This window comes from Elgaria multicarinata, chromosome 2, assembly GCF_023053635.1.
Source record: "Elgaria multicarinata webbii isolate HBS135686 ecotype San Diego chromosome 2, rElgMul1.1.pri, whole genome shotgun sequence".
Classification (NCBI taxonomy): domain Eukaryota; kingdom Metazoa; phylum Chordata; class Lepidosauria; order Squamata; family Anguidae; genus Elgaria; species Elgaria multicarinata.
The window spans coordinates 170,186,771-170,330,949 of record NC_086172.1 but is presented as its reverse complement, the minus strand read 5'-3'; the positions used below and the strand labels follow the sequence as shown (position 1 = coordinate 170,330,949).

The window sequence follows — 144,179 nt, the reverse complement described above, 5'->3', positions numbered from 1 at the left end:
CTTGATGGACAGACCAAAGTCCAGTACAATCAATGGGAACAGTCTGGCATTTTTTAATACCCCAGCAATATGGGACAGGATTTTTAAAAGACTGTAGTAAGACACCCTGGCATGAAAAGGTTATTTTTCTAGTAAAAGTTAAATATATAAGCAGAAGCAGATATAAACATCCACACCTAGGGCATGTCTACACCTGCTAGATATCCCGGGGTCATCTCTAGGGTTGGCATGATGTGTGTTGGGGTTGGTGCAGGGTTTTGGTTTTCTTGCTTATCTTTTTTTGCACAGCTGGCTCCTCTTCTCAAAAAAAGGAACATGTCGCACAGCTGCCCAGATGCTGGGGGAGGAATGCAGAAGCAGGTAAGTCCTTGATCCTCGCCCCTCTCCACCCTTAGGTGTAGACATGCCCTTAGTTTTTCTTTTAATAGAGGGTTTATATTACTAGTAGTGTTGTTATTGTTTTACCTAGGTTTCTCTGCTCCCTCTCAGTGATAGAGTACTGTGGGTGTTTAAATAAGCAGATTAAATGAGAAGTCAGGATAGTAATATTTGTTGCTGAAAACTTGGCAACTTTACTACACCTAAACTGGCTATTGCACTATTTTTGATTCTGAATCTGAACCCATGTTCCTTCATACACTTCGGATTCTACGATCCTTACATTACACCTTTCCATTTTCAAGAGCAAGAGTGGTTCCCCCAAGTCATTAGGCAGGCAAATCCTAACAGGCTCACAGTTCTTAGATAGGGATATGCATTTTTCTCATCAATGAGAGAGGGCTCTGCTCTACTCACTGCAGCAAAATCTCCCAGTGCAGGTCCACATTACTATGGACATGTCTACACCTAAGGGTGTAGCAGGAGGGAGGGGCAGGATTGCGGACTTACCTGCTTCCATGATCCTCCCCCAACATCTATATGGCTGCACGATGTCCCAGAAGGGAAGAGGGATGTTGCAGGTGCATTTTTTTTTTTTTGGATGACCAATACGATGAAAAAGTAATGACCCACCACCACCAAACTCCATGCCCAACTCCCCCTGCCATCCCATGGATGGCAAAATTGCTGCTACCTCTCCCCCATGGGCACAGAGCCACCCTGCACAGCTCCGTGCCCATTTGAGGACCCAGGAGGCTGCATCACACCAGCCGCGGTCCTCAGGGTTGTCCCTGGACCACAGAAAAAACGGTACATCCCCAGTTTTAGTTATCCTGGGGAAAGGCTGTGATCATCCCTGGCTGACCCTGGGATCCCCTGTGTGTCATTTGGATGCACAGGGACGACCTAGAAATTAGGGCTGTGCACCACCACCCCGAACCGCTTCGGGTTGATCTGACCCTCCCCCGATCTGCTCCAGAGAGCCGGATCGAGATTCGGCCGCCATTTTGCCCCCCTTCCCCACTTACTTGCCTCCACCAGGTAAGCCCCCCTCCCCCCCCCCACTTACCTGGCTCCATTATGCTCCGGGGGGCGGCTTCCACCTTGAGACCTGGGCCTCAGTTGAAGCCACCACCTGGACTGTGACAGACGCAGGTAAGCCCCCTTCCCCCTGCCCCCTTCCCTGGCTCCGCCACTGTCGCCGCACGGACTGCGGTGGCAAAGCAGGTAAGCCCCCCTCCCCCCACTTACCTGTGCCTGGAGCTCCAGATCGAGGTGAACCGCTTCGCTTCAAACTGAAGCTCCCTAGACCCGATCCGGATCCGAATTTAGCAGGTCCGGATTGGGTCGCTCTGCTCCGGATTCGAAATGGAGCAGAGCACAGCCATACTAGAAATGACCCATACTAGAAAAGTCTTAGGGATAAATGGTTGGTGTAGACATGCCCTATGTCTGTCTCTCCACCCAGCACGTTAAATTTCCTCTCTACCTCCAACACCACTGCATCCAGGGATGTACGTATTTTGTAAAATCCATTCCATCTGTGTTTCATGGATTGTCAGGTGCCTTTTTCCATCCTCTTTTTGGGGCAGGATATTATTATTATTATTATTATTATTATTATTATTATTATTATTATTATACATATTTTTCTACAACTAAATTTGCATATAATTCCAGAAAGTAAATAAAATTAAATTTTAAAAAAATACCCCGCAAGTCCAGAATCCATGTGACTTGGGAAGAGCTGGTCTGCTGTGGAATCCATGGATTGGATTCATGGAAATCCAAACTCATTTGATTCCGTTTCAGATCTCTCCAACTTCCAGAACAGTAGCTAGCCAATAGCACCGATCTTTCCCTATTGAGCTCTCTGCCCCCCTCCCCCCCCGCACACACACAGAGCTAATTGGCTGATTGCCCCTGCATTCTCCCCCTGATGTGCTGATGAGTGGCAGCACACTCATCAGAACCTACCTGCTCACTGCGACTCCCCATTCCGGAAGCCTCCTGCAGTAGCCCAGGTTACAGCAGCAACACTGAAGCAAACAACAAAGCAAAGCTAGAGAATCCATGCTCAGAGTGAGCAGCTAGCTAGATCAAAGAGAAAGAGAAGCGTGTTCAGAGGAGGGCAACGAGGATGATCAGGGGTCTGGAAACAAAGCCCTATGAAGAGAGACTGAAAGAACTGGGCATGTTTAGCCTGGAGAAGAGAAGATTGAGGGGAGACATGATAGCACTCTTCAAATACTTAAAAAGTTGTCACACAGAGGAGGGCCAGGATCTCTTCTCAATCCTCCCAGAGTGCAGGACACGGAATAACGGGCTCAAGTTAAAGGAAGCCAGATTCCAGCTGGACATCAGGAAAAAGTTCCTGACTGTTAGAGCAGTATGACAATGGAAACAGTTACCTAGGGAGGTTGTGGGCTTTCCCACACTAGAAGCATTCAAGAGGCAGCTGGACAACCATCTGTTAAGTATGCTTTAAGGTGGATTCCTGCATTGACTCAATGGCCTTATAAGCCCCTTCCAACTCTATTATTCTATGATTCTATGAGAAAGTGAATTGGTGAATAAATACATGAATGGCTGAATGACAGAGAGAGATGGAGAACTGCACTTGAAGTCATTGGGAGCTGCCAGTGACCCTTAAGATTTGCAGGGAAGAACACTGACATAGCTCAATTATAGGGCCCGCACGAAGGTCTGTAATGGTGGGGCCTGGCGGACATTGATCAGAACACAATTCTAAAAGTGGAGGGTCACTGTAGAGAAGGCCCTACCTTCTCTACAGTGGAGAATGAGGTGACCATATGACCGGATTTGCCCGGATTTGTCCGGGTTTTTGATCACAAATCCAGGAGGGGAGGTGAAGTCCGGATTTCTCCAAAGAGCAGCTCTAATGGGAATGAACAAAAATGCTTATAACTCCATCATTTTTAAAGATAAAGACATGAAGCGTGGCACAATGGTAGCTCTTAGGAAGGGCTTTAGTCATACCAAATTTGAAACAGATCCGTTCATCCATTGACTTTTTATGATTTTTTAAAAAGTTTAGGTTTTCAAATTATTATTTTTAAAATCGTCATTTTTAAAGATAAAGAGATGAAACTTTGCACCATGATAGGATTTAGGTAGAGCTTTAGCCACACCAAATTCAAAACAGATCTGTTCATCCATTGATTTTTGAGGTTTTTTTAAAAAAAATTGAGGTTTTTAAATTATTATTTTTAAACTGTCATTTTTAAAGATAAAGAGCTGAAAGTTGGCACCATGATAGCTTTTAGGTAGAGCTTTAGCCATACCAAATTTGAAACAGATCTGTTCATCCATTGATTTTTAGGAATTTTTTAAAATTTGAGGATTTAATTTTTTAAAAAATATATATTATTTTTAAAGATAAAGAGATGAAACTTGGTACCATGATTGCTCTTAACAAGGACTTTAGCTATGCCAAGTTTGAAACAGGTCTGTCCATCCATTGAGTTTTAGGATTTTTTTTAAAAGTTTGAGATTTTAAAATTATTTTTTTTAATGACATTTTTAAAAGATAAAGGGATGAAAGTTGACACCATGATAGCTCTTAAGGTGAGATTTAGCCATGCCAGGTTTGAATCAGATCTGTCCATCCGTTGTTTTTTTAGGATTTTTTAAAAAGTTCAAAGTTTTAAAATTATTGTGTTATAATTTTAAAATTATTGTTTTATAATAATTTTAAAAAACAATAAAATTATTGTTTTATAATATAGTTTTATAAAAACTATAATTTTAAAATTATAGTTTTAAAATTATTGTGTTATAAGTTATTCTGCTGGAGCCATATACTTCAAACTCAGGTTGTCAAACCTCCTCTTTGGGGTTTTGCATATTGAGCAGTTTCAGCACTTGGCATTAAAGGGATCTCCAGTCTTTAGGTAAACTGCCACAACACCCACCCTAATGTTAGAGTAGAGAAATTTGTGACAATTATACACAAGCTTTTTTAAAAAATTGAAATTAAAAAAAGCCAGCCATCTGGCCAGCCAGTAGCAAGCCCTGTTAACAACAGCAGCTTGCAATGAGTGAAGGTACAGTCAGAAAAGATATCTGAGGGAAGGGGAGAATGTAACACACAGAGTATAGCAAAAGCTTCAAAGTACGGCAAATTTCTGGGCGCAAAGATTACTGCAGACGCTGACTGCAGCCAGGAAATCAGAAGACATTTACTTCTTGGAAGGAGAGCAATGACAAATCTTGATAAAATAGTTAAGAGCAGAGACACCACACTGACAACAAAGGTCCGCATAGTTAAAGCAATGGTATTCCCCGTAGTAACCTATGGCTGCGAGAGCTGGACCATAAGGAAAGCTGAGCGAAGGAAGATAGATGCTTTTGAACTGTGGTGTTCGAGGAAAATTTTGAGAGTGCCTTGGACTGCAAGAAGATCAAACCAGTCCATACTCCAGGAAATCAAGCCAGACTGCTCACTTGAGGGAATGGTATTAAAGGCAAAACTGAAGTACTTTGGCCACATAATGAGAAGACAGGATATCCTGGAGAAGAGGCTGATGCTAGGGAAAGTGGAAGGCAAAAGGAAGAGGGGCTGACCAAGGGCAAGATGGATGGATGATATTCTGGAGGTGACAGACTTGACCTTGGGGGAGCTAGGGGTGGCAACGGCCGACAGAAAGCTCTGGCGTGGGCTGGTCCATGAAGTCACGAAGAGTCGGAAGCGACTGAACGAATAATCAACAACAACAGCAAAACCTACAAAAGTAGGAGTGAGTGAATTTAATTTCAGATACATTGAATCTTTCACTTGTTCTTTATTTCAGTGATTTTAACATTAATATGCTATGTAGAACAGATTTGTCTTAAATGTGTGCTGTAAAATCAGACATGTGACCAAGGCTATGTTTGGGTGGGCACGCCCCCTTGGTGCTGGACACGCCCCCTTGAGGCCGACCATGTTGTCCTCCTTTTTGGTTTCCAAAATATGGTCACCCTAATTTCCCTAGCAACAATAATGCCAAGTATTTTGGTGTGGCTTAGTTTTGACTATGAGCTTTACAAAATAGCTGCCTCTGGTGGAGATGAAACCTGCAAGAACTGGTTTGTTGATATGAATCAACCCAGCTGCCTGCATTTTTGAACTCTCCTTAGGGCTATCGGAACTAAGAGCATGTCACGAAGAGCATGTGCAATTCAACATTGACCACTGTGCCACTGGACTCTACATCCATGTTTGGAACCAGGTAGGCACTACTACGCATCCTGGCTTGTTTTCCTGTCTGTCCCTGGCCATTCTGAAAATATTTTTCTTGGCAGATGGATCACTTTCCCTCTGGTTGGAGTGCAAATTTACAAAACTTGTTTGCATGCTGTGCACTGGATTTTAATCAAGTGTACAGTGAAAAGAGACAATAGTTGAAGAAGAAAAGGACACTTGTGATTACTTCACAACTGACTTCATCAGAAGAAAAGAGCTACTCCCAATGACAGATGGTTGGTAGCGCTTCTGTGTTCACAGCCCGCCAGGAGGCTGAATTAATGGCAAGGAGGTGTGCTCACACTGCAATCTCTGATTTCGGACATGTCTTATCTGCACTCATGTTTTATCCATGGGGAAATAGGATCCGACATCATTTTTTATTCAGCAGAGGGGTAGGAGAAAGGTGAAGTGCAACAATGGATACTTTCTAGGCACTCTTCAGCATCTGCAGGGCGAGGTGATGCAAGTGACAGAGGTTTGAAAGAATTGAACTGGCGCTTGAAAGTTACAGATGGTTTAATTTTTAAGGAAAGGGCTTATTTCACCCTCTGAAAGTGGGTCTTCTCTGCCTCGAAATCTGATCTGGAGCTCCATAGACGTGATTCTCTGCCTCGATTTCGGAGGCCTCTCCCTTCTCCCCACCTCGTGGGAGGCTCCTTCTTATTATTTTACTTCTAAGATGAATTAGTTGCCCTACAGCTAATAGATCTCGGATGCCATCCAATAAAAACACAAATAAAATCTGAAGTCCATATGAATCACATGAAAAGACCCAGAATAAAAATATTTTGGCGTGAGCAATAAGGTAATTGAACCATAAGTAGCCAAAGAGGCAGGAAGACTGTGCAACTCTGAATGTTTTATGATGGTCAGCAGCAGAATTTATTTTAATTATTTCCTGGAACCAATGAACCATGTTAATTGAAAGCCTTTTGTAACAGGTGGGCCTTTTTAAATACCACAACTGAGTGTGGGGGGGGGGAACCACACATCCCTTGGGAGGGAGTTCATAAAGCAAGACCACTACTGAAAAGGCCCTGTCTCTAGTGCATGCCAGTCTACCTGATCATAAAGGTGCGACAACTATTAGGGCCCCTGACACTCCAGAAATGGCCCTTTAAAGCTGCCATTGTGTACAACATAGATCTATGACAAGTCAGAGTTCTCACCTTCATAGAATCCTAGAATCCTAGAATAGTAGAGTGTGAAGGGGCCTACAAGGCCATCGAGTCCAACCCCCAGCTCAATGCACGAATCCACCTCAAAGCATACCTGACAGATGGCTGTCCAGCTGCATCTTGAATGCTTCTAGTGTGGGAGAGCCCACAACCTCCCTAGGTCACTGGTTCCATTGTCGTACTGCTCTAACAGTCAGGAAGTTTTTCCTGATGTCCAGCCGGAATCTGGCTTCCTTTAACTTGAGCCTGTTATTCCGTGTCCTGCACTCTGGGAGGATCGAGAAGAGATCCTGGCCCTCCTCTGTGGGACAACCTTTCAAGTATTTCAAGAGTGCTATCATGTCTCCAGTAAAAAAAAAGAGGTGGCTCCCATGGAGGTGTGGGCGGCAGGTGCGAGAAGGTGGGTCTGGTGATTCCCAGGTGTGAGCATGGCCAACAAGGGGGGCAGGCAGGTCTTTGAGCTGTGTTTGGTGGGGTTCAGGGGGTGAACAAGGGGGAGGGGATTATTATTATTATTATTATTATATTTATTTGTATCCCGCCTTTTGCCCAATGCTGGGCCTCAAGGCAGCCTTACAAAGTTTAAAATATACATGGGGGGAGGGGGGAGGGAAACAAAACCATAAACAATTAAAAAAAAATACACAACAAAATTATAAGACATTAACATAGATGGAGGGCTGGATTATTCTCCAAAGGCCTGCTTGAACAAACAAGTTTTAGCCTGCTTCCGAAAGCCCATCAAGGAGGGAGCCAGCCTAGCTTCCCCGGGAAGAGAGTTCCGGAGCAGCCACCGAGAAGGCCCTCTCCCATGTTCCCACCAAGCGTGCCTGTGAAGATGGTGGGACTGAAAGAAGGGCTTCTCCAGAAGATCTCAAACCACGGGCAGGCTCATAAGGGAGAACACGTTCTTTCAAATAACCTGGACCCGAACCATAGATTAGGCTGCACATGACCTCCCTCAGTTTCCCGCCCGACTGATCCAGATCCAAAACCATTCAGATGGGTCAGGTTGAGTCCAAATTGGGTGAATTGGGGGCAATGTGCCCGCCTCGAATCAGCCTACAAAGCAGGAGGGGTCTGCATATCACCCTATTAAGCACACCCTGCCACCCCTTCACTGTACACACACACACACACACACACACACACACACACACACACACAACTTTGCAGTAGAGAAATGGCAATGGGCGTTTGATGCTTAAGACTTGGTTCGTTTCATAGTTGTCTCTTTCTTGCCTTATGGTCTTTCTGCAAAAGGGAACGGGACACGATCCAGGCTGCAAAGAGAACAGCAGCATCCAGTAACTTGGAAATTCAAGAAGTGCGCTGCAACTCATTCATATGAAATGACAAGTCTTCTCCAATGCATTATTGATGTGCAACCAGGTACCTGCATGACCGCCAGGCACACGAAAGATGTGCTGCCGCTGATAGCCCCAAACAAACCACTCACTCCATGGCAGATTCTTTATTTGCCTTCCATTAAATATGTAAATACTCAAACAGGTTCAGCAACTGTAGCTAAGAAATATATATCCTTACGTTCCACTTACTTGCATCTTGTAACCGCTCTGATTAAAATTTAAAGCTTAAAAGCAACACTTATTCCAGGATCTTCAAAGGATTTCACACCTGCTGTTACACAGGCAAAGAAACATATTTTTGCTGCTTAGTAACAGGGATGAGGAGAAATCAGTTCTGTTAGCATCTGAATGGGAACTTACCCAATTCCGCACTTTCGAACCAAAACTCAGTTAACCTTCGAAATGCAAACAGCTCTGAATTTTGCAATTCAAGTAATTGTGAATTCTCCATTTTTTTTAAAAAAAGCATAAAAATGAATATATTTGGGTAAAGTGTGCACAAAAATGTGTGTTCACATGAAAATAATGTTGAAAAACATTATATTAGGCAAACAGTTTGCAAAAAATATATAGATTAAGAAGATTTGCATAAAAATGGATGAAAGGGAAGAAGTGCATAAAATCTACAAATTTCATGCAAAAATGTTCTCAAAGTTTGGGATGAATCAAACTTAAGACTAGAAAAATGAGAAACTGAGAGAAACTGAAATTGACAGATTTGTCCCTCTTTATTTGGAAGTGGGTAATTCCTTTAAATATGATGGTCTCTTTCTTATGTGTTGTTGACCTACCCATCATTACAACATTTCATTCCACATAAAGATATACTTGGGATATAGCTATGTGAAACTGTCAAGACACCCAGGAACAGTGCACATAAGAGTGAAACCTATTTCACGAGAGCTTCGGCTATTGGGCGGTATAAAAATGTAATAAATAAATAAATAAATAAATTGTCTTTGGCCATAGCTAGATGGGGTGATATCCTGGGGTGATCCCTGGGATTGTCCCTGTGCATCTACATGACGCACAGAGGATCCTGGGAGCAAGAGGGATGATCTCTCCCTTTTCCTGGGATATCGCCCTACCCTTTGAGCCTGCTTTTTCCATGGTCTTGGGCTGATCCTGAGACTGTGGAACGTGTGGGTGGGCGTCAGTTTGTCCCGGCTCCTCGCCGTTACTCGCGAGGAGCTGGGACCCGTGCACGGGGTGCAGAGCTCCTCAGGAGCTCTGTGCCCAGAGTGGGGGGATTGTTAAAAATAATAATTAAAAAAAGCTTTTGCGCACGAGCGCTCGTCTCCTTTAAGGAAAAAAAACACAAAATGGCGGGTGCGACGCCCTCTCCCTCTGAGGTGTCGCACGCCACGTGTAAACAGAGGGGGAGATCTCATGCTAAAAGTATTGCAAGATCCTCACTAGACTAGGTAGGTCTAGCTGAGGCCACAGTTGTGTTTGATTGTTTATTTTAAGATGTTTTATGATAGCATTATATTTTGAAGTGTCCTGCTGTTAGTCACCAGGAAAATCTGCTAGTTGGTGGTGTAGATGTTTTAGAATGAATAGAGGAGTGACCGAGGTAAGCTCACACTTCACCATGAAACTTACCTGAGACCAGTGAGGTGAAGATTCAGAAGGGCAACACCAAACCACCGTTAAAAAAGCAAACACAAAAAAATCCGGAGTCACAAAATGGATAACCACATCCAAGGGACAATGCATTTTAAGCTCAAGAACTTTTCTTTAGAACTGAGCCAAAATGCAGACTGAAATTTTGCAAGACTTCCTTGCACCTTCCAAAAAGTCCCCGTTTTGCAAAACGTGGCTATCTGCAAAAGTGTTTGCAGCGTGTGAAAGCAAATATATCAGCAGGCCGCTTAGGCAAGCAAGCAACTTCATCTCTTGGTGTGTGGTGCTGATAGGCAATGAAAACCCCAGCACAATACATCAGGGGCATGTCTAGACCAGGTGTTATCCCAGGGATCGTCCCGAGATCATCACTGTGTGTCCAGGTGATGCACAGAGGATCCTGGGAACAGGGAGGGATTTTATTTATTTATTTATTTATTTATTTATTACACTTATATACCGTCCCCATAGCCAGGGCTCTCTGGGCAGTTTACAGAAATCCTAAAAAATTAAGATAAAAACGAGTATACAAAATTTAAAATTCTAAAACACAGAACATACACACATGAAGCATTAAAAGCCGTTAAAAACTAAACGTGGGTAATTAAGATGTGCCGCTATATGCCTGGGCAAAGAGGAAAGTCTTAACCTGATCCCTCCATTTCCCCTGGATATCAGCATACACTTTTTTCATGGTTTTTCCCAAGGTCCCGGGACAATCCCGATGACCGCGGGTGGTGTGGCTGACCATCCCAGCTTCTTCCCTCTTCCCTGTGAGTAACGGGGGTCATCAGAGAGAAGGAGCCAGGCTGGTGGGAGTCCAGGGCCATTGGGGGTTGTGGGGGAGTGGGGTCGGGCGTGTTTTTTTTTTTTTTTTTTAAAGACCTTACTTTTTCGGTGCCGGGCGTGACATCTTGCTTCCTCCCTGGATGTCACACACCGTGTGTGAACCCATGGGGAGGATCTTGCTGTATGTAGACAGAGGGGGGAATCCTGTGATCATCATATCGTGAGATCTTCCCCCCTTCCTCTCTCTACACCGGTATGGTGTAGACATGCCCTGGGACAAAATGGAATGGACTGGTACAAATGATTGCTAAAAGGAGAGAGAAACTAGATAAATGAGAACACTACCTGGGACCCAAGGCCTACTGAGCTGCTTTGGACTGTGAGTGTTTAGATCTTGGAACCCTCTGAAGGTGCAGAATGGAAAGGGGGTGTAACATCTTTTCCTTTTTCAGTGGCAAAGAGGTTCTTGTCTTTTAGGCAAACCTGATCTCCATTAAATCCTGCGTTATCACACAGAAAATCACCCTTGGAGGCCTCTGTTGCTGTAGCATTGCGCTGCATTTACCATAATTGTGTGAACTTGCTTTCTGCCTACGTGTCGGGGCAGGGTGGGCTTTGCTGATAACTTTATTCAATTCTTTGGCTTCTATAAATGTGTCAAAAAATTAATTTATCTTTTTGGGTTTTTTTTTAATTAAATGAGATAAACGTAAGGAATGAAAGACGAAGCCCCTTTTTTGTTGTTGTATCACTGTAGTACATAACAGGGAAAGACAACTGGAAGCTAGAAGACTCAATCCACCCTCCCTAAGGTTTCACATCCATCCCACCAGCTTTGATCTGATCCTAAAGATCTCTAGTCTTTCCCATTAAAGAATCGGTAGTAATCAAGCAGGGTAAGACCTCAGCTACAGCATTTCCAGCAGTGGGCTGGAGAGACCAATGGTTTGACTCAGTACAAGAATGTGTTTTGCTACCCTTCACTGAAAGGCTGTTCCTTCCTTCTAAAACAAATACTCTAATTCAATTATCTATCAACCTAAGATCAGCACCACTGACAATAAACAGCATGCTCCTCTCTTATCATTAACTCACCAGAGCACGTCCCTACACTTTTATAAGGATTTAGAAAATTAGGCTTCTCAACAAGGGTGTCTGATTTAAGAACATAAGAAGAGCCCTGCTGGATCAGACCAAGGATCTATCTAGTCCAGCACTCTGTTCACACAGTGGCCAACCAGCCATCGGCCAGGGATGAACAAGCAGGACATGGGCCAGGATCTCTTCTCGATCCTCCCAGAGTGCAGGACACGGAATAATGGGCTCAAGTTACAGGAAGCCAGATTCCGGCTGGACATCAAGAAAAACTTCATGACTGTTAGAGCCGTACAACAATGGAATCAGTTCCCTAGGGAGGTTGTGGGCTCTCCCACACTAGAGGCCTTCAAGAGGCAGCTGGACAACCATCTGTCAGGGATGCGTTAAGGTGGATTCCTGCATTGAGCAGGGGGTTGGACTCGATGGCCTTGTAGGCCCCTTCCAACTCTGCTGTTCTATGATTCTATGATTCTATGATTCTATGGTGCAACAGCACCCTTCCGCCCATGTTCCCCAGCAACTGGTGCACACAGGTTTATTGCCCCAAGTACTGGAGATAAGACACAACCATCAGGGCTAGTGGCCATTGATAGCCTTCTCCTCCACGAATTTATCCAACCCCCTTTTAAAGCCACCCAAATTTGTAGTCATCACCCCATCTTATGCTAGTGAATTCCATAATTTAACTATGTGCTGTGTGAAGAACCCCTTCCTTTTATCTGTCCTGAATCTCCCACCCATCAGCTTCATGGGATGACCCCACTGGGTTCTAGTATTTTGAGAGAGGGAGAAAAATGTCTCCCCATCCACATTCTCCATACCATGCATACTTTTGTACGCCTCTATCATGTCTATCATGTTCCAGCGAGATTTGAGTCACAGCATCTCTGACTGTCAGGATAGGGTGGCCATGTGTCCTGCTTTACAGAGAACAGTTCTCTATTTGAAGGGCTGTACAATTCAAGTCTGGTTTAAAGATAAAGAATCCAAAGAAGGTTGATCAGGGGCCTTCAAGCTACCCGTCTGCATTTAGTACCAGGACAGCAAGACAGAGCATGCACATAACTCACCCAGACACAGTATCCCCCCACTATCATTAGAAATAATATATTTCTATTTAACATATTCATTCTTTCTAAACTTGCATCTACACATAGAAATTAACACATAGAAATTTTATACAGATCTGTATGCCCTTTTGTCATATTTTTTGGTGATGCATCTCCTCGTTTATGGCAATGCATAAGTGGGCACCCACTTATGGACTGTGACATGGAGCTCCTAGGATCCAGACTAGTAACCACGGGGTAGTTTGCTGATGCCCCATGAAATGTGAATCATCTATCAGAGCGTCCCCTGGATAGTAAAGGCATCAGAGTGACCCTACCTAGTCATTGGTTCTGGGTGTGGCTAGGACATTGTTAGGACAACAACATTATCTAGTGTGCCTAGGAATGCATGAGAATTTCATTTTTTGTTTGTAAAACATGTGAGCATGCCCCATTCAAAACCCTGAAAATGAGCACAAGCAAAATACTGATTGCCTATGCCTCTTTGGTAGCCATAGAGAATAACCACTTTCTCGGCACTCAGAGGGAGAAATCTGATGTAACCTATGGGCCCTGGGACACCCACCAAAGGATGATAGGATTGCTCTCTTGCAATCTTAAGCAATATTACACTCACTCACAGTTACTTTCAGTGATGTTATGAAGCAGACAGATCTGATTAGCAATTCAACATCAGTATAGGATCCCTGATTGAATAGGATCACGGATGTAATTAATTCAGGAAAGGAAAAGAGCAGCAGATGAGATGAAGCAATAGCCCCAAATAAAATGATAAAAGAGTAAATATTTTCACAATCTGTTTGGGGGTGAGAAATTTCCACTCCAAAATATCACTAGTTTTGATCTGAGACTTAAAACTCGGTAGTTGGCTTGCAAATTATTGAATCTTATCTGGAAAAACCTGTTCTAACGAAACACAAGTTTCAAGTGAACAGCTCTTGGTGTATACACACACACACACACACACACACACACATTGTGCTGAAGGGAAGCTTGTTTGCGGGAAGATGTATAATGTGGAACATCTAATAACCTGAAATTAAAGTTCTATATTGTGCGACTAATTGCAAGCCTAGCAGCTAAGGAAGCTGCTACAATATTACCAGGAGACTACTGATGCCAGAGGTAAACATTAGGAATAAAACAGCATAGGGTAAAGAGTAACAGAATTCCAATATATGCTAAGCAGTAACAATTATGGTTTCTGAGTCTCCAGCGCTTCTGAGAAAGAACACCCATGGGCTACTAAAAAGAGACCACTGCAATGCAGAGAATAAATAAGTATGCTCTCTTACATTCTCTTTCAAATCATAAATTAGATGTGTTCACCATGTTCCCTGTTCTCATGACTAATTGAAAAACTGTCCAGCTTTTCCAGGGTTGCCGGAGTAACACTACATGTCAACAAGGATGCTTGAGGAAATTGGTTTGCTATGAATTTTGATACAGACTGCCCTGATTTGCACCGCCTGGACAAATGTACGGATCAGAACGCAGTTGTCCCTCAGATTTCGCACGTCTCTGAATTTTGCAATGCAGTTCTCAGCTCAAAACAACAACAAAGCAAAACGCATACAAAACATATGGATTTGGGAGTAAAATATGTTTCCTTTTGTTTTCAATGGAAGTATGTTTAGGGTGCAATCCTATGGGGTGGTCATAAGCAGCTGAGCTTGGAGGCTGATAGCCATCGAACGCAGAGGAATCACAGAATCATAGAATAGTAGAGTTGGAAGGACCCTATAAGGCCATTGAGTGGTGAAGGTGATTTTCACTTCCTTGCTCCTCCCACCCTGCATTTCAGCTAGATGGGCCTTTTCGCCCATCTAACTGAGGCACTGGGATGGGGGGAGAGGGAAGGAGGCTGGGGAAGCCAGAGGATTCCTCATGAGCCAGCCTCTCCAGTCCCCTACTCCAGCACACACCCTTTACTTTCCCACGAAGGTTGCTTTTGTGATCTCGGACAGGCAGCTGGCTGCGACAGGGAGGGGGACCAAGGAGATGGGGGAACTCAGACTCCTGGGTCTAAGGCTGGAACTCTGTCTCTGACCTCGGATCCAGGAATCTGAATTATCTCATGGCTCTACAGAAATAAGGGGCCATAGAATCATGCTCAAAGAAATATTTCCTTTGTGAGGAAATGTGTTCCAAAATATGTATTTATTTATTTATTTATTGCGTTTTTAAATCACCCAATAGCCGAAGCTCTCTGGGCGGTTCACAAAAATTAGGTATTCAAATGCACAGGAGGAGGATTATGTATGCTGCCTTGGGTTCCCTGGAGGAAAGAAGGTGGGATATAAATGTAATAAATTAATAAATGTGCATTCTGGGCAGTATCCTAGGCTGCCAATGTGCCAAATAGTGGCTGTTAAAGGTATCCAAACCAAGGGGAAATGCACATTTCCAGAATGGGGCAGGTCAGTGAAGCTTGCAGGAGGGAACTCTGTCCCAATCCAGAAAGGAGCATTTCCTAGGGTGACCATATGGAAAGGAGGACAGAGCTCCTGTACCTTTAACAGTTGCATAGAAAAGGGAATTTCCACAGGTGTCATTTCTATGCATGCAGCACCTGGTTTAATTCCCTCTTCATCACAACAGTTTAAGGAGTGATGCCTTCTTTTGTAGAGTGACCATGTACAAAAGATGGCAGGGCTCCTGCAGCTTTAACTGTTGGGTTGAAGAGGGAATTCCACCAGGTGCTGCATGCATCCAAATGACCCCTGCTAAAATTCCCTTTTCTACACAACTGTTAAAGATACAGGAGCCCCATCCTCCTTTCCATATGGTCACCCTAGCATTTTCACTCATTTCCGGGGTTCCTTTACAAAGCAATTTTTAATGCAAATGTTACAAAACTGCAGATTAATGAAGGAATGGGAATGGACTTATGAATGAGCACAATGGAAATTGACATGGACCTGAAAGAGAATGATCCATTGTCCATCTCTGCATGGTTTTTTGTTTGAGATCTAGAAGGAATGGATGTTGTGGGCCATGTTCAAGAAGCAAAGTCCTGGAAAGTCCTGGAAAGCCCACCTCCTGGTGGTGCGGCTGATGTGACTGAAAGAAGGCATACGGTGGGTTGCAGACCTAGCTAGGACAACCACATCCCACCACAGAGTAGTTTCCATGGGTCTTAGAGAAGGAGATATGTTGCTGCAACACTGGTTATAATCTTGAACACATAGACATTCACTTGACATGTAGCGTGCTGCTAGGTATCTTGTTCTTCCCTTCATTTGGCAAATGTCTAGTTTGGCCCTGAGCCTTCAAGTAATGCTGAAGCTGAGGACAGACTATATGGCTCCAGTTTAGTGTGAGATGTTCAAGGGATGATGCCAGCAAGAATGTTTCTTTGGCAATGTCCTATCCGAGCCTGAATTCTTTGGCATCAGAAGCTGGAATGTCTAGAGAAGGGTGAGTTGTTCATCTTAGCTACACGTTAAGTTTGGGGTAAAGCTTCCTCTTGTCTTGATGTTGATCATGAATGGGCTCCCAGTCCTCCATTCCTACTATAAGACCACCCAAATTTGATGCTCCCTCAGGAACTCTGCCTTGCTGAGCAATTGCCATTTTGTTTATTTGGATTAGTTTCAACCCTTCTTGTTGCAGGGGTGGAGTATGGCCTCATCTACACCAAGCAGGATATTGCACTATGAAGGCAGTATGAAAACGGTATATAAAAGGCAGAAGCCACACCAAGCAGGATGTAGTGGTATGAAAGTGGTATATGGCATGTGTCAATGGGCCCCAACAGTTGTCAGTGCTCTTCAATACCACTATAAAGCAGTAGTGTGGCTCCTGCCTTTTATATACTGCTTTCATAGTGCAATATCATGCTTGGTGTAGATGAGGCCTATGTGTCCAGGGCACTGGGCATTGCATCTCTGTACATAAAGGACCTCGGATATGATAGACACCAATTCTTAACTTGGGGGGGGGACATTTACTTTTTGTGGCTCTCCAGATGCTGCTGACCCACTCTTGCTCTCCAGCCCGCCCCTCTGACAATCGCTTCTTCCATCTTGAGTGTGTGTGTGTGTGTGTGTGTGTGTGTGTGAGAGAGAGAGAGAGAGAGAGAGAGAGAGAGAGAGAGCAGACTCTGCCAACTTTGAGCTATGGCCCCACCCACTTTGGTTTGTGGCTCCATCCATCCTTGGCCATGTCCCCCAATTGATTTCCCCCAGCTCTACATAGAATAAAAGTTCCCCATTCTTTTTGTATAGCTTTAAACAGCCAATAAACATTGGCCACCGTTGCCCTAAGTGAGCATATATTTATTTTATTTATGACATTTCTATAGCTGAAGCTCTCAGACCTAGCCCCTGCAGGCTTCAACCAGCATGACCAAATCTCCCAGTTGCTGAGACCAGTGAACCAACCTGGTCTCGAAGATTAGAAATCCGGGAGTATCACCTAATTCACTCTGTAGGCCCTATTGCTCTGGTGTCCATGTGGTTCCCTCTTAATCATAGCTGGGTGGCGGCACCATCCTGGTGGAATGCCTACCCACCAGGAGCTTGAGTGTTGAGGGATACTCTGTAAGTTGGTGACTGAAAGTGTGGGTAGAACTGTTAGTACCCACCATCTGAACTTAGAGACTGCACGGCTATAGGCACGGCACAAGTAAACAAGTCTTTGTAGAATACATAAGAGGCCATATCCATGAAGTAAATGGAAATGATTAATGGTGATCAAAGAAAGAAAAACAAGTATAGAGGCAAGTTTCAACAACTAAGCTTTCTGCTGGGAATTTGAATAAGCGCCAGTGCTGTCTTGATGCTAATAAACCAGTCTGGGTTAGAAATTCGAGGCCAGATCCTCAACCGACAGAATTCAGCAGCAGAGCTTGCTTTATGGTATTTTGAAATAAAGGGCTGAGTGGATGTTAAGTGATTAGATTGGATTCTACACTGTAAAAGCAGGGCTGGGTAACACATGCCCCTGTCTCTCCTCACTATCCCCCAAAAGAGAGAGAGAAAGGGAAGGAGGAAGGGAAGGAGGGAGGTGTTGGGAGCAGCCATTCTGAACCCCCACTTTTTTTTACCCTTTTAGTACTCCCTAGCTACTATAGAGCACCAAAAGTATAAAAATTAGCTAAGCACTCCATAGCCGCTCCGGATGCCATTTTGAAATATATATATTTTTCCAGTGTAATGAAGTGAAGGTTGGGCCTGTAGGAGGAGTGAAAATTGCCCCCAGACCTCTCAAAGCTGCCAACCGCAGCTGCAGAGCCTTCTGGGGTCTGTATTATCTCAGTCCCCATAAGGTAGGGAAGGTCACCCTAAGTAGACTAGAACCTTTCTTCTTGGCTTACCTTGGGCAGCTTCTGGGCTCTAGGGCGTTACTAGACGAGGCTGTAGTGCACGTTACCTTCCGCAGTCGCGTCGAGGCTTCCAGATGACGTTCACGAGGATCCGTCGTTATCCTACGGTGAAGCCTCTTTATCCCGTCTTTAAAAAAGTGAGTTCTGGTGCGCCTTTTCCTGCCAGCCCGCGGTAATTCGGAGTACGTGTGGGAGGATGTGAGGTCACTGCGGTCCGCACTGGGCAGGAAAAGGCGTGCTAAGGGGAGTGGCCAGCGGCTTCGGTCAAGCCGCCTCCGCCATTTGCACCCAGTCCGCCAGCTGGGGCAGCGCAGCGGAGCGGCTTTTTTTTTTTTATTCCCACAGTGACAGTTTGCGCAGGAACGGAGGACTGGAAAAGTGGCTGGTGTGCTGCTGGTGTGGGGGATGGGTGGGGGATGTGCGCCTGTTTTTTCTAGTTCAACCTCTGTGTGGGTCACTTTTCGGAAAGGCGGACATCCCACAGTCATGGGAAGTTGGTGACTCCTCGCGGTGGGCAGCCACAGCGGCCGCATTATGGCGGTGCTGTACGCTGCGCTGAAGATGTAAAGGCTAGCGGGGACTGAGTCTCCTGGCAGGGCCCACTGGCAATGGTGCCTGCCCTGGCCTCTCCATGTGAGGCAATGAGCAAATATAAGCCACCATTTAAAATGGCCTCTACTGGCCTGGAGTGTCTGACATAGTGTCACCCTGGGGCATTGTGGGGATTTAAAATAGTGGCTCCTAGTCCACTGACATTGGTGGGAATCCACAGACGGCATTTGCTTGAGGGCTTTGTCAGACTTCGAGCCAGCCCTGCTTTTGTGCCTCCCACTGAATTCAGTGGGGGTTACTCCTAGGTAGGGATGTCCTTCACCCTAAAACCCAGCTTCTTTGGGGGTCACCATATTTCTGCGGTGCCCACGACTTGGCTTGCATTTGCGAGCCGAGCTGTGTTTCCCCACCAAAAAATCAAGGAAATATTTTCAGATTTCCCCCCCTCCTCTTTTTCTTTGTGTGAATAGACATTTGCACAAATTATAGCTTCAATTTGAACAATTCGTGCGAATTCTGGCAGCAAATTGCACAAATGTCTACTTACACTTTTTCTTTTCTTTTTTAGAAAATGTTAAACCTAACAGGTAATGTGACTTGCTATTGACCAAGTCAGGTCAGCTGGCGGAAGATGGATGGCATCCTGGGGACTGAGCAGATGAAAGCTTGCTGAACTCCATCCCCAAACCAGATTCTTCTGACATTCCTACTCCTAGGCAGGTCATTACAGGATTGGAGCCTTACTCAGCTGAGTCCATAAGTGGGAGGGACTGTAACTCAGTGGCAGGACACATGCTTTGCGTGCAGAATTTCCCTAGTTCAATCCCAGGCATCTCCAGGTAGGGCTGAAAAAGAATCTGCCTGATACACTGCAGAGCTGCTGCCAGTCAGTGTTGACAGTATTGAGCTAGATGGATCAATGGACTGACTCAGGCCATAGCTAGACCTAAGGTTTATCCCTGGATCGTCCAGGGGTCAAACCTGTTCATCTAGGTGACACACAGGGGATCCAGTGCTCAGGAAGGGGTGAACCCTGGATGATCCCAGGATAAACCTTCGGTCTAGCTGTGGCCTCAGTATACAGCAGCTTCCTACAGTCCTAACTTTCATGGTGGGGATGGAGGTGGTCAGTAGAGCATGTACTTTCTGTGCAGAAGATCCCAAGTTTAATTTCTGGCATCCCCAGGTAGGGCTAGAAAATCTCATGTCAGAAACTCCTGGAGAGGTGCTGCCAATCAGTGTCAACTGCATTGAGCTAGATGGAACAATGGTCTGATTCAGTATACGGCAGCTCTTTATGTCCCCATGTTCTCTTGAGCAGCGAATGCAGTCACACTCTGACCAATGCTTTCACAAACACACACACACACACACACCCAACCTACAAGTAGGTGCAACTCCCAGAATTCTTCTAAACATTCCAGGTGCATTCCTGGTGGTTGGCAATCAACACAGGTTGTTTAGAAATGATAAGAAATGCCACAGAGGTTTGCCTAGTGTCACCGTGCCCAGGATGTTACACCTTCAGCCATTACCCAGTAGAGGTCACTACAGAATGAACAATGCAAGGGATTTATTTTATTATTTTTTGCATGGGAAACTGTTATTGGGTTCACCCTTTTCCAAGGACTTAGAGTGCTAGGCAAACAAGGACCTCTTAAACCCCTTGCTCTAGCCCTACTCATCAGCTCATTCATGGAACAAAGGTCTCACGGATGCTGACGGAGTCTCAGTCCAAGTAAATGTGTTTTAGATCGCAGTTTCAGCCATTCAAGCCAGCTCTGGGTAAATTCACATCTCTGTACTACCTTGCAAATCTTTCAGAATGTTTGCAATCTATCTAAACTGCTTAACTATAACAAGCAAATAAATAGGGAGTATGTACATTGTACTACATATAATATAACTGAATGCAAATGTTATGAAACAAAAAACACTATTTCCTTGAAACTTTAATTTTAATTTTGCTTCTTATTATTGTGAGCTGCCTTGATCAGCTTTTGTTTAGTGGAGAGGCAGCATATGGATCAAATTAATGGATGATATGAGTGAATTTCCCTATAATTTGAGTAGGATTACTCTAGGGTGGCTTATTTGACCATCGGGGGAAGAGAAGAGGAATCGTAGAATGACGGAATAGTAGAGTTGAAAGGGGCATTTAAGGCCATTGAATCCAACCCCCTGCTCAATGCAGGAATCCACCTTAAAGCATCCCTGACAGATGGCTGTCCAGCTGCCTCTTGAAGGCCTCCAGTGTGGGAGAGCCCACGACCTCCCTAGGTAACTGGTTCCATGTCGTACTGCTCTAACAGTCAGGAAGTTTTTCCTGATGTCCAGCCGGAATCTGGCTTCCTTTAACTTGAGCCCGTTATTCTGTGTCCTGCACTCTGGGAGGATCGAGAAGAGATCCTGGCCCTCCTCTGTGTGACAACCTTTCACGTATTTGAAGAGTGCTATTATGTCTCCCCTCAATCTTCTCTTCTCCAGGCTAAACATGCCCAGTTCTTTCAGTCTCTCCTCAGCCGGGGCTGGCTCCAGGTTTGAGAGGATGCACAGCAAAGTGCCATCTAGTGATTCCCTGATGTACCAACCCCCCAACCCCCATCCCAATCATCATCAGCCCCTCCTTGTGGGCTTACCACTCTCTCTCTTGTATGCCCATGCACAACCACCAACATAAGTTTCCTATTGCTTCTCCATTTCCTATACACCATCTTGATTTTCTTTACAATACCTTGCGGTGAATTGACTAAAAAGCATGGAGGGTGTTTGTTCCTTTGCTTAAAAAATACACTTAAAAACAACCCAACTGTAAATGTCATAATGATCAACAATGCAAAATGTGTGAAATGGCAGGCTGTACATTATTTGGTACTTTGGGGCTAATGTACATGGATTCAAATGATGTGTTTCCTTCTTGCTCCCTCAGACTCCCCCCCAGGGGCAGGAGCTGGGATCCAAAGAATGATAACTCTAGCAAAGGTACACATTTTAAAAGGTGTTCTTAGCAACTGATTTCAGCTGAGACAGATCTAAGACAATTGGAGCTGTACGTGGCTCAGTGCAAAACATTTTGCTGGGGGAATATAAATTACCAGAGACTCTGGGTGCACATCCTGTTGACCTACAAAGCTTTTCAGTGTCTAGCTCCTTCCTATCTCTCCTCTCTCATCTCACACTATTGCCCCACTCGTGCTCTTCGCTCCTCTGATGCCATGTTTCTCGCCTGCCCAAGGGTCTCTACTTCCCTTGCTCGGCTTCGTCCATTTTCTTCTGCTGCCCCTTACGCCTGGAACGCTCTTCCAGAACATTTGAGAACTACAAGTTCAATCGCAGCTTTTAAAGCTCAGCTAAAAACTTTTCTTTTTCCTAAAGCTTTTAAAACTTGATTTTGTTCTGACTTTATACTGCTAATTTTACCCTACCCTGTGCCTGTTTGGTGCATTCTCTTCCCCTCCTTATTGTTTTATTATGATTTTATTAGAATGTAAGCCTATGCGGCAGGGTCTTGCTATTTACTGTTTTACTCTGTACAGCACCATGTACATTGATGGTGCTATATAAATAAATAATAATAATAATAATAATAATAATAATAATAATATAATCTGCTCTATTAAGTTGCAGATATCTACAGAAAACTAAAGTTGTTGTGAGTGCCCAACTGGGTTTAGGGGGCTGACAGATCCCCCCCCTCATGTCCAGGCACCCCAGCCATGAGCTCAGACCACCACTGAGCATTCAGGAAGCCTTGTGCAAACATATACTTCCCCTTTCGCATGAATGGCAGCCGCCATTGGCACAAAAGGGTGAAGTGCACAATTCCTGGCCACCAGGGATGCAATGGGGGAAATGTGTAATTCCCGGAGCCTTAGAAAATCATGCATTTCTCTGCCCCCCTGCGCCAATGGGGCCTTAAAGGACCCATCAATGGAAGGGTATAGGGGCAGTTTCCGAAGATCCTGGAAATTGCCTACTTCCCCCTTTCATGCCAATGGCGGCCGCCATTAATGCAAACAGGGGAAGTGAGCGATTTCGCAAGTAGTTGCGGGCAGCTGCCAAGCATTCGCCAGGCCAGGCTGTGCCTCAGAAGACTGGTGTGGGTGAATTCCTATACCCCTACAGGAAACTGCCTTATACTAGTTCACACAACATTTCCCCAAGGCTTCGGTGAAAGCATGGGGATGGGGGATTAGATTGCACCTGCTAGCCACACCCTGCCCATATACCCACTGGCCATTGTGGGTTTTAGGGGAAATCCACAATGGAATCAAATGAGTTCAGATCTCAATGCATCTGACCTGCAGGTTGCATATGGACTGGCTATTCCCTAGTCAGTCAGATTCCATGGACTTGCGGACCATTTTTCTAACTTTCCAAATTTTGCACAAATTTAGTAATAGAAAAATAGGTAAAATTTAAAAAGTCCAAAAATGCACATTTCCCCATAGGCTAAAGTGTGGGAAATATGCATTTGGGAAGAATTTGCACATCTGGGGGGGGATGTGTGAATTTGCACATTTTACCAAATGCAAATTTGTACCAATTAAGAAACTCGGAGGGGAAATCTGATTCTGTCGATGAGTGGATGAGAGAAGAAAGGTGCTTAACAATCTGTGAAATGGCACACTTGATGTTAGTGTGGGGGGCAAGGATGGGCAGAAGTTAGATGTCCAGCTGTGCACAACCTCAACTCCCAGGAGCCTCTGACAGCATGTCCAATGGTCAGGAATGCTGGGAGTTGAAATCCAAAACATCTGGAGATCTATTTTCTGCCCATCTTTGGTATAAGGAAACTATGCACAGCTGCTCCTTGGCAGCTGCATGTTTGGCATAAGTGCGAAGAAGGCCTGACTATCAAGAATTCCCACTCCTGGGGAAGAGCCCTGTGCACAAGGGCACTTTTCACACAAATGCTCAATACACAGTTACATAGAATCATAGAATAGTAGAATTGGAAGGGGGCCTATAAGGCCATCGAGTCCAACCCCCTGCTCAATGCAGGAATCCACCTCAAAGCATCCCTGACAGGTGGCTGTCCAGCGGCCTCTTGAAGGCCTCTAGTGTGGGAGAGCCCACAGCCTCCCTAGGTAACTGGTTCCATTGTCGCACTGCTCTAACGGTCAGGAAGTTTTTCCTGATGTCCAGCCGGAATCTGGCTTCCTGTAACTTGAGCCCATGATTCCATGTCCTGCACTCTGGGATGACCGAGAAGAGATCCTGGCCCTCCTCTGCGGACAACCTTTCATGTATTTGAAGAGTGCTATCATGTCTCCCCTCAATCTTCTCTTCTCCAGGCTAAACATGCTCAGTTCTTTCAGTCTCTTCATTGTCATACTGCTCTAACAGTCAGGAAGTTTTTCCTGATGTCCAACTGGAATCCGGCTTCCTGTAACTTGAGCCCATGATTCCATGACCTGCACTCTGGGATGATCGAGAAGAGATCCTGGCCCTCCTCTGCGGACAACCTTTCATGTATTTGAAGAGTGCTATCATGTCTCCCCTCAATCTTCTCTTCTCCAGGCTAAACATGCCCAGTTCTTTCAGTCTCTTCATTGTCATACTGCTCTAACAGTCAGGAAGTTTTTCCTGATGTCCAACTGGAATCCGGCTTCCTGTAACTTGAGCCCATTATTCCATCACAAGGGGGAGGCATAGCCATCAGGTATATTGGGGCCTGGGGAGAGGGCATCCCTCACAAGCAGGCCTCTCTGCACAAATGGCTTCTCAAAATTCTCTTCCCGATTTATGGACAAAGAAGTTGGGAGAGCCATTTATCTGTTGTTGTTGTTGTTGTTGTTGTTGTTGTTGTTGTTGTTTTTAAGGAGCACGAAAATTCTCCAACATTTTCTAAGAGATGAGACTCACCACTGGCACGGCTTCTTTCTTTTATCCTCAGGTGTGTTGTTGTTGTTGTCAGTGGTGGTGTTGTTGTTGTTGTTTATGCTGTTGCTTTTGCAAGTAGCAGCAGCACCAACTGTGCTGGTAGCCTGGCCACCATTTTGTATTCTCCACAATATCCCAGATTTCGGGCAAAGCTACACCTGCAGCCCTTTCGCTATGGAAGAGGCATGCTTCTGAAGGTTCTCTGCTTCCGTGATCGCCCTTCATGGGGCACATGCAACTGATCTTTACCGCAATTAGAGGAGTGTCATTGTGGGAGCACGTGTGCCCTGTTATGGTGTTCTGTGTGTGTATCGGTAGAAGTGGGAGGGGCTAGGCAGATGGCTATGGGGCACAGGACTTGTGAGGGGTGCACAGAAGAGCAGACATGCAGCAACACATGGGGAGATAGGAACTCCGGCAAATATGTGCTCCTGAGCAGAGATACGTTTGTATTTTTTTTAAAAAAACTCGGTGGGAAAACACAACGATACTCATGCACACACCCCTCACAGGTAATTGGCTATTTGCTGAGTCTAGAACTCACAGAGAACAGCAACGACCTCACAACAGCAATGACAGAGCAAACGTTCCTCACAATGGACATAAGACAGCCGAAAAAAGCATGGCAAAAGCCGTCAGGGATATTCCGGGAGAACTGAAAAGTGGAGCAGAGATCACCACGGGAGCAGGTGGACGTCATGTGGCCTGTTAGTGATGACTACGATACAATCCTGCAATAAACGGCTGGTGTAGACTCCCCCTTAGTGCTGTTCTGAGGCATTATAGGATGAAACTGGCAGCTGCCGTAAAAAAGAAAAGGAAGAAAAAGTGGAGGATATTTGGAGAAAATGTTTCGGTGTAGCACTTTCTTTCCTCTAGGGGGGTTGGAAAATAATTCAGGAATTTTCTCAGAAAGTACACCACAATCCTGCTTCCTTCTCACATGGCTGTCGATGGCAGGATCTACACTACTGCTTTAATGTGCTTTATAACAGCTTTGACAACTGTTGGGGCGCAGGACACATTCTATATACAGTTGTCAAAACTGTTATAAAGCACTTTAAAGCAGTAGTGTAGATCTGCAAAAGAAAGAGATGGGTGGACTTTAGGCTTGCAATAGCTACTTTTTTTATTTATTTATTTTACTAGAATCCCAAGGACTACCAAACAGAGCCAGGGGCAAAATATTAGCTGTAGGGTGGAAAAATGCAAAATAGTGCTTGTGTGCTAGCCCCAGTATTCAAGGTAGTAAGCCTGTGTGCACCAGTTGCTGGGGAACATGGGTGGGAGGGTGCTGTTGCACCAGGTCCTACTTGTTCATCCCTGGCCGATGGCTGGTTGGCCACTGTGTGGACAGAGTGCTGGACTAGATGGACCCTTGGGCCACAGCTAGACTTAAGGTTTATCCAGGGATCATCCGGGTTTCGCCCCTGCCTGAGCACTGGATCCCCTGTGTGTCACCTAGATGAACAGGTTTGACCCCTGGACGATCCAGGGATAAACCTTAGGTCTAGCTATGGCCTTGGTCTGATCCAGCAGGGCTCTTCTCATGTTCTTAATAATCCACATATGACAGATGCAGGAATTAATTTCTGTCATAAACCTCTATAAAACTGGTCAGTAGAGCTGCACAAAGACCTGATCGAGGGCTTCTAATAAATCCTTCTATTTTACAAATGAGGAGCACTGAGGCAGAGAGACAAAGGATTAGCAGAAAGCGAGTCATGGCAGGGAATGTTGGTCTTGTTGCATTTTTTGTTTCCTATTGTTAACTACTGGAAGTTGGAAACTATCCCTAATCTTCTGCAAATCACCCAAATCTACTAATGGTTTCCAGTCCACATTCTGCCTGCCTCCATTTTAAAACACAAAATAAGATGTGGATTATTTTTCAAAACGTGTGCGTGTGTGTATATAATTCTAGCTATGGGGAAAATGCAGGAAAGGCCTCTTTGCCGTTCTCAAGCCACTCCACTAAAGTGGGGTATCACCTTGGTGACAAAACAATGAACAAATTCCACGTCCGTACAGGTCAATTCCAAGCACCTGTTTTTTCTTTTGAAGTGATTCGTGTTGAAATATCTGACTGGTGTCAAGACAGAGATCCTGAGAAAGTACACTCTGGACAAAGGCAGGCGTAATGTAAGGAAACAACAACAGCCACCCAGTGCTGAGGTGAAAACGCCCATTCGTAGGCCGCAAAAGTGGGCTGTGATTTGTGGGGCATTAGAAAATCGAGAAATGTTCAGGGGGCAAGCAGGCATAGTGGCAACAGCTTTTTTCCCCCTCTAGTTGTAGTTTGAATACTGCACAGATATCAGTGGTCCAACAGCTGTCATCCCTCCTCCCATAATAATAATAATAATAATAATAATAATAATAATAATAATAATAATAATAATAATATCTTACCCGCCTCTCCATTTGATCAAGGCGGGGAACAACAGTAAATATAAAATACATAAAACTGAATTAAGAACATATTATACATTGTTAAAACATCCTAAAAAATCCTAAAAACATCTTAAAATCCCACTGGATCACTTTCTTGAATGCTAATAGACTGTTAAGTTGATGAGTCTCCTCCGGCAGGCCATTCCGCAGTCTGGGAGCAGCAGAAGAGAAGGTCTTCTGGGTAATACCGTCAGCCTAACTTTGAGTGACTGAAGTAGATTCTTCCCAGAGGACCTGAGTGTATGGGGCAGATTATATGGGAGAAGGCAATGCTAGACAATGGGAAGGATTCTCTATCGTCCTGTGCTGAAAGCTCTACGTTGGTTGCCAACCCATATTATTTGTTTATTTATTTAGAATATTTATATACCGCTCCCCATTGAAAAATTTCGGAGCGGTGTACAAGGTAAAATGAAAATGAAAATAAAATAATATTCAAGCTGTTATTGCTGGTTTATAAAGCTCTAACCAGCTCAGGATCAGGTTACCTCAGAGACCATCTTCTCCTGCATAGGCTGCCCTGGCTTCTACCTTCTGAGGGGCAGACATTGCTTACCGTACCTTAGCCCACTGAGTTTTTTTGACCAAGATGCAGAGGAGGGCCTTTTCAGTTGTGGCACCTGCCATGTGGAATGGTCTCCTCGTAGAGATCAGGCGGACTCCTAGGCCTTTGCTAGACCTACCTGAAAATCTGGGGGAGAGGAGGTGACAACCGGTGAGTGTTGTGGTTTTTTTTTTTTTAAAGAAAATGATTTCCCCACTCCCCACACCCTAACCCTGATGGGTGCAGTGCTCCTGAGGAGCACTGCACCCCGTGCGTGGCTCCTGGCTCTGTGTGAGTAATTGTGCAGAGCCAGGTAAAGCCACAGAAACGGGCCACACGCTCCCGGTCTTGGGCTCAGCCCGAGACCGCGGGGAAAACTGGGGCCAAAGGGTAGAGCTGTATCCCGAGGCCAGGAAGGGATGATCCCTCCCTGATCCCGGGATCCCCTGTGCATCATCTGGACGCACAGGGACGAACCTGGGTATCAGCCCGGGATATAGCCTGGTCTAGCAAAGGCCCTAGTGTGGAGTGCTTCTGCGGACAACTTAAAACACAACTGTTTGCCCGGGCGTTTCCCTGACTGCTAGCGTTATCAGCTACCCCTTTGAGCTTAATGGCACGTTGTTGTTTTTATCACTCTTTCGTTGTTTTGAGGATTGGTTTTACTTATTTTGTAGTGATTTTATCTTGTAAACCACTTTGGGATTTTTAAAATGAAAAGCAGTTTACAAATGCTCTGAAATAAATAAATGCTACCTTATATTAGTGAATGGCTTTACTCAAGGCCTTTATCTGCAGTCAGGTGACCTTAGGAGAAGGAGCAGGACGGGAAGGCTTGAGGGTGGCAGGGATGGTTTGGAAGCTCCTGGTCTACCTAGGGTGACCATATGGAAAGGAGGACAGGGCTCCTTTATCTTTAACACTTGCATAGAAAAGGGAATTTCAGCAGGGCAGGATCTACACTATTCATTACACCGTTGTTTAAGTGCATTGTTGCGTCCTCCCTTGCTACGTTACAAAATGCAACTTGAGCCCAGTCAATCGAAATACCTTTTCTTCTATCGTTTTACCCGGGCACACTCTTCTTTAGAACGTTCTTCATTATGCTCATACCGTCTCTGAAGTAAACCTCCTTCTTCCGGTGACTCTGAGCTTTGCTAGACCTGCCGGGATGGCAGGGAGGCGGGGCGACGCGTAGGGACGAGGGAAGCCCTGCAGCGTCTTAAAGGGGCCATGTGCGCCCCGAAAGATAAGCTTTTTTTAAAAAAAAATTAAGCCTCTGTCCCCTCTTTCACTGCCCTCCCTCCCCCTCCCCCTCCCCCTCGTCGCATTGTGCCAGCTCTCCCTCCCCTAGAAAAGCCCTCACTTGTCCTAATCAGGAAGCAAAGACCATGGTCACGAGACATGACTTTGAAAGACGGCATTGAATACAACGAAAGGTTGGGGCACATTGTTAGTTTTAAAATGATTTTAACAGAAAGTGGAACGGTTTTAAAAGTCAGAAGAAACGTAACAACAACAGCATCACTTGACTGCTGACGTCATCTCTGCCAACTTGTTACGTTTCATCTAGACAAGTGTAGACGGGCTCCAGGTGTCATTTATATTTATGGAGAACCTGATGAAATTCCCTCTTCATGGCAACAGTCATCAGCACCTAAGCCTTGCACTACCCCATACCTGCCCGCCCGGGAAAGCAAGTCTGGCTGTGAGTCCATTGGACTCACCTGGACTCCCTCCCCACCTTCCCGGGTCTTCTGGACTCCCCCCGCTGCCACCACTGCCGCCGGCAGGACTTACCTGCGAATGCATCCTTCTCCTGAGAGCCAGGCCATGATTTAAAGTTAATGCGGTGTGTGTGTGTGTGTGTGTGTGTGTGTGTGTCTTTACTTTTGGTATATCTATGGTCACAAACTATGGTGGCTGTAAAGGGGAAATAGCCCTTTATGCCACCACAAGTTTGTGAACGTGTAGTTGGCAGGGAAAGGGAGCACCACTGAACAGATAATGAATGAGAAACTAGCTCTGGTGCTGCTGAAAATGGTTAAAATCTTTAATAGTTCTTAATGTGTATGCCAACTACACTTTTGCCTGAGCATTTTTGCATATGAATGGTTCCGACTGTCACCCACAGCGGATTCACCACCCCACTGACATCGGAGCCACCAGCCTCCATGATTGCAGATCCTTTCAGCCCACCCGAATCTTTGAATCTGGATACAGTGCAGATTTTGACTTTGCTGTTTGTGTAGACAAGCCTTTGGGGGGCTTGCATTGCATGTTAGCATCCAAATTGTGAATCGGCTTGTTACACCCTGAAGACATCCCCGAAGAAATTATTCAGGTAGACAGCACTTTTTCTACTTGAATTGCTGTGATAACAAGCCCTGCAAGGAGGGAGGTTAATTATTGATTGAATTAACGGCAGTGGAAAAGATGCAAGCCTTGCGAGCCAGCGGCCGCCCTTTTACATGTTTCGGTCTTGTCACCATCCAGTTGCCGCGCTTGATTCCAATTCCACCCCATGCCAAGAGTTGCTAACAACATCCTATTTCCAATTCTAATGTACTACAACTGTAGCAAAGGCACGTGTGGCGACTGCAAGGGAGCAATTCGGGAAACAGGCTCTGGTTCATTCACGTACCCTGGCATTCCTAGGGCAGCGAATGACTTTAAGAAAACATTGTTTTATCGCCGCGTTGAGAACCAGCTGCGTTGGGCAAAGATGTGGCATGCTTCAAGATCTGCATGCTCAATTACCTCTCTCCCAGACCCCCGGGTCCTAATAGCCAGAGTTATGGTTCTACTGCTGCAGTCAAGAAACAAGGGTGGCAATGGATGTTGCAATCCTAAAAGGCAATTGAATATGTGGTTTCTATGGGTCAACCAACTTCCAGGCCAGGAGCCTCCATCACACTTTTTAAATCCAGTTTTCATCCGCGGTTTCCTCCTCCATTTCATGTATCTTTTCACCTGGAGCGCTACTATGCCGGTGAAAGGTTTGCAGGGGAGGAGGAGAGAAGGTTTACTTTGCTCGTGTCAAAGGGTGGGCAGATGAGCAATCGTTTTAACTAATTTCTTTTGTAAAGGTGGTCAGGTCCCCTCCTTTGCTCCAAGGTAAACAAAATGCTTACATCTGCATAAGTTTTAAAGGTCAAAGGATCAAACTTGGCATGGTAATAGCTCTTAAGGAGGGCTTTAGCGCCCCCCCCCCAAGTATGAATCAGATGGGTTCATCCTTTGATTTTAAGGCATTTTTTAAATGGAAATTTAAAAAATGTGAACAAGTAGTCAACAACTCTATTCGTTGTTTAGAAATGTTTCTCTTGCTGGAGTTGCATTTATTTATTTATTATTATTGTTTATTTATATAGCACCATCAATGTACATGGTGCTGTACAGAGTAAAACAATATTTATTTATTTATTTATTTATTTATTTATTAATTTATTTAAACATATATTTTCCACAGTTCAGATTGTCGTGACCCACATTATTAATTAGGATCAACTGTTAAAACCTTCTGAAAAATGACCTTGTCTAGAAAACTGAAAACTGAAGACAGCTCGCTTAACTTCCACATAATAAAGCACTTCATAAAACCCAAGGTTTCCTGTTACAAAGAACGTCCAGGGTTGAAAAAGGGGAAATGGCGTAACTCTGAAAATGAAGCCTCTGAGATCCAATTGCTTTTAATCAAAGATTTAACCCAAATTCAGGGATTACTCAGGCTCCATTTATCAGACAGTAAACTAGCTTGAGTTCTTATCACAAGTAGGTCTCATCAGCTGCAATGTCATTATGCACTTACTGGGGAGTAAGTCCCATTAAACTCAGTGGGACTTACTTTTGAGTAGACATGCATAGGATTGCATTGTTAAACACAACGTTAGATCTTGATGTCATATTGACACCCTTAGCTGGCTTGATGGCTTGATGGAAAATTTCACTTTTGTTCTACATTGAAACAGATCAGCTCTGATCAAAAGATGTTCTTAACATGCAGGGTTATATGTTGTTTGTTTGTTTAAATCTTTCCCATTTGGCATCTGCTTTTGAGGGGAGAAACACCCCATAGACGTCACTAGATTAAGGCAGCTATATAAACACTGTATGCTGTGCCACGAATATAATGGGCATTATAAAATGCCTGATACATCTACTTGACCAAAGTTATTAACTTTTTCATTCTTAGGGCAGAACCTTATGTATTTTTAGATAGGCATGCTGGGAATTGTAGGTCTTTTTTCTGTCTAAGCATACATAGGATTGCACCCTTAGAGGTTTAAACTAGGGCTGTGCAGCCACGTCTCAATCTGCCTCAGAGGCCGATCTGGAGCCCCCGATCCGCCTAAGGGCTACCTCCAAGATTCGGGCCCTCCGAGGTGACTTGGACTTTTCTGGGTGCCGACTGTGCAGCCGTGCTGCACATCCGGCACCCAGAAAAGGCTCCACCACCACCCCACTCCCCTTACCTGCTGCCTCTGTTGCTGCCGCCATCTTCTGGCGGCTTCCAGTGCCACCACCGAAAATGACCAGAAGTAGGCCACATGATTTTAAGATATCACGCGGCCTCTGCTGATTAGTACCTCTATGGCTGCCGTAGTTTGTGACCATAGTAAGGTACTAAACTGTTTAGTACCTCTATAGTACCTCTAGGGTCACAAACTATGGTGGCCATAGAGTAGGGTGACCATATTTGGGAAACCCAAAAAGAGGACACCTAGCATGTGTGTGGGGAAGCAGCTTTCTGAGTCCTGCAGAAAATACGTTATTCCCCCGCCACCTTAAAGAACCCGATTGGAGTGGAGGAGGGGAAAGGATTTCATTCTGCACCACCACCATCCACTCCAATTGGGGCCTTTTCTATAATGTCCACGAATGACCCACTTTCCCCTTTAAGACCTCAATTGGAGCGCGGGGTGGGGGAATGATGTGCCTCAAGAAAGCATGTCATTCCCTCCTGCCATGCTAATGGCAGCCTTAAAGGGGAAGGTGTGTCATTCCAGGACATTATTGAAAATTATAGAAAATCCCCCCAACACCATGGAAAGAACAAAAAACAGGACAAATCCGGGGAAATCCTGACAGTTGGTCACCCTACCATAGAGGTACACAGCAGAGGCCGCACACTATCTCAAAATCGCTCGGCCTACTCCCTTTCATTTCTTGCAGCGGCACTGGAAGCTGCCAGAACCAAGATGGCGGTAGTGACGGAGGCAGCAGGTAAGGAGACTGGTGGGGAGTGGGGCTATCTCTGAAGCACCAAGGTGGCCCGAAGCTTCAGAGCCAATTGGCTTCAGCTTCGGGCTGCCTCAGCCTTCACCCGAACCACCTCGGAACAGTGATTCGGAGGTCCGAATCACCCTGATCCGCTTCGGATTTGGGGTTCGGATCTGAGGCGGTTCACAGCCCTAGTTTAAATCAAGCCTTTTAATAGAGAGCTGACAATAACACCATGTTCTACAAGAAGCAACTGTCAGAAGCTATTGCACATGATTGAAGAGGTGCGTCCCCAGCATGGTGTCCAATCGTAGCAATACCATATTTGTGTCAGGTTCAGAGAGCAACTGTGGGAACTGAGGAGCTCTTCATTTCTACCTCCCACTTACAAACCTCGGTTCCCTGGAGATTTGCCAAACTCCAAGTCCTGTGAGCGTTTTTGGGATGACATACCTGTCTGGACTTGTTTTCAAGCCTCATGCTAATGCCAACAAAGACTTGGGGACTTTTTCTGTTGTATCCTTTATTATTTTAGCAAAAGAAAGCAACAGAAAATAACAATGATAAAGCTGTAGATGAATCATTCCAGGAGTCAAAACTTGTAAAAGCATCACAGGAAATATTACAATTACAATGTCGATGTCACACAAAAATAAAAATAAACTGATTCTACTGTAAAAATCCTGTTACTCTGTTCCTTTCCTTCCTTCTTGAAACCATAAAAGATGAGTAAGGTCCCCGTCTAGACAAACAGTAAATCATGTTTTACTGATTCAGAATGAACCTAGGAGATGCTTGCCTCATGGGAAAGAAATTAAGAGATGGGTTAGATCTTTGCGGCTTGCCTCAGATGCACTTGGAAATTATCTGAGTTCTTCCGGAAAAAATGTTGGAGTAATTCAGGTGTTGTTTTTTCTGAGCCAACCAAAGTGTACAGAAAATACATTCCATTTGTTTGTATAGGGGAGGGTCGATGGAGGCTGTGGGAGAAAAACCCTAAGGAAGAGCTATGGACGAGTGGGCTTTGACTCCATCATATTTTGTACCTGCATCATCTACATTTCCCATTATTGAATATAATGGAGTCATATTGCTCCATTGTATTCCATCAGTTGTACCCAATGATAGTCTCACTTAGAGTAGACCCATTGAAATGGGTGGGACATAAGTTGGACTAACATTGGCTACAATCCAATACAGGGAAAATGAGAGACAAGGAAAGTCTTCTTTGGCTCAGATTGTAATTCAAGCCAGAGAAGGATTTGGGAGCTTTTAAAGCTGGTTTGGCTACCCCTGATTTAGATATCATTTAGGGCTTCAAAGGTCAACATCAACACTACGAACTAAAGAATGGTGTTTTCGCATGACGAGCTCTTTATATGTGGACTATGGCCCTTTGTACACCATCCGTTTTGTGAGGGATCACCCCTGGATCATCCCTGTGTGTTCAAATGACACACCAGGGATCCCAGGAGCAGGGAGGGATGATCCTTCCATTTCCCTGGGATAACAGGCCTCAGTTATCCCAGTTTTACCTGGAGAGAATCCGCACGTCGTACCGAGATCACTTCTAAGCGACCCCAGTGCGGCGTGAAAGCGATCATGTAACTTGCCTTTGGAAGAGCCAACGAAGAGACGTCCTTCCCGCCACTGACGCCACCGACACCACCCACAGACCTCCTCGCTGACCGGCGAGGAGAGCTCGGGGGAAGAAGGCGGGGTGGAGAGCTTCTTCCACTCTCAACCCCGCCTTCTTCAGCTGAGCTCTCCTCACCGGTCGGCGAGGAGGTCTGTGGGTGGCGGCGGCGGCGGGAAGGACGTCTCTTTGTCGGCTCTTCCAAAGGCAAGTTACATGATCGCTTTCATGCCGCACTGGGGTCGCTTAGAAGCGATCTCGGTACGACGTGCGGATTCCCCCCTGCAGTCCTGGGACAATCCCGAGGACCGTGGGTGGTGTGGGGCACCGGCCCAGCTTCTTCCCTCTTCCCCATGAGTAGCAGGGGTCATCAGAAGGAAGGAGCCGGGATGGGGGGATTGCAGGGCACTCAGGGGTGGGGTGGGGAGCAGGGTTGGGGGGTTACCATAATTTTCGCTGGAGCGTGACTGCACTCCAGGTCTTTCTCTTTTAAAAAAAATGGCGGCCAGAACAGGCACGATGCCCGTGATATTGTGCAGCCCTTGTGAACTGAGAGCGACGATTCTGGAAGCAGGTAAATCCAAGATCGCCCCCTCCCCTCGCCTCCCCTCTACATCCATAGGTGTAGAAAGGCCCTATACCTTAATGAAATCAAAATGAAAGGATTCCACACTCTTCTTTAGTGAACCAATCTTCCACTGAAAGATATCAATGTATTTCCATTTGTTGGTGACCTCCAATGTGTTAATCAAATTAATAATCTTCTCTTGATTGCATTTTAATGTCATGGGATTGATGGGATTCTGTTCTCTTTGGGGAGGGTTGCTTTGCTGCCTGTGTTTTCAGAGTGGGGGGACTTGAATAAATGCCTCTCTGATTGTGCCCTGCTTCATTGGGAGCTATTGAGAGCAAGCAACACTTGCACGCTAACAACTGGTGTATATAGCAGTAAGCCTATATACACCAGTTGCAGGGGAACATGGGTGGGAGGATGCTGTTGCACTGTGTCCTGCTTGTGGGTCCCTGATCAACAGCTGGTTGGACACTGTGTGAACAGAGTGCTGGACTAGATGGACCCTTGGTCTGATCCAACATGGCTCTTATGTTCTTATTCTCTGTGATGTCATGGGGAAGTCTCGTTTGATCGTGCACCTTCCAAATAACAGAGCCCATTCATTTCTCTCAGCCATCGCTCATATTCAAAAGTCCATCCTCCTCACTCTAAAAATATCATATCCCAAGTCAATGCATGTAAAGCCGGATCTACGCCAAGCAGGATATAACACTTTGAAAATGGTTTGAAAACTGTATATGGAGTGTGTCCTTGGCCACAACATTTGTCCCTACTGTTATAAATCGTTTTAAAGCAGTAGTGTAGATCCTGCCTAAGTCTTGGGCAGGTCAGCAGAACTACCACCAGACTAGGGTGACCATACGAAAAGGAGGACAGGGCTCCTGTATCTTGAACAGTTGTATTGAAAAGGGAATTTCAACAGATGTCATTTCTATACATGCAGCACCTGCTAAAATTCCCTCTTCATCACAACAGTTAAAGCTGCAGGAGCAGCTCTCTTGTATCTGGTCGCTCTAGTATAGCTCCTACAGCTTTAACTGTTATGATGAAGAGAGGATTTCACCAGGTTCTTCATGCATACAAATGCCATCTGCTGAATTTCCCTTTTCAATACAACTGTTCAAGATACAGGAGAGCCCTGTCCTCCTTTTCATATGGTCACCCTACTCCAGTCATTCTTTATCTTGCATCTTTCTCTGTTGCACCAAAGCCACGTTGCTCTTTGTTTTTATAGCTTCCCCCCCACCCCGCTTCTCCGCCTCCCCCTTCCCCTGCCTCTCCCATCCCAGCACTCAATGGATCCAAATTTCAAAAGAAAATCTTGACGTGACCTCCAAAACAGCGCTTTAGCCATAAAGCACCCACCCAAAGAACTCATTCTGTGGCTGCGAAAATATATTGTTTTAAAGAAACTGATAGGCAGTCCTCTATGGGCTTTTCTTTCTTTTATTTCTACCCTCCCTCATCTAAAAGATGTCGCTTGACTTTAATGAAACAATTGGCCAATAACTCCAGTGAACAATATTCTTATCCAACGCGGTAGTTATCAGCTGAGACAGCTGTTACGATCTTTCACTGGAATACTTTATAAAGCTAACAGCCCAATTCAATAACTTATTGTTTGGGTAGCCGTGTTTGTTTAGAAGTAAATCACTCATAAATGTGTAATTTCCTGCTGATACCTAATGGCGTTTGGTGACAGGAAACCATTTGGAACAGACTGAAATGCAGAGATATGCCATTCTCAAAACGTACTGCCAAGACTGGACTTCAGCCTGATTAAAAGGGTCCACATTTTCTCACTCAAACCTGCATATAAAGCTGGAAAGTAAAATAGGTGGTGTTGTTTTTAAAAGGTATGCCAAAGGTATTTTGTGGGGAAGCTTTTGGGGCAACATGGGATTAGGAAGGGTCCAACATAAATCAGTTGCACTTGGTTCAAAAGAGAGAGAAAGGTCCTTCTGTTTTTGATTTAAAAGTTGTATCAGGTTCTTTCTTTCTTTCTCAATATGCAAACATTAATAAATGACTTTATATCCCATCCTGATCCTTCCCTACACAAACATGTGTTACGATTTTTTAAAAAAATACTGTCCAGGAGAAAAGTTGCAAACAGCAGTAATGTTTTCTGATGTTGGTGAATACACGAGCTTTTTCTCTTCCTGTGGAACTGTTTCACTGGCGTGGACCGGATTGCTACTGTTGAGAATGCTGACAGGGACAGGAAGGTAACGGATTGTATTTGCAAAACCTGTGACCTGGGAGATAGCCCCATGAATTCCACGTGGTCCTAGGAAGAGCAGCAGTACGGAAAAGGGCTCTCTCAGTGCAGAGTTAAGAGCCATTGTGACATTAGCAAGCAGCGCACCAATCCTCGCCCTCCGCCGTCTCTCTCCTTCTCTCATTTGCATGCTCGAAAATTCCAAATTCTACCCAGCAAGCTGAGTGGGGCTTTTGAATATCATCCACCAATTAGAGGGCATTTTGCCAGCTAAGACATAATGAGCCCAAAGAGAAGAAGATAAGGAGAAGGGGAAAGCAAAGCAAGGGAGATAGCGAGAGCTTTGCAGGCCTAAATTAAAAGGACACTGAAAGCCACAAATATATTTATTGATTTATTGATTTATTGATTGCATTTTTATACTGCCCATCCGCCGAAACTCCCTGAGCGATGCACAATTAAAAACTACACAATACCATACAATAAATTTAAAACATTAAAAGTTTAAAAGGCAATGTAGAACTAGCTGCATTAAAAACCAGGGAAAGCCTGCGTATAAAGGTATGTCTTCAGGAGAGGGTGAAAAGATATTACGTTTTCCGCCTCCCGAACCGCACGAGGGTGGGTCCTCCGGAGGGTAAGGTAAGACCAGAGGCAGAGCGGTCTTCGCTTCCAATCACTTTGCCATGTTGGATTCCAGATAGCGTTTGTAGTAATTAATTGTGTGATTGTGCAATTGTGTAAGCTGACCTTTATATTCATCTTCCCCAATCTGGTGCCCCTTGGATGCTTTCGACTGCAACTCCCATTAGCCCAGCTAACATGGCGAGCAATAGAGGCTGGTGGCTCTGATGTCAGTGGGGTGGTAAATCCACTCTGAGGCCTTAGCTAGACCTACCTTAAAGTCCGGGGAAGAGAGGCATCACGCCCGCCATTTTTTATTTTTTAAAGGAAGAGGAGCGCACGAACGGTCGTACGCAAAAGTAAGAGGTTTTTTTAATTTTAACTACTTTCCCCACTCCCCCCACCCTGGGGAGCACTGCGCCCTGTGTGCAGCTCCCTGCTCCTTGCAAGTAAACCCGTGGAAACGGGCCACACGTTCCACGGTCTCGGGCTCAGCCCAAAACCGTGGAAAAAGTGGGCCCAAAGGGGGGGCTGTATGATCCCTCCCTGATCCTGGGATCCCCTGTGCGTCATCTGAACGCACAGGGATGATCCTGGGGTTCGCCCAGGGATAAAGCCTGGTCTAGCTCAGGCCTGAGTTACATTCAGAAATCTAAAGGTGCTCTGCTCCCTTAGAGTTCTGACTGAAACCCAGAGCAGATTTATCACCCAGCTGACATCACAGCTTGGGACTGCATTACCTGATGAAAAGCCTCTCGACCTGAACATACCCGGACACTATGATCAACATCTACCCCTCCTCCGAATGCCATCTCCAAGAGGAGGCTCGGAAGGTGGCAACAAGGGAGGGGGCCTTCTCAGTGGTGCCCCCTAACTCTCCCCCACAGAGGCCCGTCTCTCACCAACACTGTCATCCTTTCAGACTGCCCTCTACCCCCAGGCATTTGATAGCATATGATGGGGGCATTTATACCAGTCATCTAAACAGGCCAGTATTTTACTGAAACTGTTTTTAGCTCTCTAAATTGTTTTACATTTTAGATTGTTACGTTTTTTATGCTGTATTTTTAATGCTGTATTTTATATTTATGAATTGTTGGAAACCGCCCAGAGAGCTTCAGCTATTGGGAAGTATGGAAATGAAATTAATAAATAACAATAACAAAGAGCCACTAGCTTCTACTGATGGCCAGTGGCCAGGAATGCTGGGATGGAGTCCAAAACATCTGGAGGGCACTAGATGGTGTCCTACTTTACAGAGGACTGTTCTCTGTTTGTAGGCAATGCATTCTCTGTTTGAAGGGCTCTCCAGTCCAAGACCAGTTTAAAGACCAGGAACCATCAAAGACAGAGCAGGGGCCTTGAAGTTGCCTAGCAACAGGGAGCATCAGGACAACACACTGAGCAGCAACTGCAAAGGTCACCTGTTCACAATTTTCCATATTATGGTGAGGTTCCATTTCTATTTAAATTATAGTAATTATTCTACATGTGAATCTATACAAATAAATTATCATATGCAAATTGTACGCAAGTCTGTACCCTCTTTTATCCTCTCTTTTGGCAACTTGTAAGTGGATGACTTTTGGTGAACTGGCCTATGGGAGAATTGTGGGGGGGGGGGAGGATCAAATGGGCTTTTGGTCACCTCTTTTCCAACCCTACAATAATCCGATGAAGACTGAGGGAATCGTGCAAGCTGAATGGCTGCTCTTTCCGTGCCAGCGTTTAGAACTGTGTTTCCTTTTCATATTTCCTGAGTGACTCGAGTAAAAGGCAGCCTGGTTATGGCTGTTTTTCAGACATTTTTCAGGAAACCTTTGACAGCCAGAAGAAAAATAAAAAATTCCAGAGTCGTGCATTTTACCTACTTTACGATTATTATTTGGGGGGGGGGGGGAAACAACTGGTGATGCTGCTTGAGGTATGGAATTTGAGTAAATAATGCCACACTTTTGCATGAGATGTGTATGGCATCATTCCATATTCCCAGTTTGGTATATTTGTCTTGATGGATCAGACCTTTTGTCTGTCTAATCCAGTGATAGGCAAATATAAGTCCATTTGTGAATGGCGCCTATATACCACTCTTTCAAATGTTGCTAGTGTTGTTAGGTCTTTAATCTATTGCATTATAGGTGGTGAGCTTTTATCTTTCCGACATGGAAGTATCAGGTTTTAGCATTCAAGAGGGCACGAAAAATCCATTTTGAGTGTGTATTACATTCCAAGAAGCAGATAGAAAATTTCAGAGAACATGTACATCAGAAAATATTAAAGAGCTTTCCAATCCAAAGTTTATCCGTCTGATGACTTCCTCCCAAAAGGAGGCAACTATTGGGCAGTTCATAGAATCATAGAATAGTAGAGTTGGACGGGACCTATAAGGCCATCGAATCCAACCCCCTGCTTAATTCAGGAATCCAACTTCCAAAACATATGAATAAAAGAAGCATTAACTGTATGACTGTATGACCCTCTCAACAATTAGCATGCCGCTCGCAACAGGTGCAGTAGGGGTTCCGCAAGGCTCGGTGCTTGGCCCGCTGCTGTTTTCTCTATACATGCTGCCCTTGGGTAAACTTATTCAATCTCATGGCCTCCAATATCACCTGTATGCCGATGACACACAACTATACCTCTCATCTCCGGAACTTTCTCCTGATGTTCACGATCGTATCTCGGCATGTCTTTCAGATATCTCAGCTTGGCTGCTTCATCGTCGCTTGAAGCTTAACATGGCAAAAACTGAACTGCTTGTTTTCCCTCCTAAACCTTCTCCTCACCTCTCATTCTCTCTTACTGTCAACGATGTCACGCTTACTCCGGTCAAGGAAACTCGTAGCCTTGGCTTTATATTTGATTCCTCGCTCTCCTTTATTCCTCATATCGAGGCAGTAGCTAAATCTTGTCGTTTCTTCCTGTATAATATTGCCAGGATTCGACCATTTTTGTCTGTCTCTTCTGCCAAGACTCTCGTTCACGCACTGGTTATCTCTCGGTTGGACTACTGCAACCTCCTCCTCTCTGGCCTCCCCTCGTCTCACATCAGTCCGCTGGTCTCTGTCCACCACTCTGCCGCTAAGATCATCTTCCTGGCCCGCCGCTCTGACCATGTCACTCCGCTTCTGAAATCTCTTCATTGGCTCCCAATTCATTCCAGAATCCAATATAAACTTCTCCTGTTGACCTTCAAAGCTCTTCACGGTCTAGCTCCTGCCTATCTCTCCTCTCTCATCTCACACTATTGCCCCGCTCGTGCTCTTCGCTCCTCTGATGCCATGCTTCTTGCCTGCCCAAGGGTCTCTACTTCCCTTGCTCGGCTTCGTCCATTTTCCTCTGCTGCCCCTCATGCCTGGAATGCTCTTCCAGAACACCTGAGAACTACCAACTCAATCACAGCTTTTAAAACACAGCTAAAAACTTTTCTTTTCCCTATAGCTTTTAAACTTTGAGTTTGTTTTGACTCTATACTGTTAGCTTCACCCTTCCCGGTGCCTGTTTACACTTCCCTGTGCCTGTTTGCATTCTCTTTCCCTTCTTATTGTTTACTACAACTTTACTAGATTGTAAGCCTATGCGGCAGGGTCTTGCTATTTACTGTGTTATCTGTACAGCACCATGTACATCGATGGTGCTATATAAATAAATAATAATAATAATAATAATAATTAGCAGAGTTAGACAAATCTTCGTTAAAGAGACGTTGTGTTGTAAATTTTTGCCCTGCTCCTGGCTTCTGTTTTGTTATTTTTTACTTTTATACTGTATAAACTTAAACATTTCATACTGTATTTTTTCATCTGCGTTTTGTCGCCTTGTATTTTATGGTTTTGATGGTTGTGAACTGCCGTGCCCAGAGAGCTTCGGCTACTGGGCAGGATAAAAATGTAATAAATGAATGAATGAATGAATGAATGAATGAATGAACACAGGACACTGGAGGGATGAGTCATGGAGCAGTGAGACAGACGAATAGATGAAGCCACCACCCCTGTACCAAGTCATACTGTTGGTCTATCAGGCTCAGTGTTACCCAAATCTTTTCCGTCCTTGTACCTGAGATCTTTTAAACCGGATATGCCAGGCATTGAACCTATGGGGCCTTCTGCATGGAAACCCTGTATTCAGTCATTAAATTATGCCCCGTGCCCTAGGTCCTGGGAGAACGGAATCGCTTGGTGAGGCAGAGAAGGCAAGCGAATGTCAAGACTGGAGAACATGTCACATAACTGCTTGAGAATCTCTTGGACAGCCTTACAGGGAAGTCTAGCAACTTGCTTTTGACTCAGGCAATGATCTGCTGGCGAGGCATGGGAAGTGTCTCTAAGCAGCAGGCCCAGGGTCAGGCACTGCTGGGCACTGTGTATTATGAGTAAACTGAGCATGTGAATTCAGCCCTGTCTTCGCTGCGACATCTGTCTTTGCTGAGTTTGCTGGGTGGGATAGGGTGGGATTCGGGCAGACAGCTAGTCCCAGAGAGTAAATAATTAAATGAAACACTGCTACAGCAGGGCTGGTCTCTGGAAAGAGGAGAGATTAAGAGCTGGGAAGCATGCACCTGTTGCGAGCGGCATGCTAATGCAGATCGGAGATGCAGGTTATCGGACCGGAAACTGGTAGTCGGTTTTACAGGCAGGTTAAACTAGCAGATCTACATTGAGCACCTTCCTCCCCGGAATCTGCAAAAATATACAAATTTTAGAAACACAGGATGCAAATATTAGCTGCCTTATTGCAGCATTCCTGGCTATTTTGTTTATTGCTGCATAATTATGTTCTGCTATGCTCATTTCTTTTTGGCGCCAGGTCAAGACATTTCTCTTCTCCCAGGCATTTAACAGCATATGTTGAGCTTTCTAACTGACCCCAGATCAATATCCGTCAAATGGATATTGTCTTTGTATATTGTCTGTTTTATGCTTTTATGGGTTTTAAATTTTGTATATCTGTTTTCTTAAATGATCAATGTTTTAATCTTTGTAAACCACCCAGAGAGCTTCGGCTATGGGGCAGTATATAAATTGTGTTTGTATTTGTGTTGTACCCCGCCTCGATCCAGAGGGAGAGGCAGGTAACAAATTATTATTATTATTATTATTATTATTATTATTATTATTATTATTATTTTCTAAGAACATCAGAGCCCTGCTGGATCAGGCCAAGGATCCATCTAGTCCAGCATCCAGGACACCACATCTAAAAAAGGTTATTATAGAGCTGGAAAAAGTGCAGAAAAGGGCAACTAAAATGATTAATGACGTAAATGATGACATCAACTGGGATTGTTTAGCTTGGAAAAAAGGAGGCTAAGGGGAGACATGATAGAGGTGTACAAAATTATGCATGGTGTGGAGAATGTGGACAGGGAGACATTTCTCTCAAAATACTAGAACCAGGCGACTTCCCATGAAGCTGATTGGTGGGAGATCCAGGACAAATAAAAGGAAGGACTTCTTCACACAGCTCATTGATAAATTATGGAATTCACAACCACAAGATGTAGTGATGGCCACCAATCTGGATGGCTTTAAAAGGGGGTTGGATAAATTCCTGGAGGGAAAGACTATCCATGGCTACTAGCCCTGATGGTTGTGTGCTATCTCCAGTATTCGAGGCAGTAAGCCTGTGTGCACCAGTCGCTGGGGAACATGGGTGGGAGGGTGCTGTTGCACCATGTCCTGCTTGTTCATCCCTGGCCGATGGCTGGTTGGCCACTGTGTAAACAGAGTGCTGGACTAGACGGACCCTTGGTCTGATCCAGCATCAGGGCACTTCTTATGTTCACACAGTGGTCAACCAGCTGCCCACAGGAAACCCACAAGCAGGACATGAGGGCAACAACAGCACCCTCCCATCCATGTTCCCAGTAACTGGTGTACATAGGCATACTGTCTATGATACTGGAGGGAGCATAGAGGCATCATGACTAGTAGCCACTGATAGCCTTCTCCTCCATGAATTTACCCAGTTTCCTTTTAAAGCCATAGAAATTGGTGGCCATCACTTCATCCTGTGGAAGGGAACTCCATAGCATTTCCTTTTATCTGTCCCTTTATCTCCCACCAATCAACTTCATGGGTGATCCTGTGTTCTGGTATTTCGGGAGAAGGAGAAAAATGTCTCCCTATCCACATTCTCCACAACATGCATGATTTTGTACACCCCTCTCATGTCTCCCCTTACTCACCCTTTTTCCAAGCTAAACAATCCCACCTGTTGTAACCTTCCCTGATAGGGGACTTGCTCTGACCCTTTGATCATTTTAGTTGCCTTCTTATTCACTACTCCAATATCCCCCCCTTTTAGGTGCGCAATCTATGCAATCAAGACTGTATTATTGACAACAACAAAGGAGCCATAGATAGTTGCCAGTGCTGAAGGGCTCCAAATCAGTGGCGGTTGGTGACTCCAATGTCATTGGGCAATGAATCCGCTCCGGATTTCAGTCAGAACTTTAAAGGTGCTATCCCGGGTGTTTCACATCTTTTCATCTGAAGGTGTTTCTCACCTCGGATAGCTCCTTTAGACTTCTGACTGAAACCTGGGCTGGAATCAATGCCCACTGACATTGGAGCCACGAGCCTCCACTGCTCCAAATCTTGCTACAGCTTGATTGGCACTTCCTTTTTCCCATAGAATGCGGCTGTTTGCTTGGCCACCAATAGCAGGCAAACAGGGCTCGCCAGGGATGTATGAGAAATTCATTTTTGGCCAACGAGACCACATCACGCCAGTCCTTTTCCAACTTCACTGGCTGCCAGTCCAGGTCCGGGCCAGATTCAAAGTGCTGGTATTAACAGTTAAAGCCCTGAATGGCTTGGGGCCAGGCTATCTGAAGGAACACCTCCTCCCATATGTACCTGCCTGGACCCTAAGGTCATCCTCAGGGGTCCTTCTACATGAGCCCCTGCCAAAGGAAGTGAGGCAGGTGGCTACCAGGAGGAGGGCCTTCTCTGCTGCGGCACCCTGGCTGAAGGAGATTCGCCTGGCACCTACACTAGGGATGTGCTCCGCTCCGATTAGGAGCGTAGAAGCAGTAGCGGATTGGCCTGCTCCGCCTTACCCAGAGGCGGAGTAGGAGCGGACCGCGGACCCCCTAGAAGCAAGGCGAAGAGAAGCGACCATTTTTCGGAGCTCCGAGTTCAGGCGGAGCGCTCCGGTCGCCATCTTGAAAACATTTCGCCATAGGATTGCATTGCGGCAAATAATCGCGCATAACTACGTTGTTTTTGAAGCTATCGTTCTGGAAATTCTTGTGCACAGAGAGTCGTGGATGGGGGTCATTTTGAGACCACTCTCAACTTTCTGCATCGTACGGGTCGCGGGCTATATTTTTGTGAAAATCGGGTCAACCGCGCGGCTCAAACTGCGTTTTCGGCTTTTCGCCCATAGGATTGCATTGAGGGAAAGAATCGGGGATAACTGGGGGGGGTTTAAGCTATCGTTCTGAAAATTCTTGTGCACAGAGAGTCGTGGATGGGGGTCATTTTGAGACCACTCTCAACTTTCTGCATCGTACGGGTCGCGGGCTAGACGTTTTTAAAAAATCGGCGGGAAAAATACCTTTTTCAAAGGGCTGAGGGGCAGAGTCAGCTCCCGGTCATGATGATCCCAAAGTTGGAGGAGGGCATAGGCAAAACAGGTAACTTGGGATTCTGGGAAACTTCTCTTTCTTCATCTGAACGGGCTTTTCCCCGTGTTTTTTAACACAGTAGCCCCACCAAATGCACAAACACAACCTGAAATCATATACTAAGCCAAGAATAAGAGATAGAAACACAGCACTGCTCCCCACCCTAACCTTGGGGAACAACTGAATCGATGTGGTGCAAGGGGATGAGCTCCCCTAGGGCATCTCATCGTGGACGTGCCCCCACTCTCTCCTGCACTGGAAGGCCATTAGAGCCTTCCAAAGAGAGTAAAACGGTGGAGCAATGCCTATCATGAGTTGAAGTGAATGGTCACTTTTCAGTGGTGGAGCAATGCCTGTTCTGAGTCGAAGTGAGCGTTTTACTTCTTCTCAGAGCTGTGGCTGTCAGTGTCTTGAACTGGCAGCTACTTCCCCCTCCCCCGGGCACGTCCCCCTATTGCTGGTAAAAGACAGATATAGCCTTTTAAAAAAAGTTCTTCTTGTTGTTTATTGAGCAACACTGCTGCTTTTAATTCCACCCCTCCTTTGTTTATTGATTGATTTATTCCATTTTATATGCATTACTGGCTTATCCTTGGCTCACTTCCTTATGCCCCCAGAAATGCCAGCTGCATGCCTGCCTGCCTTCCCTCCCTCCTCCCCTGCCCACCTCGCAGGGATGTTGTGTGTGGGGTGCCCGATTTTCAAAAATTCGCCAAAAATCAGGGGATGATGGGATTGCTTTGAAACTTGGCATGCGTGTGTATATCCCCATGAGGTGTCATGGTGCCAAACATGAGGTTTCTAACTTGAACAGAAAAAAAGTTGTATAATTTTTTAGCTTTCAATGCAAGCCTATGGGGGGGGGAAACGGAGCTCCGGATCCGGATCCGGAGCTCCGGGCGGAGCGGAGCGGAAGTGGGCGGAGCGGGGGCGGGGCGGAGCGGCCCGATCCGGAAAATGGCGGATCTGCAAGTGAAGCGGAGCGGGGGGTCTGTGCACACCCCTAACCTACACTATATTCTTTCAGAAGCCAGGTGAAGACCTTTTTATTCTCTCAGCATTTTAACAGTCTATAAATTTAATTTTAACTTTGCTGTTTTAAATTTGTATTTTGAATTTGTATTTCTGCACTGCTGCTGATTTTATCCTGGTTGTGCTTTTATATTGTATTTTATACTGTATTTTATATCATGCTTTTATACTGTTTGTTTTATACTTTGAATGGTTTTAATTTTTGTGAACCAGGGAGCTTCGGCTATTGGGCGGTATAAAAATGCAATAAATAAATAAATACATTTCTGTATGTTTCTGATCAGAATTTACCCAGTTTCCGCCACCCAGAACCGAATGCTGACCCGAACACAATCTGTAGTCAAGGTCTCTACATTGTTAAAAAGTATATATGTATACATTCAAAAAACGTGCATGAAAAAATGTGTACCATGAGGAAATATGCAAAAAGGCACTTTAACCAATGGCATAAAAATTCATTCATTTTTTTTTAAAAAAATGTGCACACGAAAATGCAACACATTTTTTTTATGCGAAAAGAAATATAATTTTATATGGACACAAGACGGAATGAGCTTACCGATGTAGAATTTGAAGAACTTTGATGAGCTTTGGTTTTGCTGATTTCCACATCTATAGGGCTTGGCTGAGAGAATCACGGGGGTAGAACATCTCCCACTAGCGTTGTTTTTGATCCTTTCACTCAAACTGCAGCTATCAAATAAGAACTGGAGGTGTAGGTTGTGTATCACTAGGCTAGATCTACACTACCGCTTTATAGCAGTACTGAAGTGCACTGATAACTGCTGGGGGACATTACACATTCCATATAACGCTTTCATAGGCCTTAGCTAGACCGGGTGAAATCCCGGGGCGGACTCCGGGATCGTCCCTGTACATCCACATGACGCACAGGGGATCCCGGGATCAGGGAGGGATGATCCCTCCCTTGCCCTGGGATCTCGCCCTCCCCTTTGGGCCTGCTTTTTCCGTGTTCACGGGCTGAGCCTGAGACCGCGGAACGTGTGGCCCATTGTTGCGGTTCGACCCGGCTCCACGCAATTCCTTGCATGGAGCCGGGAGCTGCGCACGAGCACAGCACTCCTCAGGAGCACTGCGCCCATCAGGGGTAGGGTGGGGGGAGCAGGAAAAGTACTTAATTTTTTTTAAAAAAAAACCTTACCGTTAGCGCACGAGCGTTCATGCGCTCCTTCCTCTTTAAAAAGAAAATGGCGGGCATGACGCCTCTCCTCCTGAGGTCGTCGCACCTCACGTGTAAACAGAGGAGAGATCTTGCGTTAATCACAACGAGAGTTCTTCCCTCCTCCGTGGCGGACTATGAGGCAGGTCTAGCTAAGGCCGTAGTGTCATTTCCTGCTTTTTATTCCACATTCGTAATGATTTGACGCAAGGTGTAGATCTGGCCCTTATTTCCTTAGTTCTATGATTTTGCATCCTCCAACGCTTCCTATCCATACACATGGCAGCTCATCTGACGTTTCTCATTTCCTCCTCCTTCCTCGCCATGCATTTCCTCTTTCTATTCCCGCCCCCCAGGCCACACTAACAAATTCCCAAATGAAAACACCATGGGGAAAAATCATGCAAACCCCATAAATCCATGCACATTTCATTCAGAGCCTATAATAAGGGAGGGGAAGGAAATAAACTCCCAAAACATTTCTGAGAGCACATGGCAAACCCCGCTGTTACTCATATCCCACCATCATCGGACCTTCTGGGTGACATAGCTGCATTTATTTATTTATCACTAGTTGCATAGTTCACGTCTAAATATATCTTGTTGTCAGCACTTCCTCTCTGTGGGAGGAAGAGGAACTTGTCTATTGGTTTCCGCTTTAATTACACCGTTGCTAAAATTAAAAGAATAATCCTTTTGTTTAATAATCCAGTGGCTCCAATGGCTCTCAGGTGCAGCTCCCTTTCAAACAAAAGAATAAGAAAATAAATGCATGACTAGTAGGCAACCTTGTCACTCAGGAGCAGAGGAAGAACTACAAGGCAATCACACATTTCCTCTATTTCCTCAAGGACAAAAAAGGAACATTTGTCAGTCTGAAGGTAGCAGAATCTTGATTTTTTTTCCCTTATTTTTTTTTTTAAAAAAAGAACAGGCTTTGGAAGATATATAAAGAGTGAATTGGAGATCATGCACAATAGGATTATTCCTGTAGGACAGCATATGCTGCAGTTCCGTGAGTGAAGCTCGGAAAAAGCACAGGATGGGGAATAGGGTACAAAATTCAACTTCCTGAGAACTTCAAAAAAGCCTTTATTCAGGGCCGGGGGCAAGCAGGGGGTTAAAGGTACACAGCTGGATGAAGGAATAAATAAGTAACAGCTGGAACCTAAATGCACAAGGATCCAAAAAAGAAATGATCAGATGGCCACCGGTGAGAACATCTTTTCATCACTACATCTTGTGGTAGCGAATTCCGTAGTTCTCTTCCCCTCCTTATTGTTTTACTATGATTTTATTAGATTGTAAGCCTATGCGGCAGAGTCTTGCTATTTACTGTTTTACTCTGTACAGCACCATGTACATTGATGGTGCTATATAAATAAATAATAATAATAATAATAATAATAATAATAATAATAATAATAATAATAATTTAACTATGCGCTGTGTGAAGAAAGTCCTTTGTTTTATTTGTTCTGAATCCCCCACCAATCAGTTTCATGGGATGAGCCGGGTTCTGTGTAATGATTTGTGTGTATGCAATTTCGGAAATAGCTACTATAATTTAAATAGAAAGGCAGTGCGTCTCACCATACAGGGGAAGTCTGGTTTAGGGTGACCATAAGAAAAGGAGGACAAGGCTCCTGTATCTTTGTTGCATAGAACAGGGAATTTCAGCAGGTGTCATTTGTATGCATGCAGCACCTGGTAACATTCCCTCTTCATCACTACAGTTAAAGCTGCAGGAGCTATACTAGAGTGACCAGGTACAAAAGAGGGCAGGGCTCCTGCAGATTTAACTGTTGTGATGAAGAGGGAGTTTCAGCAGGTGCTGTATGCATACAAATGGCACCTGCTGAAATTTCCTTTTCTAGACAACAATTAAAGATACAGGAGCCCTGTCCTCCTTTCCATATGGTCACCCTACCCCTGATTTACCAGTTGCAGTTGTGTTTGCCTCCTCACAAGAAGAGCCCTGCTCCTGAATAGGCCTTTCCTTATGAGTATAACCTTGGCAAAACAGTATACTGGCTGCCAGGCAGACTTTCTAACAGCTGTGCGCATCCCAACCAGTCTGTTGTTGGGTGTAGAGTATAGAACCCCAACTAGGCTTGCTATGGGGTGGGGTGGGAAGGGTTTTTGGGAACCTTAGGCAAGGTATCCCTGCCACAAGGCTCCTCAGATTGCCCCAGCTTCCTGATGGAGATCAGTCTGCAATCAAGCATTTTCCTCTGAAGAGGTCTCTCCTGGGCCTGTGTCAAGAAGAAGAAGAAGAAGAAGAAGAAGAAGAAGAAGAAGAAGAAGAAGAAGAAGAAGAAGAAGAAGAAGAAGAAGAAGAAGAAGAAGAAGAAGAAGAAGAAATATTTGTTACCTGCCTCTCCACTTGGATCGACTCAGGGAACAACAGTGAATATAAAACACATTAAAAATAGTGGCCTTGTCATCATGTAACCCACCAACACAGTGCCCCAGTTCTGCCTTGTGGCCACACCCCCTCCCTTGTTTTGCAGTTGCAGGTAGCAAAACTGAGGTTTATTAACAGGTTTATTAACAACCCACCTGTGGCTGGTGGGTTGCCCGGATATATTCTGTGAGTAGTTTTGCTCCTCCTATACAAATTGGAAAGGGAAGGTGTGAATTCTCCCTTCTTTTTCACTAGGATTTTTGTTATTCATGGAAGGGCTCCAGGGTAAAGATCCAGAGAAGGGGGAAATTCCACCTCTTAAATTTCTGCCCATCCAGTAGTGATTAAAAGTATAGGAATGCTGGAGGTGTTAATAGAGGCAACCTAAATGTCATTCTGGCACACACATGCACACACCCCAATGAAAATGCTTAGCCAGCATGGAGTTGTAAGACTTTTGTTGTTGTTGGTCTAAACATGCATAGGATTTATGGATGTCGGAGAAATATGCAACGGAACCAAACGAGTTCAATTTTCATGAATCCATTTTAGTTTATTTTTTATGAATTCTGCAACAAACCGGCTTTCTCCATCAGGTGGATTCTGCGGACTTTTTCTAACCTTTGGAAATTTTGCACAAATTATGTCGTAGAAAAACGTTTTTTAAATTATTGTGAATATCAACCAACAAAACAGAAAATACATTGTGAAAACAGAAAAAGAAACTCATAGATTATATATATATAGAATTATCATCATTTCCGTTGTATAAACTGGGGGGTGGGGGAGAGAGAGAGAGAGAATTATACAAAGGTTTCAAGAAAAGCAGACCAAATATCTGTATATTTATCTTCTTGCAAGTTGTGTCTATACAACACTCGTTCAAAAGTTGATAATGTTATTAAGTCCTCGATCCATTGCATTATAGGAAATGTGAATTTGTCCTTCCAATGTGATAATATATGTAAGTCTTTTGGCTGTCATTAGGGATCTGTCGTGGAAAAACATGCAAAAGTAAAAACCCCAGCCAAAAATGTGCATTTCCTAAAGCATGAAGATACATATTTGTGGGGGAGGGGAGATTTGCGCAGTTTCATACTTGCGCAAATTTTGAAACTAAAAAGAACTCCGATTCCATTGGTGGGTGGACAACAGAATGAAAGGAGCCTCACAATCCACAAAACACAGACTGAATGGAGTTTACACAATTTGTACATCCCTAATAGGATTATGCCCTTAGCCGTGCACTCTATTCTGGTTATTCTCACAAACATGGAGCAGATTTTGCAGACAGAGAAAACACACCACATCAGTAGATTTACAAGCGTTGTTTGGATTGAAAAACTTCTCTCTTGTCTGTCTAAATTGCAGCAGCAATTATACACCAATTATCTGGTATCACGGGGTTTGTTTGTTTTGGGGTTTTTTTAAACAGAAGATAGTTACTGCTGCCCCCCTACAGGGTCTGGGGAGGTCTGCCCAGGAGGCCTCCGAAGTCATTCACATAACTTTTCATCTCCTATTTTGGTAAAGCACCTCGTACTGGAGAAAATCATAGATTTCAGAGGTAGCAACAACTTTTTTTTTTACATACTTCTGGAGTGCAGACTGAAATGTCTCCCCTTTTCAGCATTTTTTTTTTAGCAGATCTGCTAGATCATCCCTTTCTTAAAACATCTCTCTAATGTTACATGCAGTTTTTATATCTTGCTGGGTTTTCATTTCTGCTCCTTTGAGTTCTCTTTTTCTTTCTTTTACACATCAGCTCAGGTTACTGCTACGACAATACCCTTCCAAAGGTCCCAATAGGGAACCATAAACAGTCATTTACTGTTAGCTGGAGGGCTACGTTTCTGCACATAGCGTGTGTTTTCCAAGAAATCCCTTATTGTTTCCAGTTTAAAGAGTCTCCTGTTTACAGCACAAACAGTTTAGCCCTTTATATAGAAATTTTACAAGCCATTGTTGTATGCTGTATCACTGAATAAGGAGGTGGGAGGAGAGACTCCCTGAATCTTCCACATCAACTTTAACTGTTGGTGGTAGCTGAAGAGAGATTCAGATGTTTTAAAGAGTTCTTCTCCCAGGACTAACTCTTGCCTACTCTTGACACCTGGGGCAGTGTCAAGAGTAGGCACAGTTGGACATTTGCTGAGGGGCCACATCCCAGCCAGGAGCCCGCTGACAAGAGCCCTTGAACCTGTTCTTCCTCTTTATCATTGCAACCTGCTTATTCACCTACCTCTTGCTGTGACTCAGACAACAGTGGTGGTATGATGCCCATTGGTTCTCCGCATGGCATGCAAGTAGGTGGTAACAATGATGAGGAAAAGGAGGAGGAGGAGGAGGCAACAGTGCAAGTGAGAAGGTGGACTCAGAGCTTAATCCTATGGATTGCACTCCCGTTAGGTAGGGTGACCATGTGGAAAGGAGGACAAGGCTACTGTATCTTTAACAGTTGTGTAGAAAAGTGGATTTCAGCAGGTGTCCTTTGTATGCATGCAGCACCTGGTGAAATTCCCTCTTCATCACAACAGTTAAAGCTGCAGGAGCTACACTAGAGTGACCAGATACAAAAGAAGGCAGGGCTCCTGCAGCTTTAGCTGTTGTGATGAAGAGGGAATTTCACCAGGTGCTGCATGCATGCAAATGACACCTGCTGAAATTCTCTTTTCCCTACAATTGTTAAAGATACAGGCGCCCTATATGGTCACCCTAGCTTAGAATCACAGCTGTATTCCAATGGTTTCCTGTTGTTGTTGGTATTTTTCTAACCACCAGCAAAACCGTGGCTAAAGGATAGGTTGTGTTCTAAAAGAAACTGAGCATGTGTTCTCCATTGCATTTAAGGTATACCGTTTTCCTTTTACTCTTAGTTGCCTCTCTCATCTCAAGGGAATATTCTATTCTTTGTGTATTACCAAAGGGCAAAATGGAGGGTAGGAAGACAAAGGGGAGACCGGATTGTTCTAAAATGGGATCTTTCTGATATTCATTTTAAAGTCTCTCACTGGGACTCATTCCAACCACTTTTAAGCTGCGAGAGGTGTGTGAGAACAAAAAATGGAGGAAACTTTCTCATATCTAATAACACAATTACATGTTAGATAGTGATGCCTTAAAGAGAGAGAGAGATCTTTGAAATTAACGAAGGAATTCAGTTTCTGGATATACATCTAAACTGTCTTTCAGCTTGCCTTTCAGTCATTCCACATCCCCTTCTTAAAAAGCTTTACATCTGCCAGTGGCTGGAAGTCTAATGTGTGATCCAATGTTTTAATTATTTTGTAAGTGCAAGATCAAAGTGAGTTTTCATGACTGTGATATTTCACGATCAAAATTAACTATTTAACATCATGCTTTTTAAACACTCAGCCTTTGTTTTTAGTATCAGTCAAAAGGTGTTATGCTGGGTGTGGATCTATTTTGATGATGGATCTATTCTGATGGTGGATCTATAAAGGAAGACATGGGACAAAGCTAACCCTATATGTTCTTAGGGTCATGTTATCTATTCAAAAACCAGTGGCATTGAAGGAGGCAGTAATAAGGCCAGTTTTGAAGAAGCCAGATTTAGATCCTATGTTACTCCACTTCTGAAATCTCTTCATTGGCTTCCAATTCACTTCAGAATCCAATATAAACTTCTCCTGTTGACCTACAAAGCTTTTCACTGTCTAGCTCCTTCCTATCTTTCCTCTCTCATCTCACACTATCGCCCCGCTCATGCTCTTCGCTCCTCTGATGCCATGTTTCTCACCTGCCCAAGGGTCTCTACTTCCCTTGCTCGGCTTCGTCCATTTTCTTCTGCTGCCCCTTATGCCTGGAATGCTCTTCCAGAACATTCGAGAACTACAAGTTGAATCGCAGCTTTTAAAGCTCAGCTAAAAACTTTTCTTTTTCCTAAAGCTTTTAAAACTTGATTTTATTCCGACTTTTATACTGTTAGTTTTACTCTACCCTGTGCCTGTTTGGTGCATTCTCTTCCCCTCCTTATTGTTTTATTATGATTTTATTAGAATGTAAGCCTATGCGGCAGGGTCTTGCTATTTTATTGTTTTACTCTGTACAGCACCATGTACATTGATGGCGCTATATAAATACATAATAATAATAATAATAATAATAATAATAATAATAATAATAATAATAATGATGATGATGATAATACCACCCAGTTTCTAATTTGATGTTTGGGGTCAAAGTCCATGGAATCCTTTGTTTTATCTGGGGTGGGATTTGGGAGCATTGGGTTGCCAGAACTGTCTCCCCTTTTCCCCTGCACACTCTCTAAATCTGCTCCAGAGGGTTGGGGGACCCTCCAGAGCAGACATAGAAGGTGTGCGGGACACTGCAGAAGAGAGGAAATAAAGGGTAATTCTCATTACGCGACCGGGCGTCTGCTCCCATGATGTTGCATTGTATTAAGCCATTGTATTCAGTCGAAAGGCAGATCAGGGAATAGGGATTCAGCTTGTCTTCAGGATGGGGTTACACTCCCCCTGAAGACACAGGTCTGCAGCTTGGGTGTACTCCTGGATTCAGCCCTGAGCCTGGATGCCCAGGTTTCAGCGCTGACCAGGAGTGCATTTGCACAGTTAAAGCTAGTGCGCCAGTTGTGCCCATTCTTAGAGATATCGGACCTGGCCACGGTGACACATGCCTTAGTTACATCCCGATTGGATTACTGTAACCCGCTCTACGTGGGGCTGTCTTTAAAGAGTGTTTGTAAACTTCAGCTGGTTCAGAGAGCTGCAGCCAGAGTGTTGGCTGGGGTTGGTTACAGGGAGCATACAACCCCCCTGTTAAAACAGCTCCACTGGCTTCCAATTTGTTTCCAGACACAATTCAAAGTGCTGGTTATTACCTATAAAGCTCTATACGGCTCAGGTCCAGGTTATCTGAAAGACCGTATACTCCCTTACAAGCCTGCCCATGCTTGAAGATCTTCAGGGGAAGCCCTTCTCTCAGTCCCACCACCATCACAGGCACGCCTGGTGGGAACGTGGGAGAGGGCCTTCTCAGTGGCTGCTCCAGTGCTCTGGAACTCTCTTCCCAGGGAAGCTAGACTGGCATCCTCCTTGATAAGCTTTCAGAGGCAGGCAAAAACTTTCTTGTTCCGGCAGGCCTTTGGCAAATAATCTGGACCTCCATCTATGCCAAGAACTTTTAAAATTGTCATGTGTTTTAAGTGTTTAAATATTGGGATATATTTAATATATTTTAAACTTTTGTATATTTCTGTTCATAGGTTTTAAATGTATAGGTTTTTAATTTTGTAATGCCGCCTTGAGGCCCAGCATTGGGCAAAAGGCAGGATACAAATAAATCAAATGGTATTGGATCCAGTCTTATCTGGAGGGAGAGGGGCCGTGGGCAGAAGGTCCTGTGTTCGATCCCAGGCATCTCCTGGTGGGGCTGGAAAAATTCCTGACTGAAACCCTGGAGCGCCACTGCCAGTCAGTGTGGACAACACTGAGCTACATGTACCAAGGGTTTGATTCAGTATAAGGCAGTGTCCTACGTTCCTAAGGTGATCCTGGGGTCTTCTGTTCCACCGCTTGTCCACTGGCCTTCTGGATGCTTCCAGGTTCCATCTGGTCCTCTATGCTCTTCAACATCTATGTGAATTAGCTAGGCTAAGTCATCCAGAAGACCGGGCTAAGGTATCATCAATGTGAAAAGAAAGCCAGGGAACTTGTGCCATCGGCTCCCGGAAAGGACCATCAATAGTCTGAGAGGAATGAGGGATGCCCTTCCCCCACTTTTCCTGAGGTGACTTAAGGCCCGTGTGCCCTGAGGGAAGGCAGATGTGAGGAAGGCCAAGTCAGGGAGCTCATGTCTTCACCAATGGCCCCTGAAGAAACATTGTTCGCTTTACAAAATCCTAAAGGAAAACGTCATCTCCTCACTTTGCCTGACCATAACCAGGCTAAACCTTTTATGGTCACGGTAATGTGAAATCGGTGAACAAGTTCCCAGTCCCAAGATTCTCTCTCTCTTTCCCCCTTTTTCTAAATTGTCAGTACTTTTAATCAGTTTAACTCTAATAAAAATTCCCTGTTGCAATAGGCTAAAGTCTTAATGATTTGCAAAGCACTTAAAAGTTCCCGTCTGGTTTTGCATTTTTTTTCCTTTTAATTCCCATTCCCCCACCCCCCAACTCCCCTCCCCTTGGTTACACTTGGAAAATGTGATTATATTCTTATGGGAAAGGGCAGACCCTATCCTTTTATGCATGAATACAATGGCAGGATACAGGAGGCACCACGGACTATCAAGGACACAATTTTATTCGAATTGCCTAGCACCAAATATTAACTCCCATGTCAATAGTGCATGACATGTTTGTGCGTTGGTTCACTTCCACATTTTAACAGAGCTTAAAAATTAAACAAATCCATTGCTTTCTGCAACTGGAAAGTTTTAAGGTTTTGAATTTGCATCCGGGGGGTGGGGGGCAGGGGGCACTTTCATGGCACTTTCCTCATTTGCACCATAAATACAATTAAATCCATGATCCTGTCTGAAATTGCAGCATGTTGCTTTAGTTTAACATGGAAGTTAAGTAAAAATGTAGAGAATGGAGCCCACGTAGAACAGCATCGTTATAATCTATGTATATCAAAGGATCATTACAACTTCTATTAGCAATCTCAGCTGGTGAGTACCACCAGCCTTGTAGCCAAAATGGCAGCACTGAGAAACAAGGTGAAGATAGCAATATGCTTTGTGGAAGTACACAAAGGTTTGCAGAAGGTTTGCAGAAGTACCAAAACAAACCCTCTTGAATACAGTCCAATGAGGATTGAGCCATGGAACGTAAGAGTGACAGTTTGAGAAGAAAAACAGAACATGTGGCAGCATGAGGGAAAGGAGTGGAAGGCCCTGCTTGAACAAAATGAGGAGGGCCAGGATCTCTTTTCGATCCTCCCAGAGTGCAGGACACGGAATAAGGGGCTCTAGTTACAGGAAGCCAGATTCCGGCTGGACATCAGGAAAAACTTCCTGACTATTAGAGCAGTATGACAATGGAACCAGTTACCTAGGGAAGTTGTGGGCTCTCCCACCCTAGAGGCAGCTGGACAACCATCTGTCAGGGATGCTTTAGGGTGGATTCCTGCACTGAGTGGGGGGTTGGACTCGATGGCCTTACAGGCCCCTTCCAACTCTACTATTCTATGATTCTATCCGCCTCTCCCTCTGGATCGAGGCGGGGAACAACACTAAATAAAATATAATACATAAAATTAGTTAAAAGAGCATATAAAACCAATACAATATTAAAATAACAATCACAGCATCTTAAAATTCATCTGGGTAGGCCTGCCGGAAGAGAAAGGCTCCATCAGAAGGTTCAGCATTAAGGAGCAAAGCCAGTCTGCAGGATAGGCGACTCACCTTTGGATGCCAATGGGATTTCTGGGCAATGGTGTAAACATGAGATGCCCCCAATACAGGGCCAGCCCAAGGCTTTTTGGAGCAAGAGGCTAAACTAAACTAAACTCTCATCCCACTAATTAAGATGTGTCACAACCCTCCAGAAAGGTCTCCTACGCAAGCAGCACTTAAAAGAAATGGGCACTGTAAAAAAAAAAAGAGAGAGTGCATTTATGCTCTTGAGCAGTTCTCATTGTCCAGGAGATCTTCCTAGTGGATTGCATCCTTTGAATCAGACTTATCTCCCAATCTGCTACTTTTCATGCCTCCTCCCCACAATCCTTCACCTTACCTGTTCATAAGGCCATCTCTGCCTCCCCCCCCCCACACACCATATTCCTTCCCCTCCACACCCCTAATGGCTCTGACTACTTGCAGAGTTGGGGAAACAGAGGTGGAAAACACAGAAGTGCTGAACACCAGATAGCAATGTCACTTCAAGTGCAACTCTGGCAGCCTCTGTGAGCTGCAAAGAGCATTCTGGGCCAGGCCTCACTAACACAATGCCCTCTAGATGTGTTGGAGTATAAGTCCCAGAATTCCTAGTCGTTGGCTGTGGCATCTGGGGCCGATGGGAGTTGAAGTATCAACCTCTGGAGGATACCAGGTATGGGAAGTCTGCTTTAGGACTACATCTACATCATCATCATCATCATCATCATCATCATCATCATCATCAATATTATTATTTATTGCATTCCTATGCTGCCAAATCGCCAAAGCTCTCTGGATGGTTTACAAAACAGACCCTCTAAGAGCTTTATCACACCAGCGTTATTCTGTGCAATCACTGCGAATTGCGTGCAAAGGACTCCGAAGTTTTCCAGTTTATAATCTGCTTTTATTGTGGAGTACTCCCATGCATCCTGCTTTAATTGCGCTTCTTAACCAAAAGAAGTGCAACATTTTGCTACTAGTTTTCGAGCGTATCATTTGTTGTTTTCCGAGCAGCCACTGGGGCGCAGGAGCAGGATTTGAAGAAAAATTAAACAAATGCTTACATCTGCGTAAGCTTTAAAGATAAAGACATCAAAATCGGCACAGTAATAGATATTAAGGAGAGCTTTAAGCATACCAAATTTGAATCGGATTGGGCCATCCGTTGATTTTTTTTATGATTTTGTTTTTACATTTCCCCCCTTAAATCCATTTCCTGGTGTGCAAAGGATCTAGCAGCCCGGTAGCAACAACAACAACGGGGACAGCTTAGCGCTGTAGGGGATAATTCGAGGGAAACAGGTACGTGGGATGAAGCTCTAAGTATCTCTCCTGATGGCTTCCTGCAGCAATTGCGCTGTGAGCAAAATAGCTTTTGGGGACAGTAGAGGTAGCATGGGGAGGGAGTTGGTGGGGGCCAGGCCCCTAACAGCCAGAGCCTCGTGAGATTATCCCCTGCCATCGACGGGTTTGTTTTGAGCACGAAGTGAGAAGAAGCAAGCTCGGTCCCAGGAAAGTTCGCTAGGCGCACAAGCTTCACGTAACGTCGGCCCTAGCTGGCGAAGACCATAGCGGCAATGACAGTTGCTTTCTCTGCAAAACACAGCCATGATTATTATGCTGACCCTGCACGACTTCTGGAGTTAAACAATAAGTCATCAAGGCTACGTTTGTTTGGTTTTTTAAAAAAGTGGGGGGAACCTGGTGCCTTAACTATTAACTAGGAATAAATGAATCAGGCAGCTCAGACACTCTAGCTGAAGCAGGAAAAGAGAAGCGCTGTAAGGGACATTCCTGCGTGTCCAAGGTAAACAGCAGGCTGCTGCCTGAGCAGATGGGTTGGGCTGGGCTAGGCAGCTGACTCACTGGCTCCACACGCTCACACAGGTGCAGCCGGGCGGGTGTGCTGTGCCCTTCGCAGCTGCCAGAGGCGGGAGCAGGGCAAAGGGAGGCAACGGCAGCCTCGCGCGGGAAGCACGCTGTCCGGCAGCAGGCCCCAAAGCCAACGGAAGTTAGAACAAACACTGCCAGCCAGAAAAGCAGTGCAGCCTGACTTGGGCCGAGCAGAACGCAGCAGCAGGCGAGCGTGGATGCACACCCAAGGGCCAGACAGAGGCTGGGAAGAGATCCGCCAGCTACGTTTCTGCTTCACCTGCAGCTCTCCAAGTACAGGAGCCCACGCCGGGCACGGGGCACACAGACAGGAAAGCGACCCCAAGAGAATGACACTTCGGGGGAATGACAACCCTCTTTGCCTTGTGCGCCCATCAGAGAAAAGAGGTTCTCCCACTAAGGACGGCCGGTGACCTCCCTGCTAAATGCAGGCAGTGGGTGGTTCATCATGGGCTTGCTAAAACGGCGTTTTTATTCCTACAACTGCAAAAGCAGGGTTGTATCATTCGGCACGATTTTTTAAATTTTTTTTATTTATTGCATTTTTTTATACCGCCCAATAGCTGAAGGACCCTGGGCGGTTCACAAAACCCAAAACCATTCAAAGTATAAAACAAACAGTATAAAAACATGATAAAACACGATGAGTCAGACATTGTGCAGACCTGCATTTAGACAGCGTAAAAACAGATAACTAAAACAAGCCAAAGACTTCACTGAAATGTGAGGAAGAGGGTTAGATTTTAGAAACCTCCAATACCTTGCTAGCAGCAGGGGTGTGTGTGATCCATTAAACATCTCATGCTACCTTTGGGGCGGGGAAAGAGAAGAAATCCAGCAGTTGCACCAGGGTTGGGAAGGGGCCTGGATCCTGTGCCTTACCTAGCCATGCAGGAAAATCTGTCTCTAAAGAATCCATTACCATACTTGGATAAAGAGAAGACAAGCCTCCGTTACCCCATATGAGACCTATAAGGCAGGGGTGCAAATCCAGAATTTGGGGGGCAGGGGATCGCACTCTTCAAATACTTGAAAGGCTGTCACACAGAGGAAGGCCAGGATCTCTTCTTGACCATCCCAGAGTGCAGGACATGGAATAATGGGCTCAAGTTACAGGAAGCCAGATTCCGGCTGGACATCAGGGAAAACTTCCTGACCGTTAGAGCAGTACGACAATGGAACCAATGACCTAGGGAGGTCTTGGGCTCTCCCACCCTAGAGGCCTTCAAGAGGCAGCTGGATATCCATCTGTCAGGGATGCTTTAAGGTAGATTCCTGCAATGGGCAGGGGGTTGGACTCGATGGCCTTATAGACCCCTTCCAACTCTACTATTTTATCATTCGATGACTCCCACAGGCCAGATGACATCAGTGAGTGTGGCCATTTTGCCTTCCTCTGTGCTGAGCTGAGTTGCCTGCCTTCCTCAGCATGGTGAAAAGAGATTCAGCTGGCACTGGAAGGAACGGCCAATTCCCCCAGCACCAGCTGAGTGTCCCGCACATTTCCCTTGTTATCTCTGATCTCAAATTGGAGATTACAGCAGACATCCCTCCAGGGGTCAAGCCCTACTCCCTGGAGGAACCCAAAGAGGCTGTCAGGGCTTTTGCTACATCTGAAACAAGCCATACAGGATCTGAAGCTGTGGCTGGGCTGCAGGTGAAGCATCTGTAGGGCGCAGGGACCCCCTCTAGAATTTTCTCCTGCTAGAGGGGTTTATTTGTGTCCAGTATGCTTCGTTTGCATACATGTAAATAAAGCAAATATTAAAAATGCACCATGGGCCTCCAGTGCTCTCTCATCATCATCATTATTATTATTTATTTATTTATATAGCACCATCAATGTACATGGTGCTGTACAGAGTAAAACAGTAAATAGCAAGGCCCTGCCGCATAGGCTTACGTTCTAATAAAATCATAATAAAACAATAAGGAGGGGAAGAGAATGCAAAGAGGCACAGGGTAGGGTAAACAGGCACTGGCACAGTATAAAGTCAGAACAAAATCAAGTTTTAAAAGCTTTAGGAAAAAGAAAAGTTTTTAGCTGAGCTTTAAAAGCTGCGGTTGAACTTGTAGTTCTCAAATGTTCTGGAAGAGCGTTCCAGGCGTAAGGGGCAGCAGAAGAAAATGGACGAAGCCGAGACCCTTGTAGAGACCCTTGGGCAGGCGAGAAACATGGCATCAGAGGAGTGAAGAGCACGAGCGGGGCAATAGTGTGAGATGAGAGAGGAGAGATAGGAAACAAAACCCCGGTAGCACTGCCTAAATATTTTCATGTCACTCAAACTGTAAAATGCTGGGTAATTAATGTCCTTCCTAAGGATTACAAAATATCCTTTTGTTGAATAGCTCATGCCTGCAACACCTGGAACGGAAGTAACAAACATCCCTGGCACAAAACCAAATGGAGATCTCATTACAGTTCTTCCGCTACTTTTTAAAAATGAGAATAAGGAAAACTTTTTGCATCTTAACCTTTTATGTGGCTTATTAAAAAATCAAAACCTAATTACCATTAGATTCAATAGCCTAGTTGTCTTTTCCAGAGGCCTGACTGGCAATAAGGGAAACTTTTTTTTTTTTATACTACCCAAGACTTGATAGGGGAGCATCCATCACGTCCTTGAACAGAAAGTTCCATATTTGCTATAGTCACTTTGTCTCTGGCTTGTATTCACTTTCCAGGCAAAGGCAAGACAGATGAACACAGACACAATTGTTTGCTAATTGCTGCATTAAACTACTTAGCGCATGTATTGATTGTACTAAAACATTATTCTGAAATTCCAGCCATCTGCTGCTTTGCCTTTTAATGTAATAGTGACATCATCTAATTGGCATTTCAGGTCTTAAGTTAAAAGATTCGCCATTGCGATTACAAGAAAGGCACCTGATTACCCATATACCAAGTAATTACCACTTGTAACATCACATGCAATGCTTGGCCTTTTTTCTTTCTTTCTAAACTCACCTGTGGTTTGTTACTCATAGGTTAGGGCAGTGATTCCCTTACTGTGGGTTGCAAGAAGGGCAAAAATAGGCCATGAAATGTTAAGCCACCATATGAACATAAGAAGAGCCCTGCTGGATCAGACCAAGGATTCTTCTAGTCCAGCATTTTGTTCACGCAGTGGCCAACCAGCTGTCTGTGGAAAACCCCAAAACAAGACGTGGGTGCAACAGCACCCTCGTATAGGCCGTGTCCCAATTTTTTATAGTCCATTCCTCATTAGAAGAGAGTAGAGCAGTGAAGGCATTGTTCGCGTCTGTGTGACACATAGAAGACAACGGCAGTGCCATGGCTGGCGAGGAAAGATCCCACAGGATACCGATGAGGGTAAACCCATTGATCTCTTCTAAAGTGTGGCAAGGCTCTATGGCAGCCTTCCTCAACCTGGGGCGCTCCAGATGTGTTGGACTGCAACTCCCAGAATGCCCCAGCCTGGCTGGGGCATTCTGGGAGATGCAGTCCAACACATCTGGAGCGCCCCAGGTTGAGGAAGGCTGCTCTATGGAGTTCAACTCATTACAGCATTCAGTGAGCTTAACTAAATTTGACTATGCCAAATTTCCATGAACTGATGCAATGCCCAGGAGGTGGTTCTGTGGTAGCACAGACAAGTATGAACTCTGAATTGATGGTCTGGCTCCCCTCCACCCGCCCATTATACCCCCGGAGCAAAAAGGGTCCAAATGACTCTGATTCTACGATCCTAGCCCTGAGCTTTGAGGCCAACCCAGGCATATGGGGTGTTCACAAGTATGTTAAACACATATTTGCCCCATTCACATATAAGGTGAGGCGTACTTAGCAGGGGAACAAATTCTGCTTCCCTTTCCCACTCAAGTTTCCTTAGCTTTTAAGCAGTTTTTCGCCAGGCATGGAGATGACCCACTTCTAGTTTGGGCAAAGGGGGAGCAGGAGAAAGCAACCCTAAGGGAATAATCAGACAAACATTTTATTGCACGCTCGTTACTGGGCATGCATGGATTTTCGCAGGTCCCTCTCACATCGTATGCCTCCCACCCTTTCTAGCCTTCTTCGCGCAACAACACACACACACACACACGTAAAATCCATATTATTTTTAAAGATGGAAGTTGCCGCTATCTCCTGCTGTGTGCAGGAGATGCTGCGTGATAAAGATGACCCCTGAATGGGCCACGTGCACGTTTTGTGCACGTTTTACTTCCTCGTTCCTCTCCCTGAGAGAAAGAGGAAATATCCAGCAACAAAAGCTGGGGTAGTGAAGAGATGGCAAGCAAGTGTGAATCCCAACACCCCCCATCCCCCCACCCACGCCTCATGGAGCTCTAAGTGGGATTTTTTGAAATATGCCACTTTCCCATTGTTTTTGAAAGTGATTGAAATAGGCCACGTTCCGGCGACACTTCAGGCAAAGGAGGAGGGAATAGGCAATGCACAGTACCTTATTTCAGAGGTACTCCCCACACAACATGTTGCCCCTCCCCCCGTCATGTGGCTGAAAGTCCCAGCATCCGCAGCTGGCGCTCCTCCCTCCCTCCTCCCGCCCCTATCCCATCATGCATTGCAAGTTCTGCCAGCTGTACAGGAGCGGCCGGGGTGCTTCCAGCCACTCTTGCTAGGGATGACTTTCTGGAATAGTGCACTCGACGGGGGAAGATTACACAATGGAGCCAGCTACACAACATGTTAATCAACGGATCTCCAGATAAGCAATGGAGCAGACAGTTGTTTTCCCCATTGTTTAATTCCCCAAAATAATGTACTGTCAGTTGTGTGCCCATTGTGTATTGCCCCCCAGATGAAACAATAATCAACACAACGGACAACTGCCAGTGTGGTGAGGTGGCTAAAGTGTTGGACTGGGACTCGGGAGATCCGGGTTCTAGTCCCCACTCGGCCATGGAAAACCACTGGGTGACTTTGGGCCAGTCACAGACTCTCAGTCCAACCTACCTCACAGGGTTGTTGTTGTGAGGATAAAAATGGAGAGGAGGAAAAAGGCAGGATATAAACGCAACAAGTAAGTAGTTTGTGTCCTCAGTTTTAATCAACACACACAAAACCTGTGTTCCAGCTATCAAAAGTGTGGGAAACACTGCATCAAGTAGCAAGGGCCCCAGGAGTATAGTCTTACAAAGTGAAAAAATCAAGATGGTCAATTTATACACCTTACACAAAAGATGGTTTAATCACAATTATGTACAATCATGTGCAGGGCTGCAGGTATTCTGCAGGGTGCAGAATGAGGCAGTGGGTGCAAAATTCAGCTGAAAATTTCAGCAATCCCTCTCTGCCTTTTGAAGCAAGTGTCTACAAGCTTTCATGGCTACAAAGGTCTGTCTAAATGTGCAAAGCCAATTTCTGCTGAAACTGCTGGAGTCAAAGAGTTGGTTGGGGGCAGGGCATCAATATCTTGTAGAGCTCCATGTCTCTTAACATGAAAAATAAAACCAAGGAAAAATCTATGCAAAATAGATTGTAAGAAAAGAGAAATTATGCAAAGTTGCTCAATCCTGTATTTATAACTGCTTCCTCATTCATGGCTCAAACATAATAATGTGACAGAAGGGAATAGCCACAAACTATCCAACGACTGTGCTAAAAACACGTGTAGATGTCAAATCTTGTCTTTGCTTGCAATGATCTTACTAGAAGGGTTGATGCTATCCACCCTTCTCCATCTCTCAGTACCCTCTTTGGCAAAATGGGGATAATAATACTCAGCCACCTTTACACAGATATTGCAAAGATTACTGTGCATTATCCAAAGGAAGCACTTTAATCTCTCTCCAGCTGCAATCCTATGCAAACTGAGCTGAGAGGGTGCCCCATTGAGTACACTGGGTCTTACTTTTGAGTAAAGATGCACAGAATTGTGCTGTAATCTTCCATACACATGCCTATTATTTTTTATGATGATGATGATGAATGCCTTGTAGCTCTTGCTGTGATTTTGGGAGTGGAGAGAGAATCCAAGCTAGTTCATGAGGTCCTTTCTTCCAAACTTTTTATCAGATTTGGGTGGGTGAATGGTTAATAATAAATACTCTAAATCCACTTTGATTCTTTGTGGGAAGGGGAAAGTCCAGTACAAGCATCTCTGTCCTCAATTTCCTTTAACATTTCTTCCATCACCACTTCTTTCTACACACACACACACACACACACACCTGGGAGTACAAATACCTGCCAGTAGGAACCCTGTTCATGCTCAAAATCACTCAATCCTATCCTAGCTGTCAGGGTTTTGTTAGTCTTTTTCTTTCCTTCTTTACATTTTGTTTTTTAAAGTCTGTCTGCTTGTGGCAATAGGAAGTCCGCCCACGCTCATTCAGTCCTGGCTCAGGGCTTTTCTGCAAGCCATAAGACGATATGTTGTTTACTAGAAGAGCGCCTCCTCCGTCACACGGCATTGGCAGCAGCACCAAAAGGCCACCTCTGTCCATGTGCAGAGGGCTACCCCCCCCCCCCCACCTCACCCCACTTCCCTACATCACAACCCTACCTACCTCACCCAATAGCAAAGGCCTTCCAGGTCGGTGTGTAGAAAGATTTAGAGTGAGTTCCTCTTCGAGGCTAAAATATAGGAAGTGAAGGGGGGGGACCTCTTGAGAAACTACCCCCCACCCCTACATACACCCTTTTCTCTCCGTGTGCCTTCAGCGTGCACACGCGCGCGTGCTCCCCGCGGGCCCTTTCCCTCTTCCTCGGCTTCTCTCGGCCAGGTAAGCCGAGCCGTCCTCTGAAGCGCCGCCGCCGCCGCCAGCCATGGAATCCATCAAGGAGCTGGCGCTGGGGCCTTGCGCCGCCTCCCAGTACCTGCGGCCTTTCCGCCTCCGCTACAGCCAGGTAAGCCGCCGGGGAGGCGGAGCGGCTGCCATCGCCGCCCCGGCCTCCTCTTCCGCAGCGTCGCCTCTTGGCGCAGCCGGCTTCCGCTAAAGCTCTGCGGAGCGAGACCGCTCTCCTTCCGAGGAGGGCCGCGGCTCGAGTCTGGTGCTCCAGCAGGCCCTTCTCCCTGCCGGGGAAGCGGCATGAGGCGGGGTCCCCCTTATGCTCACTTGTGTGTATGAGAGACAGAGAGAGTTTCCGGGGCTCAGCCTTGGGTGGGGAAGGGCTGGTTGTGGCTTATGGGGGGGGGGGGGGAAGCGCTCTGCACATGGGCAGAGGTGGCCTTCTAGTGCTGTGAGTGCTGCGACGGAGGGGCTTCTCTCCCCTAGTAGACACGCCAGCTTTTTGTTTGCAAAAATACAGCAACAAAACCCTGAGCCATGGTTGAGTGATTCTGAGCATGGGCAGAGTTCCTAAAATTATGATTATCATTTGCAGACACGCATACAACTTAATGTTGTGAGCTGCTGAGAGATTCTATTATATTCTGTGGTATATAAATGTTACAAATAAATAAAATACACACACACACCAATGTAAACCCTGACAGCTAGGATTGAGTGATTCTGAGCATGAGCAGAGTTCCTACTCCCACAAGGGGAAAGTATCATCATCATTATTATCATCATCATCTCCTTGAGTCTACATGTAGAATGTGTGTGTTTTTGGTGAGAAGGGGAGGAAGTTCATTACCACAAGATGTAGTGAGTGGCCACCAATTTGGATGGCTTTAAAAGTGGGGTAGATAAATCCCTGGAGAAGGCTATCAAAGGCTACTAGCCCTGATAGTTATGTGCTACCTCCGGTATCCGAGGCAGTAAACCTGTATGCACCAGTTGCTGGGGAACATGGTTGAGAGGGTGCTATTACACTCAGGTCCTGCTTGTGGGTTTCTGATCGATGGTTGGTCTCTGAGTGAACAGAATGCTGGACTAGATGGAGCCTTGGTCTGGTCCAGCATGGCTCCTATATTCTTAAATGCTTCCTTGCCTGTTCTGAGGCTGGCTAGATTTGCTGAGGTGGGTTTTTATGCCTGGAGCATATCTTGCCTGCTTAAGGAATGGAAGCAGGGCGGGTGGACCTTGCCTCCATAGATGCTCTGGCAGGAGGAGGGCGGCTTGAGTCAGAAGGCAGGCAGTATCTTCTGTAATGCACCACTCTAGAGATGCAGCCATTAATGCACAAATAGTGCCGGGGCAGCAGCAGCAGCAGCAACACCCACCCCTAAATGCATAGCAGGAATTGTTCAGCTATTTATTTATTTTTATTGCCTTTGCATCATCCATTTCCAGCAACTGGCCAAGATGATAAAATTCTGATTGGGACAAATAATTCTGTCTGGGTGTCAAACCTATATCTTACTGCTTTTGTATTCCTGAATACCAATTCCATGGCCAAATTAAATCTCATGTAAGTCCACCTACTATGCCTCTACCTGCACACACCCACATGAAAAGGCAAACACAATTCTCCTTCCACCAAATCATTGCCACTAAGATCTCTTTAACCACAGCCTCTGGCCCAGCTTCTGGCTGTTCGAAGATGCCAGTTTTCTCTTGCACTTTTCCCTGTTCTGCTTTATAGGGGTTTAGCTAAACTGTTGCATACTTCCTCACAAACCCAGTGTCCCCTAATGCCCCATTGAGATTTGCCAGCTTACAACTCTAGCTATTGGGCGGTATAGAAATGTAATAAATAAATAAATAAAACTATAATGGAAATTCAGGGCATTTAAAGAGAAAATCTGCATAATGAGATAGGAATATAGGTATAAGGCAAAAAGTTGACCAAACCAAGAGGTATCTGAAAAGCCCCACTTGCAAACAAAACCATAATCCCACAAAGCCTTCACTAGCACATAGGTTTGCTAATTAAATAGGTACCTAATTACACAAAAATATGTCTCTTTGCAAATAAAGATGAATGAAATAAAAGCTATACGAGAGTGACCAGATACAAAAGAGGGCAGAGCTCTCGCAGCTTTAACTGTTGTGATGAAGAGGGAATTTCACCAGGTGCTGCATACATACAAATGACACCTGCTGAAATTCCTTTTTCTACACAACAGGAGCCCTGTCCTCCTTTCCATATGGTCACCCTGTACAAAAGTAGTGTCTTGCTATGCGTTCTATATTTGTTCAAGGATAAAAATGAATGAAAAAATGTCTATATTTTTAAGTGCTGACCAAGAAGCTTAGATCAGTCTGGTTCCATATAAATGTATAGTGTGGTTGGTGTCCCAGTGGCAAGATCCATTCTTGAGAAGGGAACATGCTACAACTTATGCTGACCAGGTCCAGGCCCTGAATGTGATCCTTTACCTTTAAGAAACATAGCCCATTTCTTACCTGCAGCATTGTGATGGGAACTGGATCCCTTTCTACACCTAAGGATTATCCCAGGAAAATTGAGGGATCGTCCCTGCTTGCTCCCGGGATCTCCTGTTTGTCATTTGCATGCACAGGGATGATCTTGGGATGATCCCTGGAAAAAAAGGCAGGTGTAGAAACGGCCTGGGACACCTGGAGAAATTCTGCCTTCCCAGGGTCTGGACCTACCAATCTTAATTTCAATAATCTGACATTCTGTAATATACTTTAGGTATCTTTGTGTATATCTTTACGTATTCTCATACCCTATCCAATTTAAATTCATGTACAAATTTCAAATAGTGGAGCCAAATCTGAAGCATGCAACAGTATCTGTATACTTTTACTATGTGCCAACTCATAATAGTGCAGTTAGGAGTATAGCTGAGCAAATGTAGAATGCAGTATTTGATTGCAAGGGCTTCATTAGCTATTTATCTATATTCTTGCATAAATACTCTGTTATCAAGAGTGTATCATCCTAGCAGAGACAATGGGCATGTCTACACCACAAGGGTGTAAGGGGAGGATCACGGATTTACCAGATTCCACGATCCTCCCTGGGTGTCCAGACGACCGCGCAATGTCCTGGAAGGACTTTGCGGACACCATTTTTTTTAATGAGCGAGAAAAGGTAAGAGGAAAAAAAAACCTGATCCCGCTTCCCCCACCCCAGCACTGATAGGCACAGAGCTCCTGAAGAGCTCCGTTTCCCGGTGCCCAGTTCCACGCGTTTACTCACAAGGAGCCAGGACGAAACCGGGATGGCCACCCACACCTCGGGACGTTCCCGATACCGCGGGAAAAATCGGGCTAAAAGCCATCCTGGTTATCCCAGGGAAATGAAGGGATCTTCCCTCCCTGCCCTCGGGATCCCCATGCATCATGTGGACACACAGGGATGATCCCGGAGTGATCCCCGGGATAAGGCATGGTCTAGACATGCCCAGTGATCCTTCTTAAAAAATGATGAGCAACAGCCTCAAAAAACTTACAGAGAAACTTAAGTATCATAGAAGTTAGTATTCTTTCCCCAGTAAATGAGAAGCAGAACTGTTGTTGTTGTTGTAAGTTTATAAGATCCAGGTCAATATCCAATTCAGCACTAGATAGCGTAAGCTCTCCAAAAGGTTTGCTGGGATGCTATTGGCATTGTGCTACAGGTCACTTACGCTAGCACAACATAATTTACATTAGTGCTAGTGTCAAATTGGCTACTGCCCCTTGACAGGACTCCTATACCTTCACGGGTTGCAGGAAAGGGGGAATTCCATCTCAGGTGCGAAGACATCTCCCATCATGACAGAAATTTGATGGGGAATACTACAGGTGATGAATTTCTGCCTTCTAAACAGACCAAGTGGGGGGAAAAATCTGGGCTTGGTAACACTTATTTTATGTATTATCCTAGGCTTACTACCCAGATTTTACTGCTCCTTCTCCTGTGCCTAACCCAACAGTGGCCTGACATGAAGGAATAAAGGGTGCAATCTTATGTATGTTTAGACAGGAAAAAAAACCTACAACTCCAAGCATTCTTGCTGGCTGGGGAATGCTGGGAGTTCTAAGACTTTTTTTTCCCTCTCTAAACATGCATAGGATTGCAACCTAAAGAGGTGAAGCTTTGCTACTACTTTGTTTCCCTGTCAGGAAAAGTGTAATCTGCTAAATTTCTGTATGTCCCAGTGCTATTAAAGGCACAAGATCAATAAACAGGTGGCAACCCCCTTGTCTGAATGGGAAACTGGATTTTTGTACCACGTAATAGTTTTACTAATGCAATGTAACCACATTATTATTATTATTATTATTATTATTATTATTATTATTATTATTATTATTTCTTAGCCGCCTCTCCATTTTGATCGAGGTGGGGAACAACAGTAAATATAAAATACATAAAACTGAATTAAGAACATAATATACATTGTTAAAACATCCTAAAAACTTTCTAAAAACATCCTAAAATTCCCCTGGATAGGCCTGCCGGAAGAGATCAGGCTTGATAGCTTTCTTGAATACCAATAGACTGTCAAGTTAACTTACGCTTAATTTTCATATTTTACACTTAGCACGAGGGAAGTTTGCTAATAAACGTTTGTTCCGTGAACGCTGCTTTAAAACTGCAGGCAAATAAGAACAGTCTGGGTAAATTGGCAGGTTTTCCATGCGAACGTGATTTTCGTTATCGCTCTTCCGTTCAGGAGCGTCTTCTCCTTGCCTTCCTCAAGAGAGAGACTTACTTTTCCCCAATCTTGTCCCTTAAACATTGACCAGACTTTCATTAATATATTAACACCCAAGTTTAAACAAACTGTTAAAGGTTGCTTTCTTTTGGTGGTCCACTTAATGGCGCACCAAAGTCATGAGCTTGTGGTCAAAAGAGCATTAATTATTTGCTTCAAGTTTTCCTAGCTGGGTCTGAATCCTCTAAACATTTCATACGGAGCCTGGGAGGGTATCATGGAGCCTGGGACGGAGCAGCTGGCCTGGACATGGGCTGATGCCCCAGTTGACAGGTTTTGGGATTAGAAAGAATATCAAAGGCAGCAAGCAAGATTAGGGATAAGTGAACATCTGACAGCCGTTTCCAGCAGGGGAGAACAGATGATAAACAATAGGACTGGGGTGCTTGCGAGGAAGGCAAGAGGTGAGAAGGCCATGGGAAAAGTGTGGCGGCAATCACTAAAGCTCCAGGTTGCTGCACCTCATGAATAGAACAGGAAATGGGATTTGCAGGGACAGATGTGATGAGGGGTGATGAATACATTATAGGCCAAAGAAAGGCAAAACTCCTCAAGGTGAGTGATATTCTTTCCTTGAATCCGTTCAATATAATTATGGGAAAGCCCTTGCCTTTCAAAAGATCGTGTTTGTGACGCTACAGAAGGAAAGGGTTTGGGGGCGATTATTTTAACCTTACTATTAATGAAACCCTTATATACTTAGCGCATTTTTTTTTTCTGGATGAAGGAACAAAAGACGGGTAGGAGAGTGTGGTTTTTTTTATTATGATTACAAGCGACATTCGTGTGCAGGTGTAGGTATAAAACTGGAATGACAGTACAGCACAGTGGAACACATTTCTCTCGGATATTATTACTGCTTATGTCTTCCGATGCCACTTGAGCCTATATGCCCATAGCTTTGAAGCCGGGGCCTTTTAAAATGGCTTTTTTTGGGGGCGGGGGGGGGGGGGCGGAGGGTCAGTATACAGATTGACAAATTGTTTTTGTCATGCACAACCAATATGAACGGGCCTGGGGCAGTCTTGCAACTAGGCTACCAGCGGCAAAGAAGGACGGGACACCTGCACTTTCAAGAGTTGTGACAAAGAGATAATTTTAGCAGGCATTAACTTATCTCACCTTTGTATGATAAAGGAGCACTGTCATCCTTTGCATCTGGTCCCCGTACTTGCAGTCCAATCCACTGAGACTTGTTAAAACTGAAATGGATGGGATTCCAGGTTGGATTGAATTCCAGTCTACTGAGACCACTTGGCCCTATAAAAGCCCATAGGTCTAACCTGCCATATACTTTTGAGTTTATTTATATTTATTTATTTATTTACTTATTTATTGCATTTATATACCACCCTATAGCCGAAGCTCTCTGGGAGGTTTACAAAAGTTAAAAACAGTAAACATTATGCAGTTCCTGAACAGGGTTAGGAAGAAGCATGAAAACTGTGTGTAGTTTACACACATCATTCACACATGTATTTTGCTGTGTCTACATATACTGGGAATGCATGTATAACACCATGTTCTTTGCCCAATAGCCTGTCCCAATATGGCTGTCAAACATAATGCTTACAGGTTTCATTAATCCCTTTTGAGGTTCCCAGCACCCTGTACTACATTTTAACTAAATTAATCCACTTCAGTGCTAAGAAGCCCTTAGTAGAGCAAAGGAGCCAACTCCCTTATACTCATGCTGTAAGTCAAGGGCCTTCAAGGTGCTGCTGGACTTCCAACTCCCATCAGCCTCAGGCAAGATGGCCAATTGTGAGGAATGATGGGAGTTGAGGTTGAGGAACTTCTGGAGGGCTACAGGTTCCCCATCTCTGTTATAAGTCTTTAAAAGCAGATATATTGCCAGAACAATTGTCTGAGGGGGGAGTCTACACCAGCTGTTTATTGCAGGATTGTATCGGATTCATCACTTACGGGACATGTGACGTTCACCTGCTCCCGCTGTGATCTCAGCTCTACCTCTGTTTTCCCCGAATATCTCTGACTACTTTTGTCACAGTTTTTCCAGCTCTTTCGTGTCCATTCCAAAGAATGCTTGTGGTGTGCCCCCCCTTTGTGGGGTCGTTGCTGTTCATCGTGAGTTCCGGGCTCAGCGAACAGCCTATCAGTTGTGAGTGTTGTGTGCATAGGAGAGCCAGTGTGTTGTAGTAGCTAAAGTGTTGGACTGGGAGTCGTGAGATCTGGGTTCTAGTCCCCACTCGGCCATGGAAACTCACTGGGTGACTTTGGGCCAGTCACAGACTCTTAGCCCAACCTACCTCACAGGGTTGTTGTTGTGATGATAAAATGGAGCGGAGGAGGATGATTATGTACGCCGCCTTGGGTTCCTTGGGGGGGGGGGAAGGTGGTATATAAATGCAATGAATAAATAAATATCGGAGATGTGCGAGAGTGGACCTGTTCGCCATTTCCACCACATGTTTTGGGTGGGTATTGGTGCGTTTTACCACTGATTGTGTGTGTGTGTGTTTTAATGCAGACATATCTCTGCACAGGAGCACATATTCAACGGAGTTCCTATCCCCCCCATGTGGTGCTGCGTGTCTGCGCTCATGCACATCCTTCACAAGTCATTAAAAAAAGAAACCTGTGCCCTATAGCCATCTGCCAGCCCCACCCACTTGTACCGATACACATGTGGAAGCACCGGAATAGTGTACATGTGCTTCCGCAACGAGACTCCTGTAATTGTGGGAGAGATCAGTCGCGTGTGCCCCGTGAGTGGCAGTGGCGATCGCAAAAGCGGGGAATGTTCGGAAGCACCCCTCTTCCGTAGCGGAAGGGCTGCAGGTGCAGATTAGCCTTAAATTTCCTGTTAATTCCCAGTTGAAGTGGAATTGGTGGCTCGTTGCATTCAGGAGGAATTGTCATTTTTCACTGGGTGTGGCTCCTGCGCATTTTCTGGATGGGAAATTTGGCCCATAATTTATTTATTTAAACCGTTTTTATATGGCCCTTCATCATCCCGTACAATACGCCCCACACACTCAGTTCCTCTGGGGAGAACTTACTTCAGTCAGCCAAAACTAGGCTGACAACTCTTACCCAGAGGACCTTTTCTTCTGTCACCCTCAGACTGAGGAATGGCCTGCCGGAGGAGATTCGTCAACCTAACTCTCTCTCCGAGGTTAACACAGCCATAAAGACTAACCTCTTCCAGCAGATGAATTTTAAACCTAAGAATTTTAAGATGTCCTGATTGTTATTTTAATATTGTATTGGTTTTATATGCTCTTTTAATTAATTTTATGTATTTGATTTATATTGTATTGTTGTACTAATGTTGTTTCCTGCCTTGATCCAAAGGAAGAGGCAGGTAAGAATTATTATTATTATTATTATTATTATTATTATTATTATTATTATTATTATTAAAGGGGTTTGTACAGCATAAAAACCCCTGCCAAAGGAAGTGAAACGGGTGGCTGCCAGAAAGAGGGCCTTTTCTGCTGTGGCACCCCAATTGCAAATAAAACCTTAAGACAGACTAAAACTAGCCCAATTGATGTATTTGAGTTTAATACTCCCTTCGTTAAGTGATCCTCAGAAGGCAACCTTTTCCGTTACCAGCCCTGTGCTGTTGCTGCAGCAGAAGCTTCTATTCAGTAGTTAAAGATCTTGCCCCCCTCTTAGAAGGCAAGATCACACAATCCTAAGTCATCAACTCCCAAATGTGCGTAAATAAGCTTGAGACAAATTCATTTTGGCCTTAGCTAGACCTACCTGTTATTGCGCGACGGAGGGGTGAAGATCTCGCGATGTTTTTATCGCAAGATCCCCCCTTTGTTTACATGCGGCTTGCGATGGCCTTGGAAGGAGAGGCGTTGCACCCGCCATTTTTTTTCTTAAAGGAGAAGATGCGCATGAACTCTCGTGCGCAAAAGGTAAGTGGTTTTTTTTTTTTAAAAAAAAAAAGAATCCCCCGTTCCCCCCACCCCACCCCCGATGGGCACAGTGCTCCCAAGGAACTGCGAAGAGCCAGGACAAACCGCGGCGCCCTGCCACACGTTCCGCGGTATCGAGCTTAGCCCGAGACCGTGAAAAAACTGGGCCAAAAGGGTAGGGCGAGATCCCGGGGCAAGGGAGGGATCATCCTTCCATGATCCCGGGATCACCTGTGTATCATGTGAACACACAGGGACTATCCTGGGGATCACCCCGGGATTTCGCCCCATCTAGCTATGGCCTCTGTCTGATGTCCCGCTCCCAAGTTATCCTGATTTAAATGAACAAAAATGCACTCCTTTAGTTATTTTCTGATGATTGATTTACAGTCCACTAAACTTTTCTTTGCATTGAATTCCTTACATACATCTAAAGTAGAATACCATTGGTCTATATATGAAATACAGGCCGGATCTACACTACTGCTTTAAAGCACTTTATAACAGTTATAAAGCGCTTCAAAGCAATAGTGTAGATCTGGCCACAGTGTCTTCCCAAGAAGCTAGAGAACAGGGCAGGCAGTTAGATGATATCCCAACACAGGATGCATTTACCTGCAACGTAGATACCTTTGGGACCACCTTTATGTGCCCTGCTCCCCTCCTCCGTTAAGATTTTCATCAAGCCCTCTGCTTTGTTTGCCATCATAGCAGGAGGTAAAGACAATCTCCCCAAGAAGCAAGGCATTCTCAATCACTGCCCTGAGGTTATGGGACAGCCTGCCACAGCATGCTCTCACTGGTCTTCAGGAGGGGCTGCAAAACCCAGGTTTTGAGGAGGGCTTCCCCGTAGTGTTGACAAATAATGTTTCCACTCAAGGCTTTTAATCCATCTTGTGTTTTCCATGGGGGTGTGTGTGTTTGTTTTTAAAATACTGTTGTGAGCAGTCTCAAGCCTAGGTGAGGTAGGAGAGAAAAATTTGAGTTGAAATGACATTATCAATTCCAGGTGTATGACAGCGCCCCCCTCCCCCCCATCACCTTCGTAAAGTGAGTCTGCCTGATGCATGTGCATACCTGCCCTTTGTTATCTCACAATTAGCATAGGAAAGATATTTACAGTCCTTACCCAAGATTACCTCCTGCCATTAAGTGTCTTGCAGGTGCTTTATCTGTCCCTGAAACCAGCCAGCAGCATGAATTTATACAGCTGTTAAGAGAACAGGCACAAAAGGGGAGCTATCCTGCCCACACTGGATTTACACTTCTGAAAGGGTACATGATTTGATTTATTACATTTATATTCCGCCCCATAGCTGAAGCTCTCTGGGCGGTTTGCAAAAGTTAAAAACAGTGAACCTTAAAAAGTATACAAAATTTAAAACCATCAAAAATATAAAACAGTATAAAAACAACGGTATCCATTTAAAACAACAGTTCTGGGGTCCGTTAAAAAACAAGCAAACTTAGCGTTGTTAAATGCCTGGGAAAAGAGAAAAGTCTTGACCTGGCGCCGAAAAGATAACAATGTTGGCGCTAGGCGAGCCTCATTGGGGAGATCATTCCATAATTTGGGGTCCACCACTGAAAAGGCCCTCTCCCTTGTTGCCATCCTCCGAGCTTCCCTCGGAGTAGGCACTCGGAGGAGGACCTTAGATGTTGAGCGCTGTGTACGGGTAGGTCCATGTCGGGAGAGGCGTTCCATCAGGTATTGTGGTCCCAAGCCATGTAGGGCTTTATAGGTTAAAACCACCACCTTGATCCCCATAAAGAAAAATACCAACTTTGTCAGTAACTTGTTGTGTTTATGGGTTTTAACTAGTGTTATAAATGCCAGTCATAAATAGGAGGCTGAGACAGTGCTCGTGTGTTAGAGATTTGTTGTTGTTTATTCGTTCAGTCGTTTCCGACTCTTCGTGACTTCATGGACCAGCCCACGCCAGAGCTTTCTGTCGGCTGTCGCCACCCCTAGCTCCCCCAAGGTCAAGTCTGTCCCCTCCAGAATATCATCCATCCATCTTGCCCTTGGTTGGCCCCTCTTCCTTTTGCCTTCCACTTTCCCTAGCATCAGCCTCTTCTCCAGGGTATCCTGTCTTCTCATTATGTGGCCAAAGTACTTCAGTTTTGCCTTTAATACCATTCCCTCAAGTGAGCAGTCTGGCTTTATTTCCTGGAGTATGGACTGGTTTGATCATCTTGCAGTCCAAGGCACTCTCAGAATTTTCCTCCAACACCACAGTTCAAAAGCATCGCTCTTCCTTCGCTCAGCTTTCCTTATGGTCCAGCTGACTGTTAGAGCAGTACAACAATGGAACCAGTTACCTAGGGAGGTTGTGGGCTCTCCCACACTGAAGGCCTTCAAGAGGCAGCTGGACAACCACCTGACAGGGATGCTTTAGGGTGGATTCCTGCATTGTGCAGGGGGTTGGACTCGATGGCCTTATAGGCCCCTTCCAACTGTACTATTCTATGATTCTATGATCCCATACATAGCAAACTTGAGTTAGGAACAGGAGAGCATTTGTTTCAGTTTGGTTTTTATAAGAACTTCCCAATATGCACAAAGTTCTTTATATTCAGGAGAAAATGAACTTGAGATTAAGAACTTTCAAATGGGGGAGAAAGAAAAAAAGATAGATTCCTCCATCCAGGACCTTAAAAGTCTGGGGCCTTAGCTAGACCTAAGGTTTATCCCGGGATCGTCCCGGGGTAATCCCTGTTCATGTAAATGACACTCACGATATCCCGGGAGCAGGCAGGGACAACCCCGGGATAAACAAGTCTAGCTAAGGCCTGAGTTTTATCCCCATGTATTCAGCCTTAACTGTGGTCCTGAATTAGGATTGCTGCCTCTTTTTCCTGACAGGCTACTTATCTTTAACAGCTATATGGCAGGCAGGTACCACATGGTCCTCTCCATGCTGGAAATAGCTGTGCCTATTGAAGCTGGCTGATGCAGAGGGATGAAAATGTCATGTCAGTCGCTTTTTTAAAACAACAACAACAACCCTATAAATAAAACACATGGGGCATGAATTGGGGTGGGGAGAGGCCACAGACCATCCAAAGATAACTTTATGTGTATTAAGGGGGGGGACCACCCCAACATCCCCCCCCCGATCATCCACCCCAACCTTTCCGAGGGTTTTCATACCTCCTCCCTGAAACCTCTAAACGTTTCTCTGGGCCAATGTTCTATCCAGGCCTAGCCCGTCACATCAAGTGTTCTAAACTTTCAATTAAAAATGTACAGGTGAATACGGGGGCAGTCCTGTCTGCAAACACGGTTTTGAAAACACGGGTGTTATACAGGGTATACTCTTCAAGGAGCCACCCCTGTCTGCAATTCTCTGTTGAACGCAGATTTGGAGTGTCTTGAGGTTCATTTTGTGAGATGGCCCAGAGGCAATCCAAATCTTCACGTTTTCCAAAATTCGCAAAGGTCTTCATATTTTACAGAGAAAGAACTTCAGATTTAAAAAATATCAATGCGGGGGAAAAGGAAACTAATCATCTTTTTTTTTTTGAAGAAAAGAAAAAGAAAAGAAACGTGTTGCACGTTCAGATTTTGGAGAGAGGAGGGCAGCCAATTGTTATACGTTATGAAGAGCATAGCTCGATATTTGGATTTGCTGATTTCGTAGCATCTGTCCGTTTTGTATTGATTTTTGTCCAGGGGTTGAGGGGGAGGTGAAAGGTCCTTGTGATTTTTGTAAGAAGGTCCTGTGAGAAAGTCTTAGGGGGAAATCTAAAGATTGCTTCTAAGCCTCGCCTTCCATTAACCCCCCACTGCTGTTCTTCATCAAGTTATTTTAATGGCTTTCAAAACAAGTGAGCGGAAAATGGCTTCTCTGGAACTTTGAGGAGGCTGAGCCTCAAACTGCCTTTGGAGCAAAACATATCAATGGGAGGACTGCTTGTTTAAAAGACTGTTGTGATTTTAATTTAAAATATGGATATAGCATTTAAAAAAAGACATTACAGTTACAGCTGTCCGAAGGTGAAAGTTGTCACCTGCTAAAACACCCTTTTTTAGTGCTTCTGCAATAGTTTCAGACATCTCTTTTCCTCTTTTCCCATTTTTTTCCTCTTAAAAAAAAAAGTGCGGGAGAGGAGGTTAGGAAAGTTGCTGCAGAGAGGGTATTTGGGTGGAATAATGACCTGTCCCTCTCTACTTCAGTTTCCATGGTTCAGAGGAGAGTTTGGCTGCATATAACTTTACTCCATTGGTTCCCATGCTGTAACTGGCTAATTCTACACATGGAGGGAAGTTCATAATTCTAGGCCTAGCACTTGGTCATTCTAAGCATAGTACTCAAGATTCGGTGTGTTTATTTATTGCATTTTTATTCTACCCTTTCTCCGAGGAACTTGGGGTGCTGCACATGGTTCTCCGTCTAGCTATTTTATCCTCACAACGACTAGTTGAAGTAGGTTAGGCCGAGATAGAGTGATTGGCCCAAGGTCACCCTGTAAGCTTCATGGCTGAGTGGGGATTTCAACCTGGATCTTCCCGGTCTAAGTCCAAGACGCTAGCCACTTGCTTCATTGGTTCACCAAAGAGAAGTACAGTTCCTGCTGAACTTCAACATTCTCACTGTTCAGATAGACTGCTCCTGTTCAGAAGCTGATGTGGAAAACGTAGCATGCCAGCCTCTGCTGTCCAGTATCGCATGTTTGATTTCTCCTCCACCTGTGTTCAGTGGTTGGATATGCTTTGCCGTGTTAGTTGCAGTCACAGGACTAGTGAGACAATGCAACAGGGCCATCCTGCTGGGGCCTTTAGAAAAGCTGGTATCTGGCTTTTCGTCTACCATTTTGAAAACACGTTTAATCATCCCATACTGATAAGAAAGCATAGCATTAGTCAGCAGCTATGCCACAAGGGTGCTTCTGAGGGAAAGGCAAGGGCCCAATTTTGATTTTGCGCTTCCCTTCCCAGAACTGCCACCTGGAATTCCATTATGTGTCTTCATTATATAAGATCATGAAAGAGTTGCTGCCTTGAATGCATTTATCTTCCTTACCCCGCCTCTTTCCCTTTGTATCAAAATCTGAGCTTTTATTTTAAAAGGGTAAACCGCAGTGTATGCTTTGGCAGAAAGGTGGTATACAAATGTAGTCCTACAATGCCTGTGCTGGCTGCGAAATTCTGAGAGTTGTAGGACTTTTTCCCCCTGTCTAATTATGCGTAGAATCTCTGTCTAAGCATGCATAGGACTATCACCGTTACATGATCTTTGCCCATTTTGCATCCCTCTTGAGGTTGTACGCAAGGCAAGTGTCTATTGCCCTACGCTAGTTACGAGTCCAGCCTCCTGCATTGAGCAGGGGGTTGGACTCGATGGCCTTAAAGGCCCCTTCCAACTCTACTATTCTATGATTCTACTTTCCCCTTCCATAGTGGAAGAGTTGAGTCAAGCTTGAAGGCAGGTTTGTCAGCACAGAGCTGACTCTGGAGGATTATTTTCCTTGGGGAAACCGAAATGGAGGATCCAAACACCGTTCACCCTGGTAGGGGCCACGCTACCTACTGAACACGCTACCTACCTACTGAAGGGGGCATTTTTTTAGGAGTATGCATATACATACATAGCAATTGGTTCCATACACAATGGAATCAATTACCTAGGGAGGTTGTGGGCTCTCCCACACTAGAGGCCTTCAAGAGGCAGCTGGACAACCATCTGTCAGGGATGCTTTAAGGTAGATTCCTGCAATGGGCAGGGGGTTGGACTCGATGGCCTTGTAGGACCCTTCCAACTCTGCTATTCTATGATTTGATGATTCTATGATCTTAACGCAACCTGCACAAGGTGCTGGATTACTGCCCAAATGTGTAAGAATAGATCAGGGCTATAATTTTTTTTAGCCGAACTAATGGTTTAAAAATTGGCCGTAATGCTAGGTGGCACAATGTCTGCTTTCTGCTCTTTTATACGTTAAACGAAAGCGGCAAGATATGAGTCGCTTTTTTCTGGAATCGATTTGTGTCGGTTGACAGTTACCCCACATCTGTATCCCAGGATATAACCTTAATTTAATTGCTGACCTGGTGGTAAACTGAAGGTAGGAAGAAAAGTCATAACTTTAATCTCCCAACTTATCAGGTTTCCTAGCGCCAGCAACTTCTCCTCCCCCTTCCAGGGATCAGTTTCAATATACTACTGTATACTTTCTTGAGGAAAAGAATTGGCTTTATAGGTAGAATGTAATTGCTCTGCATGCTGGCGCTTGCTTATAGCAGTAGGTTGGTTAATATACTTCCCATTTGCAGCTCATACTTCCTCACTCAGGGAAATGCTGATGGGCTATCCCATTTCATAAAAACATCCAACCCTGTAAATTGAGTTTAGCTGAGAGATAGTGACTGGCCCAAAGTCACTCAGTCAACTTCATGGCTAAGTCGGGATTTGAACCCAGAACTCCCTGGTCAAAGGCAGGCACTCTCCACTGCACCACATTGGCTGAAATAACTATTTATTTACTGCTTTCGTGGGGTCATCAGAAAGTAAATCGTTTATCAGTCTTAAGAGGAAAGGGTGCTTCAGTTTGTGCCTAAAAAGCAACCTCGCAACGTTGTCCTAACAACAGAAGGGAAACGTTAACTTGCACATCACAGATTTTTATGTGCCTGTCCTGGGAGCTGATGGGTATGAAATGAACACAGTGGCCTGGCCCACTGTATCGCATTAACAGTTGAATAAGCGAACGTGTTCTCAAATGTTTGTTTTACCTCCTGATGGGTGGAAAAAAAATGGCACCTTTGAACAGTAAACTATACCACCATAACCATCTGGATGCAGTTTCATTACAATCTCCTGCCAAAATATAACACTCACTTTGAAGACTAGAATGGATACGGTTTGTAAAAATTGCAGTGTGTGACTTTGGGTTGTATGCCTTTCTAGATGATTACTGGGGAGAAATATTTATACTCATGCCCTGATTTGGTTTGTTTGTTTGTTTGCTTGTTTTTAATATTATTTGTTGTCGTTCAGGATGGCCAAATGAAATTAAGATCAAATTCAAATTTAAAATTGTGAGAACCAGTGTGGCATACGGGTTAGAGTGTTGGATGGAACTCAGGAGACCTGGGTTCTAATCCCCCCGCCCCTTAGCCATGAAGCACACTGAGTGACTTTGGGCCAGTCATGGACTCCCAGCCTAACCTACCACAGCGGGTTGTTTTAAGATGGAGAGGAGGAGGACTGTGTAAGCCACCTTGGATTCCTCGCAATAGGGGGAAAGGCAGGATATAAATTTAATAATAATAATAATAATAATTGTCAAAGTGAATCATATTGGCTCAACCAATGTGTGAGCTCCTATGGTGGTAAAAATTAAAAATTAAAAAATAAACTATGAGAGCAATTATATGCCCCCTAGATAATGTCTGGGGGACAGTGGATATTTCAGTTTCCTGGGTGAATATCTGGGGGACAGTGGATATTTCAGTTTCCATCCCATCCCAGAGTGCAGGACACGGAATAATGGGCTCTAGTTACAGGAAGCCATATTCCGGCTGGACATCAGGAAAAACTTCCTTACTGTTAGAGCAGTATGACAATGGAACCAGTTGCCTAGGGAGGTTGTGGGCTCTCCCACACTAGAGGCCTTCAAGAGGCAGCTGGACAACCATCTGTCAGGGATGCTTTAGGGTGGATTCCTGCATTGAGCAGGGGGTTGGATTTAATGGCCTTATAGGCCCCTTCCAACTGTACTATTCTATGTTTCTAAGAAACCATGCTCCCGGGCCCTTCCCCAGTCCCCTTGCAGCCAGCACGGACAGAACTCCACTGTCTGCTGTTATGAACCCACAAGCACAAGCTCATAGGGGGTGAAAGGGGGAGTTCCCGGGGAGGGGAATAGACCAGGCCCAGTGCTCCCATGCATACCAGGAACCGGAGCATCAAAACTAAACATAGCCATCTTGTCTAATTGTTCAGTGTGGTAGTGTACAGCCTTCTACGCACTGGCCACATTTGTATCCCATCCTTCCTCCAAGGAACGTAAGGTGGGATTTACATGGGTACCATCCTGTGTTATGAGACCCCTGTGTGCTAGATTGGGGTGAGACACAAGATTATCCAGTGAACTAAGAAGGGATTTGAACTCAGGTCTACGTTCAACACTATATCCATGACACAATGCTGGCTCTTTGCACCTGGAGTGTGGGAAATCTCTCTTAAAAGGGCAGTGATCGTTTTCTCCCATATGAGGAGGTGCTGGAATGCCATGCTCCTTGTAATGGTGTTTGGAAAAAAGCTCATTTCAGTTTGTTACATAGAAATCCATACAAGCCCAAACGTGCTGCCTCTGTCTTGCGATGTACAATTTATGTTGATAATTCCGATTTCACAATATCACACGGAGAGTTGGCTCTGTGTTACCTTCAAAATCCCCTATGGCTGTAAGTGGTGATTGGCACTGTTTTTTTCCCCTCCTCGTTATTTTTCATTTACACGAAGGCCACGCTCAAAGCGATACTGAACACAATTCCTCCCGAGCAGAGCTAATTAAAACAATGCGGAGGTGAAGGCATGCAAAATGGAAATGCACGCGAACGCATCGCACCAAGTTCAGATTGACCTAGAGGTAGGGAGCGTGCAGGGGCATTGCCATAGTCACTGGAGATGCTAGCTATTGACTCTACGTGACAGTAACTGGCATTAATAATGCAGTTGGCAAAAATGAAGAAGTCTCCATCAAATTATGAAATCCCAGTCCGTCTTCTCTTGTAAACTGCTGTAGATGTGAAATCGATTTCCATTAAGCTAAAATGGATGAACAAAATGTTTTTTTTTTCACCTGACGGGAACAGAGAGTGCAGCAGACAGGAAAAAAAAAAGGCTGAGAAGGTTCATGGATGATACTTTAGCATTTCCACCATCACTACCACTACCTCTCTTTCTCTCTTAGGGCATGTCTACAACTATGGATGTAGAGGGCCAGAGAGGGGGCGATCCCGGACTTACCTACTTCCGGGATCGTCTCCCTCTGTCTACACATGGTAAGCGATGTCCCGGGAGGACGTAGGACATCACACCCACCATTTTTTAAAAAAAAAAAATTATCAAAAAAGAGTACAGGAGCACTCCTGCACAAAGGTAAGGGTTTTTTTAAATAAAAAAATAGTCCTGCTCCCCCCCCCACCCCACCCTCGATGGGCACGGAGCTCCTGAGGAGCTCAGTTCCTGGCTCCTCGCAGTTACTCGAGGAGTAACTGCATCCCATTTTTGGGCATCCCAAAAAATGGGATGCCCGGCCACACGTCCCGCTGTCTCAGGATCATCCTGGGATCGCAGGAAAAGTCGGGATAGAAAGGTAGGGCAATAACCTGGAGAATGGGGGGCTCATCCCTCCCTGCCCGTGGGATCCCCTGTGCATCATGTGGACGCACAGGGATGATACCAGAGCGATCACCTGGATATTGCCTCGTCTAGCCATGCCTTTACACACACAAACACGACGCATATATACTCCCATCACTTTCTTTCTGTTACTTTTGCTCAACACTTCAACTCTGTATGGCCATCACAGCATGGCCTAGGGAAGTTAAATGTCTTCACTGTGACATAGGGTGCATATGAAGCTACGTTATCCTGAGTCAGACTTTTTGTCCATCTAGCCCACTCCCCGACAGCAACTCTCCAGGGTGTCAAATTTTTCCTAGCGTTGCTATTTGAGATGTTTTTTAACTGGAAATACTAGGGATTGAATCCGGGACCTTGTGATTGAAAATCATGTATTTTACCACTGAGCTATAGGCCGTCTTTTAAAGTCACTTGTTCTAGAAACAGCACATGTTACAGGTTGTTTCCTTTTTACAACCCCCCCCCCCCAAAAACCTGAATGGCATAGAGCAGGGGTAGGCAGCCATGGGCACTATTGACCCCTGGACATCTTTATTGGTGCCCACCAAGGGGCCCTGCCCCTCTCACTTAAAAAATAAATAACATGTTTTCTTAATGGCAGCTGGGTTTGCTATAAAATAGATTTCAGTTGGTGCTGAAAATTGTGGGTTCAAAGATGTTAGAACATAAGAAGTACCATGCTGGATCAGACCAAGGGTCCATCTAGTCCAGCACTCCGTTCACACAGTGGCCAACCAGCTGTCAGCCAGGGACCCACAAGCAGGACATGGTTCAACAGCACCCTCCCACCCATGTTCCCCAGAAACTAGTGAATACAGGCTTACTGCCTCTAATACTAGAGGTTGCATTTAGCCATCATGACTAGTAGCCATTGATAGCGTTTTCCACCTGGAATTTACATAGGTTGGGGTTCAGACCCCACTTCTTTCGTGCAGGTTACTTGCCCTTTGCCAAGGTATCCATTTTGTGATGGTTAGGGTGACCAACTGTCAGGATTTCCCCAGATTTGTCCTGGTTTTTGTTCTTTCCATGGTGTCAGGGGGGATTTTCTATAATTTTCAATAATGTCCTGGAATGACACACCTTCCTCTTTAAGGCTGCCATTAGCATGGCAGGAGAGAATGACATGCTTTCTTGAGGCACGTCATTCCCCCACCCCGAGCTCCAATTGAGGTCTTAAAGGGGAAAGTGTGTCATTCGTGGACATTATAGAAAAGGCCCTAATTGGAGTGGATAATGGTGGTGCAGAATGAAATCCTTTCCCCTCCTCCACTCCAATCGGGTTCTTTAAGGTGGCGGGGGAATAATGTACTTTCTGCAGGACTCAGAAAGCTGCTTCCCACACACACACACTAGGTGTCCTCTTTTTTGGTTTCCCAAATATGGTCACCCTAGTGATGGTGCCTTGGACAGTTTCTCAAATTCCCAAATGTGCCCGCAGCCCCCAAAAGTTGCCTTCCCCTGGCACAGAGAGAGTTCCCTCTCCTATATGAGTTCCCTTGCGTCTAAAGGCCTAACGGTAAGGTCCTGCTCTGGGTTTCTTTCTTTCTTTTTTGGTGGTCTTATCAATCCTTTGTAGCAAAGACCTCTGAGTTGTGGCCTTTGAGCTATGGAACTCCTTCCCTAAATTGGCCCATTCGTTGAACTTTGTTCAGCATTAACAGGCAGGTGAAAACATGCTTATTTAAACAGATCTCTGGGGATAGTCGCTATTGGCTATTAACTTTTGTAAACCACCCAGAGAGCTTCAGCTATGGGGCGGTATATAAATGTAATAAATAAATAAATAAAATTGAAAGGATGCTGCAACGACCTTTCTGTTGTTTTAGTTTCTTGGACAACTGGTATGCAAGCCAACTAGCATGGAACCTCTTGGCTATTGTATCCTTAAAAGTAGAAATGAATAAACAGGCTGCAGTATGACACATACACAAGCCTATTTGTTTATAAGCCTTAATAGCCAAGCATTTTCTAATAAGGGCTACATTTTGCATTGAACAAGGGCTGAAGGACCAACATCGTTGGCTTTGGCTACTGACTTTGGGCATGGCTAGATGAGGGGGCGATCACGTGATTTTATGATCGCGAGATCGTCCTCACTCCACACACGGTGTGTGACGTCCAAGGAGGAAGAGGAAGTCACAGCCGCCTTTTTTTAAAAAAAGATGCAGGAACTGGAGCGCACCAGCGTTCCAGTGCAAATGTTTAGTATTTGTTTTTTTTTAAAAAAAAAAACGACCCCGCTCCCCCCACCCCCGATGGGCACAGAGCACTTGCAGAGCTCTGTGCCCCGTGCCCGGGTCTTTGTGGTTTCTCGCGAGCAGCCAGGACTAAACCGCGACGGCGTGCCACACGTCCCAAGGTCTCGGGATGATCCCAAGACCGCAGGAAAAATCGGAATTGAAGGGTAGGGCGATATCTCGGGGCAAGCGCGGGATCGTCCCTCCCTGCTCCCGGGATGCCCTGTGCATCTTGTGGATGCACAGGGACGATCCCAGGATGATCCCCGGGATATCGCCCCGTCTAGCCATGCCCTTTGTCCTGCATAAGCCAAGATACAAGCAAAGAGTTCTTTAATCCTCTCCTCTTCAGTGTGAATGATATCAGGAGCTTTAGCCTCCCTCACCCCAAAATATTTGATATACTTCAGTCACATCTCCAAGACACAGACAGAGGCTCGGTTTTGGGGCTATGCTAGAGGCTCAATGGGATCCCCCGATATACACTTTTGAGCTGCTTGTCTCTTCATTGCACTGTTAATGCGCAAGTTGGTTGAACAGAAGAATGATAAATCAGTGCCATGATCTTGCCCTATTACTTGATAAAATCACCATAAGCACGTTGGATTTAGTGCGCTGTAAAGTACACAGAGCGATATAACCATTGGTAACTGTTTACCTGCTATTAATAATTAGCCGCCTTCATACTGGACTGTTAGCAAGGAGCCTGGCGTTTGGCACAATAGCGACTCGGCTGCATATAGCCGAGTACAAATTACATTACGCCAGGACAATAGCTGCAAATGGGACGCATTTGAGTTTCTGCCATTGCAAACAATGGGATGTTGGACTGTTTCATTTGTTTATTGCCTTATTTGTTTGGACAGGTGCAAGCTGGCCATGTAAAATTGGATCTTATTCATAGATAAGCAGGGCATACCTTTACAAGCATTATCAGATCAGTGCATAGGGAGACGCAGAATCATGCAGACTCTTAATCTATTTACAGCTTCATGACGGTAGATGAAAGAACCCACAAACATGGGAGCTTTTTCACTGTGGTATACTACCAAATGAAAGTAGGCAGACAAAAGCTATCGTAGGATGTCCCAACAGGACGGTGACCAATGGGGAGGAATGAAAGGTGAGATGTAGGGGAAAGAACCAGGAGGTATTTCTATCCCCACTTTCACACTTGTGTGCTACTTCCAGAATGAACCCACAACACAAAGGTGGGAACAGAAACAGGTTTGGGGCCTGTTCATATTAGTAAGTTGCTCCTTTCCAAGCACCTTGGGAATGTGCCGGGCTGTTGCTAAGCACTCCTGAAGAAGTGCCATTTGCTCAGGAGCTGTACACACAGCCAGTGCAATTTGGTAGATGGTGATGGCATGAAAAACGGGATTAACAATGCAGTTGTATTCTTGACTACTCAGAACCATGGAGTCCAATGAGGCTTACTCCTAGGCCACAGCTAGACCGAAGGTTTATCCTGGGATCATCCAGGGTTCTCCCCTGCCTGAGCACTGGATCCCCTGTGTGTCACCTAGATGAACAGGTTTGACCCCTGGACGATCCAGGGATAAACCTTAGGTCTAGCTATGGCCCTAGTTAAGTGGGTATAGGCTTGGTTCAGAGGTGACACCAACCTACGATTTGTATCGAATGGAGGTTAGAAGAAATTATCGTTTAATCAAACCATTATTCATTAAATAAAGCAACAAAGGAGATCGGGAGGCGGGGGGAGGCGTGATGACAGACTTCATTTCTGACCTTCCAAATTATTATTTGGAATGAACGGAATGCCTCCATGAAGAGCCTCGGCAGCGGGCCTTCCCTGTAGTGGCCCCCACCGTCAGGAAAACTCTCCCTCGTGAGGCTTCGGAGACGGAGAGCATAACATGACGCCGCCTGAAAACATCCCTTTTCACACCGGCTTTCCCAGGTTTTTAACTTAGCTGGTTTTTATATTGCCTTTTTAACTTTTAATGTTTTAAATTTATCTATTCTTGTTATATTTTATGTTTTTTAATTGTGCACTGCCCAGAAATGATGGGCAGTATAAAAATGTAATAAATAAATAAGTACGCCTGGAGAAGCTGGGCCCCGCCAGAAGATGTTGGATTCCAACTCCCATCAGCCCCAGCCAATGGTGAAGGATGATGGGAATAGCCGTTCATCAATATCTGGAAGGCCATAGGTTTCCCGTTCCAGTTTGGAGGCTCAGGAATGCTGTGACTGTACCAAGCCTAAACATATTTTAGCTCACTGAGGAACGGTTTCAAGCAGGACTGCAGTGTTTAATTGATAATAAATTTGATTAATTGAATTAAAATTTACTAAAAGGTCCTCCCAAAGAACTGGGAATCAGAGATCTATCAGTCTTGCAAATAAGTCTACAGAAGTTACTACTCTGCATCATCATCATTAACAATAAAAATAAGAATATATTAGCTTACTGAGGAATGGCAGAGGAGGAACGGAGAGCTGCAACATTCCTGCATTTCTGTGCTGAGCACAGAGGGACCACTTGGCTTCCATGAAAGGACGGGGCATTCCGTCCCTCCTCTGCCAGACTCATTCACCTATATGGAGTTTGTTGTTACATATTGTAGGGTGACCATATGAAAAGGAGGACAGGGCTCCTGTATCTTTAACAGTTGCATAGAAAAGGGAATTTCAGCACGTATCATTTGTATATATGGAGAACCTGGTGAAATTTCCTCTTCATCACCACAGTTAAAGCTGCAGGAGCTGTACTAGAGTGACCAGATTTAAAAGAGGGCAGGGCACCTGCAGCTTTAACTGTTGTAATGAAGAGGTTACAATACTAGATGGCAGGTACCAACATTAAAGAGGCATTTCTCACCTGTGTGAGCAAAGGGGGAATGACTTTTTTAAGATGATGCCTGCCACCTGCATGATAGATAGATAGATAGATAGATAGATAGATAGATAGATAGATGCATTTAAGCATGAGCCTGGTACCCATATGTAACAAGGAATTGCATGTAGGCGAATGAGGAGACTAGCAGAGGAAAGACAGAGTGCTCCACCCCTTTGCTGTGCCCACCATGGAAGCCACGTGGCTTCTTCATGCCTGGCGTACAAATGCAGTGGAGGTTGGAGATGATGCCTGCTACATCATCAGAGATACGCCTCTTGCTTCAGGAACACTATTTCAACCCATGTGCACATTTTTGCGCATTTAATTGCTAGAACAACAACTAGATTAAGGGTGCAATCCTATGTATGTTTGAACAGAAAAGAAAGTCCTACAACTTCCAAAATGCCCCAATTATTTATTTATTTATTTATTTATTTATTTATTACATTTACAGCTCTCTGGGCGGTTCACAAAAATTAAAACCATAATATAACAACCATGATTAATTGATTAACATTTATTTAATCAGGCGGCAATCATAGTTTGAGGTGTTAGCATCAATGAGTGAATGCTGAAACCTGTAGACTAGTGAGCTCTCAAAGATGAGCAGGAGATAGCGACGGGGCGGGGGTGAATTTTACATAAGTTTTCTGCTCAAGCCATGGCTCCTAGACCACTAATATTCTATACAGTGCCCTTTACTTACATTACTAATTAGCTTTTATGAATGTCTATTCTCTCATGGGAAAAAAATCCATTTTTATCTTGATACCTGCTTGTAACTTCTGCTGGTGTTAACCTCTGTTAAAACTGTGCTTACGAAGAGGCGAAGTATTCCTCCTGAGGTGGACAATAAGGATGGGTTGAATCTGTCAATTTCGGTTTCTCTCAGTTATTCATTTTTTCCCCAGTCTCAAGTTCATTTTGTCCCAAACGTTAAGAATTTTTCCAATTTTAATTTTGGCTTGTTTCTGAATGTTGAGATTTTTTTAAAGCTTGTATGGAAAGTTGTGTGTATTTCTCCTACTTCATGCATTTTTGTTCACAATTGTGCCTATTATACACATTGTTGCAAGCAATTTTCCTAGAATAATGTCATTTTGAACATTATATTCGTCCGCAGTTTTCCCTAGTATATGCTTTTATTTATTTTTTTGACTGGAGAACTCCACTGCAAAATTTGAGAAGGGTGAATTTCAAAGGATAATGGGGTTTTGGTTTGGGCATTAGATCGGGAGTGCGAAATTTCTCCCCCATCTCTAAGGCCTTAGCTAGACCTACCTTTTGTTCCGGGACAGAGGAGGGGAGATCTCGCGTTGGGATTAATGCAAGATCTCTCCCCTGTTTACATGTAAGGCGCAACGACCTCAGGAAGCGAGGCATCGCGCCCGCCATTTAAAAAAATTTCTTAAAGCGATGGCAGCGCACAAAAGGTTGTGCGCAAAGGTAAGCAGCGCTCTTGGCTCTGCGCGAAGAATCGCGTGGAGCGGGGTCAAGTCACGGAAATGGGCCACACATTCCGCAGTCTCGGGCTCAGCCCGGGACCACGGAAAAAGCGGGCCCAAAAGGGAGGGCTGTATCCCGGGGCAAGGGAGGGATGATCCCTCCTTGATCCCAGGATCCCCTGTGCATCATGTGGACGCACAGAGACGATCCCGGGGTTTACCCCAGGATATAGCTTATCTAGCTAATGGGGTGTGCACGGACCCCCCACTCCGCTTCACTTTAAGATCCGCCATTTTCGGATCGGCCCGCTCCGCCCCGCCCCCACTCCGCCTGTGCCCACTCCGCTCCACTCGGAGCTCCGGATCCGGATCGGAGCTCCGGTCCCCCCCATAGGGGGGGGGTTACCGGGCCCTGCCGCCATCGCTGCCCATGCGGCGACGGTGGCAGAGCCCGGTAAGGAGGAGGGGGGCCTTACCTGCCTCCGTCCGTGGTCCGTCGCCGTCTTCAATTGAGCCCGTGGTTCCACCAGGAAGTCTGGGCCGCAAGTGCGGCCCAGACTTCCTGCTGGAACCACGGGCTCAATTGGAGACGCTGACGGACCGCGGACGGAGGCAGGTAAGGGAGAGGAGGGCGGGGGGGTTACCGGGCCCTGCCGCCATCGCCACCCATGCGGCGACGGCGGCAGAGCCCGGTAAGGGACCAAGGGGAAGGGGGGCCTTACCTGCCTCCGTCCGCGGTCCGTCAGCATCTTCAATTGAGCCCGTGGTTCCACCAGGAAGTCTGGGCCGCAAGTGCGGCCCAGACTTCCTGCTGGAACCACGGGCTCAATTGGAGATGCTGACGGACCGCGGACGGAGGCAGGTAAGGGAGAGGAGGGCGGGGGGCATTACCGGGCCCTGCTGCCGTCGCCGCATGGGCGACAGCGACAGCGGCAGGGCCCGGTAAACCCCACTTACCTTTCCGGCGGAGCTCCGGATCGAGGCGAAGGATCCGCCTTCACCCCGATCCTCTTCGCCACGCTCCGCCGGCCCCCCAATCCTCTTCGCCTCCGCCTTAAGGGCAGGCGAAGCCCCCCGCTCCGCTACTACTTCTCCGGTCCGATTAGAAGCGGAGCACATCCCTACTAGCTAAGGCCTAAGTCAGGGTTCATCTACACCAAGCAGGATATTCTACTATGAAAGTGGTATACAAAAGGCAGGAGATACACTACTGCTTTTTAATGGTACTGAAGTGCACTGACAACTGTTAGGGCCCATGGACACATCTACATCAAGCAGGATATAACACTATGAAAGTGGTATGAAAGCAGGATACGGTCTGTGTCAATGGGCCCCAACAGTTGTCAGCACACTTCAATACTGCTATAAAGCAGTAGTGTGGCTCCTGCCTTTTATATACCTCTGTCATACCACATTCATAGTGGAATATCCTGCTTGGTGTAGATGAGCCCTAAGACAATTGTTTTAAAATTACCACTGTGGTAATGTTAGAAAAACAGCTAGAAGTCATCCCTTTTTAAAAAAAAGAAAAGAAAAAAGCTTGATTAAACTTATAGAGCTCAGAAGCTTATTGTCCAAGACAATGTGGTGGTTAACTAATACCCACCAACTGTTCTGAGTTCATTTGTCTTGACAAATTCTCTTTATAAGCCTTGCCTTCAGGCCTGTCTTTGCTGAGTGGCTTCTCTGCCCACCCAGTAACTCAGTTTCTTCCTTTGCCATTCTTACTCACCTGGCTTAAAGTTTTCAACATGCTGCCAAATGTGCCTTGATCACATTGCAACAAGCAGGTAAAGTGTGACTTATTTTTTCCCCATGTTATGCAAAAGATACATAAGTGATAGTGAAAGTTCAAGCCTACTGTGTGTCCTGAACCTGGAGGTCAGGCAGGGATTTCCTCTCTGGAAGGTAGGAATGAACGAATCTGTCAATTTTGGTTTCTTTCAGTTTCTCATTTTTCCATTCATAAATTCAGCTCCCTCGAACTTTGAGGGTTTTTTTTAAAAAAAATTGCATGAAAATTCATACACCATTTTTGTGTGCATTTCTCCTAATATGTACATTTTTGTATGTATGTTTCTCTATTAGCCACATTTTTACATGTCATTTTTCTAATACAATGTGTTTTTAAATGCTATTTTCAGTATTATACACATTTTTTTTGTGCGCACATTCCTGCAAAATAAACATTTTTATTGGAAAACTCATCTGGGGAAGTGAATTTCAGTACATGTATTGGTGCACAAGTTATTTATTTGCAATATTTATATACCGCTCCATATCTAAAATAGATTCCAGAGTGGTGAACATAAGAATAAAACAATAAAAAGATTAAAACTGCAAATTAAAATTGTTCAATTTAAAACAAAATACCAATAAAAACTAGTCACGAGGTGTGCTGCCTGGAAAACTTTTTGTTTTCAGGAGGCACCAGAAGCACCTGTCTGGCGTCCAGGAGCAGGGCGTTCCAAAAAGAAGGGGCCACCACACCAAAGTCTCTTCTCTTGGTGGACTCCAGTTGGACCATAGGTCCATGTGGAACCACCAGGAGCATGCCCTCTACTGATCTCAGTTGGTAAGGGAGAAGGTGTTCTCTCGGGTATCAACCTATCCTAGGCCTCTGGGATCTTCTTGGGCCTTAGCTAGACCTAAGGTTTATCCCGGGGTCGTCCCTGCCTGCTCCAAGGATCCCCTGTGTGTCATTTACATGAACAGGGATGACCCTGGGACAATCCTGGGATAAACCTTAGTTCTAGCTAAGGCCTCAGTTATCAGCAGGGCAGAGACATTTGTATGACAAGACATAACCCCTGTGCAGAAGGCTCCCAGTGTTTAGCTGGCACACATCAAAGTTTACCATATGTGGTAGTGGTCGTGAAATGCCCCACACCTAGGTATCTCTGATTTACAGCATGCATATATTAACAAATGAAGCATGATTGGTAATGAACATCCATATGTTACAAAATGTAACTTGCTTTTTCCATATCTTAAGGTAAGTCTCCCATGTAGAGCAATCTGTAAATAAACCATTCAATTTAAATGATGCAGATGTTTGAATATTTTTACCACAAAAGAGAACAGTTTTTATTAGGGACTGGACCCGAGTGCAAATTATTGTAAAGCGCAAGAGTTTTATCAGCAAAAAAATACACTCCCACGTTTGGCAGCCTATTCATGGGATATAATACTCCATGATGGGCCTATTTCAGGTAGCACTTCAGCTTGAATCCTTGGAGAGCCACCTGGTGCTGTCCTTGAGATAATGGGACTTGTAGTCCAACACATCTGGAAGGCACCAGGTTGGGGAGCAGACAGCAATGAGGCAGTAGACAATACTGCATTAAATGGGCCACTGGTCTGACTCACTATAAGGCAGTGATATTGTGTCACTGGCATTTATAATTTTCTTATATTTTATATATTCAGTGAACCTTGAACAAGGGCTGTTTTTCTAAAGTCTGATTGCCATTCTCAATACTATTGCTGCCTAATTTTCAAGGCTTATTTGGACTCCTTATTTGTGTTGTGTTATACCTTAATATATGAACAGTGTCTGATGAGGGCCTGGACAAACAGGCTGCCCAGTTGCAATGGAAGATATAATAGTTTGTTTATTAAATTTATATCCTGCATTTCTATTAAGTGCTCAGGGCTGCTAGTTGCGCCATAACTTTTCGTCAGCTTGGTAGCATGGAGGCATGGCATGTTTATACACAACTGTTACAGGAACCTTGTCCTTTATTGCCTTGTCATCCATCTGATAAATGAATGGAGACCAAGGAGATCTTCCCTAAGCCCTGGGTGGTGCTTCAAACCTCACCAAGCTCACTTTCTCTCTCCCTGTGGTACCTGCCCCCCATTCTGACATTGCTTCTCTCCTTTCCATATACAGTCCTTGCCAAAATATTCTAGATTAAAGAAATACAGTTTATATGCTGCTTTTCTGACAGATCTATGACATCCAAAGTGGCTTCTAATATAAAATAGAATAACATCTAATATCATACACACACACACGTGTGTGTGTGTGAGAGAGAGAGAGAGAGAGTAGATATAGACATAGATATAGGGTGAACATATGAAAAGGAGGACAGGGCTCCTGTATCTTTAACCAGTTGTATTGAAAAGGGAATTTCAGCAGGTGTTATTTGTATATATATGGAGAACCTGCTGAAATTTCCTCTTCATCACACCAGTTAAAGCTGCAGGTGCCCTGCCCTCTTTTAAATCTGGTCACTCTAGAATAGCTCCTGCACTTTAACTGTTTTGATGAAGAGGGAATTTCACCAGGTTCTCCATATATACAAATGACACCTGCTGAAATTCCCTTTTCTATGCAACTGTTAAAGAGACAGGAGCCCTGTCCTCCTTTTCACATGGTCACCCTACATAGATATTGATTTGTATGGTCTCAGACTGTAAACTAATCAATATGCTGTACTAATTGTTAGCGATTTTTTCTTTTCAGAATGGCGTTTCAAAGATTTGGGACTTCATGAGATCACATGACAGGTAAAACTCACAGAAGCATTGTTTTCTTTCATTTTTTTAATGTAATTCATTCTCTCTCTCTCTCTCTCCCCCTCCCTCCCATCTCTCTCATAAACACATTGCAGTCATAAAGCACTTTTTGTGTGCTCATGTACGTTATTTCATTATAATCTTCATAACAACCCTGCAAGGTGGGTCCATATTATTAACCTCACCTATGTGCTCAAGCTGAAGCTGAGAGCAACTGTGGCTAGCTTAGGACCACTTAGTAAATTCATAGCAAAAGCAAGATTCAAGCCAGAGTCTAGCCATTCATTCATCCATTCATCCATTCAGATCTATTCAAATGGCTAGGGATGGGCAAATCTGTCCTTTTCAATTTCTTTTATTTTCTCATTTTTCCAATGCTACGATTGGTTCATCCCACTTCCACATCAGTTTGGATGTTTTCAAACGTGTGTGTGAAAATTTGTACACACTGTTGTGCACATTTCTCCCAGTGCATGCGATATTGCCTGATATACGCATTTTTTGGCAAACAATTTCCCCTAAAATAATGCATTTTTATCCTTGCTTTCCCTAATATATCCATTTTTAATGTACACTTTACCTAATATATGCATTCCTCTATACACTCTATACACAACTGTTGGGGCCCATTGACGCATACCATATACCGCTTTCATACCATTACATCCTGCTTGGTGTCCCTCCTGCCTTTTATATACCGCTTTCATAGTGCAATATCCTGCTTGGTGTAGATGAGGCCTCTGCCTTGCTATTCTAGAACATAATAACTTCCAAATTGTTTCTCCAGTAGGTAACACTTTGTAAATATTGCCGCTAGTTTCTTTTCAATTCTTGAGGAAACATGGACGACTTTTTAAAAGATCGTTACAGAGAAAAGCAAGCTCAAAAGAGAACTATTTTCCAGAAGGATAGGGTTTTTTTATTTCTTTGTTTTTCTGTATAATCGATATTAAAGGACTTTTTCACAGGACATTTTTAAAATAGCTGGGAACACGATGGCGTAAGGTGCACATGTCGTGCCAGTCATCTCTGGTCACATAACATTTGTTGCCTTTACGTGTGCAGCAGCTGTCATCCTGCAACTTTTTTAGTGACTACAGAGTACAGCATTCATTAGAGAGAATGCCAAGCCATCTTGCTCCACACTACAGATTTCCTACCGTTTCTTAGGAATTTGAAAGGGTTTTTCACCCCATGTGTACCCCAAATTTGTTGACCGGAACTTTTTTTGCTAATTTGATTTTATTTGGGAGCAAAACCTGCTGTGAATGCCACCTACCTTGAAACCCTCCTACATTGCTTTGTGCATTTCTTTGAACACATTTGTGTTTTGCAATTCCTCAAGGGTGCAACTTACACAGTCTCATCCATTTTTTTCTTTACAACACAAGTCTAAGATGTTGTGACTGCCCGAGAGTCACCCAATGAGATTGCAATGACTGAGGCCATGTCTAGACAGGGCGATATCCCCGGGATCGTCCCTGTGTGTCCACTTGATGCACAGGGGATCCCTGGAGCAGGGAGAGATGATCCCTCCCTTTATCCGGGATATCGCCCTACCCTTCTATCCCAACTGGAGAGCCAGTGTGGCGTAGTGGCTAAAGTGTCGGACTGGGACTCGGGAGATCCAGGTTCTAGTTCCCACTTGGCCATGGAAGCTCATGGGGTGACTTTGGGCCAGTCACAGACTCTCAGCCCAGCCTACCTCACAGGGTTGTTGTTGTGAGGATAAAATGGAGCAGAGGAGGAGGATTATGTTTGCCGCCTTGGGTTCCTTGGAGGAAAAAAGGTGGGCTATAAATGCAATAAATAAAATTAATGCAATAAATAACTTTACCATGGGACGTATGGCCGGCTGTCCCAATAACATCCCAGCTCCTCACGAGTAACTGTAAGGAGCTGGGAACCGGGCACAGGCCAGCACAGGGCTCCTCTGTGCCCATCGGGGTGGTGAAGAGGGAAGCGGGAGGGTTTTTTTTTTAAAAAAAAAATACTTACTTTTGCGCAGGGGTGCTCCTGTGCTCTTCTTTGATTAAAAAAAAATGGCGGACGCAATGGCCTCTTCCTCCCGGGACGTCACATGCCGCGTGTAGACTGAAGGGGAGGATCTCGTGATCATCATATTGTGAGATCATCCCCCTCCACCCCCCTCGTCTAGCCATGCCCCAAGAGTCATTCAATAATGCATGAATAGTCTCCTGATACAAAATGTGAGCCCAGATCTCCTGGGTCTGAATCCAGCACTCTTTCCACTGTGCCCCATTGGAATAAGAACATGGAGTGCAGGTTATGCTCAGAAAAAGCAGGGATAGAGCCACTTAGAATCATAGAATAGCAGAGTTGGAAGGGGCCTACAAGGCCATCGAGTCCAACCCTCTGCTCAATGCAGGAATCCACCTTAAAGCATCCCTGACAGATGGTTGTCCAGCTGCCTCTTGAAGGCCTCTAGTGTGGGAGAGCCCACAACCTCCCTAGGTAACTGGTTGCATTCTCGTACTGCTCGAACAGTCAGGAAGTTTTTCCTGATGTCCAGCCGGAATCTGGCTTCCTGTAATTTGAGCCCATTGCAGTGGGGGAGGCAGGTTCCACGACTGAATGCTTCCTCACGTGGTCTGGTTGGGCCTCCTTTGAGGTGAATGCTCCACCCACAACATAATATGCGTTGAAAGCAGCCGTGGCCAGGCATCGTGGCAGCGTGGTGGGAAAAGGCAGGACTGTCTGGCCTCCAGTACAGCTGTTTCGTTCAGTGAGCAGGCACAACTGTGCCTGGTTGGTAACTCAAAAGTTGCATTATAAAGCTGTATAGTTACAACTACACACCTTTGGCAACTCTTGTTCATTTTGGTGGGGCCTATGGAAAAGATATAGCTGACAAGCAGCCAGATCAGCTGTGGCCTGTAATGGTTTAGATTTAAATGACTGAAAACAAGTTTTGCAGATTCATTCATGAGCGTTTCCACATTATCTATCTATCTCTTTTTTCATTACAACTGGAGATTCATTGCCGACAGGGCATTATTTAGTGGCTGTTTCTGTCTTTGTGGTCTTAGTTGTGACGCAGTGTGTGTTAAACTGTGAGTCCATATTAAAAGAAACTTTCCTTTTTTAGTAATGATTCATTAAGATTGCAAAGCGCTATAGTGAATGTGCCCACAACATTCTAAATTTGAATAACCGCTAAGATAACAGGATTCAAAAACTACTTGGCCATGAACCCTAGCTTCGTGTAGAGTGTGCAAGTTACAAACCCCTTTTTTAAATACACACACACGAAATCAGCAAAATGCATTTGTCTAAGAGACATTTATCTGAAAGACTATTCAGCTTTTAGAGGCAGAAGCACGACTTGATATCTCCAACATTACTTTTCATGTCTGATTAAACCCAGGTATGATGCCATATCATGCATACGTATCTGTCACATGTGCTTTAAAACACATGGCTCTTTCCTACATGGGTATAGCTTTCATTTACAGAGGATGAGAGCTTTGACTATGGGGTGGTTTATAAATGCAATAAATAAATAAATAAATAAATAGTGAAAGATGTTTCAGTAAAAAATGTCTGTGGCAATTGGATTTTTTTCTTTCTTTCTAAGATTTATTTATTTATTACACTTTTATACTGCCCAATAGCCGAAGCTCTCTGGGCGGTTCGCAAAAATTAAAACCATGAAAAGAATTGTGTTAGGAAGGAACGTTTCTCCATGAGGATCTCTCATGCTTGTGTAGATGAATCAGCAGCTGTAGACAAATGTATGCTGGGCCTGTTCACACAAGCAAACCGGGGGGGGGGGGGGTACTGAATTTGTGGAGGGGGAGGAGCGAGCTCATGGTGGCAGGCCTCGTGCCTGATCTTCATGTGTTTATGGTTCCTCTGTGGCCCTCGGCCTAATTTCAAAAGCTCTCTGCAAGCGATCAGTCCAGATCTGATTTGTGCAACAGCCCAATCCTTATAACCCCCAATTTTAACCAGAGTTTCATCGTGGCCACGGATACGTCGGAAGTTATACTGGGAGCCACTCTCCTTCAAGAGAGGACTTTTCCCCAAGAATTTTTAAGATGTGTTGATTTCTTGTACTAATGTTGTTCCCTGCCTCGATCCAAAGGGAGAGGCGGGTAATAAATAAATAAATAATTTATTATTATTATTATTATTATTATTATTATTATTATTATTATTGGGTGACCATATTTGGGAAACCAAAAAAGAGGACACCTAGTGTGTGTGTTGGGAAGCAGCTTTCTGAGTCCTGCAGAAAGTACGTTATTCCCCCGCCACCTTAAAGAACCCGATTGGAGTGGAGGAGGGGAAAGGATTTCATTCTGCACCACCACCATCCACTCCAATTGGGGCCTTTTCTATAATGTCCACGAATGACCCACTTTCCCCTTTAAGACCTCAATTGGAGCTCGGGGTGGGGGAATGATGTGCCTCAAGAAAGCATGTCATTCCCTCCTGCCATGCTAATGGCAGCCTTAAAGGGGAAGGTGTGTCATTCCAGGACATTATTGAAAATTATAGAAAATCCCCCCTGACACCATGGAAAGAACAAAAACCAGGACAAATCCGGGGAAATCCTGACAGTTGGTCACCCTATTATTATTATCAATCTGACCCTACTCTGTCAGCCCATTGGATGGGGAGGAAGAGTGTCACTTAACAAACTCTTACACTAGGCCTGTCCCATAAACCCTTCTCAGGTTAAGCACTACTACTTGAAAACTTGAGGGAGGGTTAATTAAGACTTTATTTATTTATTTATTTATTACATTTTTATACCGCCCAATAGCCGAAGCTCTCTGGGCGGTTCACAAAAATTAAAACCATAAAGAGCCTAAAAACAACCAACCAATTTAAAACACACATACAAAATACAATATAAAAAGCACAACTAGAATAAAACCACACAGCAAAAATTAATCTAGGTTAATATATGAGATTAAAACAGCAAAGTTTAAATTTAAGTTAAATTAGGTGTTTAAATACTGAGACAATGAAAAGGTCTTCAGCTGGCGACGGAAAGAAAACAATGTATAGACTTTTCTTCTAGCTATGAGAGAAACAGGTTTATTATAGGATCTGCTCTAAATATACTGTGGGTATAATCTGGTGTGGGTGCTTAATAACTGTAAGGCAGGTAAGTAATGCCAAGCTGACTCATGGTATTTGGTAGCTAACAAAATAATAAAAAGTTTATTGTTATTTGAAAGCTTTAAATAAAAATGTAATACTTTCAGTGTTGCCTAATCTAAACTCTCTACACACTAACTATTTCATTCGTTTTATATTAATCCTAAATCTCTAAAATCTAAACCCTTCTTACTCTATAAATAAACAACACTTATACTACTTCACAAATTCTCAACACTCCTTTTATATACTCTTTTTCTCTTCTCACTTATTACATCATAAACTACACTTATTTAGTTCTAATATTCTATACTTATTAGACATAGTAATTTAGACATATACAATATGATCAATTGTAAAGTAACGCCACAAAGAGGATGAGAGAGAGAGAGAGAGAGAGAGACTTGGGGGAAAGGCCGTGGCAGAAGGAAAGAGGAAGCATGGCCTTATAGAATCATAGAATAGTAGAGTTGGAAGGGGCCTATAAGGCCATCGAGTCCAACCCCCTGCTCAAGGCAGGAATCCACCCTAAAGCATACCTGACAGATGGTTGTCCAGCTGCCTTTTGAATGCTTCTAGTGTGGGAGAGCCCACAATCTCCCTCGGTAACTGGTTCCATTGTCGTACTGCTCTAACAGATAGGAAGTTTTTTCTGATGTCCAACCGGAATCTGGCTTCCTGTAACTTGAGCCCATTATTCTGTGTCCTGCACTCTGGGAGGATCGAGAAGAGATCCTGTCCCTCCTCTGTGTGACAACCTTTCACGTATTTGAAGAGTGCAATCATGTCTCCCCTCAATCTTCTCTTCGCCAGGCTAAACATGCCCAGTTCTTTCAGTCTCTCTTCATAGGGCTTTGTTTCCAGACCCCTGATCATCCTGGTTGCCCTCCTCTGAACACGCTTATTGCCTGCTTATTGCTCTGACCCCACCCACCACTGGCATGCACCCCCTAACAGACTACCCCTGAGGGAAATGTGTCTCTTGATAGATTGTAAGCCTATGCGGCAGGGTCTTGCTATGTACTGTGTTATCTGTACAGCACCATGTACATTGATGGTGCTATATAAATAAATGATAATAATAATAATAATAAAAAAAGTTCTCCACCTCTGCTCTAAATGGAAACTACTTTGCAATTCATGTGGTGTCAATGCAGAAGAGACAGTGAATACCTGGAGGCGACTGCCGTAATTCCATTGTTTCTTCCACTCATTCAGTATCACCTCACCCCGATTTCTTGGGTAAAAATCTGTTGCACTTTTATAGTTTTAGAAGCCACTTCAGATTACCAGACTGTGATTTTATTTATATAGACTTCTCCCACCACCAGTCCTATGCCACAGATTCAGGATGAGCTGCAATATTGTCTATATGCAGATAGTGAAAGAATTAAATGTGCACAAAGGTTTTTTGACAATGTTGAAAGTGTTTAAAAAACAGCATTTCTTTGACCAGAATGTACAAACAGTGTCACCAGTTTACTGGTATGAACAAGGGACAGCATACATATCTCTGCAGGTGTTGTTTCATCGACACAAGCAGGAGAGATCCTTATGGAGAAAAGTTCCTAATATGTTTCTAAGAAAGAAAGAAAGAAAGATCCAATTGCCATGGACGTTTTTACTGAAACATGTTTCACTTTTTATTGACTTGATTCTACAAGAATGTCTTTGCCTTGCATCAGTTTGAGGCCTGCTTCTCATTTTTGTGGGTATTCTTCTGTGTAGAACAAGCTCCCAGTACATCGTATGGGCTCAGGGCTGGCCCGGGGAGGGAGCAGTGGGGCCAGTTGGCATGGCCCTACAATTTTGAGGGGGGCTACTCCAAGTCTCCCTGGTAGAGGCAAAGGGAGACCCTTTGGTAAAGATTTGTTAGAAAGTCGCTCTCCTCTTCGTTATCAATGGCCTTTCACGTCGCTTTCCTGCAATCGGGGACATTTGTGGACTTTTTGATTTTTTGTGGCACTTTAAGCAGTTAGATGAGAATGAGTTGTCACAAAAAGCTAATCAGTTTCAGCTGCAATACCCAAGTCATATTTCAACTGACATTCAGATTGAAGTGCTTCTTCTTAAACAAATTTTTGATGTGAATTTCAAACTTGATGCTGTTTCACCGAAGGAAATTTATGGTCAAATATTGAACTTGAGGTTGGGCAATATCTTCCCAAATGTCTTCATCACGTTGTGCATTTTTCTGACATTGCCAGCAACGGTGGCCTCTAATGAGAGCAGCTTCAGTGTCCTAAAACGAATCAAGTCATACTTTCGGTCCGCAATGGTGCAAGAATGTTTGAATGGATTAGCAATTTTGAACATTGACACTGACAAGGCAAAGTTGCTTGATTTTCTGTTGTTGTTGATGAATTTGCCCAAAGAAAAACATGTAAAGCATTTCTGAATGTGAAGAAGTGATGTCTTATATACATCTTGAATGTATATGAAGTGCTTGCCATTGCCTTTTTTATAAATCGTTCTAGTTCATATGTATTTAGAACTGATTAAAAAAAACTTAATGAGCAGTTTGAAATGGGACCTACATTTCCCATCTGGCCCGGGCCTACTACCAGCTTTGCCCGGCCCTCCATGGGCTAACATAAATGTGTGTTGGGGGTGGGGGGGATAAGGATATAAGGATTTGTCTTTTAAGCACCCATAAGAATTTGCCTCATCTTGTGATTAATACAGAGCACTTCATACCTTAACCAAAGATCCACCCATATTATAGACTCAGTTGATTCAGTTACCAAGACATCAAATCCCTTCCTATGTTGGAGTGGGTGCATATACCTCCTCCCATAATATGTGGCATGAGTTCTTTGCACTTACAGCTTGGTTTTGGGCCACAGAACATACAACTGTGCATGTCAAACTTGTCAGAAAGCGGAGAGAGGCATACATGCTGCCTCTTCCCATCATGAGAAGGGATTTGGCAGCCTGGTAATTATATGAACCCAGCTGATCAAATGAGTGGATCTTTGAGTAACTCCGAGTATTATCAACTTGTTCCAAATGGAAGAGAGTTCAAAGCAGACCAGCAAAGATAACCAAAAAATAAATAAAATGGAATTGTTACAAGAGTGATGCATGTTCATACTTGGGCAGTGAAGGCTTCAGGGGAGACGAGTGTAATTTTTGTAAACATGTAAATAGATCTTTGAAAGAGGCAGGTATCAATTATCTTCCTTGGCCATTGAGAACAGAACAAGTAGGCTTCTAAAGCTGAGGACAGAACATTTCAGGTTAAACATTAAGGAATGGCTTTTTGAACAAGCTACGAAGGGATGTTGTGCAAACAACATTGTTGAAGCTAATCGAGTCTAGACTTGACACCTCATTATCAAGGCTGATGCAGGGATAATGAATTTCATCCTGCCTTTGTAGAGGGGAATGAACCAGAGAAGCTATTAAAAGTTTCTTTCAACTGAAGTAATTATCTGATTTGTTTGTATTTCGTGTTCACAACTGTCTTTTGGAAAAGATGTTCGGGCTGCAACTTCCTTGATTAGGAACAATTGCTGCTCTTCCAGTGCCATGTTAGATTGGGAACAGCATTAGGTACACCTACGTGCAGTGAGTTTATGTACTCCAGTGGTATGTTATGTCTAAAGAGATTAATGGGGCATAGGGGACCCTGTTCCCAAATCGTTCCCCCTATTCTGAGCAAACTGATATTATCAACTTTAGCATCCTACTTTTTGAAAACCAACCTATGATTTAACGAATGGGATGAGGAAGTGAGAGGTGATGTCTTTCTGTACAATGCCCAGTTTGCATCATCTTGTCACATACAAGTGTCACCAAGCAGAGCCCAAGCCTGGCCTAAGTAGATCAAGGGGTGCAGTGTAACAAGTAGGGCTGCTTGAGCAAGCTCAACCACCCATCGTCAATTGTATGCATGCGCTGCATCCATTTGTCTCTCTTATAAATTCAACAGCTACCATTATGATGGGCAGGATATGTGGAGGCAGAGCTCATACATGGCAGGGACTTTCCTCTCCCCCAGAAGCTCTGACCATGAAGGCTCAGCCGCCCAGTGCCAGGGGAGGTGGGCAGCTTCCCCCCCCCCCATTCATCAAGCGTGATGCTTTCCCTTTTATGAGTGAGCTGCAGCTATTTGCTTATATGGGAGAAAATGTATATTTATTTATTTATTACATTTATATACCGCCCCACAGCCGAAGCTCTCTGGGCGGTTCACAAAAGCTAAAAACAGTAAACATTAAAAGTATACAAAATTTAAAAACCATCAGAGACATAAAAACAACAGTATAAAAACAGCAGCATCCATTTAAAACAACAGTTCTGGGGTCCATTAAAAAACAAACTTAGCGTTGTTCAATGCCGTTAAATGCCTGAGAGAAGAGAAAAGTCTTGACCTGGCGCCTGAAAGATAACAACGTTGGTGCCAGGTGAGCCTCATCGGGGAGATAATTCCACAGTTGGGGGGCCACCACCGAAAAGGCCCTCTCCCTTGTTGCCATCCTCCGAGCTTCCCTCGGAGTAGGCAATTGGAGGAGGACCTTAGATGTTGAGCGTGGTGTATGGGTAGGTTCAATGCGGGGGAGGCTTCAGGTATTGCGGTCCCAAGCCATATGGGAGATTATGTTGGGCTGAGGCTAAAGTTGTTATTGTTGTTGTTGTTGTTATTATTATTATTCTGCCTTTTTCCCAGTACTGGGACTCAGGGTGGTTTACAAGATTAAAACATGCACAATTAAAACATATAAATATAAATTACAAAAGTTAAAATAGAATTAGGCCTACAGTAAAATTAAAAACATTTTTTAAAAAAATAAAATAAAAATTGTAACAGGTTAAAAAGGAGGGGGGGGTTGAATCCAATACATTAACACAAGTCCAGTATAGTTCCAAAAGCCTGCTGAAACAAAAAAGTTTTTTGCCTGCCTCCGAAACTGTAGCACAAAGGGAGCCAGCCTCCTAGGAAGTCACACGCCGCGTGTAGACAGAGGGGGAGATCTTGCGATAAACATATTGAGAGATCATACCCCCTCGGTAGCGCTCGACAGGGTAGGTCTAGCCATGGCCCAAAGCTCAATCTCCAGTTTTAAAATTGAGGTAGTGAATGAATGATGCGAGAGACACTTCTCTACCCAAGACCCCGGAGAGTCGCTGTGCTTCCAAATGGAGTAGGTGATACAAGGCCAGGTGAACGAATAGCCTGGCCTGCTCTAAGAAAGCTTTCTGTGTTCCTAGCATTTCATGGCATGTTACTGTGCCTCAGTTTGCAGTTTTGGAATTACTAAAATAGGATTTACGATGCCTCCCCAACACACCACCCTGAAAATATTTCCACTTCTATAGAACTCTCTACACTTCGGATGCACAGATTGCAACCAGCAGGCAGCTGATCAGATCTGCCATGGTAGCAGCACTTATGCAAGCTATATTGCGTGTGCCGTCACAGCTTTGGATTCCTTCAGGGCTAGAGTGTTAGTGTAATATCTCTTTGGGAGAAGCAGTTTTCACAAATAATTAAGGGCCATTACAACATGTGTTGCAAACATTCACCCACAAGGAGCTCAGTGCAGCTATAAACACAATAGGTTTCAGATTTATTTAATTCCCCCCTCCCCGATATATTTTTGAACTGTGAGGTCTCCTTGCCTTGTGGATCCTGGGATGTGGGCCAAGGTATCTCTCACACACACAAACAGAGAGTATATTGTACTTAAAAATGCTCTGACTAATTCAGGGTATTGTATACACAATGTTGGCCCGACAGTTCATTTCCCCTTTTTGTTGTTGCTGAATTTTTACACTCTATATTTTCTCCATTATTACATGTGAATAGCATCTGTTTATTTTAAATTTTCTCCGGCACCTCATTCTTTTATATGCTGATTAAATAAAACACTGTTAGGCAACTCAAACCAGTGTAATATTAAGTAGCTGTAGTTTATATTTCAAAGAGCGATGCTTATGGGATTGTTAACATGTCTTAAAATTTATTGTTACTTCTCATTCTCTTGCAAGCGTGATTGTTAAAACAGCGGGGTTTGTTGCGTGCGGTATCCCAAGGAATTTCCTGCTGCCGTGCCTTTCCTAAGGACCAGAGTAGTTGTTTTTTTAAGCCTCCCATCCATTTGGGGTCATAACTGACCCTAAAGGAGTATAAATATACCAAACCTTTCCTCTAACCCATACTAGATCATCCTCCATGAATGTTTCCTACAATAAAGGGAATTGTTCTGTTGTGTTTTAGCTGGTTTTTTTTTTAAAGAAACATGAGTGCTTAACTAAAAGAGTTTTGGGGTCAGTTAAACTCCAATAAAAATGAATCCTGGAGCAAGAAAATGCTGTATGGGCAAGGTGTTGGGGATCTGAATGAAAATTTTGATTCAACAACACGAAGGATACCACCCTATCGGGTTAATACCTGCTAGATTTCCAGGTACCCTATGCACTGCCGAACTACTCCCGGCAGGACAGGAGCAGCAATGGAGGCAATTACTAGGGTGACCATATGAAAAGGAGGACAGGGCTCCTGTATCTTTAACAGATGTATTGAAAAAGAAATTTCAGCTGGTGTCATTTGTATATATGGGGAACCTGGTAAAATTTCCTCTTCATCACAACAGTTAAAGCTGCAGGTGCCTTGCCCTCTTTTAAATCTAGCTCCTCCAGCTTTAACTGTTGTGATGAAGACAGAATTTCATCAGGTTCTCCATATATACAAATGACACCTGCTGAAATTCCCTTTTCTATGCAACTATTAAAGATACAGGAGCCTTGTCCTCCTCATACGGTCACCCTATAAAGATTATCATCTCTCCATCCTCTTATTTTTCATTGTCCTCTTGATGGCCTCTGAACCCACCTAGAGCAGTCGCACTGGCAAGAGCAGGGCCAAGGCTGGTTGGTCATAGGGTTTTGCATATCCTGACCGTTCCCCGCCCACCATATGCCCCCATTTTGTCCTCAACGAAGTCATCTGAGGCTGCTTTAGTGTCCTCGGAACACAGGCTCTGTGGTTCTTTCTGCAGCAGCTGAGAGGGGGCAGAGGCAGGGGAGGGATGAAATTGTGTAGTCCCCCTCTTAAAGTCGAAGCAGTGTCAGAAGGGGGAATCCAAAATATTCAACAGTCCCTGCGACACTCACCGTAGGAATGTGGCCTAATTTTACTTGATGTCGTTGCAGAACTTCAGATAAGGAGGTGTTAACCATCCAGTATTGTTTATTCATACATTCAGGAGGTTTTGTGTTGAAGGAAGGAATCCATGAATAAGGTATTAGGAGCCTATGGCCCAGTTTTTAGTAAAAGCAAACCATGACCCCTTTCTTCCTCTTCTGCTTTACATGCATGGTTTGATATCCTAGTTTGCTATCTAATTATGGTATGAACAAACCACAGTTTCCTATATTCAGTCAAGAGAGGAACTATAGTTTGTTACAAACTGCAGATAGTTTAAACTTCCTCCCCTCATGTACAAATAGTGGTGGAAGGGGGTTGCTGTGTCTGAATCGGTCCTATGAAACCCCATAGAAATGTAATAAATCAATAAATGAATTGAACATTGAGGGTCATTACAGACCCCAAAAACTATCACTATACTATTTTAACCCTGCACTACAAACAATGATCCTTTGCGAGACACAATAGCTTTGGCTAGAAGTATAGAAACATAATAAATCAATAAACAAGGTCCATTTGAACACAATATCAGGTTTAATAAAAAAAAATCCTGTGTACTTTGTTTTTGCTTTTCTTTCAAGGATAGAATAGTTTAAATATAGTTGCCTCGTATCTTTTCTTTTCCAATGCAAAGCTGTAAATATTAAATTGCATATCTGAAATCTCTGTCGGCGTGCGTGCAATAAAATAGCCCCTTTGACCTCTTTAATTATCTCTCCCACCCACCCCCGTTTTTTTTTTCCAAATCCACTTTATCTGTGATTAGTATTGAAAGGGTGAGTGTTTTTGTCAAGAGCTTATGGCCTTGCTTTTGTGATGGTCTGCATCTTGGCTTTTTGGGGTCGGGGTCGGAATGCAACGTGCTTGAAGGAGCTCAGAGCCAGCCAATAGAGGCTGTGTAAGTGTGCACACATTTAATTCTGGGCCTGCCTGCATTATGATTAAAGTAAAGGAGTGCTCAGGAGAATAATCAAAGGCTGTAGCTATCCTGGAACTCAGTGGCTGTGTTTTCTCCAGCATAAGCTGCTTCATGTGCCTGTCTGATAAAAGGAGGCAGTATCACTCCATTTATCACACTGTACGTTTAAAAGGTGTCGTTCTAGTAGTCATCTTCAAAAATTAAGCTTTGAGTTGAGTGCTAAACCCACGAGTATCTGTTTGGTTTTTCCCAGTTCCCCTTCCGGACCCATCTTTATTTCAGTTGCCATTCATTCAGCTAACTGTTTATATAATTTCAACACTTGTGAAATTACCTATAGGATTGGATTTTAAAAACAACACAAAAACACCCTAAAGCCAATAGAAGGAATATAAAGTTAAGATTACAGATTTAGTACCTTCTGGAGATGAAATAGTTTCCTTCGGTGTTTTTCCGGAAGTAATTTCTATTAATGAGATTCCAAGATTGCTTGGAAAATTCTCAAGCTCAGAGGAGAAAATGAAACATGATAAAGCTTTCTGCACACTGGGGCCTTAGTTAGACCTAAGGTTTATCCCGGGATCGTTCCTGCTTGCTCCCAGGATATCCTGTGTGTTATTTACATGAACAGGGATGACCCCGGGATGATCCTGGGATAAACCTTAGGTCTAGCTAAGGCCTGGGTTGCCCATTTGGGCCAGGAGTGGTTTCAGGATCGAGACACAAGTCAAAACAGAAGAGAGACATGGCTTGCAGGGCTCTTAGATTCCACAAGTATTGATTACTCATTTAGCTGAAGGAGAAAGGAGAACAGGGAGTTTGCAAGGTCCCATCTGGAGCATGCAAGAAGCAATATGGAAGACTATGTTGCTCATGTAGTTCAGGAGGCAGAAAACGTGGCATCTTTTAAACGCCTCCTGAAGTCACACTTGTTCACCCAGGCTTTCCTGGGGCCAGAAGTAAACTAATTATGCCACTTCATTTTACTGCTCCATCTATCTATCTATCCATTTAATTTAAACCATTTCTTGGACTCCTTTAGGGCAGAAGTCCTCACGAGGTGACTTACAACAATAAAATACATAAAAGCAGTTAAAATATTAAAAGCGATAAAAACATAATCACAATAAAATAGCACTTAAAAAGAACAAAACCAGCAAGAACAACAATTGCAGCAATAATAGTACTCAACATGGGAAGGCCACGATAAAATGAAGTGCTCCATTTTACAACTCCTTTACAGTAGTTGGAAAGTGTGTTTTTTATGCTGTGTGTATGTATATATATATATATAAGAGCCTCGTGTGGCGCAGAGTGGTAAGCGGCAGTTACTGCAGCCGAAACTCTCCCCACGGCCTGAGTTCGATCCCAGCGGAAGCTGGTTCTCAGGCAGCCGGCTCAGGTCGACTCAGCCTTCCATCCTTCCGAGGTCAGTAAAGTGAGTACCCAGCTAGCTGGGGGAAAGGTAACCGCGACTGGGGAAGGCAATGGCAAACCACCCCACTACAAAGTCTGCCAAGAAAACATCAGCGAAAGCAGGCATCCCTCAAGGAGTCAGCAATGACTCAAGTGCTTGCACGAGAGGTTCCTTTCCTTTCCATAGATAGATAGATAGTATTTTAATATTGTGAACCACTGAGAGATTCTTTTGTATTCGGGGACATATAAATGTTACAAATCAATAATAAGACTAGCTGAGCTCACTAAGCCAAGGAATCAGTCCAACCTTGAGGCTGGCGAGGACTGAAGACTGGGAAAAGGAAAAGGGGGGAAAAACAAAGATGGTGCAGCCATGATGGGTAGCAATCATACAGAATAAGGCAGCCGCACACAAGGAGCAAGCCAGGTAATTTGTGTCTCAGTGTGAAGGAGCGCAGGCTGCATTTACAGTTTACACCAATGGACCAATTGTCTTTTGTGGGGGGGTGGAGTCATGCAAAATGGCAGGATTTAATGAAGTCTCCCCTTAATGTTAATGGGTAAGTCTTTACAGGTATGGGAGCACGATATGCAAATCAGAGCATCACACACACACACACAAAACCAAAGTGTTCTCTCTTCCCATTGACTCTTCTATATGCTGTGAAACGATTCATAGGGCTTCTCAGCAAGCATCCCATCGCACCTGAAACTAAGTCACGTTGACTGTATTCTCCAGGGAGGGAGCAAGCACAAAAACAAATTGTATGCATTTCTGGCATGTTTGCACATGAGACCTATTGTTCAGGATCTTTTGATGTCAATTTCAGATTAAATTCTTGTATAGGCCTCATACATTCCAAGGAAAGTCTACTCTTTTCCTGCTCTTGTGTTCTGTTTTGGCATTCTGATAATATAATACTTTGGTCGGATGATCTAATCTTTTTGTGCATTATGTTGCCAAATATGTTGTTACTACAATATAGGGGAAATATCAAATCAGTTCTTCTGTTTGAATAAACATGCAGCCAGTGTGTATATGTGTGTGTTCGTTCCAGTGATAGAAGCCCTTCCCCATTATTTGAAGAAATCCCAGTTAATTGAAATCCATGCAGCAACAAATCGGTTATGTCGTTTTTAGTTAAGGTGGTCGAAGACTTCACGTGGGGGAGCTCGAACTGTGAAATCCTTCCGTTCAGAAAGTGTGGATCCATTTCCAATTGGGTCCAGCCTCCTTTGAGCTCATCCCAAATGGGACTGGAGAGGGCATGAGTCTGGAGCCAACTCAATCTGGAGCTTGAAATGACAGTAACTCAATGATGGGCTTCTTCTTGCGAAGCAATCTCCGTCATCCCACGTCCAAATGACATTCCCACCCCCATCACTACCCATCCTTCCATGCAAATAACCATGACAGTGTGTTCTTCCCTTATATGCCTATCTACTGCCTTTAACGAAATAACTTGAGGGACCAGTGGGATAGCATAACCTATTATCTATCTACTTCCTTGTACAATATCTAACCTACCGTAATATACATTTATATTTAACTTGAGGACAATCCCGCCAGATATGTGCAGATGATCCACACTCCTCCTCCTTTGTGTTGCTGTGATCCATCCTTGCAAATTATTGCCTCTTTCCCCCCTCCTCCAAAGTAAGCCTGCTATTGTTGTTGCTTGGGCAGACAGTGGGACTGGCAGAGAAGGGGTGTGTGTTTCACCCATTTGGGCTTTTCAAGCATTCCTGGGGAGCATTTGGGGGGGGGGGAAACACCTTGAAATAGTGGTTACTGCAACTGATACTCTCCCCACGGCCTGAGTTCGATCCCAGCGGAAGCTGGTTCTCAGGCAGCCGGCTCAGGTCGACTCAGCCTTCCATCCTTCTGAGGTCAGTAAAGTGAGTACCCAGCTAGCTGGGGGAAAGGTAACCGCGACTGGGGAAGGCAATGGCAAACCACCCCACTACAAAGTCTGCCAAGAAAACGTCAGCGAAAGCAGGCGTCCCTCAAGGAGTCAGCAATGACTCAAGTGCTTGCACGAGAGGTTCCTTTCCTTTCCTTCAACAGGACTACCAAAAAAACCAAATGGGTTTACAGGGAAGCTGGCGAGAGCTTGCGTATTACTGATTTCAAGGTGCCTTCCATGTTTCTTACCCTTCTTAATTTTCTAAGTCAAATGGGCAAAATCCAGCCTAACAAAGCTTCACTTACTTGATTGATTGATTGATTGATTGATTGATTTATATCTCACCTTTTTTCCACCAAGGAACCCAAGGTAGTATACATAATCCTCCTCCTCTGCAATTTATCCTCACAACAACAACCCTGCAAGGTAGGTTGGGCTGAGAGTCTGTGACTGGCCCAAAGTCACCCAGTGGGCTTCCATGGCTGAGTGGGGCTAGAACCCGGATCTCCTGACTCTCAGTCCAACACTTTAGCCACTACATCACGCTGGCTCTATATGTCTACATTTTATGTCATGAAAAGTCTTATTATTGATCTTTGTAAGCTATTCTGGGTGCCCTTTTCAGCTGAACAGCAAAGTAACAATACTTCAAATAAATAAATCAAGCACGTTACCTGAACCATAGTTATATGAACCACCTTAAATATCTAAAAGTAAACATATTTATTTTTGCTTTTGAAAAAGAGAATCCCTTTTGCTCCCTTTCCGGAAAAAAGTCAACTATTAATTGAATTAACAAATCTTTTGTTGGTTCTTTCCTCACATAATTTGGTATGTTTCACAAATCTTTCATGTTCCAGTGTTCCCTGTTGTCTCAAGATGGCACAGAAAGGAGACAGTTGTAATGAAACACTATTTCATTCAAGTTTAATTTGATCTTGTTCCTTAACTTTGACAGCTTGGTTCTGATTGTTCCATCTGTTCTGTACATGTCTTTAAGTGACTGAATCTTAGGGAAAAATAATAACCCATTCTTCAGTAAGTTGACACATGTTACTTCATTTTCAAGTAACCCTTATTCGCAATCTCTCTCTCTCTCTCTCCTTTTTGGAATATAAATTCTGATTTCATGAGGCTTTTTTAGGTTTATAAGCCTAAACACAGTTACCTGTAAATCCTATTTAATTCAATAGGACATTTGTAAGTCCTATTTAATTCAATAGGACTAAACATACAGAGGATGGTTCAACACATTTTTTTGCTAATAGAGTATCCAATCATGATGGCCATGGTGAAAAAAAAAGTTCATAATTTAAGAACCCCTGGGAGACACATAGCTTCTCCATGGGATTAGAAATGTACAATTTCTGGAAATTTTGAAGCCAATGTGCGTGTGGGTTGTGGGTGTGTCTGTATTCCCCCACTCCCTTTACATTTTCTCCAAGATAATACACTTTCAGATAGATTGAAAGATATGCAACACTTGATTTTCTTATGTAACCTAAACTTACGTCACTACTTTCTAGGCTTGGCAGAATCCCAGACAGAAGATGTTCTGGATGCTACCAGTCTATGAAAGCGCTTTTTCCAGCATCAAGTCCTAGCAGTGCTGCTTGTATAGCCATCCACACAAAAGCTGCAACAATTATACCATTGCTAACATTATTACCTTTGAATCACTGTCCTTTTTAACCCTGTGCTTTAAAAGCTATCCACTCATCATTCTGAAAGAGAAAATATTTCATAGGAGACTTTTAAATCACTCTCTGCGCTCAATTTCTTTTCTCTCTCTCTCCCCCCCCCCCAATTCAGGTCTTGAGTGAGGAGCAGGTATAGGGAAAATGTTTTCCTAAATTTTCCATGTTCTACATTTTATAAGGGACCTCTTAGTGAAGGCTTTATTATCTTAAGGAGTGGGACAGATTCTGCCCCCACCATGAAACCATCCTCAAATGCATCACTTGCATTAATTCCCTATCCACATTCTCCGTGCCATGCATAATTTTGTATACCTGTCACATCTCCCCCTACCCTTCTTTTTTCCAAGCTAATTTATTTATTTATTTTATTACATTTATATACTGCCCCATAGCCGAAGCTCTCTGGGCGGTTTACAGAAGTTTCCCCACCAAGCTAAACAGTCCCAGCTGCTGTAACCTTCCCTCATAGGGCAGATGTTCCAGTCCCTTGATCATATTAGTGGCCCTTTTCTGCAATTTTTCCAGCTTCTTATAGTTCTTTGTCTTTAAACCCTACTTATTTCTCATTCAACTAGACTTTAAAGCTTTCAAATACCAGGATGCCTTCAAATGGGGGATTGTCTTCTGACAGCTCTTCAGATTGAGTACTTTCCTCAGTAAAATACAGCAGCATTCATGACCACCTTATTAGGGACACAATTCGAGGGAGCGAATAAACTTTACCCTTTGTGATTCCTATTTGTGGGGAGCTTTTAACACCCAAACCACCCTCATCTGCATATACGAACATAAGAAGAGCCCTGATGCTGGATCAGACCAAGGGTCTATCTAGTCCAGCACTCTGTTCACACAGTGGCCAACCAGCCATCGGCCAGGGATGAACAAGCAGGACATGGTGCAACAGCACTCTCCCACCTATGTTCCCCGGCAACTGGTGCACACAGGCTTACTGCCTCCAATACTGGAGATAGCACACAACCATCAGGCCTAGTAGCCATTGATAGCCTTCGCCTCCAGGAATTTATCCAACCCCCTTTTAAAGCCATCCAGATTGGTGGGCATCACTACATCTTGTGGTAGTGAGTTCCATCATTTAACTATGCGCTGTGTGAAGAAGTCCTTCCTTTTATTTGTCCTGGATCTCCCACCAATCAGTTTCATGGGATGACCCCGGGGTTCTAGTATTTTGAGAGAGGGAGAAAAATGTCTCCCTATCCACATTCTCCATACCATGCATAATTTTGTACACTTGTATCATGTCTCCCCTTAGCCTCCTTTTTTCCAAGCTAAATAATCCCAGTTGATGTAACCTTCCCTCATAGGGGAGATGCTCCAGCCCTATGCCTTCTCTATTTGCATACTTCCTTCTCAGGTGTCATGCTAGTCTCTGCATACATTTGCAGGCTCTGCACTACTCAACCAGAAGTGTATTATGCACCTTTTGTCCTGGATTCCTTGGGGCTGATAGCAGGAAGCCTATTGTGCAAGCTGTTAGCGTCTGCATTGATGCCATATTCATTCCAGACCATTTTGAGGTTCTTCAGAAGAATGGATTTACTGTAGCTATCAGAACACCTGATTCCTGTTTGGTCAGTTCCTTAGGCTGTATTAAGCACATCTTCTCATAGAAAACAATGCCCAGTGTTATGGTGATGGGGGGTTGTGTGGGGAATGGTTGGGAGATTTAGAAAAATAGCCTTAGGGAAGTGTAAGAGGTAGAGAAGGAAATGTGGGGAAAATAAAATCAATGAAGTTTGGTGCTATGGAAACCCATTTAAATAGCACCAGGTATTCTACAGCTCACATCTCAAAGCCCTATGAAGAGAGACTGAAAGAACTGGGCATGTTGAGCCTGGAGAAGAGAAAATTGAGGGGAGACATGATATCACTCTTCAAATACTTAGAAGGTTGTCACACAGAGGAGGGCCAGGATCTCTTCTCGATCATCCCAGAGTACAGGACATGGAATAACGGGCTCAAGTTAAAGGAAGCCAGATTCCGGCTCGACATCAGGAGGGCTTCCACACACAGTCTTCGGGGCGCCCCAAAAGCACTTCAGGGCGCCCCGAAACTCCTAGTGTAGCTACCTGGTCAGAAGAGACAGAGGAAGAGGCGGCAGCGGCAGCAGCGGCAGCGGCGGCGGCGAAAAGTTCCCAGGGCTCGGCGGCTTCCTTGCCGCCGAGCACAACTCCCCACCGGCCTCCTCCTGCTGCTGGCGAAAGAGCCACCCGGGTTGGAGAGCTCGGCGGAAGAGCCCGCCTTCTTCTGCCGAGCTCTCCAACCCGGGTGGCTCTTTCGCCGGCAGCAGGAGGCCGGCGGGGAGTTGGGCTTGGCGGCAAGGAAGCCGCCGAGCCCTGGGAACTTTTCGCCGCCACCGCCTCTTCCTCCATCCCTTCTGACCAGGTAGCTACACTAGGAGTTTCGGGGCACCCTGAAGCACTTTCGGGGTGCCCCGAAGACTGTGTGTGGAAGCCCTCCAGGAAAAACTTCCTGAGTGTTAGAGCAGTACGACAATGGAATCAGTTGCCTGGTGAGGTTGTGGGCTCTCCCACACTAGAGGCCTTCAAGAGGCAGCTGGACAACCATCTGTCAGGGATGCTTTTGGGTGGATCCCTGCATTAAGCAGAGGGTTGGACTCGATGGCCTTGTGGGCCCCTTCCAACTCTGCTGTTCTATGATTCTATGAATTGAGGACCGAGTTGTGAGGACACCCTCTCTCACAGATCAGAAATTAAAGACAAGAGACTGTACCAGAATACTGAGTAAATCAATGATTAAATTCCACCTACAGGTGTTATATTCTTTATCTGCGGCTCTACACTGGTTTCCAACTGTAACCATTGAGCCATCTGGCTTTGGGATAGGGCAAGGTATCCATCAAAATTAATATTAAGTAGTCAACAAGCTATCACCAAAGACTAATATATCAATTAACAAATGTGTTTGTCAGGGTGTTGTCATTAAAGCTGGCTGAAAAACAAAAAGCAGGATAAATTCTATGTAGAAAATCTTTTCTGTGTGTTTTTTTTTTAATTGTTTGATAAGAAGCTTTATCCTTCTGATTTACCGAAATAAAATAATGAAGATTTGTATGCAACAGTAGAATTCCTCTAGTCCAACCCTGTCTTCTGTTCCCAATGTTACTCCTCCCCAAAAGATGATGTTGAAGTCCGAAACCTCTGCGCTTAGCTCTCCAGTTGCTTCAGGCTGCAGTCCTAAGCACACATAGTCCAGAGTAAGTCACATTGAGCTCAGTGGAACTTACTTTTGAATAAAACCCTAGGATTGGGCTGGATATTACAGGAGTTGTGACACCCACCCACCCCGGTGACTCTGATTTTGTCTGTCTTGCAGAAACTGCTATAACTCACACTGAGCCCACAGTAGAGAGCAAGCTAGACATAATTTATGTACATCCAAAACATACAACGTAATTTGAGTTAAGCCTAGTAGGTTCCAGATCTTAGCCAGTGTACATGTGTAATGCCGCAGGCCTTTAGACTGTTGGTGAAGAGCTTCTTGTGATTAATGGGAGCATTCCAAGGTAGTTACAGTTGATTAGGGAAGAGTGTCAGAGTCAGTTGGGAAACCGAAAGAAACGGAGAATATAGAATGACTTTTCAGTTGTTTATAGCAGCCGGGGTAAGACATTTGGCTGCCTGAAGTGAAGGTCAAGATGACGCCCCCTCCCATTCCATGTGTGAAAGCCGACTGGACTGCCAGATGAATCTGTCTTCAACAATGATGGTGGAACAACATCCTTCACTGCACCAGAAGGCAGCAGGCTAACTTAGGGGGCACAGAGCAGGCTGCATGGCACACAAGTTTTTCCTCCAGCACCTCGCTGCCACCTGTGAAGATCTGCCGCCTAAGGCAACTGCTTCACTCTGCCCAATGATAGGGCCAGCCCTGATAGCAGCCTTTCCCAACCTGGGAGTGCAGAACTATTTTGGGGTGGGAGCGAGGCCAGGGGTGCAGAACTATTTGGGGGTGGGAGCGAGATACCCCAACACCACCAAGCCTGCTGTGGGCCAGGTGAGACCAGGGGTGTGGCCCACCCCCTGACATCACCCAGCTTTTTTTCCCTTTGTGCTCAAAGAAGGCATGGAACTGTGCCACCTCCCAGCATGGAGAAAGGGGCCCAGACCTCCCCGCCGCTGTCTCCAATATGAGATCACAGGATGAAATTTAATAGGGATAACTGCCAAGTTCTACATTTAGGAAATAGAAACCAAATGCACAGTTACATGATGGGGGGTACTTGGTTCAGCAATACGACAAACGAGAAGGATCTTGGAATTGTTGTAGATTACAAGCTGAATATGAGCCAACAGTGCAATATGGCTGCAAGAAAGGCCAATGTTATTTTGGGCTGCATTAATAGAAGTATAGCTTCCAAATCACGTGAGGTACTGGTTCCTCTCTATTCGGCCCTGGTTAGGCCTCATCTAGAGTATTGCGTCCAGTTCTAGGCTCCACAATTCAAGAAGGACGCAGACAAGCTGGAGCGTGTTCAGAGGAGGGCAAGCAGGATGATCAGGGGTCTGGAAACAAAGCCCTATGAAGAGAGACTGAAAGAACTGGGCATGTTTAGCCTGGAGAAGAGAAGATGGAGGGGAGACATGATAGCACTCTTCAAATACTTAAAAGGTTGTCACACAGAGGAGGGCCAGGATCTCTTCTCGATCCTCCCAGAGTGCAGGACACGGAATAATGGGCTCAAGTTACAGGAAGTCAGATTCCGGCTGGACATCAGGAAAAACTTCCTGACTGTTAGAGCAGTACGACAATGGAATCAGTTGCCTGGTGAAGTTGTGGCCTCTCCCACACTAGAGGCCTTCAAGAGGCAGCTGGACAACCATCTGTCAGGGATGCTTTAGGGTGGATTCCTGCCTTGAGCAGAGGGTTGGACTCGATGGCCTTGTAGGCCCATTCCAACTCTGCTATTCTATGATTCTATGATAACAGCAGGGGATCTGCTGGTGGTGTGTATGTGCGGGAATCCCTACTTTTATCACTGATCTCATTTCAGAGATAACAGCGGGGAGGGAGGATGCCCTCTGAGAGGGATTTCTCCAGGGAGTGGAGCTTGATGCCTAAGCCCTGAGCCCCAGAGGAACCCCAAGAGGCCCCACAGTATCCCACGGGCCAGAGGTTCTGCACCCTTGTCATAGAGCAAGCTGGCTGGGGCTGATGGGAGTTGCAGTCCAAAACTTCTGTGGGGGCACCAGGTTTCAGAAGGCTAATTTATAACCTCAAAATATACTGTTAGTTGTTGTTAACATCTTATTGGGATTATTGATTAAGAAGGTGATGCTTCGGGGGGTGGGTTATTTCTCAAACAAACTTGCAGAATCTGTGGCCCATTTCGATACAAGTTTCACTTCACTGCTGGTAATGTGGTGCTCTTAAAGTGATAGCACTTACTGCAGAGAAACCTCACAGAAATTAGTGAGAATGGTCATGGTTCCTTATGAGTAACTGTTATCACAACAGTGGCAACTGCTTTGACTTGTTTAAATGTTGTTGGTCCAACATGCAATAGAAGTTTCAAGAAAGCAGGCCATTACATCACATCCGATATACTAATAGTGACCAGCTTTAACTGTTGTGATGAAGAGGGAACTTCACCAGGTGCTGCATGCATGCAAATGCCACCTGCTGAAATTCCCTTTTCTCTACAACTGTGAAAGATACAGGAGCCCTGTCCTTCTTTCCATGTGGTCACCCTATTCTAGGGCCTAGCCCCAAGCGCATTAAAACCTAGGAGGCCATATTGCTTTTTTACAAGTGCATTGATCTGTTGCTTTGTCTTGTTTTCTCTCCCCCATCCTCAGTGTGGCTATTCTGATCTTTAATACGTCTCGGCAGTGCTTTGTTGTGGTGAAGCAGTTCCGTCCAGGTAATCCTCTTCCTTTGCTTTAGTTCTTGTTTTCCAATGAAGCAAAGCTGTTACCGGTTTAGTGGTAAAAAGCAGGTGGGCCTGTGAATAGCTGTGGTATTACTATTTTGTTCTGTAGCCAGAGGAAATTGCACTCAACCTGCTGGTAAATTACTGTATAATAAGCTTCCTGATAGGGTGTTTCTCTTCTGTCAACTTCTCTGTCAGCTTATGCCCTTTAAATTCAGGTGGAAGGGCTGGTTCTCCACTAAAAGGAATATCACATTTGTATCCTGCTCTTCCTCCAGTGCAGACTAGGCTGAAAGGCAGTGATGAGCCCTAAGTCACTGAGTGAACATCATTTATTTGAGGGGTGTTGAGCCACAGACCTGTGGGCCAAATCCACCCCTCCTGACATCAAACCCCTTTCTCCAACCTGCTAATTGTTTGGCGGTTTCCTGACATCTGCATGTTTTTTAATGGTTCTAAAAAATTGGAATGCTAAAATACTCTGATTTCAAGGTTCCTTCCTATGACCTGAACACCCTGAGTAACTCCTTAAGGATCTCTGCCTCCTTAAGAGTCCTCTAACTTCCTTCATTTTATTCTCCCCTTCCCAGTAACATAAGGTTTAGGCTGTAGATGTGGGGTGAGCGACCCTCCAGACACTTGTTGCTTAACACAACAGTTTACTAGAGAATTAAAACAAACAAATTACAGTAAAAGTATTTAGTCAATAGAGTTGAGTGATACAAAGGGCATTAAAAGAAAATAAAAGTTGCAAAAATTCAGGTTCTTTACCCTACGCTGTACCTAGACTTCTTCAAGCTGCATCTTTCTGCTCCTACCTTATGGTCTGGTCTTTCGTTGGCTCTGGTCTGGCTGCCTCTCTCATTCTTATATCTTCTTCCCCCAAAACTGAAAGTACTGTTCCCATTTTGAAGAAATAAACCGCAACTGGAGAAATGAGAGCTTCGGCTATGGGGCGGTATATAAATGCAATAAATAAATGAATAAGATAAATAAATAACCAGGGAATGAATCTTAACTGAAGAAATGAAACTATTCCTCTCAGGGATACCCTCTCCCAACAGAACAACTCCAGGCCTCTAAGTCATGACTTTATTACCTTGCCTCAGTAGGCCTCAAATTCTCCTAGCTGGGGTTTTTGTTTCATCTTCTTTTTTTATATTTTGGCCCTGCTCCTTTTGCCTTCAGCCCAATTCCACCACTGAAATGTGGCCCTTGGGGCAAAAGAGGCCCAACGCCCTTGATTTATTCATTTGTTCCTTTATTTAAGCAAGGTACACAGTGACTTTTAGGGTGGTTGTATGTCCTACTTCACAGAATAGAGTAGATCACTTTTACCTGCTGAACTCAAATGATGGATGGATTCATATGGGAGAAGAGAGCCCTATATACCTTAGTTCTGGGTGGCCTGCTCCTGTTTAGTCTTTAAAAACTTAGCAGGTGATGGATCTCTTCTTGATCATCCCAGAGTGCAGGACACAGAATAATGGGATCAAGTTACAGGAAGCCAGATTCCGGCCGGATATCAGGAAAAACCTCCTGATGGTTAGAGCAGTACGACAATGGAACCAATGACCTAGGGAGGTGGTGGGCTCTCCCACCCTAGAGGCCTTCAAGATGCAGCTGGACAGCCATCTGTCAGGGATGCTTTAAGGTGGATTCCTGCATTGAGCAGGGGGTGGGGGGGGTGGACTCTAATAATAATAATAATAATAATAATAATAATAATAATAATAATAATAATAATAAATTTCTTACCTTCCTCTCTGATTGGATCAAGGCGGGGAACAACAGCAAGCATAAAATACATAAAATACTCATTAAAACATAGCTTACACTGTTAAAAACACCCTAAAGCATTCTAAAAAGCATACTAAAAGTATCCTACAATTCTACTGGATAGGCCTGCCGGAAGAGATCAGTCTTGATAGCTTTCTTGAATGCTAAAAGACTGTCAAGCTGACGAGTCTCCTCCAGCGGGCTGTTCCACAGTCTGGGAGCAGCAGCAGAGAAGGCCCTGTGGCCTTATAGGCCCCTTCCAACTCCACTATTCTATGATTCCATGGTGCTTTTTCCTACTGCTTGCCTCCATGATGGGAAAAGCTGTGTCAGTTTAATTTAGGCTGCAGCTAAAGGCATTGGAATAGCACCCCTGTAACAAAAGGCTTCTGATAAGGGTGGTCCCTCTTTTAGCAGCCTGCACAACAGCCTCGGCTGACTCAGTACTATAGATAGACAGACAGAATCCGGCCCTTTGTGTTTCCTTTGATGTCATTACGTGGCTCTTAGCATTTCCTTTAGGAGAGTATTACCACAGCAGCTGTTTCTAGATTAAGGCAAAAGGTCTTTTGCAAATTCCGCTCCACAATCTGTGCAAGGGGGGTGGTATACTTTCAAAAGGGACTTTTTCAAACAAACATGCATGCTTTTCATAACTCTGCCGAAACAGCAGCTGAGTTGACAGGCTGAAACGCTCGTCGCTGTGCACATGGTACATCGTGTACAGCCCAACGTCCCAACAAGTATCAATGAGTCCTGTGAAATCTGCATGTTGGCTGACAAATGGAACTTGCCTTGAGACAGAAGTTGCTCCCCAAGTAGAAGGAATGCCGGGCGGTGGGGGGGGGTGGGGGTGGGGGGATCTCACAGGAATGAAAATTTGTAAAACCTTCAATATGTCCTCTATTCTGCTAAATAGCACTAATTGATTTCCTCCTCTCCACTTATTTTCAAAATACACAGAACATTAAGTGCTCCAACTCCAGTGACTTCTAAGTGCTGCAATTATGACTTGCTAGTTATGTGCTCAATTCTACGAAATGTAAATGTGCAAGCTGCATTAAGTGGGTTCAGATTATTTGTACACATGCCTCAAAGACTCCTTAAAGCCTTTCACTGTCTGAATGTATGTTAGGGGCTGAGTGTTGTTAAAGTGGATTTACCTGACAAGTTCTACTTTTTGAGTCTGCAGTGGCAATAGATTTCTGAGAAAGGAATAGATAAACGCCTTATTATATGGTTATCATATTTTCACCAACTCCAGGTTTTCTATTTGCTCTGTTTCCATTTGCCTGAAGTCGTTAGCCAGGGCAAAGCCTCATTATCTAATTAGCAGGTCTGCTCTCATCTCTTTTGTTTTAAGAGCAGCAGTTCACGGGGTGCTTCCAGACGAAGCTTTTATCACATCATTGCCCTGCTTCACTCACTGACATTTACAGAAGGGTCCAGACATCGTTGTCTCCTACTCGTAACCCTCCCGGGTTTTCCCACCACTACTTCTGTCCTTGTCCGTAGCACAGAAGCCGCGGCACAGTGCCTTCTGATTGCTAGCACAAAGAGCCCTCCGCCTGGAAGCACCCCCAGCCGCAAAGCTAATTGCCCTCAGGATCTACATTTATGTTATTTTACCTGGGAAAGACCAAGCAGCATTTGGGGCGGAGGACAAGGCTGGAAAGAGTTGGTCCAAGATACGGATGATAGCTCTGTAGGCCTCTGATGCACAACTGAGCTCTCTGTTAGGAGGAATTACTTCGTTCTGTCCCATGGTGGGAAAGGTGACGTGTGAACATGCTCGATTTTTTTTGTACAGAGCAGAATGGGCCAGCTCCAGGTTGGAGGTGAGATCAGAGGAATGTGACCACCCATGTTCAAGAACAGGGGTCTGGAACCTCAAGCCATTGGGTCAAATCCTCCCCTCTGAGTTTCCCCAGACAGCCAAGTCCCCTTCTAATGGCCCCTCCCCTTTCCCCGATTATCAATCGATTGGTCATTACCTCTCTTTTGCATCTTGTTTCCCTCTTCTAAAAGGTTGAAATGCTTCTACTAAAGCTTAGTTCATTGGCAATAAGCTAAAATATGCTGGTATTTTGGTCCCGCCCGCTTTTGCCTTTGGCTCCGCCCACCACCGGAATGCCCTGCTCCAACCCCAGGGGGCTTCTCAGAAATTGTATCCAGCCTGCAGGCCGAAAGACGTTTGATTCCTCAGCCCAAGAAGATGGCGAGTGACTGAGCTTGCTTTTTGTGTTTTGTCAGCCGTCTACATGTGTGAGATGGAGCGGAAGTGTCCTCAAGACTTTGAGACCAAAATCCAGGAGACCTGGTGTCCCTTGCCAGACGTCTTGCCTGCGTCAGTCGGAATCACGTACGAACTCTGTGCCGGTATCGTAGACAAGCCAGAGCTGTCGCTGGAAGAAATTGCTTGCAAAGAAGTTATCGAAGAGTGTGGCTATGAAGTCCCTGTAGACAGCCTGAAGAGAATTACATCGTACAGGTAAGTAGGCCTGAGTTCCATGATTTTCAAAGAGCGATCAGTAATCTGAAGCTGTCGTGAGACCCGCCAAGCTGAAGGTCACTCCAACATATATTGTAGCCGGGTAGATAGTTTGACACCCTTCTTTGACCGAAATCCAAGGCAGGCAGCAAATAGCAGGACAATTGGGCCGCTGTGACATGTGGGCAGTGGACTGTGACCAGCAGGCCATGGGCCACAAGTTGTTGAGGCCTGTGTTCAAATGGCATTCCTTTATTTTTGACAACCCGTGACTTGGTGAGAGTGACAGGTACAAGAAGGACGTGAAAGAGGAAGGCAAGAAGAAGGAAAGGTTGCTTGTCTTTAACTGTCTAACGCTGAAGGCCTCAGGACAGAAAAGGGGTTTTAACGCACAGATAAACAGGTGAAGCAGGTAAGCATTACTAGTGTAATAGATACCTGTAATAGAAGCCAAATGCTTACTCTGGTTAAGGAAGCTCGTAGTGTTGGCTTTATATTTGATTCCTCGCTCTCCTTTATTCCTCATATTGAGGCAGTAGCTAAATCCTGTCGTTTTTCCCTGTATAATATTGCCAGGATTCGATCATTTCTGTCTGTCTCTTCTGCCAAGACGCTTGTTCATGCACTGGTTATTTCTCGGTTGGACTACTGCAACCTTCTTCTCACTGGCCTTCCTTCTTCTCACATCAGTCCATTGGTCTCAGTCCACCACTCTGCCGCTTAGATCATCTCCTTGGCTCGCCGCTCCGATCATGTTACTCCACTTCTGAAATCTCTTCATTGGCTTCCAATTCACTTCAGAATCCAATATAAACTTCTCCTGTTGACCTTCAAAGCTTTTCACGGTCTAGCTCCTTCTTATCTCTCCTCTCTCATCTCACACCATTGCCCCGCTCGTGCTCTTCGCTCCTCTGATGCCATGTTTCTCACCTGCCCAAGGGTCTCTACTTCCCTTGCTCGGCTTCGTCCATTTTCTTCTGCTGCCCCTTATGCCTGGAACGCTCTTCCAGAACATCTGAGATCCACAAGTTCAATTGCAGCTTTTAAAGCTCAGCTAAAAGCTTTTCTTTTTCCTAAAGCTTTTAAAACCTGATGTTGTTTGGACTCTATACTGTTAGTTTTACCCTACCCTGTGCCTGTTTACCCTACCCAGTGCCTGTTTGCATTCTCTTCCCCTCCTTATTGCTTTACTATGATTTTATTAGAATGTAAGCCTATGAGGCAGGGTCCTGCTATTTACTGTTTTACTCTGTACAGCACCATGTACATTGATGGTGCTATATAAATAAAATAATAATAATAATAATAATAATAATAATAATAATAATAATAATAATGAAATCTTCTATTACTCCACTTCCCTGTAAATGTTATAGAGCATGTTCAGTGACCAATACTTTTTCATTAAATATGAGGAGATAGTAGCAAAAGCTGCTATTTGTGCATGCAATGTATTTATTTATTTTCTGCATTTATATCCCACCTTTTTTCCTCCAAGGAACTTCAGGAACTCAAAGCATGCATTCATGCACAAACACGTTTATTACCCACCTTTCCAAGTAATTCATTTGGTCAAGGCACCATACAGTAACAGTACCAGCAAACAGCATATTGAACTTCTGAAGCTCCCCCGTATTGAGTCAGACCACTAGACTGCATTGCCCAGTACTATCCTATCAGGTCTTTTTCCTGCCCTGCTATTTGAGGTTATTTCCCCCCACCTGTCCCTAATTGGACATGCCAAGGAATGAACCTGAAACCTTCTGCATATTAAGTATGTGCTCTACTACAGGCCTATGGCCCGTCTCTGGGCCGTCAACAGCCACCATAAATCCAGTTCACCCGAACCACCATAAAACCTAAAGCAAAGCAAACAGAAAGATGAGGAAATCAATAAAAGCTTTATCCCAGCTTCAACAGTAGCCTAAAAGGGAAAGCCTTCACCTGCCTTCACCTGTTGCTGTGAGGTAACTGATAAGCGCTTCACTTCCTGGGTGCGTGGGTAGGTGTGTGGGTTTGGGGGAGGGGTTTCATGGGAAGTTAATAACTCTTCCTGCAATTAGTTTGCAAGGAAGTCGAACAATGTCTCTCTTAAGTTATGGGACATTTATTGTCAAAACTTTTCCTTTTCATTTTTTTTTAAAGTTGTGCAAAGTCACTCAGGCGAAACTGAAGTTGTTACATTCAACACAGAGCTGCCACCCAAAATGGTAGCTCTGCGTTGCGTCTCCGTGTCGCACCTCCACCGCTCCCGAAAACGTTTAAGAACACTTCACCGTGTTGCAGTGAGATCACTTTATGTGTTTCTGTGCCTGGAGCAGCCAGTGATCTTAAATAGGGTGACCTAGGGGGGATCTACACTACTGCTTTTAAAGCACTTTGAGAACGTTTTAAAAACTGTATATGCAGTGTGTCCTAGGCCCCAACAGTTGTCAAAACTGTTATAAAGCTCTTTAAAGCAGTAGTGTAGATCCCCCCCCCCATATGAAAAGGAGGACAGGGCTCCTGTATCTTTAACAGTTGCATAGAAAAGGGAATTTCAGCAGGAGTCATTTGTATATATGGAGAACCTGGTGAAATTCCCTCTTCATCACAACAGTTAAAGCTGCAGGAGCTATACTAGAGTGACCAGATTTAAAAGAGGGCAGGGCACATGCAGCTTTAACTGTTGTGATGAAGAGGGAATTTCGCCAGGTTCTCCATATATACAAATGACACTTGCTGAAATTCCCTTTTCTGTGCAACTGTTAAAGATACAGGAGCCCTGTCCGCCTTTTCATATGGTCACCCTATAAACAGCGGGTGGGGATGGGAAAGACAGGATGACATCATGTTGCAGATAAGTGCGGAAACAATTAGCAGGGGAAACTCAGTGTGGGGCTACTATTATCAGCAGCACTCTCTTAGTGAACCTATTTTCACATATTGTTCCCCTCCATGGACTATATGTGGGCCATTTCTTCTGCTCATATTTGCAATTGAAAACCCAAGACCACTCCAAACACACCTGGAGCAGGCACATGCCTGAAGTACCCAAACTTGCCAGGGCTGATTGCAAGTAGGTAATGCCAGAGCAGTAGTTCACGCAGACACAGAACAACCATCCTCATTTAGGGTCATATCTAGGGTGACCACAGGAAAAGGAGGACAGGGCTCCTGTATCTTTAACAGTTGCATAGAAAAGGGAATTTCACCAGGTGTCATTTGTATATATGGAGAACCTGCTGATATTCCCTCTTCATCACAATGGTTAAAGGTGCAGGAGCTATACTAGAGTGACCAGATTTAAAAGAGGGCAGGGCACTTGCAGCTTTAACTGTTGTGATGAAGAGGAAATTTCAGCAGGTTCCCCATATATATAAATGACACCTGCTGAAATTCCCTTTTCTATGCAACTGTTAAAGATACAGGATCCTTGTCCTCCTTTTCATATGCAGGTGTCATTTTTATGCATGCAGCACCTGGTGAAATTTCCTCTTCATCACAACTGTTAAAGCTGCAGGAGCCCTTCCTTCTATTATATCTGGTCATTCTAAGCAGGGCTCCTGCAGCTTTAACTGTTGCTGGTCAGCCTAGACATATCCCATTGTGCCTATGTGCTGACAGGACCACCATTCATGCAACTCAGCTTTGGAACGTCTGCAAATATCCTGAAACAAGCAGAAAGACTCTTTTCCCGATCAGGGCAGATCAGTGGATCTCACCGAAAGGATCACGCTGATCGGTCCCAATCCACTCATTTCCAGGATGATTTTTACAAGCACCAAAGCCCCGTTGTGCAACAGAGGCGCAGCAGAGAACCCTTTGCGCTCTCAGGAGAGTTACATTTTTTATTATTAATCTGTTTTGCACAGCATAAACCCATTTGCCCCATCACATTATTTAATAATTACTGGAGTACATAGTTTTCCAGTCCTTGGGTACAGCAGGCCTTGGAGGGAAGAAAAGTGATTCATTTTGGGATACATTTTGTTATCCCAATGTTGCTGTTTTTATAAAAAGGCTCTTTTATAAGGGTTTTAATATTTGTTTTTAAGTTGAAATTTCAGGCAGAACCAAGAGGAGAAGCCAACTCTGTGTGTGTGTGTGTGTGTGTGTGTGTGTGTGTGTAGTATGTGCAGAGTATTTGGAATTAAGGAAATGTCAAGAATTAAATAATCTAAAATGAAAATGTGCTCGTAGCCTTCTGCCTCCCCAGATTGTAGCCTTGTGAAAAAAGCATCTGTTCTCATACTTGGAGATGCGTGTCAAAATATATGGAGATGGGGCGACTTTTAAAAAAAAGAAAACTTTCTTTGCTTTTCCTCTTGACAACTCTATTGAAGTGGACACTGACATGCTTTTAAAAAAGAAGAAGAAAAGAAAAAGAAACTGGGAATTAAATACAAATCCACAGCTGTCAATCCTGGCAAATGTCATTTCCTGCTGGATTAACGAGCTTTTGCTAGGGGGAACAGAGCTGTCTCTTGCTACTCCTTGGATTCAGATTAGAGGACCGGCGTGCTAGACGAAAAGGTGGTTTCTTCAACGTGAATCATAGACTGCAGTAGTGGGCGCACTTATTTGGCATAATCCTCATTCGATTCAGTGGGACTTACTCCTGAGTAAACATACGTAGGATCAGTCTAAAAATTGACCCGAGTCGTCTTATTACCATTCATCGAAAGCACTGTAGCTACATCGACGTTGAAAGAACATGTGATGCCATTTTATTCATGTGTCTGGATCTACTCTCTCCATTACTCGCTTGCAGGTGGGCGAGCTCCGTGTGTGAATTGGCACCCCTTTCCCCACACTGTTTCTGTAATATTTATGTATTCATCCAATTATAAATTGCACCCTCCGCCTACCAGCACCTGGGATGTTGTGCTATAAAAATATGATTAAAACTTCCACACAAACAAGAAACACAGGAGCCCCCCAACACACAAACACACACACACACTCCTCCCCAAAACGACCCCCCATCCAATAACATTTGACAGTGGCACTTAAACCGAAATGTAAGAGCGACCAAATATGATACAATATTAAAAGCCCAGTGGAACAGAACAATCTTTACTGCCCGTTCAAAGCAAAATAAGGGAGGAGCCAATCTCATCCCCCTCAAGGGGGAGTTCCACAGTCAGGGTGCTGCTACCAAAAAGGCCCTGTCTCGAATACCCACTGACCTGGCCTCTTTTGGTGGTGGGTCTTATCAAAGGGCCTCAAAGGATAATGATAAATGATGGGCAGGTTTGTATGGAAGAAGGGGGTCCTTCAGATATCCTAGCTCCAAACCCGCTTAAGGCTTTGTAGGTTGAGACCGGCATCTTCAGAAGTGCCCAGAAACAAACAAAGCTAGTGCAGATGGTGCAAGGCCAGTGCAGTGTGATCTCCAAGGCACACTCAAGCCAACACATGTTGAACTCACCGTAGTTTCTAAACACTTTTCAGGGGCAGCCCCATGTAGAGCGCATTGCAGTAATCTAAACACGGGGTGATTAAGGCATGAATTCCGGTGGCCAGATCTTCCTTCCCCAAGAAAGGCTGCAGCTGGGACACCAAACGAAGCTCAGCAAAGGCACTTCCGGCCACCACTGTCACCTGTCTCTCTAGGAGCAGTGCTGGAGCAACCAGCACTCTGAAGCTACCACATTGCATTGTGAGGTGTTAATAGGCACATGTGGAGGGTACATGGGGATGCGTACGAAAGGTCTGAAAAGAGATTGCGACTGTGTTTGGCTGCATGTAGTTAAAAGTCCTCTGTGCCGCTGAAAACCCCTACGCCATCAGGGTTCCCGATGGCATGGAAGACTACAACCATGTTGAACCAAACATGGCTACCAACTCTTTTCGGACCTTCCAGTTCAACTCAGGGAGGTCGGGGATGGAGTATACAGCGTCAGGGCCTGTGTCACCATGACCCCTGCATGCTTAGACTTCTGAACACCCGAGCAGGGCTTTTGTCTGTGTGTGTCATAAGCCAGCGATTACCAAGTAATCACCAAGTGGTAATCACTGGCATGAAGAAGGAAACAACGGAGCAAAGGGTACTGGGAGATTTTAGAACTGGCCGTGTTACATCCTCTATCCATTTCAGTGCTTGGGATAATGTACATGCTCTTAATCTGGTACATTGTGGGGGTTTTTATGGTTGTGCTAGTGTTCAGATGTGGCAAAAAACTGAAGGAAAAGGCCGCATACATCACAGAGGTCTAGGGTGACCATGTGAAAAGGAGGACAGGGCTCCTGTATCTTTAACAGTTGCATAGAAAAAGGAATTTCAGCAGGTGTCATTTGTATATATGGAGAACCTGGTGAAATTCCCTCTTCATCACAATAGTTAATTTCACCAGGTTCTCCATATATACAAATGTCCTGCTGAAATTCCTTTTTCTATGCAACTGTTAAAGATACAGGAGCCCTGTCCTCCTTTTCATAGAATCATAGAATAGCAGAGTTGGAAGGGGCCTACAAGGCCATCGAGTCCAACCCCCTGCTCAATGCAGGAATCCACCCTAAAGCATCCCTGACAGATGGTTGTCCAGCTGCCTCTTGAAGGCCTCTAGTGTGGGAGAGCCCACAACCTCCCTAGGTCACTGATTCCATTGTCACACTGCTCTAACAGTCAAGAAGTTTTTCCTGATGTCCAGCTGGAATCTGGCTTCCTGTAACTTGATCCCGTTATTCCGTGTCCTGCACTCTGGGAGGATCAAGAAGAGATCCTGGCCCTCCTCTGTGTGACAACCTTTTAAGTATTTGAAGAGTGCTCTCATGTCTCCCCTCAATCTCCTCGTCTCCAGGCTAAACATGCCCAGTTCTTTCAGTCTCTTCATAGGGCTTTGTTTCCAGACCCCTGATCATCCTGGTTTCATAGGGTCACCCTATCTAAAAGGCCCACCTTATGCTGCAGAACTGTCCCGCATGCCAGCAAGCCCTACAAGACAGCCCACACAGATGACAGCTGGAAGAGTGAGTCCAGTAAGCTGGCTAAAGAGCCAAAGCCCCAGCCCCCATCACTTAGGCAGGCCAGCCAAGGCAAAAATATCTCTTGACATGAAGAATGGAGTGATTCTCCACTAGATCTAGCTTGGTGCTGGTATACCAGCAGCATGCTAGTTCTAGTGCAGAATCCTGCATAAGGCAATAGATACTAAGTTAGATACTCACCGAGTACCAATTCCAGCCTTGGTTACATCTGGCTTTGATTACTGCAATGCCCTCTACATGGGGCTGCCCTTGAAGATGATTTGGAAACTGCAATTGGGGCGGAATGTACCAGCTGGAATGCTTTTGGGAACTAGGCATTCAAATCATGTTACTCCTATATAATTTACGTTGGCTGCCTGTTAGTTTCTGGAGCCATTCAAAGCACTGGTTTTGGCCTTTAAAACCCTACATGGTTTGGGACTACATTATTTGAAGCCTGCCCAAGCATTGAGATTGTAGAAGCCTGTAGAAGCCTGCCCAAGCATTGAGATTGGCACCAGAGGCCCTACTCTCTGAGCCACCAGCAAGAGCCATTAAGATGCTAGAGATAGGGCTTCCTCAGTCATGCCCTCATATCTATGGAACTCCCTCCCTAGGGAGGTATGTAGGCCTCATCATCTCATGCTTTTAAACAACCCCAGAAGACACATTTATTCCAGTCTGCATTTGGTGCTTAAAAATCATTAGCTACTGCTGCAGTGTGTGTGTGTTTGTTTAATTGTGATTTATATGTTGATGTTTTTGTAATATTGCATTATTGTAAGGATTAGTATTGTGTGCCCTGAAAAGTGGGATAAGAAATACATACAAGGTCTCATCTTGAGTGCTGCATACAGTTCTGGGCACCACACTTCAAGAAAGATGCAGACAAGCTGGAGGGGGTCCAGAGGAGGGCAACGAGGATGATCAGGGCTCTAGAAACAAAGCCCTATGAGGAGAGACTGAAAGAACTGGGCATGTTGAGCCTGGAGAAGAGAAGACTGAGGGGAGACATGACAGCACTCTTCAAGGACTTGAAAGGGCCAGGATCTCTTCTTGATCATCCCAGAGTGCAGGACATGGAATAACGGGCTCAAGTTAAAAGAAGCCAGATTCCAGCTGGACATCAGGAAAAACTTCCTGACAGTTAGAGCAGTACGACAATGGAATCAGTTACCTAGGGAGGTTGTGGGCTCTCCCACACCAGAGGCATTTAAGATGCAGCTGGACAGCCATCTGTCAGGGATGCTTTAAGGTGGATTCCTGCATTGAGCAGGGGGTTGGACTCGATGGCCTTATAGGCCCCTTCCAACTCTATGATTCTTTGATTCTATACTGTCTTCACCAGGTTTCTTCAGCCCCGTAGGAACTTCTAATTGGAAAGGTCAAGGCTTGATCTTAGATGCCTCTTCATACACATGCTGTACATTTCCCCCCTTTTTAGCAGTAGGACCACACTCACAATTTGCCATACAGACCTCCTAGCTCAGCTGGGTGCCAGCAGATCACCACTGCTGTTTCAGTCTAGGCTAGGCTGAAGCTTCTGTAGGCTGCTCAGGCATTATTGCATAGCCAAGAAATAGTGACCATTCAGGGGACACAGGGTTGCTCCCTTCGACAGCGCATCTGGGAATCATCCCAGTTCCTACACACAGAGAAACACATGCGTACACATGCACACACCAAGGATTGCCATATAAGGGTGTGGAGTTAGGAAGCCGAGGATACAGAACGCCTGCAGATGGGACAAACGGAAGAGCAGGAGGCCCCTGCGGAGATTAGGAAGAGAAGGATTGAGCCACAAAACTTGAGATTACACCAGAACAGAACACTGCTCTCTCTCTGTGTACCAGGTGGGAAGGGTTCTGCCTCCCCATGGTCAATGACCTCGAGTTAAGAGAAGTAAACTCCAGTGGCTGCATTGTGTAAGTCGTGCCATGCTTTGGCAGCAGAGAAATAGTATAGAAATGCTAACTAAATAAATTAGAACATAAAAAGAGTCATAGAATCATAGAATAGCAGAGTTGGAAGGGGCCTACAAGGCCATCGAGTCCAACCCCCTGCTCAATGCAGGAATCCACCCTAATGCTGGACCAGACCATCTCGTCCAGCATTCTGTTCTCACAGTGGCCAACCAGCTTCCCATGGAAACCCACAAGCAGGACATGGTGCAACAGCAACCTCCTACCCATGTTCCCCAGCAACTGGTGTACATAGACAGACTGCCTCTGATTCTGGAGGGAGCATATAGCCAACATAAGTAGTTGCCATTGATATCCTTGTCCTCCATGAAATACACCGAAGTTGGTGAACATCTCTGCATCTTAGCGAACTCTATAGTTTAACTATGCCAGTATTGAGGCATGTTCTTGATGCCCAGGTGAATTTTTCTAGCTGCCCAGAAATTGCTGCATCCGACCAGAGCTTCAGCACCTCAGGAGCACTTGAGGGGGCGGTCCCCCCCTACCCAAATTGTTCATACAGTTCAGAATTGCATTGAGTGTTACGATGGGTCCTCACTCCTTTTGTTTTTAATTATACAAGTGGGTTTGCTTTGAGGCTTAGAATAGTAAAATACAGTGCACTGAGTCTGATCATACCTGTTAGAGTTAATGGGCATGTTCAGAAGACACCTTAAACCATGGCTTTAGCCATGGTGGTTAAGCCAGAAAGCCAGGCCCCGTTCAGAAGACACCTTAAACCATGTCTTTAATCATGGTGAATAAAGCAAAAAGCCTTACTCGCTGTGGTTAAACTGGTGGTTTAAGGTGTTTTCTGAACACGGCCTGGCTTTCTGGCTTAAACCAGCCATGGTTTAAGGTGTCTTCTGCACGCGGCCTGGCTTTCTGGCTTAAACCAGCCATGGTTTAAGGTGTCTTCTGCACACGGCCTGGCTTTCTGGCTTAAACCAGCCATGGTTTAAGGTGTCTTCTGCACACGGCCTGGCTTTCTGGCTTAAACCAGCCATGGTTTAAGGTGTCTTCTGCACACGACCTGGCTTTCTGGCTTAAACCAGCCATGGTTTAAGGTGTCTTCTGCACACGGCCTGGCTTTCTGGCTTAAACCAGCCATGGTTTAAGGTGTCTTCTGAACGGGGCCAAAATTATGTAATTCTGCACTCTCTGCCTGCCGTTAGTTGGGTTAAAACAACCCATAAATGTTGCAGTCCAAAACATCTGGAGGGCACCAGGTTAGAGAATAGGGTGACCATATGAAAAGGAGGACAGGGCTCCTGTACCTTTAACAGTTGTATTGAAAAGGATTTTTCAGCAGGTGTCATTTGTATATATGGGGAAATTTCCTCTTCATCACAACAGTTAAAGTTGCAGGTGCCCTGCCCTCTTTTAAATCTGGTTACTCTAGTATAGCTCCTGCACCTTTAACTGTTGTGATGAAAACGAAATTTCATCAGGTTCTCCATATATACAAATAACCCCTGCTGAAATTCCCTTTTCAACAACTGTTAAAGATACAGGAGCCCTGTCCTCCTTTTCATATGGTCACCCTATTAGAGAAGGCTGCTCTGTGTTGACATGTATGCATAACTACCATTTTGACCTCACTGCATCGTAGCTAATGGCTATAGTACAATGAAAAGCTTTATCATTAGGGTGATCACCTGCCAGTACACCTGTCTGCAGATAGCATAATATAATAATAATTTTGTGTCAATTGCTTCTATTCTATGAATGTGTGTGTGTGTGTTTTCCTGCACCTGCCACTTATAACCTCAGAACTGTGCAAAGGTCCAAAGGAATTATCTTGGGAAATTACCTTAATTGCTCATCAGCTTGGCCATTATGTGTGTGCATGGATTTGGAATGCAGTACAAAGAAAGCCGTGATTTTTGGATTTGCTTATGAGCGCGGTATAATACGTTCTCCATATACCAGATTGTCCATTTGCCTAAATTACGTTTTCTAAAAGAATAAATTTTATAATTTCACCTAAGATTCACCCTGTCAAAGTGTGGGACAATGGATGAGTATCCATTTTTAAACATGAGTGCAGAAAACATATACTAGATTTGTAGGTAAATTATCCAACGACTATAATGTAACATGGTCATCAGAGAGCTCTATTGCGTATATGCTATTTTCATCATATTGACTTAGAACGGTGACAGGCGAATTCGCATTTTGAATCAGAACTCTCAAGGCTACACAATATAAGAACATCAACCTAAGAAGAGGCCTCCTGGATCAGAACAAAGGCCCAACTAGCCCAGCGTGATGTTTCCCACAGTAGCCAAACAGATGCTTCTGGGAGGCCCACAAGCAGGTCTTGAACCCAAGAGCCCTGCCCCGCCTTTGCTCACAAACATAGGTCATTCCGCCCCATAATACTGCCTTTGAATCTTTGATAGGGTCATCATGATGAATAATCTTTAATGGACCTGTTTTGTTCCATGCATAGGTCTGTTCCCCTTTCCAAGTCATCTAAGCTAGTGTCCATTTTACCATCTTGTGGCAGGGAGTTCCATTTGTTTATTTATGCCTGGTGTGAAGAAGTCCTTCCTTTTGTGAGTTCTGAATCTTCTGGCAATTAATGTTGTCGGGTGACTCTGAGTTTGGGGCTAGATCTTCACTTCAAATTCATAGAAGTGCACTGATAACTGTTGGAGCACATTACCCAGGCCATATACCACTTTCGTAATGGTATTTCCTGCTTTTTATTCCACATTATCCAAACTACTGTAACAAATGTCATTGTGTGTGCTATGAGGTGTAAATGCGCAAGAGGGACATAGCATCACCATGATTGAATCGTAATGATTTGACAAAAGGTGTAGATCTGTGACAGCGGGGTGGGGGTGGAAATCCATTCTCTTTCCACCCGCTCCACATATCATGCATAATTGTAGACAATTCGAGCACCTCCCCCATTAGCCACCTTTTCTTCCTAAACAATGTAACCTTTCCTCTTAGAGAAGAAGTTCCAGAACCAAGAAGAAGCAGAGGGGCGCCACCACTAGAAATGGCAACCTTCCACAAGATGTAGTGATGGCCACCAATTTGGATGGCTTTAAAAAGGGATTGGATAAAATTCTGGAGGGGACGGCTATTAATGGCTACTAGCCCTGATGGCTATGTGCTACCTCCAGTATCCGAGGCAGTAAGCCTGTGTGTACCAGTTGCTGGGGAACATGGGTGGGAGGGTTGGTCTCTTGTCGACAGCTGGTTGGCCACTGTGTGAACAGAGTGCTGGACTAGAAGGACCCTTGGTCTGATCCAGCATGGCATTTATTTTGTTCTAATTCAGGCTTCCCCACCTTGGTGTCCTCCAGATCTTTTGACTGTGACTCCTAGCATTCCTGACCATTAGCCATGCTGGCTGGAGCTGATGGGAGTAGAAGTCCAAAACATCTAGAGGGCACCGAGTTGGGAAAAGCTGATCTAGTTCCTCCCACTTTGCTCATTGTGTGATATAACTTACCTAGCGACCAGAGCAGCAGGAAAAGTTTAAACTCAATTAATGTGTAGCACAGGAATTGCACATGGGGCTGCCAATTTCATCAGCAGTCCATGCTTCTTCTCAAGTGTGGTTCAGTTGAGGAGCATTCCTTGTTTTGACAGGTGTTCATATCAGTCGTCGTCGTCCCCCCAGTTAAATATATATTAATTTTTTTTCTTTCGTTTTCACCCTTAAAGATCTGGAGTTGGTGTGACGGGATCAAAGCAGACATTATTTTACACCGAGGTAACCGATGAGATGAAAGTGAGCGAAGGAGGTGGCCGGCCGGAAGAAGGCGAGCTGATTGAGGTGGTGGAAATACCTCTGCAGGATTCCATCAATTTTGCATTTGATGAGACTGTCACTAAGACAACAGGCATCATTGCGAGCTTCATGTGGTTCCAGACCAACATGGCCCCCAAGCTGCTGGGAAAATAAGAACGGGCATTGAGATGTACTGGAAAAGTGAGGATAGGAAATAAAAAGAGAGAGTGACAGATATCTATCCATCATCTATCTATCTATCTATCTATCTATCTATCTATCTATCTATCTATATCAGCCTTCCTCAACCTGGGGCGCTCCAGATGTGTTGGACTGCATCTCCCAGAATGCCCCAGCCTGGGCATTCTGGGAGTTGTAGTCCAACACATCTGGAGCGCCCCAGGTTGAGGAAGGCTGATCTATATGAAATCTTTCAGGGTTTGTATAGTTCAGGAACCTACTTTAGGAGATATTCACGAAGACAAGAATGGAAATGAAGAACCTGAATCTTTTGAAGTTTTTTTGCCCCTACAACAGGAATTAAGTTTTTGCCACCATTTGTGGCCAGTGGCCTGATCTCACTCCCACACCCACCCATATCACCACCACCACCACCACCACCATTGGTAGTGAGTTCCGACAGCCCTTATTTTATTCTTGATTGATTGAACACAACACTGGACAGCACGGGAGCTACCAAAGCCGGGAACGCAGAATGAGGTTACTTGGACGTGGTGACAACCTAGTAAGTAAGCCCAATCCTAACAGCTTTCCCTAAAAGTTCTTTTTTTTATCCCAAATATGGAGAATTTTGGTAATTTTTTATCAAAACTGAACTGAAACAAAATTCTCACTCATTCCTAGGAGACAGCAATTGAAGAGAGAGACACTGTGGTGGATTCCTGCATTGAGCAGGGGGTTGGACTCGAAGGCCTTGTAGGCCCCTTCCAACTCTGCTATTCTATGATTCTATGATTCTATTCACCCATATTCCCTTCCCAACCACCACCACCACCAAGAGGTTTACTCCTACAGTGTGCAAAAGTAAGACCAAGGGTGTGATCCTATGCATGTTTAGACAGAAAAAAGTCCTTCATTTCCCAGCATGCCTCAGCCAGTTGTAGGCCTTTCCCCCCCTGTCTAAACTTGCATAGGATTGCGCCCTTCCTGACTTTCAGATGACCTCCATAAACTGATGATATGGCCTTAGGTTTTGATTGGTAGGAGGCCAACCCAAAGCAGCGACTCCTACAGAGATGCCCACAGATGTGTCCTGGATCCATCTTCTCTTCTTTTTCTACCTGAAAGAATGGAATCAGATTTTCCACCTATGTCAATTTTCCCACTGCAACTCCCTGTCACTGGACTCTTCTCCCATGATTACATTCCAGTGTTTCCTTCAGACACATCTCTTCATCCTGCTCATCTGTTTCTCACTGGCCCCCTTCCCTCCTAATGTATCTTATATTTAAATTGAGGCTGAAAGCCCACTGGAAGAGCCTGTGTTGTTTTTCTCCCCCCCACCCCCCACTCTCGGTCCTGCAGCTAGCAGTATTGGTTGCTTCATTCTTAGTTATAAACCAAAGCAAAAATAAATAACTGCAATTTCCAGATGTCCCTTGTACAGCTCTTTCCCTGTTCCAACAATCAGCAGAAACAAAATAAATTCCGCGGAGTAAGCACGGATGATCTAATTTGCTTAATTTACACAGGTCACAGAATTCAATGTTTCCTCGTGTAGAATTTGGTTGGCCTTGACTTGGAAATTTCCTTTTCCTGTTTGGACACATAGCATACACATAGCCTTGTCCCTGAAGATAATGGGCAGGATCCAACGCTGCCTTGACCCTGAAGTATCCAACACTGCCTGTCCGCCTGTAGGGTCCACCACTGCTTCCATTCCACAAGCACCAAAACCCACCAGTCCCGTTGGGCCAGTGGCACCCACCGCTTGCATAATGAAGATGTAGCACTTCCTGGAAACGCTCATTTCTGGAACGGCAGATTGACGGGACTCCTTTATGGGAACTCTGCTGGGATTCCCCATTTCAGAAACAGGCATTTCCAAAAACACTAAGGGCCTTGCTAGACCTACCTTTAAATCTGGCCTTCAGGCGCGGGGAGCCCATGCTACAATTAGCACAGGCCGTCGCGCCTATCCAGATGTCAGACGCGACGGGGAAAGGAAAGCCCCATCGCGTCCTGCATTTTTAAAAAAGAGTTAAAGGGGCCATGTGCGCAGGAGCGCACCAACGAAGAGGTAAGTGGCTTTTTTAAAAAATAAAGGGTTCCCCGCTCCCCCTGCCCCCGATTTCTCCCCCAATGTCTGATGCCCCCCACTTGCCCCCCGCTTGCCCGCTTGCTCACCCGCTGGCTCGACACCCCCGCTTGCCCGTTCGCTCGACCCCCTAGCTTGCCCACCCCTCGCTCTCACCCCCCTCGCTCGCCCGCTCGCTCGACCCCCTGCTCCCTCGCTCACCCATCCGCTCGCTGCCCCCACTCGCCATGTCCAATGCCCCCTCCACCACCACCCTGGCCACGATCTCCCCACCCTGACTCCGCTCTTCCCCTCATCTTTCCTGCCGGGTCCGCTCTTTCCCCCCTGGCCCCCATCACTCCCCCACCCCGTGATTCCCTCGCCCCCGGCCTGATGGGCACAGCGCTCCTATGGCTGTGCCCAGTGATCTGTGCTCTGTGCCCAGAGCGCTGTGCCCAGTGTGCGGCTTCTCCCAGCTACTCGCGAGTAAGCGAGCAACCGGGAAAAGCCACGGAACCAGCTAGACTTTCCACAAAAAACAGGCCAGAAGTGGATCCGGTTATCCTGGGTCAAGGGAGGGTTTAGCCCGGCCTGACCCCGGGATCCCCTGTGCGTCATCTCAATGCACAGCAGGGAGCCCGGGCCTCACACCGGGCTAAACCCTCGTCTAGGAAGGCCCTAAATCTCCGATCTGTGATGCTTTCAAGAACTGGCTGCTGACGTATGAACCTGCTGAGATGTTGCCATCCTCTGGGTGTCTCCGCCTTTGGAGCTTAGGTGGGTGGCTATTGGAGACAGACCCTTTTCTGTTCTCTTGCCACCAATCTTGTAAAGGTTTCGGGGCCATTTGAAAATGGTTGTTTTACTGCTGCTTTTTAGTTGTATTGTGGCTCTTTGGATCTTACCTTGGCTTTATGCTGCATCCTGCTGTATATCAATTCGTTTTGTACCTAGATTTGATGTTCTAATCATTTCTGGGTCGTTGTTTTCTCTTAATTTGTAAGTCACTTTGAGAATGTGATTGACTTGAAAGGCGCAGGATATAAGCTCTGTAAATCAAAAGAATAAAGATCGCTAGAATAGCTTTCTGTATTGATGACAAATCAAACCTTGTTCCGTGTTCTCATTTCCGAATGAAGCCACTGACTGCAGTTGCCACGCTGGTTAGATAAATGTATACTTCAGCTTTAGAAATGCAACCTTTAATAATGTGCCACCTTCCAAAGCAACGGAAACCCCAAATGCTCTGGAAGGAAAGCTCCCACCCCCACCCCACCCCCATATTTTAAATGTGTTGTTCACTCACTGGGTTAGCATTAATTGCCATGGCAATGGTATCTGTGTCAGTGGGGCGATTGAAAATGCATGTTCAGAAGCAACTAATCTCAAGAACAGCACGATACGAAAGACACAAGCGCTCTGTAGCGATGCTGCCAACCGAGGCCGTGCAGTCCGGATGATATTCCGTGGCTGGCAATGCTGCTGGAATGGCGTTACATGGAGCCGAACCCAAAGCTCACAGCTGTGTGCTGGATCAAAGCTGTGTCTCCAAACCGATAAACGATACCTTCTGCGTCAGCAAAGCCTTGTGCAAATAGGTTCTTCTCCACCACCCTTCCCCAACCGGGTGCATCTGTGGGGGCATCAGCCTGGGAAAGCTGTTCTGCATATCCATTTCTGCTATTGACACCCTGGTCCCTGCAGTGCAAACAGCATTCTATTATATAGCCTGATTCTCTCGTGCAAGCCCTGAGTCATTACTGACTCTTGGAGGGACACCAGTTTTCGCTGACGTTTTCTTGGCAGGCCTTATAGCGGGGTGGTTTGCCGTTGCCTTCCCCGGCCGTTATTACCTTTCCCCCAGCTAACTGGGTACTCATTTTACCGACCTCGGGAGGATGGAAGGCTGAGTCAACCCGAGCCGGCTGCCTGAAACCCGCTTCCGCTGGGATCGAACTCAGGCCGTGGGGAGAGTTTCAGCTGCAGAAACTGCTGCTTTACTGCTCTGCGCCACACGAGGCTATAGCCTGATTAAGCCCACGTTATCCTAGATTGCTGGTTTTCTGTCACGGGCGGCAGGCTGGAGGCAAGTGGGTGGGGAAGCAGGCAAATCAAGGACTCAGGTAGTCACAGCTTAGCCTGTACGAATCGACAAGCTGCTTGGGCCGGCAGGCCAGAGTTAGCAGGTCTAAAAGGCTCCTGAATCTGCTTAATCCCTGCTGGGCTGAATGCTGCAGTACACCGTCTATCCTGACATAGTGGTGGCAATGTAGTGACACAGGCTTAAAGCTAACACAGTGGTGCAGGGAGTCGCAGCTCATAGAATCAGAATAATAGAGTTGGAAGGGGCCTATAAGGCCATCGAGTCCACAGTTCCCAATGTCGCTCAGCCACAGTTCCCAATGTGCTTCAGAAAATATTCTGTTTCTTATCAAGAGAAGTTTATCTGTTAAAACAAATCAATATGCGTGTTTAGGCCACAGCCCAGTAACATTGCCCTGAAATCTTTTACGTTCAGATAAACTCAGGTGTATCCCCATTGCATGATAGTTAAGCGGCTGCAGTAGGGTGACCGTATGAGAAGGAGGACAGAGCTCCTCTATCTTTAACAGTTGCGTAGAAAAGGGAATTTCAGCAGGTGTCATTTGTTTGCATGCAGCACCTGGTGAAATTTCCTCTTCATCACAACAGTTAAAGCTGCAGGAGCCTTGCTCTCTTTTGTATCTGGTCAAGGGGGCAAGGCTCCTGCAGCTTTAACTGTTGCGATGAAGAGGGAATTTCACCAGGTGCTGCATGCATTCAAATGACACCTGCTGAAATTCCCTTTTCTACACAACTGTTAAAGATACAGGAGTCCTGTCCTCCTTTTCGTATGGTCACCCTAGGCTGCAGTGTAAAATGAAAATAAGAAAACAATGTCAAGGTCCAGCTCTCGATTCTGCTCTTGTACTGCTACTCAGCATATGAGACACTAGGAAGAGTGGGATCACATTTTAATGTAAAGGACGGAAAACATCTATGCATCAAGCCTGCATCCTGGACAGGACCAGTGTATAGATTTGCTCCTCTTTGAGAGTGTGGGGGAGGAGAATTGCTTCTAACTATTTCTCTCCCCCCACCATTATTATTTTTTGGAACACTGATGTTATGACCCATGAATGCTCTTGCGAAGGGTCTCTGTACTTATTCTGCATCCGTTGTAGCTTTTAATTGAATTTTCACAGTCTGTGCTTTTTGCATTCCATGGTCATTTCACTCCACTGTTTACCATTTGTTTCTCTATATCCTGCCAACACTCCATGGGTCTAATAAAGTGGACTTTAGTCCATAAAAGCTCGTGTCATGATAAATATGTTAGCCTTTACAATTTTGCTTTTACAGCCACCCCTCTGAAAGATGTGTTTTCATGACTAGTAATGGGCAAATATATCCCGAGTAAATTCGTTATTTACTTGGATAGTAACAAATTCATCCATGTGAGCTCAGACAAGAGTTCTCCTTCAATACAAACTCTTGTTCCATGCATATGAGTTTTTGCACGTGCGCATATTTTGAGAGCTGTCGTTTACAATCATGTCGTGCGACATGACATCATCAATCACCACATTAGGTCCCCTTTCTAAATGTTTTTTTTCCCACCCAGCCTGTTTGCATGCTGTTGTCATGTGATGTGGGGGTGTAGGTAAAATCATAGAATCATAGAAAAGTAGAGTTGGAAGCGGCCTTTAAAGCCATTTATCCCTATTAAATTTCATTCTGTGGTAGGAAAAAGAAAGGAAAGGAACCTCTCGTGCAAGCACTGAGTCATTACTGACTCTTGGAGGGATGCCAGTTTTCGTTGACGTTTTCTTGGCAGGTCTTATAGCGGGGTGGTTTGCCGTTGCCTTCCCCGGCCGTTATTACCTTTCCCTCAGCTGAGTACTCATTTTACTGACCTTGGGAGGATGGAAGGCTGAGTCGACCTGAGACAGCTCCCTGAAACCAGCTTCCAATGGGATCGAACTCAGGCTGTGGGGAGAGTTTCAGCTGCAGAAACTGCTGCTTTACTGCTCTGCGCCACAGACAATGGAAAATTGGGGGAGGAGGATCTGTGTACTACTTTACTGCACATGCTCCAAATCTCGCAATCAATCCCAAACTTGATAGCAAGTACGTGATACATCAGTCCAGGCTTCCTACAAAGTTGAGCATCATGAACAGAGGAGTTTCGACCAATGAGCTGACTAGTTATGAAATTCAGTGGCATCACTACTTGTGACACCCTGCTCTTCCCACAACCATTCCTGCCTTGAGCAGGGGGTTGGACTTGATGGCCTAATAGGCCCCTTCCAACTCTACTGTTCTATATGATTCTATGATTATTGCCTGGTGTACACAACTACTGATGGCTTCTGTGACAATTTAAATACAAAGGGTTTTTTAGGTTACAGATGTTGTAGAAAAACAATTGCTCCACCGTCATGCTAAATTTCCACCCATTCAAGAGGAACCTCACCAGCTACAGTATGTACATTAAAAGGTCAGGCATTCCGCAACATGGTCCTTCACTGTTCCTTGCGCCTGCATTTGCGTTCCGAAACCATGTTCCCTCTATTGATCTTCTAGATCAGCTTTCCCTAACTGAGTGCCCTCCAGCTGTTTTGGAGTATAAGTCTCATCTGTCCAAGCCAACATTGCCAATAGTAAAGTGTGATGGAAGTTGTAGTCCAGAACATCTGGAAGGCACCCCGGTTGGGGAAGCCTATTCTAGACACGGGAGAGAGGGTTGCAATGAAAGCTGAAGAATGACTGCTCTAGCAGCGTGAGAGTTAAAAGAGCATATAAAACCAATACAATATTAAAATAACAATTGCAACATCAGTTCTTAGGTTTAAAATTCATCTCAGTAGACCTGTCGGAAGAGACTAGTCTTTATGGCTGTCTTAGGCCATAGCTAGTCCTAAAGTTTATCCCTGGATCGTCCAGGGGTCAAACCTTTTCATCTAGGTGACACACAGGAGATCCAGTGCTCAGGCAGGAGCGAACCCTGGATGATCCCAGGATAAACCTTAGGTCTAGCTGTGGCCTTAAACTCAAGAGAGAGTATTAAGCTGACGAATCTCCTCCGGCAGGCCATTCCACAGTCTGGGGGTGTCAGACGAAAAGGTCCTCTGGGTAATGGTTGTCAGCCTAGTTGTGGCTGACTGGTGTAAACCCTTCCCAGAGGACCTGAGTATGTGGGGCAGATTGTACGGGAGAAGGCGATCCCACAGGTAACCTGGACCCAAACTATGTAGGGCTTTAAAGGTAATGACCAACACTTTATACTTCGCCCGGAAACTAATTGGCAGCCAGTGAAGTGATTTTAGAATTGGTGTAATATGGTCTCTCCTAGGTGTACCGGTGACCAACCTGGCTGCCATATTTTGAACTAGTTGAAGTTTCCGGACTAGGTACAAAAGTAGCCCCATGTACAGCACATTGCAGAAATCGAGCCTCGAAGTTATCAGTGTGTGCACTACCGTTTTTAGATCTTCTAACTCTAGGAAGGGGCGCAGCTGGTATATCAGCCAATGTATCTGGTGTATTTTTACTGTCAAGGACAAGGAAAGGTGCTTATGGGATTTTCTCCCTCAGGCACAAAAATAACTTGTCTGTTTTGGGTACTATATACCTTGATTTGGGAGTGAGGAC

The 144,179-nt window shown here is 44.8% G+C and overlaps 1 protein-coding gene across 1 annotated transcript; it reads left to right on the top strand.

Annotated features, from left to right (window-relative positions):
- Positions 1 to 66,013: 66,013 nt before the first annotated feature.
- On the top strand, positions 66,014 to 136,490 carry NUDT14 (nudix hydrolase 14). The gene is made up of 5 exons (XM_063147663.1): positions 66,014 to 66,166; positions 95,116 to 95,159; positions 119,237 to 119,301; positions 123,343 to 123,580; positions 136,183 to 136,490. The coding sequence occupies exons 1-5, from the start codon at positions 66,086 to 66,088 to the stop codon at positions 136,421 to 136,423; spliced, it is 669 nt and encodes a 222-aa protein (XP_063003733.1). The 5' UTR covers positions 66,014 to 66,085; the 3' UTR covers positions 136,424 to 136,490.
- The last annotated feature ends 7,689 nt before the right edge of the window (positions 136,491 to 144,179 follow it).

What these genes read in the sequence shown, in the direction of transcription:
- NUDT14 (XM_063147663.1), top strand. Translation starts at nt 66,086, where the DNA reads ATGGAATCCATCAAGGAGCTGGCGCTGGGGCCTTGCGCCGCCTCCCAG. An exon ending in TTCATGAGATCACATGACAG is followed by an intron (nt 95,160 to 119,236) that starts GTAAAACTCACA and finishes CCCCATCCTCAG; the next exon opens with TGTGGCTATTCTGATCTTTA. An exon ending in AAGAGAATTACATCGTACAG is followed by an intron (nt 123,581 to 136,182) that starts GTAAGTAGGCCT and finishes TCACCCTTAAAG; the next exon opens with ATCTGGAGTTGGTGTGACGG.